The sequence below is a fragment of the Zonotrichia leucophrys genome, chromosome 2, assembly GCF_028769735.1.
Source record: "Zonotrichia leucophrys gambelii isolate GWCS_2022_RI chromosome 2, RI_Zleu_2.0, whole genome shotgun sequence".
NCBI lineage: Eukaryota > Metazoa > Chordata > Aves > Passeriformes > Passerellidae > Zonotrichia > Zonotrichia leucophrys.
The window spans coordinates 47,581,453-47,725,631 of NC_088171.1; the positions used below are offsets into that span (position 1 = coordinate 47,581,453).

General features: G+C 40.4%; 2 protein-coding genes and 1 long non-coding RNA gene across 3 annotated transcripts; all 3 read right to left on the reverse strand.

Annotated features, from left to right (window-relative positions):
* Positions 1-24,012: 24,012 nt before the first annotated feature.
* DPY19L1 (dpy-19 like C-mannosyltransferase 1) lies at positions 24,013-68,878 on the reverse strand. Its single transcript, XM_064704881.1, has 23 exons — positions 68,418-68,878; positions 67,473-67,541; positions 62,425-62,449; positions 61,815-61,902; positions 61,045-61,182; positions 56,081-56,201; positions 54,434-54,527; positions 52,188-52,245; positions 48,484-48,575; positions 46,946-47,045; positions 45,507-45,584; positions 43,860-43,946; positions 42,351-42,410; positions 39,871-39,951; positions 39,181-39,282; positions 38,406-38,477; positions 36,913-36,962; positions 36,277-36,301; positions 34,551-34,670; positions 29,069-29,243; positions 28,209-28,308; positions 26,688-26,813; positions 24,013-25,636 (listed from the first exon to the last, which is right to left on the reverse strand). The coding sequence occupies exons 1-23, from the start codon at positions 68,713-68,715 to the stop codon at positions 25,480-25,482; spliced, it is 2,316 nt and encodes a 771-aa protein (XP_064560951.1). The 5' UTR covers positions 68,716-68,878; the 3' UTR covers positions 24,013-25,479.
* A 2,385-nt stretch (positions 68,879-71,263) lies between these two features.
* Positions 71,264-88,272, reverse strand: LOC135443137 (uncharacterized). The gene is made up of 3 exons (XR_010438832.1): positions 88,206-88,272; positions 74,540-74,637; positions 71,264-72,854 (listed from the first exon to the last, which is right to left on the reverse strand). It is a non-coding gene; the product is annotated as an uncharacterized LOC135443137 (long non-coding RNA).
* A 5,747-nt stretch (positions 88,273-94,019) lies between these two features.
* TBX20 (T-box transcription factor 20) lies at positions 94,020-128,835 on the reverse strand. Its single transcript, XM_064703371.1, has 8 exons — positions 128,675-128,835; positions 126,360-126,594; positions 124,919-125,083; positions 119,493-119,601; positions 113,837-113,995; positions 110,286-110,362; positions 99,131-99,240; positions 94,020-94,853 (listed from the first exon to the last, which is right to left on the reverse strand). Exons 1-8 carry the CDS (start codon positions 128,799-128,801, stop codon positions 94,513-94,515), a joined length of 1,323 nt encoding a protein of 440 aa, XP_064559441.1. The 5' UTR covers positions 128,802-128,835; the 3' UTR covers positions 94,020-94,512.
* Between the last annotated feature and the right edge of the window lie 15,344 nt (positions 128,836-144,179).

The following is a 144,179-nucleotide window of genomic DNA, read 5'->3' on the forward strand; positions in this document are numbered from 1 at the left end:
TGGTCATAGCTCTGTAATGGTGCAGCAAGGAGATCTAATATGAGCAGTATCAAAGGGGACTTCTATTTGGGGGGATAATATCCTCTTAAGCCAAGCTGAGAGAGCTGGAAAAGCCAATGAACTTTCAGGCATGAGCATGCCCTCCCCCTTGCTGCCCTGCCAACTCACATCACAGATTTCAGGAAAGTACAAGGTAGCGCCTGGCCTTTTTGATTTTGCTCAGGCTTCCAGGGTGAGATCAATACTGATGAGAGCAGAGTTATACAAGCAGTGCTCTTTGAAGCTTAATCCTCTGTCCTCTCTGCCCAAGACACTCACTCTCTTCTCACACAACAACCTTGCGCTGGAGCAGCAGCCCACAGCTACACTGGTGGCTTGCAGGCAGCCTGGATCCACCCACCACTGTCTGGGCTCCCACTCTACCTCCTTCACACATGGTTTTACAAAGAGGGGACTAAATGCCTGTAATTGCAGAAGTTATATATGGAGTGACAGCAGAATTCAGCCTCCTGGGCAGGAAAGACTAATGCCAAAGGGAAAATTTCTTGCAACTATAAATTGATAAAGTGCCCTTAACTTGAAGGATTTGGGCCCCTTAAATGCTTTACAAAGAAAATTAAAGATAAATCAGACTCCCCTGATCATGCTAAAAGCTAAAAGGCACTTCAAGTAGCTTCTAGGGAATGAAAGGAGACTTCAAAGTGATCAAGTAGCAAAATATCACCAAGTCCCATTTGGACCTCATGGCTTAATCTTCTCCTTGGGAGGATTATTCCAAGAGAGTTTTTAAAAACCTAGACAGGGGAATTACAGATTTGTATATATGTAATGTAGGTGGAAGAAGCATGCTCCATTTTAATATAGAACCAAAATAGCAATTTAAAGGTGACTCAGCATTATGGTGTTTATGAGATGCTGTGGGTGCCAGATAATTCATAGTAAAAATTCAAATGTCATCAAACACCTGGCATTTCCCAGAATATTCCCCAGAGAATGGGCTGGTAATGTGGCACAAGGTATAGGGTCATCTGGAAATAGTTACTGTCAATCAAGCTTTTCTAGCAAATTATTATTTTTGAGAGAACTTTGAAGTTTTTTGATGCAGAGAGTATTTTCTGAATCAAATGAAGAAGAGAGGCACTTCAGCATCACCATGGCCTTGGCTATGGGGTTAAGCAACCTGCTGAAGCGAGGTCTTCACGTAGCTTCTTAGATCCAAAGTCCCCAGGGCTAGAAATAAAGAGACATTTCCTGACCTCCACTCCCCCATGATGTCCAGCATCCGCTCTGTGGTAATGAACCCCTCAGACTCATCTCATGACTTCCTATTCTAGGAAAAGACCCTCACAGAGGAGCACCCTGGAGCTGTGCGGTGATTTAACCCCAGCTGGCAGCTATACACTACGCAGCTGCTTGCTCACTCCCCTGCCACAAAAACTTGTAGGCTGAGAACAGCTCAATGTTTGAAACAAAGTAAAATATAATAGTAATATTAAATTGAAAAAGAAAGAGAGGAAAAGAGAATGCCCAAGAAAAACCAGTGATGCAAAATAGACTTGACCAGCATGTGCTGACCAATGCCAAACCTCATCCCCACACCCAGTAATCCTGTCTAGGTAAGTCCCCCAGTTTAAATACTGGGCATGACATTCTCTGGTACAGAGTATCTCTTTGGCCAGCTGGGGTCAGCTGTCCTGGCCATGCTCCCTCCGAGCTTCTTGTGCACCTGCTCAGTGGTCAAGCACGAGACACCGAGAAGTCTCAGGGTAAGCACCGCTCATCCACAGCCAAAACATCAGCATGTTATCAACATTATCCTCATACTAAGTCCAAACCACATCACTCTGCCAGCTACTTAGAAGAAATTAACTTTATCTCAGGCAAAACCAGGACAAGCTGCCTCTGCTTTCACACCCCTCTGCAGCTCCTTCCCTCCTTCTTAGCCTATCTTCCCTCCTACACCAAGATTTCCATGTGGCTTGGGGTTTCTTGTTGAGTCTGGAAAAATGTCTTCATTCTTACCAAAAGGGAAATAAAGAGAGAAGTTTCATGCAAATCGGTCTAACCTGATTCAAGAGGGGGCAAATGGCTCTGCCTCAGTTTTCCTAAAGAGCACTTCTTGGCCAGGAAGAATCACTGCAAGGCACCATACTGCATGCCTACTGTAAACGCTCATTTCAAATTCCAAAGCCGTGGGTGAGACACCTAATTAACAATATATGGAGGCAAGCTGTTGGTATGGCTCACACAGGGACTCAGATATCAGAAAGGGCCTGGTGGGAATTCAGCATTACACATTTGGACCTGTTTAATATTTGGAGCCAGGTTCTCTGTTTATGCATCTCAGCAGGTCTTTATCACCTTCCATTGAAGATATGGTGGGTTCATTAGATCAGGCCTACATCCATATATCGAGGAACTCCAGTGTGAGCCATTCTGAACCACAATCAATCATCAGAAAACAGGCATAATTTTAATTTTATAATTATGAGAATAATTGCAAAAGATTAGTAGTCTAGCCAGCTGGAGACTTTGCAAAAGCCTGAAGGCAATTAAGCTGCTATATTTTGAAAGTATCTAATCAATTTAATTTCTTTTCTTAGATAAAGCAGCATGAACTTCAGTTTGCATTGTTGGAGGAGGCCTATTGGGTGATGAATAAATATTTCTGGTAGATTAACCCAGCCGTATCACAAGTCAGGAAGATTCTTTTGGCTGGTTTCAGTAGGAGTTGATCGGGCTCTGTTCAGGAAGAGCACAAGACCTGTTTAATGTGTTTACATTTACTATTTCAGGCAGGACTGAACTGATTTAACTACCACCTCAAAACAAACTGACATTTAAAAAACAGGTTGCAGAGACTTTTCTTCAGGTCGGCCAAGCAAAATGCTAGGAGAAAAATAGTGCACACTGACACAGAATTATCTAACAAAACACCTAAGAAATGGGATGGGAGGAACCACTGAAATGGTGACAGTGGTGAAATAAGTAATGCTTGCTTCCTCTTTCACAGGTCATTCCTATTTCTTGAAAGAATGCCCTGATACCCTGAAATTCAGTGGATTCAGATTACACCACAGACAGGAGAGACAGGAATATCATAGAATACCAGAAGTCTTGAAACAGCATGTATTTGATGACACTATGGGACACAGATCTTTCCAGGATTTTTGCACAAACCTCATACACCTTCTTGACATTTTTATGGGTTTGGCAGTGGTATAACATAATTCCTGGATCATCAAGTATGCTCAGAGTCACATCTATAGGAACTAAAGGCAATCTCAGGGAAAATACAATCCTCCCCCAGTCAAGATCAGAATTCTCATGGATTTTACTCCTTCCCACCACAAACTGGGATTAAGCAGCATAAAATCCCTGCTTTAAAGGTCCCAATAGACAAAAAGGTCTTAAACTCAATGAAATGTGCCACCCTGCCCCCAGACTGTGACAAAAGTCATAGATAGGCTTTCAAAAGTGGGCTTGGAGTATTTCACAGGTGTCACTCTGTTGGAGAAGATGAAACAGGAAAGCCTTATAAATATGGTTGCCTGGCAAAAGATTTTGAGAATATAGAGACTATAAGCAAGATTGAAATGAAAGCAAGCTTTGAGATCCCTTAGTTACTGAACAACTGGAAAACAATAATGTGGCAAGACTGAAGGCAAACCCCTTTTGATGGAACAAGACCCTCTGCTTGCAGGCAGGTCCAAGGGTCCTAGCAGACCCTACCAGCTTGGCAGAAGGGGTCCAAAGAGTAGTTTTTAGGGTTTAAAATGTAACACAGTATGGTAATATAGTGATTCTTATCGGCTGCATGTAAATGCTATAAGATTTGTATATTGTACTAGATTGGTTAGTGAGAATCAGAATATTCAACACAGAAGATTTATTGTGTTGTAACAGGAATTTCACCCTCTTACCCCTTTTACTCTCTGATGCTTTTGCTCTCTTACCCTCTCATCTTCTCTCGGACCTGCTCTGAGCTGTGGCTGGCAGCTCCCAGCAGGGCCCTGCACCCAGGCCCTTTGCAATGAACCCCAAGTTCCACGACCTGGCTTCAGAGATCTCTCGTCTCCATCCGTCCTGACCGTGCTACCCCACAACGCTCCTACACACTCTCTTCATGGAGAGTTTGGGGATTCATTGTTATCTTCTCTTTCATCTTTTTTCTCATCTTCTCACCCTGGGGAAACCCTGGTTTCTGTGGGGTAACTTGTACCATGCACTTGCATCTGCAGCCTGAACACCAGACTGCAGAGAGAAGGAATCAGACTGAATCTGGAAATATTTAGTCATGGTCAAAAGCCATGTCCAATCCCATCATTTGACCAGCCCTCTGGATGGCAAGCTTGTGCACGCATAAGGTTACAGGCAAAAAGTCTGGGGCCATAGTACCCTGGTCATTCTACCCATATTCAGAGCCAGTCTGGATACTCTGCATGCTGCTGCACCCAGCTGCATTCTTAGACACTGTCTCTGCAGATACACAACCCCTCTGTCTAGGAGACAGTCACACCAACTCTGACATCTGTCTTTTTTAGTAAAGTAAAAGCTTTTGGATAAAAGCCTCAGCATGCCTGATTGCTTTGCTGTTTGTTCAAGGAGAAGGTGAGCTCCAGGGTGAAAGTGCCCTAAGTGCTTGTCTCTGCCAATACATTCTTATTCAAGATTAACAGTACAGCAGTCTGATTTTAATATTTCTATGGTGTAATAAAAGCCGCCCACCACTCCATTTCTGCCTCACAAAGCTAATATGACTCAGATAATTAACTCAAAGACAAATGATTATCAAGCTACAGGACATTCACCAGTGGAGTCATTAAACCGTTTAAACACAGAACCGCTGCTCTATTGACTGACAATCTTTATATGATTAGCTGAAGTCATTTCATGAACTTTTCAGCCAGCAGCACAAAATACGACTGCAGTTTCCCAGTTTTCCTCTTCTGAATTGCAGCATTAGCTGCCTCTGAAGTTTGAATCACAAAGATTTTTGAAGTTTCTGCTGTTATCTATTAAAGTAATTTATGGTTCATACTATTTCAGGTGGCATACCTGCAAGCAGAGAGACAGAAGTAGCACTTTTGCTCTAAAGCTGCTTTTAAGTTCTTTAAAGCATTGCTGAAAAGCAGAAGGGGAAAAAAAAGGCTTTTCAAGTACAGTGACTATCAGGAAAGCTTGTTTACTACAATCCACAGCTACAATCAGAACTGCAGCATGACATTTTGGCATACCAAACCCCCTCATTTAGGGCTTTCACCTGCCACCCCATTGCATAAATCCCTTACAGTGCATCAGAAATTCCCCTGCTACCATGTTGCAGTGTGTTGAAATCCAGAGCAATCCCCACATAATCCCTGATGGCAGAGGTCTCCTTTCCATCTAATCCTCCAGCTCCACTTGCTATACAGAAAAGGGACGGGAGGAAATGCAGGGGATTAATGGGGGGCAGGCAGAGCTGGCTGCAGGTGCCCTCTGCCAGGACTGTGCAGGCAAAGAGGGCATTGAGAAATCACCTTCCACCAAAAAGTCCTTTCCCCAGGGCTCTTGCAATTGCTTTGCCACCAAGTGTTATGCAATATGAACCCTGTAGGCAGATCAAAAAAGAAAGTGGAGAAATATCATATTGATCTGATTCAGTATACTTATCAGTGATTTGAAAATGTAAAGGAAATCCCTTCTGCTAAGCTATGCAGATGTCAAACAGATAAACACTGATGGGGGCTGAGTGTTCACAAAAGCAGGGCAAGGACATTCTGTACATTAAAACTATACAAAAGGTGCATGAGTACAATCAAGCACCAAATTATGAATCAAGGGGAAAAGAATGTCCCCTTTATCTAAAGAAAGTGGTGCTGTGGGTGCTAAGCCCAAGAGTAGAAAGCGACTAGAGATAATAATAATGGACAACAAAGCACGAGAATTATCAGGGCATCAAAGGACATCAGGGACAAGAAACAAGGGGTCATTCAATACCCTTCCACTCACAATGGGAAGGACAGACATAAAAATCACACCCTTTTCAAAAACCTTTTACAGATTTTGGATGTTTTTAACTAGTGAAGGGAATCACCATGAGGAGGAAATACTGGATTCCTCATCTTGGTTGTTTTCTTATCAAAGCTGAAGAACTTGCCTTTTATAAGTGCAGTTCTTCTGAAGAAGAAGCAAGCCTTCTTCAGTTTATGGGATTTGTAAAGCAGAGTTATATTCTGCATGGCTTTGCCTCTTCCCTTCAAGCCATAGTTACCCATAATGGGCAACGGAAGAAACAGAGGTAAAATGGTTGTCCAGCTTCCAACATGATTTTTGCATCCTTGGTTTGGGATGGAAACAAAATAATGATTATAAATGTAGAATCAAAATCAGCCAAGTGCCTCGGTATCTTCTAGGATGTGTTGAAGTGGCACAGGGAAACCAGTGGCTGGGTGAAGTCTGAGCAAAGCAAACTCCATACCTCATCCCAGCAGGACACAGAGAAAACTGAGCATCTTAACAGAGGGGATGAACGAGACCATGGCTGGGTAGCAGGAAGAAACTCACAGGATAATGAAGGAGATTTCCTGTTCCTATTGTTGTCAATGGAAATTCTGACACTGAAATCAAAAGGAACACAAAAACATTGTTTAGTTTATCTGGGAGAAAGCCAGAATTTGGACAACATCGTGATACTATTTAAGCACTGTTGAGACAGCTGTCTTATGAGAACAGGAATAAGATACAAAAAGAGAGATAAAGAACAGACTGTGAAACCAGGTACCTGAAAAATTTCTTGACACTACATTGGTATAAAGGAGTAAAATTCCAGTTTTCAGAGATTTGATGGTTCTATTTTGTCACATGACCAAGGAACAAAGAGAACCAGATTCGATGAGAAAGGCTATTACACTTGTAAGCAATCACTATAAATGCATTATCTTAATTAACATATCAGTATTTGGAATTCATCACTCCTCTCTAACACTTAATCAGTTTTAATCTTTGTAAACTTGACTGAAATGAGCAGCACCTGCAGTAGCTCTGGGTGGATTTCAGATTAAAAATATCATGATTGCTATCTTTGGAAGTAAAAAAATGTCACAGAAAAATGGTGAAATACCACTCCCTGCAATATTCATCTGAATGAGTGCCCTTCATATATTGCTTTTGAGTCTGTCTCCTTTCTCTCTTTCAGATAAACCCGGCCAAGATCACAGTACTGGTAAAACAGGGAGTTGGGGGAGATGGTTTCGAACCCCCTTGAGGATGTTAGTTCCTTCTTTTCCTCTTCTAGCAGCTGTTCTGGCTTGATGTAAATCTGTGCATGTAGCAAGTAGGGAAAGAGTGATTTTACATTTTCACAGTGCTGCACAATGATATTACCAATTGCAAATTTAATCTGCAGTGTGGACTGCTTATGGTTCTACAGCTGAGTCACTGTGACTGCTTGGATCTGCTTTTGTAATTTTGAGAAGGATTTATTTAAAAAGAAAAAAAAAAAGAAGTGCAGGGAGGGAGGAAAGGACTAAACTGGCTCATTGGTGCTTGGCAAACACCTGAGTCTTTTTCTCTTGAATGGAGGATTAGTGGGCATTAATCCTTCCTGAAGGCAGTGTATTCAGCTGATCCCCATGGGGAGCATGGTCCACTGTGACTATTGAGATGTACTGCTTCAGAAAAACCTGACAACTGGCCTTGTCTAAGTGCCAGGATGCTTGTGGCCAAGCAGCAATGGGCCAGGCTTCCACTTAAGAGAACCCTGGCACCTGGACCAGCAAGGAAAAATCTATTCCCTCCAGAAAAAATACTGGGGCTCCAGCATGCTGGAGCTATCCTCAGAAGATGGGCTCTCTTTGGAAGGACGTGTATTTATCAGCATCTCATGAAGCATCTCACGTGGGAGTGCAAGCACAGGGCCTACAAGCACCAGACAGGTCTGGTAAGGATTTTCACAAGAGTTAACCTATATTAATATTTCATTCCATTTTCATCTCCAGTTTTTTAAGGTCTGAAATTGGAATCACACCAACTAATGGCAAAGTTGTAGTAGCAGCAAAATACAAAATTAAGCCTGTTTTCATTTTTTGTAATTGGAACAGGGAAGCAATATTGTGAATGTTCAGGTTTTTTTTTTAAATAATCTCTTTGTGTTCAGCTTCATCCAGGTTTTGTTTAAATATATTGCTCCCTCTTCACCTTCAAGCTCAGATGGTGGTATTTTTTGTTCAATAAGACAGATGGGAAAATAATTCATTACCTGTTGTAATTCTGGAGGCTGAGGAAATGCAGTTATGAATGCTTTAGGGAATTTGTTTACATGCACTCACTCATTGTCTGTTTTACCCAGACTGAATGTCCTTTTTTTTTTTTTCCCTAAACAAGACATTTGGAGACATTTTGAAGGTTAATTTAGCATATCTCAAATGTCACCTAAATTCTGACTGATAAAATTGATCTAATTTCTTTTTCACCCTCCACCACCACAAACTCTTAGCAACTTATTAATTTAAAAATTCTTTGGGCCACAGTGTCTGCAAACTGCAGACATCTAGAAGCATGAGCAGAACCCATGGTTCTGATGGAATAAATCCCACTTCCTTGTTTTCCTTTGTTTTCTTCTTCATGATTTCCACAGAAGATGATATCAGGGCAGACAGTTCCACCTACATCTCCATGCACTTACAGACAAGGGTGCTGAGAAAGAAGGGATGGGCATCCTGACACAGCATTTAGGCTGACAGCTTCTAAGACCTTTGGGCAGCAACTCTCGGTGGGGTTTGAAGACAATGGGTTTTCTCACAGCTGTTGAAGCCATTCTAATCTAAGGTGCCATGTCCATCAGGCTGTCTGAAAGCAAGCTTTATTCTTGTTAGGGTTGTTTTTAGCCAGATAATTTCTGAGAACCACTAGCATGCTGGGAGGTGGTGGGGACCTGCTTGTGGAGGACAGTTGGAAGTCAAACTGCAGCAGCCCTGACAGATCAAATCTGCACCAGGGTCATTGAAAGGGTGCACACATCCATGTGCAAAAATTGCCTGCACACTGTCAAGCCTGATGAGACACCTTTAACTGAGAGAAAACTGGAGGCACCAGTCTTCACTCTACACAAATTCCCGCCTCTCTCCCACACAGGGTGGTCCTGCAAAGGTACTGACCCTGCAGACACACCAAATGAACAAAGATATGGGTGCTCCAGGTAAGACCTGTCTCTGGTTAGCCTGCACATTGACATTTTGATATTATTTGAAAGTAGACACAAACACCTAGATTTGTTAGGCTGCAAGTTGAACTTTACCTGAACTCTATGGTTATGTTGTGTAAGTCAAAGATGGATTAAAGTGAAATCTGCAGCTAACAGTCTAAACATTAGTAATGGTTAGAATAGACAAAGCTAGCAGCTTAAATATTGCTTAAAATTAATAGCTAGAGTGGAGAGTCCCCAGGTTATGGTATATGAACTATAACAGACACATTACAACATTGACTGCAGAATCAGCTGAAACTCTCATCAAATCTGACCTAAGGGAGTATGAAGACAACAACATTGCAACATTTGGTAACAAAACAGGGAACCAACAAAGAGTGATAACACCCCAGCCTGTAATTTGTCTGATTGTCCATACTGTCACATGAAGGATGAGGAGTTCAAATTGTAAGGGTGTAATTGCCCAGGGATTTCTCTGTTTGGGGTCCCTCTTTAGAGGCACCTGGCTTGAGCTACCAGAGACTGATTAGTCTGTGTCTAAAAAGTATTTAGTGGAGATGAGAGCCTGGTGACAAAATTTCTCTAACACTGCAAGACAAAGGTAAAGTCAGACCCCAGTGCCACTTCAGACTCCCCCAAAGTGAGCCTCTCACTTTATGCAGGGTGTATCTGTCACCAGACCAGTGCACGAGACAGCCACCAGCTGGTGGATGTACTGGTCTGACCTAACCAGAACTTCCCACCACAACTCCTGAAGAACGAACTCATTGCTGACAAACCCACAATGAGGATGGGGAGGTTTGGTCTAAAGACCTGTGAAACTGCTGATCCCCACAATTCAGCCATTTGTGCTTGCCATAGTACATCTTCAGTAGTCCAACAACAGCAGGTCATCTCCATTGCAAGAAAAGAGTCAGATCTACCAGGGTACACAGTGACCTTGAGATGACTTTGTCAGTCAGCACAGAGTGGCAGCAAAGATGAAATGAAGTTGCCTTCCCAACATGTCAGCATTCATCCAAAGATGTACTCAAGTAAGCTGGCCTGAAACAGACAGTCAAACTCCAAGCTTCAGTTATTTGCACGTTTATCAGAAAACTCAATTCTCACAACTGTTCCTACAACAAAATCCCAAAGAAAATTTTTTTTCTACTGAATGTGACTTTGTTTTATTTGGAAGTATCAGCCACAATGAGCAAGATCTGAAATACCAGAGTGAAACAATAGCAGGATGAAGGGAAGGAAGGCATTCAAAGTTACTAGAAGGAAAACTGCAATTTTCCAATCAGCTCACGAACAAGGGTTCACTGACACTCTGACAACTAGAGCTTCAATCAGCCTGCCAAGTCTATTTAATCTAATTTGCTGATGAGATCAGGCCAAGCCTTCCTATTCGTTTTGTTCCTTGATCTAATGCTAACCACACATATTGCTGTAGCTCGTGCCATCCACCCCTGTACCCTTGGGACTCCCCAAGAACAAGTGTGCATACAATGCCTGGTTACCCTTTGGTGACAGCACAGAAAAATCCTCCTTTCTACAAGTCAGCCCTACTCTAAGCACGCCAAATTAATTACCCAAAAAGCAATTGTGATAAAAAAGCCTCATCATGGTGCAACTTTAGAGAGAAGGAGGCTGATATTGTCTCTGTTACTATAATTACATAAGAGGCATGTAAAGCAGCAACATAATTGCTCAGCCCACACTGTGACTATTCCTTGGAATTGCACAAAATTGATAGTAGGAAAACAACAAATAAAGGGACACAGCAACACATGTTGTTTGCAGGTGAGTTACAGTCAGTTACTATGTAAAAGACTAACAAGACAGGCCAAGAAAGAGAATTTGCCATGAGGAAGTCAGACCCGGGCAGATTTGGATCTGTAACACATTCGCCTCCCAGATGGGAAACTCTGAGTTTGAGGTCGGTGGCTCAAAATTCTCACAACCCTTGTTTAGCCCAGTACAAATGATGGCAATGTGGTTTATCCCCTGCTCAACTGCTCTCCCCATCTGCCAGGCAGGGAGGGAGAAGAGAAAGGATCATGAGCACATTTCCAAGAGGACAACATTGCTCCTTGCTGGCTGCATTTTTCAAAGTGAGCCAGGCACTGCACTTCCATGCATTGGATCAATGCAGCACCAGCAGAATTCTAATGCAGATGGGTACTTCAATATGCAACTTTATCCCACTGATTATCCTTTCTACAAAAGGCCATGCTACCATCTCTCCAACCCATCTTCCTGCATTCCCTGGGACATTTGCCTCAGGGGGATAAGATTTAAGAGTAGGGACAATCCTTTGATATGGTGGTATGAAATGAACTCTGTTGTCTGTAACACCACTGATGCCAAAAACGCATTTAGGTGTGTGTTTGAATGGAGACAGGCTGAGCACCAAAATGCAAGTTCAGTCCATCGGTTCCAGGTGCTGGACACTGAGTTGCCTGCACTGGGGTAGCCCCTCTTTTTCCCTCACCCTTCTGGCCTCCCATCCACAGCACACTCTATGCCCATGGCTAAACATCTCCCAGAAAGTAAGGAAGCCCCTAATCTTGCTAATCTGAGAGCAGAAGCACAAAAGCAAGAGCAGGGACACTTCAGGCAGCTCACTAAGAGTCTCCATGCAGGGCTGAAGGAAAACAGTGCCAACCACACATCGACAGAAAATCCTATCAGCCCCCTCTGCCAGCTACAGCAGCTATTTTTGCTTTGCCATGTAGACTGTGATTTGCACAGAATGCTCAGAATTTCCCTCTCAGCTTTCTTTGGGACAGGGATGGACTTGACCTAAAGGTTTGTTGAGCTTGCACAGCCACCAGCATTAATGAAAAGCATCCAGAAAGGGTCATCATTGTCTGATACACCTTAATCCACAGACAGAGGGTCAGTTCCACCACAGCTCAGATTCCTCTCTTCCAGCTGGAAGTGAGTCCATAGCAACATGAACAGAAGCATGGCTGTAAGAAGCAGATTTCTTTACTGAACTTTAAAGATTAGATAGCTTTCTGAAGAAATTTTTGACCTTCTAAAAATGCCATTTTTATTCATTCAAGCAATTTGCGACATGAAAGTTTAAATATTATTCAGGGGAATCCTTTGTCCTTTTCAAAATGCCGTTGTACTCATCAAGACACACATATTTATTATTTATATGTCTCTTTTTAATTCTATTTTGCTGTAGTACTGAAAGCAAAGTTCATGACCTTTAACTACACTTTGAATTCCTCTTTACTTGCATTGCCTCAAGAATTTACACTACACTGAGCTTGCTGCAAGGCTCGGAGGCTGTTTCCTTACCTTCTTTGAAATATGCTTGTCTGGAGGTAGGAACCAGGGCTGTGCTTCCCAGCCCACTCGCAGTTCAGACAGGAGCCCCACGCTCCTGCAATGTCTCCAGCTGCTCTCTGGGCTGCAGGGGGTGAGGGTCCCTTAGCCATGCCTGGGCTCTCTCTGCTCTCCCTCACACTGGCAGAGCAGTGTTAGGGATGCAAACATCACTGTACAGATGCACACGAGCTGGTTTTCATCTGACCAGGCAGGATACCACTGCAACTCAGAGGCATTTCTGCCTAAACACTCAGGGCCAGAGCTGCTGCAGCCACTTTGCCTTTGTCATTGGAGCTACTGAGATGAAAGCTTTATGCCTCTGCTTTTCTGCCAGCTACAATCTCTAAATCCCTGCCTGCAGAGTCGATACCTCCCAGCCCTTCACCCGTCCCGTCCTTATTTGTACACAGGCAGCAGCACCATGTCAAGAAACATCAGTGCTGCAGGTTTCAGGCTCACTTCTGTTCTCAGCTGTAAGCCGGCACTTGCAAAAAGAGTGTTTAAATCAACCTAAATCCAAAGGAAAACAACTATTTACAGAATGGCAAAATTCCATTATTTTTGCATTTCCATTTAAAGTGAGAATTCTTTTCTGGGTTATGTATTAGCATCTCATCTAGTTATACAGCTTACATAGGGTAAAATATTGACACAAGAAATTTTACACTGAAATGAGCTATGTTTCTGCAGTTACCTGAGCAAAAACATATGGAGAATATGAAAAGGCAAGAAAAGCAATTTTCTAGAGCTCTGACATACTGATTTTATACAGAGAATAGCTCATGAAACATTGAACTGAAAGCAAACCCCAGCCACTTTGGACCATGACTAAGTACCCTTGAACTGAAGTTGATGATGTGCATTCCTTTAGTTCAGTGTTTCCAAATTCCTTGTTGCTGTTGAGCTGCATTCCCAATCAATTAGTAGATGCTACACTGTGCTGCCAGGTAACAAGCTGATGTCAGTTAGCAAATAAACAAACAGTCTTTCAACCAGACAACTGTAATTCAGGTCTTCTAGGAACCAGGTATCCTGGATGTGCAAGGTTCTAGAAACTCCTTCAGGTCTTTGTGTAATAGGAGGGCACTGGATCTGTCCCACTCCATATGGGCTGCTACTGGGTACTGAGTCATGATCAACAACACATCAGTCATTATTTTTTTGGCACTTCAGTGTCTGGGATAACAACTGCTAAAATCTTACAGCTCTGTACTAGGGAGGTTTAGCTTGGATACTATGAAAATTTCTCCACCAAAAGGGTTGTCAAGTGCTGGAAGAGGCGGCCCAAGGGAGTGGTTGAGTCATCATCCCCAGAGATACTTAGAAAAGGCATAGATGTGGTGCTTAAGGACATCTTTAGAGGTGGACCTGGCAGCGCTAGATTACTGGTTGGACTCAATGATATTAAAGTTCTTTTTCAACATAAAAATGATTCCATGATTCCAAAACACTTTTGCCCCAGGATAGGCACAGCTGACCAGTTCCAGGGTGGGCAGTCTGTATCCAGTACCTCTCCTTCTGGGAGACACAGGTGGCACCCACCCACAGCACTACAAGGCCTGCCTGCTTTGCTCAACACAACCAGAAACCATAACCAAAAGCCTTATTCCCAAACTTCCTAGCAGTTATCTCCTGACCTCTCTCTAAATCTCTGGCTATTTGGTGCAGTTCAATCACTGGATTTTCATACCTATATCAGTGTTAGCTGTTGACAACATATGAGATGCCATAATGTTGTTCTCCCTGTTTTTAGCCATTTCTGCAGCCTGAGGCTTTCCTTTACATATCATAGAATTGTTTTCTTTTCTTTATACCTGAGGAAGAGTAGGGGGAATGCTAAATAAAAATAACAAAACCTTTACCTTAGACAGGGTATCTCAGATACAGCTCCACTCTGCAATCAAAGCTCATGCCCTCCACCTGTGCATGCCATGCCCTCCACCTGTGCATGCACAGAGGCTGCTGACAGCTCATGTGATGACTGCTATGTGCCTTATTTATCATGCACCTCTCTGTCCTCTCTTAATCAAAACAATCTCAATATAAGCTTGAACAATTGTCATGAAACATCCAAATTTTTCTAAATTATAGGAAAAAACTCCATACTATTAGTATGGAGTTCCCTTGCAACAGGAGAGCTCTCAAACAGAGCTGGAGAGGTATTTAGCTGTGGTCAGTTCTCTACCCAGGACACATTCACAACCTCATAATGTGTAATTTCACAGATACTCAACTTTGACATCAAAACCAGTCCCTGCTTTTCACAATTTCAGGTTTTAGGGTGTGACTTTGTAACATACAGCAAGTGTCAGAGAGGGCTTGCTAAAAGTTTTCCAGCATGCATGTTTCCTTCACCTTCATCTCTCAGCTGCTGGCTACACATCTACACACAGTTTGAAAAAGCACTTTAAATTAGCTTTAATTTCAGCAACACCAAGTATCACCCTGACCTGTTTCCTATATCCTGTTCCTCATAAAGCTGCAGGAATGCCTCAGCTAACCAAAGGAGAGGGAGGAGGCGGAGAGCCAGTAGACCATGCTTTCTGGCAGCAACAGCAGTTTGTGGAGTGCTGACATTGGCTTTGTGCTCAGAAAGCAAGCAGCCTTTTGAGCTGTCAAAGCTTTCCAAAACACTGTCTGGTAAAATGTACTCTGAGGACAAAGCACTGTGAGGTACCATGGATGAAAACTCTGGTCAGCATTGTGCCTAACAGAAATCCACTATTCACATGCCCTTGGACCACACAGCTCATGTGTGCATGCCTAGACCCTGGAAAACCCAGAAATGTGCCAAAGTTAATGCCAAAGCACAAGCCAAAATTAAGGTTGGGTGTGACAGTTAATTTAATCGTTCTTTCTACATGTGGACATACATTATAGAACAGAATTGCTACCACAAAGTATATTTGATTTATACTGCACATGAAATAGGCTACCCTGATTAATTCTATTTCTTTAGTTTACCTAATCCCAAATGTTCAGTGCATGGCCACACACCTTCTTTACTCCATGCTTTTCAGATGTGCTGCCTTAGATTTCTATCTCACAGCCATTATCACACCACAAGTTTGCATTAGACACATCAAGGAAAATATGTCCCCAACACCCTTGTGAGGAAGCCCATCCTTCCATATCTGTGGACGCAGGAGTCTTGCATCACCTGGTCTAATTGATACTTTCCAGTCAAAATTCCTAGTGGCTTCATGGACAACTGAAAGTGCTCAGCCCTTAGCAGCAGATTCCACTTGCATTTGTGAAGAGGCCCAAACCAGGAAGCCTTGCTCACCTTTAAATTTGGTTGACTTAGTTAGACTACCAGCAGATAATAAAGGGGATAAACATGACTCAACCACACCTTAGGAAGTAACCCACTGTATTAGAGAAGCACACATCACTGTCTCCTCCAGAGCTGAGGGAGTCTGCAGGTCAAATGCAGACACAAACACTCACTCCACGTCCTTGCTGTCCCCAAGCCAGTCCCCTTGAACCTGTGCACCTCACAAGACCCACAGAAATGCCTCAGCTCCACAGCTTGCCTTCCAAGCCTGTGCTGATATTTATGCCTGCAAGCCTACAGGATCTTGGCTTGGACCTACCTGCAGCCCCCTCTGGCTTTTTGTTGTGCCCTTGGAAACAGGACTGTAGTCCCTCTAGGCCACACAGGGATTTGCTGGAGTATCCACAACTCTTCAAACAACATTCAGACAGCCTCCTTTTCTTGGTTCTCCCTGCAGCAGGTGCTGGTCCCACCTGTGCTGACTCAGGAATGGCTGGGAGTGCCCGTAAGCGCGGCAGCTGGAGCCACTGCTTCCAAGCCCTGGAGCTGTGGGGCTGCCACGAAAGGGGCAGGGATGTGCATACACTCCTTGAGCACAATCTGCAGATATGAGGCAGGAGAGGGGCTTTTCTGTCTGGGGTATGAGGATGGAAATAATATCTTACAATTAGGCTGATGCAACTAACATGCCTTGTAGATAGCTTGTAGGCATATCGATCCTTCCAGTAAAAGGTGTCTCTCTTGCTCTTATGCACAGAGCTGCGGGGAAAAGCTCTGAAATATAAGCACTTTCCAAGGGAAAAAAACCCCTAATTAATAGCCCTATGAACAGTAAAGCCTCTCTCCTTAGCTCTCCCTCCTTTACCATAATAACTTCCTTTTCCCATATCCTCACTACACCTGCACAGAGACAACAGTGTTTTGGGGCAGAGGTACTCCGGCAGCTGGGTTCTGCTGCTTTTGCAGGGCAGAAGGAAACTCTGACCTCTCTTGCCTTCCTCCTGTACACCAGTTTCACCACAACCTGCACCAAATATCCTGTTAGAGCTCTACCTCCTCATTAAATTTAATTGAACTTAGGTAAGAATTCAGAAGTTTTTCAGTAGGGCCTGACAGAGCAGGGCTGTTCTGAACGACCAGCATCCCTGGCTTCTATGAGTCTTGTTTGACCCAGCCACTGAAAGAAGATGGTTGACTGTCCATGTATTTCTCCATGAGACTTTTTCTTCTTGGGAAGTTTGAAGGTTCCCGTAGCTGTGTGATAAATGAGACTACAAATTAACTCAAATAAATTTATTTTCCCAGATGAGTTTCATCTGGACCAATTCCTGATCTGGTTTATAACCCTGACTACATGAAATTTCATGCTGGCATGCGAGCTGGCTGGGGGACAATGAATTCATCAGTGGCACTCGTGTTTATGCTGTCATGTATGTGGAAATACAGCTTTAGCCAGACTAAATCTTTCCACCATTTTAATATCACTTACCTTAGAAAGGTTTAGAAAAAGATTGTATTTAACATTCTCATAACTGTATTTTGCATTAGTCATTCTCTTGAAGTCAAACCAGCTTTTCATTTCTTCAAATGTTCATCCTTCATTTTATTTTTAATTCAATGAAAAAGAATAATGTATTGATTTTTTTCTCTAATTGAATGTGATTGCTGTGTCTCCCCTCAGCCTTTCAATCTTTCTCAGGCACAGAACAGTTCTGGGAGGTGGTATTACAGCTTGTACAAATTGTGTGTTTAGATTTCAGTAATCCTGAGGAAGTAGAAAATCTCTACCTCAGGGAAAGTTTAGTTTATCCTTCTCTAAATCCTTCCAAAATCAAACACACATGCTAGTAAATGGATAGGGACGTTTCATCCAGTGATGAGACTGAACCCAACCACTCAAGAAGCAAAGCCTGAGTAAATGGGTCCCTGGATACAGGAATCTCAGACTAAAAACAAGGCAACCTCCCTAAAGTTCCTGGAGCAGCACTTGAAAGGCATCTCAGCTGGCAGAGACACCTGCTACAGAGGAAACCCACCTGAACTCTGGCGTGCCAGCTGTGCGGGTCAGCACACCCCGTGGTGACAGCCCATGGAACAGAATGTGACATCCCCAGCTCTGGGTGCTGGGAAGGACCTTGCTGGTCACTGCCAGCACCCATCTAGTTCTCACAGCTGTGATTTAGGCGCTCACAAAGGAGTCAGTGGAACTCATTTATGGGGTCTGTGTCCAAGGGTGCAAGTAATATCCAGAGAGATCCCCTGCAATGGACCTCTGCCACTGACTGTGCAGAAACAACAGATGCAGAGAACTCAATAAGCTGAGACAGCAAGAGGTTTTGGTTCCTTTGCTTTTTACCTTGAAATTCTGCTCACATACCCTCTGCTATCAGCTCAGATGGCAACAGAGAAGGGAGTCCACAGTCATGCAGTCACCTCAGGTGAAAAAGTACAAAGGGCTATCAGGAGAGCAGAAACTGATTAAATGTGTCTGTACTGCTTGCCCTCAATTCTATTTCAAAATTGTGTGCTTCCTTCATCCTTGGTTCTTAACAAATCTAACTTGACCCACCAAAACAGATCAGTGTGATCTGAAACAGTCAGAGAATATCTTTTGACATTTTGGCCACTCTATCAGAGGAAATTGCCCTGATTTATAAAATGAACAGTAAAATTTTTATGTGTATTTACTGTAATTTCCTGCCACAAATTTGCAGAAGAAAGTTCCATAAGGAACTGTAAGCATTTACAGAGTGGTAGCAACATCAAAAGGTTCATCACTGTTGTTGCTTGTGGAATTTAAACAGGGGAGCATAGAAACAGATAACACTCCATCGTAGTCGCCTGCTCTGCACAGACAGCATTTAAATCCCTTTAGTCACAGAGTGGAATACAACTTTTAACAGAAAGGCATTAGGTGAAGCACAGTGGTAGTAAGGGTAAAAAAGTGGTAAAAAGGTGGGGAAAGAAGGGGAAAGCACAGTGAGACAATAGGGAACAGAGGTCCTGTGCCTTACCTCACTGACAGCAAAAGTAACTGCAACCATGTGCTGCCTAAGAGTGTCTAGATGATTTGAAACAATTCAGAAAACACAGCTGTACAAAGATAAACCAAGCAGTTAAGCTGGTAAACAATAGTGCTATGAAGTAACATCACCAACCACAGGCCATTCAAATTTTGTGGTTTTAAATACACTGGACATATCCTCTTCTGTTTCAAAAACTGACAGCAGGAGTGGGCATTGTACAGGTCACATATTCATTAGCACAGCTCTTCACAAAAGCTTTCCAACTGAACTGCTTAGCACAGCAGAGCAACATCCTCCTGTTGCTTCAGTAGCTTGTCTTAATGTGCTTTAACATCAGCCTTGGAAAGAGAACAAAAAAAGGAGCCTTGGAGTGGAAAGACTCTACAACTCCTCACATTTTGCTGCTTCATGTGGCAGCAAAAAACAACAAAGAAACTCTAGTGCTACATCCAAAGCAAAAGGGCAGCTTGAAGCAGTGATCATTGAGGATCCTGCAATCTTCTTAAAATAAAAACTTATTTCTTTCTTGAAAAGCTTTCAAGATTTACTGTTATTACTACTATTACTACTCTTTTTTACAACTATTACATGTATAGCCCAGATCAAGCTACTTGTAGCATATCAGTTTCTCTCCCTTCCTCCTAGGGTGAAAGTTTCAGCTTAAGTAGCCAGTTCTGACTGACTTGATCAATATTTTTTTTTCTGGAAGCTGGGCCAGGACTGTACACCCTAGAATGAAGGCACACAAAATAATTCATGAATTTGGAAAAGCCATTCCTTCACCTCTTTTGTACTAAGCCTTGTGCATTATGTTCCCAGTGATTAAGAATCCCAACAATCCCTCAATTTGTCCAGAGTCCCTCCTCTGTACATTGACTCTGCCACATTCATCAGTCAGATCAAGTTATATTCCTTTCAAAGGACTACACCATGACACAGTACATAACATTTGTCCAAAGTGCTCTTAAGATGAAATCAAAGTCCTTGAGAAACTCGGTTTCCACTATGACCTAAAAAAAGATGTCATGCAGATTTCCAGCAGCCTGAAGAAATCCCTCAGTAAAGCCTACGTCTGGATGTGCTGCTTAGGGCAGTAGCAACATAGTCCTCCCTAAGAACAAACCCAGCTCCTACAAACTCACCAGTTCATGACCACACAGAAGACCACATGCTTTGATCATTGGCATCAGCCAGGCATTTTGATGAGATTTACTAAAACCAGGTCATTTTTGGAAGACACAAACATCTTCTCAGTTTCAGCTATACAATTTTTCTTAAGTCTGCTCTGCTCAGTTTTATCCCATTTCCCAGCACTGAAGAGGAGCAGAATAAAGCAAAATGGAACACAGGAAAAAGAAAAAAAACCCAAACCACCCAGAAAGAGACATTCCAAATAAAGTCTGACTTTATTGAAACCATGTTTCCTTCAGACAGTCCGGCTGCCTCTTGACATTGCAAATATTTACGCCTTTCAATTTATTTCAGTTGGAATTTTATTGCTTCACTACTTCCTTATGTGCAAGGGCAACTTTACAAAACAAGCCATCAGTGCTGACAGGTTTCCTTCGAAATTCAAATATTAATTCAGTTGCACATCGAGGGTTCAAAGAAAGACAGTAAGACAATACATGTCACAAGCTCCTAATTCAAAAGCTTTTTTACAGTATCTTTTTATTTCAGGCAAAACCTCACGGATGAAACAAACCTGTAGCTCTTCAAGTAAATAGGCAAGATGTCATTACCTTAAAACTAGTTACAGATCTTGTAAGCACCACTTCCTAAGTAAAGTTCCTTGGTTTTAAGCATTGAAGGTAGTAAATTCTAAAGTTAAAGTTTTGAATAAAGAAGTTGTGGAATACAATTTCTTTTGATCATCTTGCTACCCCCTATTCTTTCTCAAAGTAATTATTCCTTTCATTTTTCAAGGTCAGCCTGGATGAGGCTTTGAGTAATCTGGACTAGTGGGAGGTATTCCTGCTCATGGCAGGGGGTTGGAACTGGATGATCTTTAAGGACCATTCCAACACAAACCATTTTATGATCAAATTATGCAGTAACACAAAAATAGCCAAAGTGTATCAAATCAAAGATTCTTTATGCAGCAGCCAGTAGCATGATAGCTGCAGCTAAATCCAGCAAGAATCTAGAATAAAGAAAATTAGGGTTAAGGAAAACATCTACACCTAGTGCCTTTATACAATTCGTGTTTTTAGTCAAATGGCCTTTGAAATACTCCAGGAATGTAAATGCATTGACTAAGCTAGATTCTAACTTCAGTTTTTTGAAAAAAATTTTAATAAGCAGTGGAAGGTAAATTTCTCCAAGTATAGATGCATTACATGATACATTACATTTCTCCAAGTATGGATGCATTACATTCCAAATAAAAGCAAGACAGCAATTCATACACCATCATAAAGCTAATTTAGGAAAAAAAATAGGCGGCATCCTACTCTTGGCTATTTTCAGGCATTGCTACGTTGCTTAAGCGAAGAAAAAAGCAGATTTTTCAGAAATAGGTAAACTATAAAAGCCAATACTTCAGAAGAGGTTAGGATTTATTTTGCAGAGCTCAGACAGAGATACCTACACCAAAACACTAACTGCCTGCAAATAATGTTTGCTAACACCACCTCAAGACACTCCAGGGACTTGTAGTCAGAGAAGCTGAGCAACCGGTTGCTCAGTAACATGAAGATGCTCAGGTGCTCAAACACAGGGACTGTTAATCATGGAAGTAAGAATTTGGTGCACTGGCTGTGAAAAATAAGCTTGGTCAAGCCTAAAGAAAGAACAAGAGTGATTTGTCTCCTTTCAGGTAAACATTTAAAGGAGAGAGGTTTGTTTTCCTGTTGCAGGCTCAGTTTCACCTTTAAATGCAATCCAGTCAGTGTTTTCATATTCTTCAGGCTAAAAACTGGACCTCATCCTTCCTACCAAGCAGGTGAAACAAATGCTGCTTGCACTCAAGACTCACTTTAAACATTAATAACCTTGACAGGGTGGAAGACTGGCCACAGGGATCCTCCCTGAGTCCTCAGCCAGATATGAAATCAATATTATTCATTCACTCTGTGTTTTCTATCCATATCTCTTGATCTATTGGCAATAAGTGTTCTATATATGCTGTAGCAGGAAGTAATAAAGTTGTTGAACTATTACATGATGAACCCACTCAAACAACTGATGCTTTCAGACATTATATGAATTACATCAATAATGGAGAATTACAGCATGAGATCAGGAACAAGCCAGTTTGCTGAGAAGGAGATTCTGCCTACCACTGTAAATCCTCCTATTACTCTGTTGCAACCCAAAAGGTCAGCTTAAAGCTCCACTACAAACAGTTCATCACAACACTTGACTTTGATTTTGTACTGAAATAAAAGTGCTTATATTGTACAGCTACAGCTGAGAACTTACTGCAGCACAGACAGGTTTCACTACCCAAGCAAATTCTGCACAGCTGACCAGCTCTCATATTTAGAATTCTGCATGCCATGCAGAAAAACAATGCTGATTTCTGACAACCCTATGTTTATGCTCTTCCTTACATATCTGCTTTTGCTAAAGGAGTTTTCTTCACTTGGAGCAAGTCCTGCATTTTGGAACTCCATGTCTTAATCATAAAAATTCAAGAGTTTGATTCAAGTCACTGTTTCAACTAAACTGCAAAAAAAGTCAAAAGAGCATTTTTTAAAATGGTATATGAACAGAATGAAGTGCAGGGCAGTACTGAATAGGACTTAGCACTTTCATTTCACAAAGGTGCTTCATCTGGATTTCATACTGAATATTAAGCTTGCACAATTATCAGAAGTCTGGTACCAAATTCTGCCCATTGTACTGAAGAAATTTTACACAAAGCAAGCAGTATTTCGGATTCCAACAGACATCTCAGGCAGATTGTCATAGTTTAACCTAAGCAAGCCGCCAAGCCTCACACAGGCACTTGCTCACTCCTTCACCAGCAGGATCAGGGAGAGAATCAGGAGAGCAAAAGCCAGAAAAGTCGTGGGCTGCGAGAAAGACACTTTAAGAGAGAAAGCAAAAAATGCTCACACAAGCAAAAACCGCTCACACAAGCAAAAACCAAGGAATTGATTTAGTGCTTCCCATGGGCAGGCAAGTGCTCATCCATCTCTGGGACAGCAGGGCGCCACCACCCACAGCAGTGACTTGGGAATACAAACACCATCACTCCAAACATCCCTCCCTTCTTCCTCCCTCTCCCCACTTTGTTACACACTGAACATGATGCCATGGTCTGCAATGTCCCTTTGGTCACTTTGGGTCACCTCTCCTGGCTGTCTCCTCCCCACCTCCCACACAGCCCCAACCTCCCGGCCAGCGTGGCAGTACGCCTTGGCTCCGCCAAAGCACAGCCTGCAGCCAAAAGCAGCACAATGATCCAATATTACTAAAATGTAATGGAAACTGTCTTCAAGTATGGAAGTATTCCAGCTTTGTGCCTAAATTACTTGAAGGCCTGCATGTATTTAAAGCCAAACTTACTTGTGTTACACATTTATCGATTTGGATCTTGCAAAGAGAGAAGCAACTTCAATGAGAGCTAAAAAGCCTCCAACTTGTGTTTTCTGGCTGAGGTTGCAGCGATAAGCATAATGTTAACATGGTGCTCCTATGTGTTAAATGTTGTGTTGTTTAAATAAAAATTCTTTCCTTTGAAACTGAGAGCAAATTACTGAGATGACAAGAAATTCCTAACATAGGACACCTGATTCAAGAATTCACAGGTTTCTTCCTCACAATCATATGTAGCATTTTTTACTCCATATTTTTTCATTACTAAATTTTATCACATGTATATCAAACAGATGAAAATAATTATTTGGGTTTCAGAGCAACTTAAAGAGAGGAACAGCATAATATCCCTGGAGATGAAAATCTGCATGCCTGGCCATGTACCGAGTAAAAGTCACCTCCTTAACAAATGACGAACGTTTTTATTAAAGCATATATTTGAACTTTAACTTTCAAATGTTTCTTCATTCCACTAGTCTTTTCACGTACTCCTGCACTGATATTTTGAATAAAAAGGAAGCCAGAAAGAGGTGTGTGATTTTGGTTTAATCATCTGCAGCCCTTCTGTGCACTTTTTTAGTTGAAAGTTTGGCTCCAATCCTATCTGCTGTGGTAACTGTGTTAAACTTCAGTTTAACAGACATAAGAGAAGTGTAACACCTACCAGAAACATGAGCACAATTTCCATCTTTCTCTTTTTTATTTAACCACATAAGTACATGTCAACAGTTGGCATAAACTTCATAAAAATACAGTACCTTTTTGTGCCGAAACACTAGTCACAATGTTTATATAAAGACTTTTTCCTGCTTCCTTGAATTCAATTAACATTTTAAAAAGTGACTTCCCAAAAGCCCTTTTTTTGTGAGTTTCCTTATAGAAATTTTTCCAAAATCTATTCTGTAAAAGTTAAAAAGCTAATGCATTTTCAGCCATTCTCCCTCACCCTCTCAATAAAACAGATTATAAAAAAATAAGATGTTTTAGAATACTGATCAGTTGTTATACTACTACTTTATCACAGGTTCCCATTTAATTGACACTGTTACAGGCGTGATGGATGGTGTCCCTATAACATCCAGGATCACCAGATGCTATTAGGGCTGGAAAGACCAGTCACACCAATTGACTGATGTGAACAAAAAAAACCAGTTGAAACAAATCCAAACCATGAACAACACACGGCGAAACATCTTAGACCTTAGCACTCTTATGATGCAGCAGAATCACAATTACTGTGATAGCTCCCAATGGCAATAAACATACAAAAATTCTACCAAGTCAGATAAATAACTAAAGGGTGTCCTTGCACTGGGTATCTTGGAAAGTGAGCTCTCTATTATCTAATTACAATACTGGTGTGACATCAAGATGACAGAAAAACAGCAGAACCAGTCTAATAATGCTGGAGCAACTATACCCACACAACTGACTACACCCATAGCACAACTGGGATAAATTTCGTTTTTCTTTAATGCTGACGAAAAAGTCCAGGCAGGATCTAATATATGGGGAAAGGAAAAAGGGCATTAAATTTTGAAAGTAATTTCTTATCAAGTTAGGCGCTGAAGGTCTAGTTAAGGCAGTGAAGGATTTATTTTAGTATCTTTCTAAGGCTATGACAGATTTTTCCTGAATAAAGCAGTTTCCCTTAAAAATTTCATGTATATTATGCCAGCTTATTCTGAATGCATAAGAATGCTAAAAACCCTTGGACACTGAGAAGCTAAACTATTGCTTACTGCAAATATTACCCTTATTAGTCTTCTTTTTTAATGTCAATAGGATTCCAATAACATGCACCAAAAAAATGAAGTTTCAAGTCCACCTACGAACTTTTCCATAGCTACTTTTAGCTCTTTTTGGATCAGTGTTAAATAAAATGTGCAAACATATAATCATTTGCATAGCAAATCTCAAGGGACTGACCCTGAAATAGAAATCCAAACTGTTAGGTTTAAGATATTTCTATAATCAGAATTCACTTAAAATGGTAAAAAATAAAATACACATTTTTCCATTTTAAGTCTAGTAAAAAAGGTATTTCTGATTTAGAATTCTTACAGTTACTAGTTTAAAGATTTGAAAGACCGATGCTTCATTGCATTGAAATGTTATTCCTTTGGAATCTTCAAGACTCTGTAATTGCTATTTTCAAATACTGTGATGAAATATGGCCTGGAATCCTTGCTCATAAGGGTACATAAAGGAATTTTTCCTCTATTAGCAGGATCTTCAACATCCCAAATTTCAGGCATACTGCAGCCAGGCCTAAAAAACAGGAATATAAAAGAGAAATGAAGAAATGCCATAAAAAACTCATGAAGCTTCATTCATAGTGCCCCATGAATACTTGATTGTGCCATCTGTATTTTTTAAAGTTTGTCTCTGCACTAGAAAAATTATCAGATTACAAAATCAATAAATATAGCAGTAATTTAAAAGTAGTATTGAGAATGGCTTTTGTGGTTATGTAATTAATAAAGAATTAATTTGGAAGAGGAAGAACATAAAACAACGCAAATTATGCAACACATTATACATTACCAGGGACCCTTAAATCTTCCTATAAAATGGAGGGTGATATACATATTGCTAACATTTCTAAAGAAAATTCAGGAAATAAAACACCTTAAAAAAGTAGTAATTCCTTGTTTTTTATAAAAAATCATAGCCAACATCAATTCCCTGTAAAACGGCCTTTCAAAGTTATAATAACTGTGAATATTCTAATTTTATCAAAGATAACAGAAAAGAAATTGAACACATACATTTAATTTTATTCTAAATGAAAAGAAAATGAAATAAAAAATCCAAACTAATTCTGCTCTGGAGGCCAGAAAGAGAAGGGGGGCCAAAAACCAAGGGGGGGGGTGAGGGGGGCAGTAAAAGCATAGCTCTTTCTGGAGAACATCTTAAATGTAACAAAATTTTTATTGACTATTAGTGGTCATAACATTTTGGGTGCTCCAACTATCTTTTACTTTGCACCTTTTATTCATACCAGGCTTTCATTATACACACACATCTGTTCTTGCCATTAGAGAATAACTGCTTCTTTCCTTTGTAATGACTTCTTTCCTTCAGGGTTTTACAGTGAAGCTTAAAAACCCATACCTCAGAGCTTCCCAGGTTCACACACAGAACACAGGGCTGCTAATGAGGGTAAAGTCAATTACATCAGTTACTATCTACAGATGCTGGACAAAAATGTATTTTGGACACTTTTAATAAATAAACCATAAATCAAAACTTGATATGAATTTCAGACTACATATTTCAGAAGTGTATCATTCTTATGAGAAAGAGGGAGATTACTTACCTTTTTCTGCTTACACACAATGACTCTTCAAGGATGTAGTAATTCACTCCTAGTTTTAGTAAATCTCTTTTTACTTGACTTGCAGGTTTTCGACTGTACATGGAATACACTACTTTAGTTCTGGCCCTTCAAAAAGAAAAACCTAAGGGTTAGCTGCACTAGAGCATGAAAATGTAAGCTTTAACCTTAGACTGGAGAGGAAGGCTTTTTTATTTCACAAGGTAACTATGCCAAAGCAAAGTTTACATAAATAGTACCATTTGCTGAAGTATGATCATGTCTTCAGAAATATAAGGATTCCAAGAACAAGTTATACAGTTTTTCTGTAGCAGGAGACAACTGTGTAACAAGATCCATGGTTACTGTGAACTGCAAGTGTAAAGATGTCAAAGCAACGCATTTACCATGGAATACTGAGGACTAGAAATGAGCTTGCTTGGACTGGGGTGATCAGGAGGAAACAATCCTGTGCCAAGTCTCTCCACAGTGACCCCATCACTGTGGGTCACTATGGTCACACTGCCCTGGCTGGGACATTTTGAAATGCAGAGCACAAGACCTGGAGTCCACCTACAGTCATCAAGCAAAATCAGCCTTCGGACATCATGATCCTGTTTTGGAAGTAGATGACCTTTAGGTCCCTCCAAACCAGGCCAGTTCATATATCCAGCAATATCCTCCTCTGAATGTGCAAAGCATGATGTCTTAAAGCCCATCCATCTTCTGACACTTAATTCAGGTATTGCCTGTACCTTATTTTTCCCATGATTTTGTAACTAGGACAGAATATTTCAGTTGAAAGGGGCCTGCAGTGATCATCCAAGTCCCACTGTCTGACCAAAAGTTAAAGCCAGTTAATGCCAGGCAGAGAACTAAGGACATAAGGCATGTAAAAAAAATCCCTGCCCTTTCTCTTTTATTCCCCTCTATCTTGCTGCCTTTTTGTTGTGTTGGATTTCTTTCAAGCAGTTTCACCAAATTAACAAAAAAATTATGCTACACTACTAAATTTAGTAAAAGAAATTCATGACCTTTTCAGATAAATCAATTTCAATTTAGGCAAATATCCTGATTTTGAAAATAACAAGAGTACAAATCTTAGTAACTCCATCCCAAAATTTCAGCTTCAATAATTAACCAATTATCACAAAAAATGACAGCCCATCACAGAAAGCTAATAGAAATAAATACACCGGCTATCATGGAAAAAAAATTATATCTGTCTACAATGTCAGGAGTAACCATAATGAAGAGAGGATATAATTGAACTGATGAAATCAAATTCCTTAACTTAATTCTGAATTTGAAGTTTGAAGCCATATCTGTCCCTAGAGTGTATCCTTTCTGATGAACACAAATCCTCAAGAAATAATGTGTTTTCATTCTGACTGAAATAACAAATCCAGTTCTGTGAGATTTCAACAAATTTTAAAATATAAAACAATGCCATTCCTATTGTGTATTACAGACATTATGAGAATCAATAGCAGACACAAATAAAACCTCAACTGCAAAATTTACCTCAATCCTGCATCTTCATAGTGAGGATGATTTACAATAGGACGAAGTGTAGACAATTTGACACTTGCCATTGTAGGCATTGCTCCTGCAAAAACTGCATCTGAAATACACAATCAAGGGCATTTTTGAAATGAGGAATCAAACAATTAGAGAAGCAATTCAAATATCTGAGCAGTAATCCCATAGGAAAACCATGAAAAGGGTAGGGTACTCATTTTTAAAAGGCTGTATGTGACATCAACAGGAAATGCACAAAATCAGTGTTTTAATTTAGGTTTTTTGTAACCTTGAATTCAATATGAGCAATTAGATAACCAAGCATCTAAGAATGGAGATTTAATTAACTCATTTTTCTTGAATGGGTAGAATAACATACTTATTATAACAACCCTTTCATCAGTGTTAAACGGGCAGTAAAATCTCAGTTCACTATGGCTTTAACATATATTCCCTCTAGAAAGGCAAGTACCTTGTTTCCAGCCAGTTTTCCGACAGATTTTAGGAAAAGGAGGGGTGCAACCACAACACACATAGACATTTTTAATTCTCCTCTAGCAAAATGCTGATCATGTACCAACATAAAAGACCAGCATCATTTAAGTAAAAACCTATTTTAATTGGACTTGGCAAAGATGCTTTTGTTGAAAATACTCCACCAGTGGTTAGAACCTCCAGACCAGTAGCCAGGAGTCTAACAAAGTCAGCTTCTGGCGCTTTTTTTCACTGGACATAGCTTTTATGTGGACAAGTAGACATGCCAGAGCTGCAGATAGTACCAACACCTCTGCAGTCATTTGTGACAGGTTCCATGGTTCCACCTCACAATAAATGGGGATATCCTACATTATTAAATAGTTCACCTTGTCTGGTATTGACTTGTATCCACTCTAGAAGTTCTTCCTGTGGCAAATTGCTAAATTCTCCCATGATGTTCCACTGAGTTCGAAGGTTTGCAGATCCCTCTATTGTCATCAATGCTAGAATAGCAAAGACCAATGTTTTGGGCTGGACTTTATAGAAGAGCCATCCAAACAACTGAAATGCAAGAATCAATTAATTCCTAGACAACAATTCTGTAATGTTGTATGCAGAACAATTAATTTCTATTTCTCTATGAAGAATCTAACATATATTGCACTATAAAACATCTCTGCTATTTCTTCTCCACTAAACTTCAGATTATAATTCATAGTATTATAATATAGTTCAGAACATAATATTATATACAATATATACTGTATTTCAGAATGCAATTCCTAAGAATTACTCATGTTCAACAAATATTGCACATTACATTTGCAATTCTAAATAAATAAAAAAAAGAATTTTAAAAATTCACATTAATGTAAACTTTTAAAGTTGAATGTCAAATCTCAGATATCAAAATCTGCAAGGAAAGATGATTCAATAAAGCTAACAGGACTTTAACAGTATGTTATCTCCTGTTTCTATCTAGAGTTTTTATCTTAGTATACTGATTAGAGATTGTACTACAAACTTTTGAAACATATTAGAAAGACAGACTTGGAAGACAGTAAGCTTAATGCTGCTTTAACCCCACTCTTTCCTTTCTTCAACTGGGGCTTGCATTGTTTCCTAAAAGCAATTTGCTGGAGGCTCTAAGCAAATATTCATAAATACATGAAAAGGGGTAGTTAAAAAAGTAGTACTAAATTTGCTGTGTGGAAGCTTCATTTGAGCAGTAACACTTTATCACATCCATACCTGAACCATTAAATAAGAAAATATAAACTACATTTTTTTCCCAATTAGAAGGCTCCACACATCAAAAATATCAAACTCACACTAAATAAATACATTTAATTCACAGTACTGTTATTTGGGTTTTTTCAATTAAAGCATGAAACAATGAAAGAAAGTATTTTAGTAGAAGCTCCCACAAGGCTGACTACACCAATTAAGTAGTGTGTTATATCTTTCTGAACTATCTACAAACCACCTCAGATTATTAAAATTCTCCAGCCATCTCTCCAAAGATACAGTATACTCTACTCTCATCCCTAAAGACTCACTAAACACTCAGAGAAGAAGAGCAATACTATCCAGGGAAAGTTAATTTCCCAAAGAGGCCTGACCACTGTGTGGATCTGGAAGGATGAAGTGAAATGAATTCATTTGTAGGCTGCTCTACACGAGCAAACCTCCTTTTCACCAACAGCTGCAAAAATGTCACTTCACTGACATGTTAGAACTTTGACAGTTCCCCAACTTTTAAAATCAAAGAAAATTACATTACTGTCACGCTTTTATAAAGCCTCATTGATGTTCAAAGTCTCTGAATTTAGCACTATTTTGTTTACACAAGGAGCCTAAAATGATTGAATATACATGCAATGCAAAAAAAGCATTTCTTTCATTGGATGCTGTTCCTTATGTTTTTTGGGGTTTTTTTAATCAATTCAAGGTTTTGGGTTGCTTTTTAGTTTTTTGGTTATTTTCCCCAAATGAATACTTTAAGTATTTCTCCAGCTATTTTATTTAGTTTTCAAAATTTCCACTCAGGATAGCATCATTTTCCCTAACAGAAAGAAGAAATGTGTGGATGCAAATGGTCAAAAGTCTGAACAGTAACAGCAGAAGATCTGGGCCATACTTGACGAACAAACAGTGAGTTCCATGACAAAACTGAATCATCCCTAATTTAATTACTCCTCCTTGTTCAACCTAAGAGAAGTAAAGGTTCTAATAGCAGGTTTCTCATACTTAAAATGCAGCTGTACAGAAGAAGGGAGTTACTCCCTTTGTAAAGATGCAGCTACTTTATATTTTTATTTCATTAAAAATCCTTTCTTGAAAATGTGTTATGAAGTGAATTACTTTCCAATGAAAATCAACATTAGGTCACTTCTTTTCATCAGAAAGCATTCCAGACAATGAAAATACTCTTTATTTGAAAAAGAACATTATCATTTTTATTGCCCATCAGCTGCCACAGGCTGCTGGTAATGGAAAAATGGAAAGTGCAGGGATTCACACAATGGGCTGAAACAACGCAACATACAAAATTTCTTTTTCATGTGCAAACAGTAATTTTTAGCCTCAAAAGAAACTAGATATACTAACATACCACTGCAGATAAGCTTTCATGGCCTGCTAGATGAAAGGACAGTGTTGACCTCAACTGCAGTAAGATAAATGCCTGTCTTAAATTTGCTTAAATTTTTCTTGCATCTGTAAAACCAAACTGTCACTTATGAACTTATGTTCATTCAAACATCTAAAACTTTACCCAGTGATATACTGTACTGAGTGTTAATCAATCATTTTGTCACAAATCTCATCTTCCTCCATCCAAGAAATTCTGGATCAGTATTGCACATACAATTAGATTTTTCAGCCTCAAAAAACCACTTCTCCTCAGCTGACAGTAGGATAGAAAAAGCTCATCAAAAAACACTTCATATTTTCCTGGCCCTACAAAAACAAGCAAACCAACCAAAAAAAGAACAAAAAAAAGTTTTCTTATTGTTTGCTTAAGTCTTAGAAGTGATCTGCTCAATGGTGGCTCAACAGCCTTATGGGCCAGTGTTTGTCTACCATGCTGAAGCCAGTCCTGGATTGCTTGGAAGATTGTCAGCCTCCCTCTACAAAAGCAAGCACACATCTGTCAGACCAGGAAAAAAAATCCATCTTGTCTTCTACAGGTATCAATCAGCACCAACCTGGGGAACAGCTGAACAGGCAAAAGAACCTTCACTAATAACAGGACAAGGAAATCAATTTTATTTCCCCTTATGCTGTTCACCTAAAGTTGGATTCACTTGAACACTTCTCTTCAGGCCCAAGCCAGGGCCAGGATATTCCCAGGCTGTATTATGTAGCACTGCTGGTCATTTATCCCTTTCTGCACAAAATAAATGTCTTACCTGCAGCAATCTAAAGCCCTTCCCTAGCACTCATGACCTGTTTCTTTCAAGCCTCCATGATGCTGCAATGAAGGAAGGAAAAGTCACTGGACCAGAGTTACCTGATCCAACAGGGACAGCTCCCAGAGCAGGTTATCATCTGCAACTGCAGCTTCTTGAGAAGCTTACTCTCACTCCACAATAGGAAACAGCAGAACAATCAAAGGGCCAAAATGCAGTTGGAAGCAGCAGATAAAAAAATATTGACAAAATACTGTCTACTGTCCTCCCTTCCAATAGTTACACATTTACGACACGTGGCATCCTCTAAGATCCAACATGCAACAATTATGAAAAGCACCAGCATTCACTAACTGGCCTGATGACCTCAGCTGCAGTACTAAAACCACACAACAATCCAGGAAAAATTACTGAAATGCTATCACTCTGGTGCTTTTAAAAAAAAAGTCACCATGCAGCTAAAAAAATCAGCACAGATTTTACTGTGGCTCAAAATATATAAATACTTTTAGTCCTGAACTTCACTACAAAACTCTACTACTACTACCACACCACCACCACAACCAACAGGGCAGAAAAGCCCATCAAGAAATATACAGTTAAAAAATAACTAAGAACAAATCAACTTTGGACAGCATTAATCTAACTCATAACTGTTATCTAGAAATTGGATGTTAAAAGAACATTTTTTCATTTTGTTCCTCTGACTTCTGAAAAGCAGCTTCATTTCAAATTACTCAGAAATACCTTATGAAAGTTCACTTAGAAAAATAACCAGTGCAACTGCTATTGCTTGAACAACCAGATCACCTAGGAGGATGCCTGCATTTCAAGAACAACTAAGAGCTGCAAAACTGGACATCTATGAATCTTCCAGAATAGCAAGCATGTAGAGGAAATTTCTAAGTCCCAATTACAAGGTGGCTAAAGAAAGAGGTTTTGATAATTTCTTAGCATTTTATATTTTAACTGTAGAGATTAATCTGATTTTGGCAAACGTGTGGCACTTTAACCTATGCCAAGTGCATCAGGCATCAAGAAAGGGATAAGCACATTTAAGCAGACTGATACAGTGTAATCTGTCCAGTGTTATAAAGAACTACCCTTCTCTAAAGATCATTTAGGAAGCAGTTCAGTTTTCTGGGAAACAATTATTTGTTCAGCTGGTCAAACATGAGACAGCTTTCTCCTCTTTGCATAAATCTGTCTCATTCACTCATCTTCCAGTTGTTTGACACAGCTATCAGCTGCTCCACAGACAGGAACTGCCTTCACCATAGCACCCTAATTCCCTTTTAGACACTTTCTCCAACAGCACAGTGCATGCACGGTGACAGGAACCTCTGAAGGCTGGTTTGAGCATGGTCACCCAGAGCCAAGTGTCCCTGATCCATGTCCAGCTTCCAAATACCTCCAAGGATGGACCTCACTCTTTGGACACTCCACCACATCCCCGGGCAATCTGTGCCGACGCTTTTCACCCTCCCAGTGAAAAGGTGCCCCATGTCCAGAGGGAACTGCCTGCATTCCAGGGTCTGCCCATCACCTCTGGTCCTGTCACTGGGCTCCTCGTGAAAGACTCTGCTATTTCCCCCATCTCTGCACCACCAGCAAACTTGCTGAGGGTACCCTGTGCCCCACCCTTCAGTCCATTAACAAAGACATTGAGCAGCCCTGGACCCAGCACTGGCCTTCAACCAGGCTTGGCACCACTGATTTCTGGGCCCAGCTGTTCAGACATTTTTCAGACTACCTTTCCTGCCTGCTTCCCAGATAAAGGACTGCTTACCCTACTTTTGTTGCATGTTCAAAGCTTCTAAAATAGCTATTTAAATAAGAGATTTAATCACGTTCACTTCTCAGAAACACAGATAATGGAACATGGAAAGCCTGTTCTAAGACCTTTTATATCTGGAGGAAATCTAGTTAACATTTGATGTTACAGATTATTCAAAGTAGTAAGATTAAGTCTGAGTTAGGCATATGAGTTTTGATTTTTATGACTGAAATGTTTTCAACAAGCAAGATTTCAAACGAGACTTCTAGAAAGAATTAATAGGCAGGAAATATGCAAGGCAGTAAGCTCTGAAGAGCTGTGAAAACACAGTGTAAACAAAGACAAACACTGGATAAAATTAATAGTCAATAAAAACTTGCAGTGGCAGAGAGGTGTGCAAACACAGTAAAATCTAAGAGATGTCTCCCTGTGCTCAAGCTTGATACACAGCATGCTAACTCGTATAATAATGCAGTTGGACAAGTTGCATAAAGCAAGACTTTTGTTTTATTTGGGAAGAGGGGAGAATGGAATCATTTTTGATAGGCAATATAATCTGGTTTATTTTTATCTGGTACCCTCAGATTCAGCAATTACACACAGAGGAATCTGCTTTAGGACAAATATCTGTGTAATACTCTAAGTACTGAGATAGCTACAGGATAAAAAAGACCTTACCTGTTTTGAACACACCAAGGAAGCCATAATGCACAGATGTGGTGTTAAAAACAGCTTTAGTCTCATGATTAAAATCGCTAGGACACTGTATGCCAACAGCTGCAATGCATGGAATACCAGCTGAAAAGAAAAAAAGAAACCACAAGACACAGAAGCAAATTTACATACTTTTCTGCCTTAAGCAGACAACTTCATTTTCAGTATAGCTTAAGTGACAAGCTTGTCTAAAAGAATCCAAGTCAAAGTAAAGATATTCATATTTCAGATGGTGATAATGACTTTCTGTAATCTTTTATCTAAAGTGCATGTAGTCTGCTGATGAATAGAATAACAGGAAAGAGAAACATTATCAATAAAAGAAAAAGGAGCTAGAGAAACAGCTAGCTATTAAAACAATCCTTAGCCATTAACAGGCTTCACTTAGACAACAAAAGAATGTGCAAAAATTCTTGTATAACCTCTTTATAGAAGTTAAGAGACCCTGCTTTTTAGTGCCCAAAATACACAAGTATAGAGTAAGAGAAGAAAACAAGATCATCCTTGATAATGACACAATCAGAGGCAGCTTGCTTTAGTATTCTAAAAAGCATCAGATACATCACTCATTACTCCTAACATTAATCTATGTCACTTGTCAAAGTTCTGTGCTAAATAGAGGCATTTTTGCAATCAGTGCTTTTATCTGATTGATTATCATAGAATCATTTAGGTTTGAAACAGCCTCTAAGGTCATGTCCACTCATTAATCTAACACTGCCAAGTTCACTGCTAAACCATGACCTCAGTGCCACATCTACATGTCTTTAAATGCCTTCAGGGATGGTGATTCAACTCCTTCCCTGGGCAGCCTATTCCACTGCTTGAAAATTCTTTTGGGTATTTTTTCTAATATCTAATCTAAACCTCCTCTAAGGCAACTTGAGATTAAACCACAGACATCTACCAACTCTCTGGGCCACCTGATCCCAGTGTTTCACCACTCTCATTGTAGTAAGATTTCTTCCCTATAGCTTGCCTAAATCTATTTGATTCCAGTTCTAAGACACTATCCCTCGTCCTAATGGAACAGGCCCTGCTAAAAAGTTGTCTTTGTCTTTCTTATAGGCCCCCTTTAAGCAATGAAAGGCCCCACCAAAGTCTCCCTGCGGCCTTCTCTTCTCCAGGCTGAACATCCCCAACTCCCTCATCCTGTCTTCATAGGAGAGGTGTTCTATCCCTCTGTTTTTGTGGACCTCTTCTGGACCTGCTCTAACAGGTCCACGTTCTTCCTGTGCCGAGGGCTCCAGAGGGGGACATGCTATGTTGCTTTGCAGAGTTTTACTAAAAAGAACCATTACACTACAACATTCATTATGGCATATCTCAAAACAGAATTTGAACATTACATGTCATGTGAAAAACCCAGTAAAGGAACCATCTTCTTCTCAGTCTCCATGCAGAAAACAGAAGGTCCAGCCTAGCTTCAGTGTCTTTTGGAACAGCTACAGTAAAACCCAAGATTCTTCTCTTGCACAATCACCCCCATTAGCCAGTATATTCCTTTGTTCAACATTTCAGAGTTATTCTGGTGACATACCAGACCCAACTTAAGATGAGGGAAATAATGATGCAAATACTTAGATGCAAATAAACCACATGTATTAGCATCAGCCCATTGCAACCTGCATTTCAATGCTGAGTATTTGCATTAACACAGGAACAAAATTGTGCAGAAAAAGAATCTTACCTCACCATGGTTAAAACGTTCTTCTCTGAAAAAAACAACAACCCAAAACCCATCATTATTTATGTACAGAAGAAATGGCTTTATAATAAGATAATCTCTAATGGCATTAGACAATGCAGCTAATCCGATAGCATGAATCAAGTGTCAGAATTTTTTTCCACCCCTCTATCCTCCAAGTTTTGAAATAAATTGCAAATCATAACCATCTTCCTCAATCCCTGTATCTATTTGGAAATCTTGAGTACTGGTTTTAGCAGGTTTTGTTTAATCCATGAGATGAAACTCTGTTACCTTTATAACCACAAAGAAATTAATGAGGGAAAAAAGAATTTGTATTTACTATTTATAGTAAAAAAGCCAAAAAAAAGCACATAAATACTGCTTTAGGAAAAGAGCAGAAAAGTAAATCATTAAATATAAAATCTATGCATAAATGGGTTTAAGATGTCTAAAACATGTTAGATAACTTTCATTTTAGTTATAATATAAAAATACCACTTGCAATACATCCATTCAGTTACTGAACTGCACATAACTAACCTTTCAAAAAGAACTTACATAATGTAGAATTCTGAACTTTGTAGCACATAGCAAATCAAAATTGAGTTTTACATTAAAAAAGAAGACAATACTTACTTTTCATATCGGCCTGTGTGAGATAAGGAGTACAGAATATATTTAATTGCCTGAAAAAAACAAGAGACAACAAAAAGTATGAACATACTTTCAAAAGCATTTTGAAGCATTTCCAACATTTGCTAAATTAAACTACACCTGGGTAATCTCTTTTTGAGATAATGCTAAGACAAAAGACATGCAGTGTTTTAGCCAGAACTTCTTTTAGAGGTTGTTTAATTAGCCAGGCAGTTAGCAGTTATCCCATCTGTTCCTGAGCAAACTGTAAGTTGTTTTTACACAAATTATACATAATCAAATTTACAAAAACAGTTATAAACTCTAGTTTAGTATTCATCAGCTAAATAACAGAAATTTCTTCTAACTGACTCAGGACTGGACCTTTGCAAAAATCTTTGTAATGAGAATACAGAATTTTAAATACATGTTCTTGAAAACCTGTGTTTTTCTGACTGTATTGGGTTACATGTCAAGGTTTCAGTATCAGGAGCAGTGCAGGGGTGGCTTCTGTGGGAAGAGACCAGGGGCAGCTCCTATGTCAGAGAGAGCCAGTTCTAGACAGCTTCAAACCAGATCTACCACTGGGCAAAGCTGAACTCATCAGCAGCACTGGTGGGGCCCCTGTTGATAACATGTTTACAAAAAGGTAACTCTGCAGCATGTTTAAGAGAGAGCAGCAAGAAAACTGGGAATGAAAGGAGACTCAAGTCACCAAGGTCAGAGAAGGAGAGGGAGGAGACGCTCCATGAGAACCATGAGACTGCATCTGTTGGAGAACACCACAGTGATATAAGTTGTTTTTCTTTTCCCCTGGAGGGCAATGAAGGGTTATGGTGGAGCAGACAGAAATTCACCTGAGACCTGTGCAGGAGCCCATGCCAGAGCAGGTGCGCATGCATTGAAGGATGCTGCAACCCACAGAGAGCCCACAAAGGAAACAGCTCCTGGCAGGAACTGCAGCTTGTGGACAAGAGCCCACAAAGCTGTTGCAGATTTCCTGGCAGGAGCTGCAACCTGTGGGGGACTCATGCTGGAGCAGTCTGTTTCTGAAGAACTGTACCTCATCGAAAGGACCTGACCTATGCTGACCCCATTCTTAAAACAACTGCAGCCTATGGAACGGACCTATTGAGCCTGGGGATGAGGAGAAGATGGTTTTAGCTTTGTGTTTTCTTCTTGCATTTTATTTTTAATTCACAAAATATTTAATTTGATCTTCCTCAATTCATGACAGCGAATCAGAGAGTGAGACCCCTGTAATTATCTTGACCCATGATATTTTTCTACTCTTCTTTCCCCATCATAGTGAGGGTAAGGAGTGGCAGCATGGCTTGGCAGGCACCTAGCAGTCAGCAAAGGTTAACCCAACATATCAATTTCTTCCCATATAAATGTCTTCCCATATCAAATAAATAAATAAATAGCAATCCCTTCCAAAAAAACCCTGAAATGTAAGTTTAAGGTAAAGGTGACTCACTAAATCAATCACTTACCCTTTTGATGATTACCCCAAAAACCACCAGAACAACTGGTAATAGCAGAGTCTTTGTGTATCTTACTGGAGTCTAAAATGGAAATCAAGTTCTTTAATTGCTTCCCTTCATCTGTAATTATTTCAATCACCATTTAAAAGAAATTAATATAATGAGACCTTTCTGGAGTAAAATGTAAATGTAAACTCCACTCAGCAAACATACTAAAGACATAATACTAGGGTCATCAGTAAATTATTTCCAGTTCTTTGGCAAGCCATTCAAAGATGAGAAATAGTTTGTATCTCATCTGAATTTGAGTACTATAGGTTGACTAATCTATAAACATTCTAAATGCATATCTAGGCAATGATAAACTAAAAGAAGTCTATTAATGCCACATGACGAACCTTCAATGCTGTTCTCTTGTCTAAACTTAACACGTAAGGCCCTTGCAGCTCTCAGTATGCTTTCCATACACTCACAACCAAGTACTGAGAGCCCCATAAAATCTTGCTTGCAGAACTGTAACCTTTCATTTATTCCTGAGGAAGCACTTCTGTCATTGAAGCTAGCATATTTCTTAGATCTAAAATCAAAACACTGCTTTGGTTTAAGTTCACTTAAATGCAATAAACCCAATTAAATTTAGCTTTAGTTCATTAATTTATCTTTTCAAGTATGTATTTGAACTTATGATGGCAGTAGGACATGTGGTTCTGAAATGTTTTAAGCTACAAATAAAAATAATGCAAGAAGTTCCCTCTCCTAAAATCACATATTTTGACCAAATTACCTCTTTTTCCATGAAGTCAAACTCAGCAGCGCAGGTATACATTAATGTATCAAAATCCTTGTAGCCAATAAATTTAGATTTCAATATATTTCCTATATGAGCCTGGTAGGATACAGAGGAAACAAATACTAAACTGTAGTAAGCAAAAACTGTCCTGTTGTCCATAACAAAGTTGCATAAATATGATAAATTACACTGTATTGAGAAATATTTTTAAGTAGAACAGAATTTTATATCACTTACAGTATTGTTACAAGAGCACCAAAAATCTGCTTCCAGTGTATTAAACAATATCTTTGAGTCTAACACAGATAGTATGGTGTTAAATAAAAAGCAGAAAACAGCAAAAAAATTAGTTCCAGAGAAGAGTGCATTGACAAATAAAGTAAATAAAGGTGTAGGTAGAAGATACACAAGACAAAGCCCTATAAATCCACATTTAAAAACAAACACATAGAACATTCACTAAGACAAAAGTAAAGATATTTATGGTTTTGCAAATTTTGATAATAAGATCTCAAAGTGATAATACATAATGAAAGAAAAAGCAAATATACAATCTCTCTCCCACTTCTCTAAAACAAATTCTGGAAATTCAGGAAAGTATATTAGTAAGACGTCAAAATCAAATCTTAGGAATGACAAAATTTTTGTAAGATACCAACCAGATATTCTGATAATAGAACTTACATCATCAGCTATTCCAAACACAAGAGAAGTCAGGTATTTCAAGGTGACTGTCCCAAATAACCAGGCACATCCTTCAATGACCTTGAAAAACATATTTATAATGAAATGGATGTCTTTAACTTTTACAATTTTTTTCTTTTTTAAAAGGCTTCTTAAATTTAGCTACTACTTATAAACTCTACTATGTTATAGCTGAAATAATTTTGTGCCACTGCCCAACACTACAGCTGTACCACTGCATACAACAGTGCAGCAGAGGGGGTAGAAAAGTTATCTTGAAACAGGGGCAGCCTTGCTGTCTGTTCCATCTGTTTTGCACATATCAGTGTGTAGGGATTGTTTTTGGACAAGAGCTGCTCCATATTATCAGGTTGCGCTAGCCTGGTAATTCAAATCTTTGGAGGAATTTGATGACTTATAGCACCGTCTCAAGATGATCTGAGGTTAGAAGTTGATGGGAATAAAAACAAAGTATGTCCAGTTACTACTTTTAATTATATGTCAAGTTTATTCCTGTACCAAGAAGGGTAAATTCTTGGCAGTGTAGCCTAATCTCGCTAATTCTTTATAAAAATAAAATTCTTTATAAAAATGGATCAACTGAATAGGACAACCTGTCCCTGCATCTTGTATTTGGGACTCACAGCAGATGCCTTCAGAGAGAATGCAACAAAAAACTGATCTTTGCCCTAATGTAACCAGGGTTTTATGTGACGATGGGCTGCATTCAATCATCTCATTTCATGGCTGCTAAGAAACCTAAATACCTAGGAAGTATCCTAATCCTTTACTGAATGCCTCTGGGTATTTTTCTTCCACAGCACCTTTAAAAAGTTATATTTTACTTTTCTTCACTGGCTTTGTCGTATTTACCTTTATTTTACAATATGTAGAATTCTAACATATTTTAAAATCTCAGCTATTTGGTAAATCTACATTAATAATTGTCTTCATACTCAATGTCAATAGATTTTGGGGGAAGGCATTATAGTTTTTAATTTTTTTTTAATGTAAGACACATTGACTGAGACTACATGCAATATGTACAATGTTACATACGAATTTACAAAATAAAAAAAAGAAATTCTGCTTTCTCTACAGGTCCTTCTCTGTGATGTCCATCAAGTATTCTCCTTTTTGGTGTCTGTTTAGTAATGAATTGGTGTGTTCAGAGAACTCTGTGTAAGAATACTGATATTTCTTTGCTGAATGGTAGCACCTTATTTAGGATCAATTATTTTATATACATTTTTAGGGTGGTGGTGGTCTTTCGAAAACTTGCCATTTAATCCCACCACCCTTTGTTTCTGACCTTCTAACGTTCATACCTTATCTCATGGAGTTTAGTTTCTTTTACAGTTCCAGTTAGATAGCTTCTCCACAAAGTTCCTGAAATTTATGTACATTGCATTCACCCACACACCCTTATCTACATCCTTCAGAGGAGTCAAACACTTTGGCAAGGCACGACTTCCTTTGACAAAGGCTGCACTGGATGTCTCTCTGCACGTACATACAGCTTAACACCTTCCTCACTATACAAGTTTTTATTCTTTCACAAAACCCAGATTTTTTAGCTTGTGGTTCCACAAGTGCATTGGATCTGCATTTCAGAAAACTGACATGAAATTTGCCTGCACTCTGATTTTCCCTGGTACTACAGCCAGGTATGTAGCCATGCACTGCAGTTTCCTATAAATATTTTAATTCCTTCCTATTTTAATTCCTTTATAATAACTGTATGAATTTCATCCAGATTTGCTAACAGCTTACCCTTCACTTAATAAGAATGCCTGTCTTAAGTCAGGCATAGTTTTGGTAGGCTCCCATTTGAGGTGCTTTTACATGCTAACATCATGTCTTAAGCAGCAAGTCAATTCTCATGTTTTCTACAGTGTTACATTTTATTCATAATAGTTTTGGGAGTGTTCTCCCTGTTTGGATATGACTTCTACTACCCTCCAACCTCACCCACACACTCTAAAACACACACAAGTGTTTTACTCTGACGTGCTTCCCCCATGCAATTTTAAGATGTTTGCTGTTGTCATAAAAATATCCTTAAAATTATATCAATATCCACATTTTAGTGACTGTCAAATGCAGTACCTTAATCTCCATTTCTGCAAGCACTGTTAGCCTTTTACTTGCCTTTTCTAAATTGACTTTAAAAGGATTTCCATACAGATCTTCGGTTTTGTAAACATGTAAAGTTGTCAATGTGAAATTAAATGTGTTGCCATTTAAAGGTTATTTCAGCTTTCTGATATAAATGTGTGTTTATGCTCTCTTTATTTCTTCAGGAATTTAACACCAATTGCTGGGAATGTTGACAATTTATTAAAGACAGTAGCACAGCTATAGTCCTTGATTTTCAATTATTAGAAATGAAACGAGAAGTTGTTTCTGTATCTGACAAAAGCAAACAAAAAAAAGTCATCGTTTTTCCCTGAAATTTCAAAATATTCGAAATCCCTTACCCATACATAGACTTCTCTTTTGCGCCTCTTCAAGATTTTTGGACTCCATTCAAGAATTCCCTAATAAAAAAAAAATTAATGCATATTTTCAGGTAACATAATAACAGCAAGCTATTCCAGTACCCTGAATGAGAGGTTTTTCCTTTTGGTAAGCCTATCACACCATATATTTAGTTATTAAAAAATCTTCCATAATTAATACAACCTGAGATATGAATATATATAGTATGATTTCACCCTCCACTGGTAAAACTTGCCAACAAAAAAACTCTTACTGCAGTTTGAGTACAATTATGGAAGACTACTTTTCTCCTTAACGAGTAAGCAGATACTGTATTATTCAGTTCTAAGCATCTTTAAATCAAAACCAATGGGAAACTGAGCTCTGTCTGCTTCTGTGAATGACAAGAGACTGAAGCAAGAAATAAATTGCTGGCAGCATTAATACAAACAATTTTCAAGTAAGGCAACAGAGTATGGAAGGTGGTAGGAGTCACACCTTTCTGTTTCACAACGTGTTCATTTTATAACACAAGGAAAACCCATTTTAGGCTAATTTGATGAACAATGTAATTAAGAGCTTCCAGAAACCCAGTCCATATGTGAGACTGAGGCCAATGTAAGTATCCAAATAACATACAAACGACAAATACTTTTATCAAAGCAGAAAATGGGCAAGGAACTCAACAAGTTGAGAACTCAAACTGTACTAATATGTAATTACAACAGCTGCTACAAGAAACTAGAATAGATTCATAACAAGCAAACTATACTACAGCAAATATGCAGCCAAGGCAGTCTACTCTAGCATAAGTGAGAAATTGCCACACTCTTGCTGATTGACAAAATTTAAACAGACAAAAAGAATCAGAAATTAAGATGATTTGCAGCAAGCTAAATAGGATCTGCTCACAACACTTTCTCTCCTATTTCTTATGTACATAAATCCTTTATGAGGAACTACACAAAAGTGAAAGAGCTTGTGGGGTTTTTTGCTATTTAAAGAAAAATTAAGATAATGAATAGTGAGATGATGAATCTTCAGTGAGTAATTTTGCTAACACAGTGGTATGATGCAGCAGTTTCAAACAATCTTAAACCACTGTTATTTATGGCTTAGTCATTTGTTCTACACTAGAGGATTTACTATCATTAAGACACATTTAAATGAAGCTCCTTCTTGCTCATGGTTCTTATTTTACAGTTACTCTGGTCAAAATTACATACATAGTAATTTTTATATTTTAATAAAAAGAAGAGAACTATAAAAGTAGAAGAGCTGAGTCTTAACTGAATTTCGCTTACAAAGAGGTTTTGGTGGAAATCCATGATTTCTTGAATTAGTATTTACCCCTTCACCAGATATCTTTATGGTCTGATCCTGTTTCCCATGTGAAGGGTTCCTCATCTGTCTGGTAGTGCAGCAGTTGCACATTTTACATCAATACATGTATAACAGTACAGCACTGCAGTCTCAGCACAGAATATGATCCTTCTTAAGCAACTTACCGAGATAACTACTAAAGATGCAGCATAATATGATGTCAGTAACATTGAATTACCAAACATCAGAATAAAACACACCAGAAGAGATACCTGAAAGAAGAAAGTAAAAATTATTCAATTCAAAATAGAAAAGGTAAGGATTACCTAACGTGTTAACAGCTTTAAATTTAAAAACACCTACTTTACAGCAAAGTGCAATCCTGATACACTTGTAGATTTGTTCTGAAAACACTGATTGTAAGGACCTAATGGCAGCAGATAGCCTAGTGTAGATAATTGTTTTAATTTATTCATCAAAAGTATGCAAGAACAAATCCTGGATAAATTTATGTAATACAACACAAAAATTTCTGAAGCTATTTCTAACATATTCCTTTTTTTCTAAATTACTGTATTATTTCTCTTCATCCTGTTTGCTACATTTTAGAATTCTGGGCAAACGTAAAAATTAATAGAATGTTTGATGTCTTCTGTCTTCCTAACTGACAAACATTTATTTAAAGTACTATCATCATCAAAGTCAAGGAAGCAGAACTCTGTCTTGTCATATGCACCTAATTCAAGGCTGAAATACAACTTTCATCCACCATCCTGATCTACTGTGCTCTCTTTTTTAACAGAAAGCAATCTGAATTACATTTTCCAACTTGGAGGGCAAAAATCAATAAGCAAGCTCTGTCTTCTTTTATACACAGGAATAAGGAAAAATAACACAGTAATTTGCAGACTTTTCTACTCCCCTCTTCACATAGTTAAGACTTTCATTTTCCACAGAAGGAGGAGGGTAGGAGGGAGGCAAAAATTGAAAACACCACAAAACAGACTGGCAGTTTACCCAGACTCAATAAGCTGTCTCTGTAACATAACATGACTGTTTATCTATCTGAAAATAGGCTATTTATGGCACTTCAGCACCTAAATTATGATATAACTATTGACATAAGCCAGAAAGCTTAAGTATGTCATCCTGCTTCTGTCAAAAAGCTACCAAAGAAATCTGCTTATTTTGCTCCTGATTTACATGACAAATAAATCGCATAGAACTTAACATTGCCTTTAGTTTATCCTTTATAGTATTTCAAAAAATGTTTTAAAACATATGAAATATAATTTAGCTTCTTTTCTGGGGAAATACTCTCTTTTCACCCACTGAGTTAGCATAGTACAATTTCAGCAAAAAATATTTTTAAGCACCATCACATTTCTTAAAAAAACTTGTCTACATCTTCCTTTGTATTTAAAACTGTAGTCTCACTTCAAAAAGCAAAACTTGATCATTATCTCGAATTTAAAAATTAAAATCAGGTATTATGCAGAAACTTACACATCTTTTACTTATCATTTCCCTTTTTTCTTGACTTTCTCGCACAGTTTTGAAAAAAAAAAAAAAGGTTTTCAACTTAAAAATGTATTTTCTTGTCCTCCTTCTTAAGTGTCTCCCCAAATAGTTAAACCACAAGATCTTTGGATAGTCAAGACTACAGTAGTTTTCAAAACCCAATTTTAGTTCGAGTCCAGACTCCTCCCTCCCCTATCACTGCATGTTTTCAACCTTTGTGCAACTAAGGAAAACACTTCAGACAAATGGTCACTTTTCATGCTTTGACCTGTTTGAGGAGGGGACTTAAGGTTTATTTTAAAAAACATTACCATATGAGCAGACAGTATCTTCTGTAATTTGCTGGAGTCAATATAACCCATAATACACACGGCAAATAATGAAGCTATCTAAAATCAAAAGTGAAAGAGAAGTTAAAACAATTTGCACTAGTGTACTCCTTCATGCAAAAGAAAAGATTATTCAAACAATCATTAACTTTTATTGCTACTTTTTGCTAAGTACTTAGGCATTTCATAATTATTTCTTTCAAAAATCCTGTTGTGGTGCTCTAAATAAGAAGTATCAAATACAGTTGAATATTTAAGAAATAAGTATTCAACTTTATAAAAATACAAGTCACCAAAATACAGCACTAACACATTACCTTTCATCTTTAAATTTAAAACAAAATTTAAAAAAACCTTCAAACACAAAAAAAAACCCAGACCAAACGTACGAAAACCCAAACCAAACAAAAATGGAAAAAAAACCCCTAACAAACAAAAAACCCAAATGAACCAAAACAAAAAACCCAAAATATATCAGTCAAAACCACAAAAGAATTACTCATTAAGTTTTTAGCAAAGTATGGAAAAATCCACAATTTGCTGCTGAGGAAAATAAGGCCTGTTGTCTTATGGATCAGACAGCATCTTAAATGTCATATGGGAAATTAATGAAATAATGAAGTGAACCTGAATTTCCATATTTCAGGCTCAGCTTCTTGAACAGGTAACAGTGATGAGTTTTTCTCAATATTTTACAGAATTTATTAATTTCCTCCTATGCAGTTAGAAACCTTGCATACCACAGCTTATACGGATTGTTTAAAGCTATCTACTCAAACCAGGCAAACTCTGCTTCAAGTAAAGCAGACAAGTGAAAAGGTCTGGAGACACAGATTTTGGATTTCACTCAACAGGCTACATCTCAACCAACTCAAACACGAAGAAAGTTGCTGTATGACAGTATCCTGTGGTTCCAATCAGCATTCCCTACATTTCAGTGCTAACTACAGTTACCTCAACTATCCAAAATCTCAAGACTACAGCACTACACACGAACTCATCAAAATTATATAGGAAATCATGCAAAATCATGCCAGCTATTACATGCCATGCAAACACTAGTACATTTAAAACTTTTAACAGCCTGATCAATGCCTTTTTTTAAAATTTTTGTGCTTCAAAAGACAAATTTCTTTTTCTTGTTCTAAGGTACTGATCTCAAGCTAGAGGCTGTTTATGTGGGAAAAGTAAATATTTTTAGATCTGGAGACAGAATGATAAGAGGTGTAAACAGTCAACTTTTAAACTCAAGACTAGCAAGATTGATGTGGTAAAGGGTGAGAATCTTTCCTGACAGCGAGAATGAAATCTGGCTAAAAGGAAAGTGCTGGTATAGTTGTGAATTCAATGGCTGTCTATACAAAGCAGTCAATTTGTCCAGGTTAGACAAAGAGGCTATTTAGAGGTAAATATGGGCTCACCTGAGTTAGAAGAACAAACTGAGCAAACTGCCAGGGAAGCATGAAAAAGATATTAGAAACACACAGTGCAATCAAGCTTCCTGTATTAATACTCGGAATCCTTGGGAAAAAGAGACAGAATAGGCATCAGTAAGTACAATTACACAGGTGTTTGCATGTAATTGAAAAGTACAATAGAAAATGCAATAAAAACACAGCTACCTTGGAAGATAGCTAGCAATATTGATCAACTACAGATAACACTGCCCAAGTAAATTTAATATATTTTTTTTCTTGAGTTTCTATGACAACAGCTCTGATTCCTTAACTGTTTGATGACTCAATGGTTACCAAGCAAGCCTTCTCCTGGCAGTATGCAGTAGAGCAGGCCAAAGCATGTCATTTGCAAGTGCTTCACCTTCTTGTGATGACTCTACAGTCAGGTCACAACCATTTCCATTTCAGCTGAAACCACAACTGTTTCAGAATGGTCTGCATTTGAAAGTGATTTAACTCCTCTCTCTTACATTTCTTCCATATTTACCTTCTGCTAGCAATCCTGAGTGGTGTTTCAGGAAAGGAGACAATGGCAAGTATATGAAACTCATCTGTAACTGAAACCCCAGTCTATTCTCCATGTTTGGAAATAAATGCTATTTAAAATATTTAATCCTGTGTTGGTTCAAGTTCAATTCTGAAACATGTCATGCTTCAAATTCCACTAAATTCTTGAGAGCACATACCTTTTCCTTATATAAAAAACCACAAATTAGTGACAAGCATGAGATACTTTTGCTTTAGACATCAATAAGTACAAATCTGTATGACCTAATAAAGGAAAGGTGGTGGTTATAAGTACCAAGTTCACCTAAATCATAAATACATAGTAAATCTGATGCAATGGAGTTGGTGAAGAAGCCCTTAAGTAGAAATGGTCATGCTTATTTCCTAAAACAGAGGCAAGACAGTAATAATCATGTTGCAAGCCAGAAATAATCACGGAAAAGCAGGGCTAATGAACGCAAGAGCATCCCTGCATTAATGTAATTAGACTGCTCTAAATCATTGAACTAGTTAATGAGACTAGTTAATTAGTCACAGAAAACTGCAAGAACATACTAGCTTATGGGTGCCTATAGCATCCTTTGTTGCAAAGCATAGGCTTACTCTACGTGCAGCCAACATACCACTCTCCAAGAGGGACAAAACCAATTGATGAAGTATCAGCTTGTTTCTCATGGGAAGGAAGGGACATCAACCAAAAATTCTGATTTTTACTTTAGACACGTATTTGCCAACACAGTAATTCTGATTTTTATGTTAATCATGTCTTCAAGTTGCAAAGTTTTTCCTTTTAATAAGTGAGTAATATGACTGCAGTTCTACTGGTGCAGCGTCTGTAATGTAACAGCCACAGGAAAGTTTCTCTGTTAATGATACCATTGTTACAGCACATGGAGGCATTCAAATGAATATTTAAATAAAGGCACTTCAATACATGTCCTGTGACATTCAGTTTTTTAAAGCATTGTAAAGACCCAGTATAAACTGAGAGGTACCTGAGAATATAGGTCAAAATCAACATCTGCAGCACAAGGAATGGGTACGAGAAACTTTCACGGAGAGGTGGAGTCCACATGACACGAGTGCACTGAAAATAAGAACTGGGTTAGATGGTGACATTCACTGATATATTTCCATAAAACCACGCATTTGTATTTCAAAATGAATGACTACAGCTACTCCAATAAAGCAAAAACCAAGCTACAAGAGGTTTTAGTCAGAATGTTAAAAAGACAAGCCAGGAAGTAGAAAAGAGGAAGGAAAAGGAAGTGGCTTCCACCCTTGGGGCCTAATATACACTGTTTAATTAAAATAGAGCACTGCTCTTCCAAAATGAAATGTGGCAGCTAGAGAATATCCAAGAAAAAAGCAAGACAGCAGCTACTTGTCCCTGGTTTTGCTGAAATAATCAACTCTTCTAGGTAAATAATTCTCAAATTCATGCAGTGACTTGCCACACTTAGAGAGAGACAGTATGCTGGAAGATGATCTGAAGGATAAAGCAATACATTCCTCATTATGCTGGAGTTCTTTAGGTTATAAACATTTCAAATTTCTATGAGTAACAGCACATTAAGTATAAAATCTGAAGCTGCCTTATAAAACAGGCCAGTACACTAAAATAATGAAATTAAATTCATACAGACCCTATACTACTTATACATAATTTATGTGTTCCATTCTTTAACCCTAATAAAGCAAAGCATAATACACTGAAGTCAACTGAATAGTTGTTTCATTAATTTCTTAATTAATGGGGTTAATGACAAATAAATAATGGGCCTCATGGCAAATGGCTCAGCTACAACTGTTGTCTCCAATGTTTATATTCAGCTCTTTATAAAGGGCTTACACTGACCTTAGAAAAAACAACAAATACAACTTTACAGGAATACTTTGACATACAAAAAACAGGTTCAAATTAGCTATCAAGAGATTTGCATTAAAAATTAGAAATAAATTATTTACAGCTACAAGAGAAAAATGTAATTAATCTTAACATAGACTATAATAAATCTATGAAAATACTGTAGGATACTGCTGCCAGAATGTACCTTCTCCTTTGCTTCCTAGAATCTTTAAACCATTTTTTAAAATATTGTTTTACCAAGCAAGTCACTAAAATCAACATTATATAATTCCTTGCTTATTGTCTTGCCATTTCCCAAGTATGTTAAATTAACAGTGTAAAATAAAAGCAAAGAACAGAAACACATCACATTAATCACAGTCCCTGACATCTAGAAGCACTCTTTGTAAAAGCTGCAGCAATTATCATTAAAATAAACCTTTCATAAATATATGCATTAATATGCTGTCCTCAGCTGACTGCACAGATGTGATGAGTTAATTTTTTTAATAAGCAATAAATATAATCATGATTATTCTAAAGCAGTGTAGTCATTTTGCATATTTTTCAACACTGCAGCAACATTTGGTTTACCAAATCTTATGATACTGGAGAAGATAAGACAGGAAAAAAATGACAAACATATACAACCATAAAAAGGAAGCATTACCTTAGAAGTAGATTGACTAACATGGGCTACTTTTCTATATTTGGAATGCAATGCTAAACTCAATCATCTGTGGATGATTTATCAAGGCTGTAAACTCACTCTGCTGCAGGTAGAAATATATCAGATTTGTCTAAGTTTGAAATCATTAAAACACAGCAGCACAAGCACTGCACAAACAAAAACATACAGCCTTAGGGTCACTAGCTGAAAGCCAGAGAGCATTTTTACATACAACTTCTACATCTCAGCATTACAGCTGAGATACCAAGGGTTGCAGATCAGGCTTACTTGTGTGTAGCTCAGTCCTATCCTTCCCAAATAGGAAGGGAAATTTCTGGCAGCTAGTCTAGCTCCACTGTACGCACTGTGGACCCACTCAAGATGATTTGCATACAATCACAAGCCTGTCAAAGAGCTGGGCCTTTCTTCCACACACAGGCACACCCACAGCATGGCATTCAACAGAGCACCCCATGAGGAGAGAGCCCCTGTGCACCTCTGACTACAGGTACTACCACAAATATATACACAACAATATCAAATAAGTCTGCGTTGTTCCATTCAGCTACAGTCCAAACATAAAAGTGCCAGCTGAGATCCAACACTGCACATCTGCAAGTATTTCCTGTTGTTCTCCAGAAATCCATACAGCTGAGCTTGAATCAAGCCCCACCTAAACCCAGACTACATCTGTGTAGAGCTATGTAGATCTGCTTCCACACATTTCTCCAAAATACATTATCTGTGCTTTTTCCCCAATTCAAGTCATTCACAGAGAGGGAGAAGCTCTCCTACACTCACCTATGGAAAGAACTGCACTGTACCACAGCGAAATAAATGTTGTTTTGCTACCACTACCTTGAAGTTTTCAACATGTTTCTTTCTGAAGTTACACTTACCAATTTCACAGACTTGGAAAACAGTGCCTATATTCTATTAGTATTCACAAGCAAAGGATGAAACATCATTTCACTTCAGATGCCATTTAGAATACAAATCCACATAAAATGCCACATTTACACTCACAGAGCACAAAACATAAGTTTAGGAACTCTAATGTTCACCTGTTCGCAACCAGGCATTTCAACATCCATAGGTGACAATGTTTTAATATGCTTAAAATTTTAAATGCCTAAATTCTTTAAATATCTCCCATGCATACATGGGGGTATTTAAAGAAAAGACATTTCAAATGAAACTTGAAAATTAAATAGCCATTTTATCACACAGATTTTTGTTTTATAAAAAAACTGTCAAAGCTTACTGTGAATGGAAGCATCTCTGATTCTCTTTTGTACAATACATGTTCTTACAACTTAGTGCTCCCTACCAAGTTCAGCTCAGTAAAGTAAGAAAACAAAACATAAATTCTACCCTAAACTAATTTATAAGGTAGTTGGTTCCATTTAGAAGTTATTTACAAATTTCCTTTCATAAAATGAGCACTAAGGAAAAAAAAAAAAACAGCCCAAAGGAATAAGAAGGAAAGCTATGATTTTTTTTTCCAAAATATGAAAGAATGACATGAACAGCATAACAACATTAACTGGGAAAACCAGGAGGTGTTGTAAGCGACAGTTCGTTTTTCTTTCCTGCAATGCAGCTTACTTAAGTTTAGCACTGGAATCCTTTACATACATACACTATTTCTAAATTCTGTGTATTCTGGGTATAGTATATAAATAATACCGAGGTTTCTTTGCACTGTTCTTTGTTTTGAAGAATCCTGGGTATAGTATATAAATAATACTGAGGTTTCTTTGCACTTTCTTTGTATTTCCAGTAAAATATACAGCAATTTAAAGAAGCTCCTGAAGCTCACTGATGTGGTAAATGTAGCCCAGTTATGAGTGGTATGGGCATAAAAATAGAGTACCCTGATGTTTTGAAACTTGAAGTCATTGTGCTACTGAGTTTTAATCTCAGGATCAATTTACAATATATTTCCTTTCTGATTTTTTATTTTAAGCACTTAAAGGACATTGGACTGTGCTATGTATTTTTGAGCCTTAGTCTATTTTGCTTTCAATTGTCTTATTAATTTATTTTAATTGAATTTAAGTTATTTAAATTCAATCTCAAATAAGTAAGCAACATCACTACATTTAATGAAATGAAAATTAGCTTAAACTTCAGTAATAACTAAAAACAAAAAGGAGTGGTGGGAGAGGGAAACCTACCTCTCCGTGATTGAAAAAGAAGCACAACACAGTAACAAGGCCTCCTAGGCGACTCCCACTGTGAAAAGAAGAAAAACAGGTACAACAGACTCTTATCTTGGTCAATGTTGCTTAAAAAAATGGGAAGCTGCACTTGTGTACAGCTAATTTTACTGGGGAGGAAGGGAGGAAAGCTTTCAAACATCAAGGGAAGGCAATCAATAACGTACATACAATATTAAAATACTAGTTAGTCAGACAGGGTTTGTTTCAGACCAAACCAGTCCTTCATACATCAACTCTTTTTCACAGAACACCAATTTTAATGTTAATAACTTGGAAAACAGTTATTCCACTGCTCACAAATTTTGGTGCAGATCATTACATCTGGTGCTTTTAAAAACCAGACAATACAAATGCAGTACTTCTTCCCTAATATGCTGAGCAGTAAATTTCAGAATCTGCATGCTCAATCACCCAACAGGAAATTTTGGTGTGGATCTAAAGATTAATTTAGGGTAATCAAATCAAGCACATTTAAAAACATACTTTAAAATTATTTCATTATATGGGTCAATGCAAGATACAATTTAATTTTTATGTGAAATACTGCAATGTGAACATGAGGAAGCTTTTTAAGCCCTTGACTTAAATGTACTTTTTACATTTCCACACCAATCAAATTCACCTATTGAATAAATACCAAAAGTAAACCCAAAGACATTAATTAGATTTTTCCCATTTCAAAAGAGCAATAGAGAAAGTTCCTATTGTTTGAACAGATTTATAATTGCTCAAGTTATGTGATATAAAGCAAAGAACATTTTTGTGCACACAAGTTCACTACTACTCTGAATGACAGATGATACCATTTTTGCTACTAAACCAAAGCAGCAGCCAGCTGTTAAGATTCTTGGAAAAAAAAAAAACCAAACCAAACAACAACAACAAAAAATCAACCACACACACAAAAAAAAAAAAAACCCAACTAAAAAAATCCTCTCAGATCCTTCACCCATGACTAATATACAAGTTAAACAGAATCAGTACGTTCTGGGTACAAAATCTGAGGATTAAAGATACCAAGAGCTAAACCAATCTCCAGGAATTGTGCATTCTTGCACATAAAACTCAACTTTACATCCCATAAATTTGAAAAGCTTCAACACTAAAATGCAAAATTTTAGTTTTTAAAATTTTTAATGTTAAGAACATGCTTAACATTAAAAATGTTAGCCCTAGAAACAAAATAAAAATTTGCCAAAAAACACCCCAAACCAGAAACAAAATCAAGGTCTATGCTTTCTAAAGAAAGTAGTGAGAAATAAAGAGCTCACTGATTTTTCAATGACATTCATATATAAAATGTGAATTTCTGTATAACCCCCTTAAGAGAAATATTACAAGTTAACAAGACAAATATCCAATGTTTACCTACTTCCTCAAAACATGCACTAGGCAACTTCCTCTTTTTACTGACAGTGTCTGCCCTGAGCTATTCCTTATTTTATCAGCACATGCTTGAGAAAGGAGTAAAACCCATGACAACGATGCCAGAAATGAATTGGGGGGTGGGAGAATCAATCACATCTCTTAGGAAAATATAGCTGCCTTTCACTTTTTGGCAAAACCAACACATGAAAACAGATGTAAACAGAAAACATATTTCCACTTCTGCTTTTCTGCTGAATGTGGAATCCATTTTTGTATGAAAGTGTATTACAGCTCCTGAAATGTAAGGACAGATACCGAAAACACAAATTTATAGAAAAAAGGAAGTGCACACAATTTGTCCAAAAGAATGCATTAGGTCAAAAAATATTTTGCCTTCTCAGTTATGTTAAAATGGAAATACATGCAAATACAACTTGAAGCAAAGCATTAGGAAAACGCCAGTCTTGGTTAAAAGTACACCATCATTCAACTTGTTGTAAAAATGAGTCACAATGATAATTTTAAGAGCAGAAATATGTCAAAAGCTTTTTAAAACACATATAAACTTCTAGTTTTATCCACAATCCCGTGGTACCAATGAGACACAGCCTCAATAAAATTTTTGACAATTTTTTTTCCAGCAGCATCATTGTTTTAAGAAAAAAGCTTCTCTATTTCAGTAATTTTTATTGACAATGTGTTTGTAAAAAAAAGCACTACTGCTGTACAAATCATCAATATCCCACAAAAATATTTTTACATTCACTTTTTCAAATTTTGTCTAAAAACTGACAGCTAATACCAACTAAATAGCCCAGTCTCAACTGCCTTACCTGAGGTATGTACCATATATGAAGAACAGTGACATCATGAATCCATTCAACAGAAAAATCACAGCAACATAAAAGGAAGCAGGGTCTCCCAACCCTAACAAAAAACAGTTAATATATGTTGTCAAATGTAGAAGGAAGGCCATATTGGTTATAAAGCATCATACAATCAGTATACTATCTTAATATGTCTATATTATGTATCAATTATCAGTATAGTATCTCAGTGTATCTACAGAAAGACAATTTAAAAAAAAGTAGATGTCATTAAGACTATTGTGAAGATTCAATCAGGAGATCACAGCTCTGGAAAAAACCAGGAAGAGTAGGGGTAGATACAACATTGGGGCAGTCAGTGACAGAATAAGCCAAGAAGGATGCACTAACTGCAGAGAAAAACCTGTGAGGTTTAGAAGGTAGAAATACAGCTAAGAATATTCTCTAGACTACATTTTTGTATCATAGAGCGTTTTAGAACAGGTCTGTTAATCCTAGACTCACATTTCCCATCTCTTGCAGGAGTAAATCCATCTTTCAACATCTCACACACAACACTCCTTGCTTTGTTTCATTATAAGCCAAGATATTTTCCAGTAATGCAAATCTTTCAATTTATTCATTAACAGACACTTCTGTGCTCACTCTTCTGCCGTTATTCTCTTTCCCACTATTTCTTTAAACCCTCCTGGCTCTAATCATTTCAGCAATACAGCATTAAAAAGCCTTATTCATTAAAGTGAATGGCAGCAAAACTTCAGTTTCATCTGCAGAACTGATTATTCCCCACTGCTGAAAACACAGCAAGACAGTTTTCTAAAGTAAGATGATGATATGCTCACAAAACACAGTAGTCTCAATAGCTGGTGCTTCTGTTGGTTTTGTTTTCATGAAAAACAGGAATGAAAGGTTGTACACCGTTTATTGCTTCTTACAAAATTAGAGAAAGTGACCCATTCAAGCTCTGAAGTTCTTACAGCCTTTGTGCAAAGGAAAAATACTACGCTGTCATCACACAAAGGAATTCTAAATGATAAAATGGAACAACTTCACAAACTACCATCTATTATTCAGCTTGAACTGACTGTAGAACACCTCAAAAGCACTTCTCAGTAAGGTACTTTTATTGTTTAATACCTACTTGACAAGCCAATATTTCAAATGTGGGGAAAAAAAAAAGTGGCAGTGTCCTTTGGAGCACAGTGTCAAATCAACGTTTAAGGCTGAAATTCTTATGCTGAATTCTTAGGCTGAATAGCAGTGCATGTAAGAAGAGGATTCTTCTCAGCAGCATCACTAGGTAAGGGTTCTCTAAAAATTCTCCAAAATTGAAGGAGGAAATTTTGAAATGCAGGAAGTTGGAATGTATTTGAGATCCTTCAGAAGTTACAAAAATTAATACATCTACAGTAGGCTTCCAATTACATTTAGGACATCTTATTCTTTGTAGCAATCCAACATTATGAGGGCTCAGACCATAACTGTGAAGTTTTGAACTCCAGGACAGGAATTCAATCTAGGCCAGAGAAGTTATCTAATAAGCAAAACCCACAGTTTTCACCCTTGGTAACACAGGAATATTTATTATTTCTGAAGCACGTAAAGCCACAAGTGCATGCTTCCAAGGAGAAACCATGATAAACCAGAATTTACCTTCACAGCTTTCAACAGGACTAAGGCCTTTTCCTCTGTTCACAGTCCAACAAGTCTTTGTTGGCACACCAAGGAAATCCATAACAGTGGTATATGTGCGGTACCAGCTGGCAAGGACCACCTAGGGGGAAAACAGGATTAGAAGTTTCTCAGGACAGCTGGCTCTCATCCAGGGTCATTTTCAAACTCAGGATTTATCTCAGCACTTTTGACCACAATTTCCTAGAGGCATCTAACAGACTTCATTAACAGACTAAAATTATGCCTATTGATACTCAGATGCTTTATAACAGAAATAATCTCATGCATCAAGCTGCAATATTCAGAAAAAAACCCCTATGTATTGCATTGTCTGGAAGGCTCCTCATTTGAGTATTTTTGTTTATCAGATATTAAAATCACCAATGTTGTTGACAGAGGACAGTGGATGAAACTGAACCCATTCAAGGCAATTTTTTTCCACCTCACAAGAATATTAGTAGAACAAATCTTTAGGATTTTTAGTCTGTTAAATTTTGATAGCTTAATTTTAAGCATGCATTCAAAGGGCTTCCAGATGCAATGTAAGAGAGCATTTCCATTTTCCATGCAATTGCTGTAATGTTCTTATAACAACAACTCAACTAAATCTCAACACCTAACATAGAAAACATCAGTACTTTACACACAGCAAAAATGAGAACCCATCTCACAGCAAAGTCATTAGTTAATAACATTACCAAGCTATTCTGTCAGGATATAACTGACTTTATAGAGTTCATAAATGAGTAATGTGGCCATTCCAGTTGAGCTGCTTTGAAAGTTATAACCCAGGGGTTCCCAGACTGACAATATGTTTCACCACTGCAGTATTAGCTGCCTCTGCCCTGTGTCACAGAGAACATATATAAGAAAGATGATTCTCTCTTCTCATTCCCCATACAATTAATAAAACTCTTTATGTCACTTCTGTCTTCAAGAAGGGCAAGAAGGAAAAACAGACAACGCGTGTGAGAATGTGATGGAGTAAATCCTCCTGGAAACCACTTCCAAATGCACACAGGACAAAAAAGTGATTTGAAGCAATCAGCACAGATTTAAAAAGGTGCAATCCCACCTGTCCAGCTTTATAACCTTCTGAGATGACTGTCTTGATAGATAAGGAGAAAACTGCGGATATTTTTTTAATCTGGTGCCAATCTGTTCTGCATCTTAAGACTAGATGATGGCACAAGGGAACATCCTCAGCAAATCTGCAGGATAAACACTGGAAGGAGTGACTGATCCTTGTGCTGTCATTTAGAGGGACATCAAAAGGCAGGGGAAACGGGCCAACAGGAATCTTCCCAACAGGGAAATGCAAAGTCCTGCACTGGGAATGAACACCACTGTGACCACCTAGAAAGCAGTTTTGCAGAAAAGGGCCTGTGAGTTCTGGTGCACAATTTATACTTGAGCCAGCAACAAGCTCTTGATGCAGAAAAGACAAATATATCATCAGCTGCATGTCACCAGGACAAGAAATGCAACTTCCCCTCTGCTCTATCTGCGGTGCTGGGCTCAGCTGTAGGCTGCCCAAGACAAGGAGGACATAGAATAAAGATGACTGAGACAGGCTCTTTTTGGTTGACAAGACATGAGACAACAAGCACAAATTCAAATACAAGAAATTCCACTTATACATAGGAATTTTTTATTTCATGAGTGGTCAAACACTGGAACAATCTGCAGAGAGGTGGAGTATATTCAAATTGAGACTGGAGATGACCCTGAGCAACATGCTCTACTTCACCCTGGTTTGAGCAGTGCTGAGACTAGAGGACCTTCAGACAACCCTCCCAACCTCAACTGTTCTGGGATTCTAAAATTCATTCATTTTTAATATAAAGGCTCCAATCTTCATGGCCCACTTCATCTGTGACTTCACACCCTCACAATGTAAATCCTGTATATTTAAAATATAACTACATCTTCCTAGACCAAGACTCTGTGCCTCAACATTGTGCCTTACAAAGTACAGCATCCTGAATTCCTGGAAGCTTTCTGAACATCTGTGCCCTGGTGCTTCTGGCAATGCACATGTGCATACATGAGCCAGACACTGCCCCATATCCAGACAGACATCAATAGGCCTGGAGAACCAAATCAGTGTCCTTCTTCTTATCACCTGAATGTCCCTTTGTTAGGGACATCTCTATGGCATATTTGCATCACCAGCCCTGAAGCTGACATTAGCCAAGCATATAAACCATTCTCACCAACCCGACGTTGCACCAAAAAAAAATCCAATTACTAATTTATCAACTTAACCATTTAACCTGTTTATGCCACAAGTGCCTGCGTCTGCTGCAGATTTTACATGTGAATACTCCCTAAAAAGGTATCAGGCTAAGTACTTCAAGCAAAAAAACCCCTATTTTTTGCCAAAAGCTGCTTTACATGAAACAGTTAACATGGGCATAGAAATGGAAACAATCAGTAAGCAGCACAAAATTGCTAGGTCAGTTGGAGCACAGTGATGTTTCTGGAATTTCTACTGTTCTGTATCAGATGAGGCAGCAAATGCTGAACCTGGGAAACAAAAGCCGAACTCTCAGACCCAGGAGTGCTCTGTGGACAAGGCCACTCCTTTGCTGCAAAAGAACATGCAGAAAAGTTAAGCCCTTTCACTAGTTGCCTTTGAGTGTGCACTTTAAAGCCAACTACATGGATCTTTGTAACACACTCCTCATTTCAACTCACATCCTCATTATCACCACCACACACAGAAATATCAACTGTTCCATAACAATGAACATACAGAGAGCAAACTTACCACATTATCTCTCCACCACAGAAACTAACACATTATCTCTCTACCATTTTTCATCAGAAATGAAAACACTGCAATTACTAGAACAACCTGACTATGGAGCAAATACTCGGAAAATCAACTTTATTTGAATTTTAACGTTGTACAGCTACAAGGACAACCTTGTAGCTTTTGATAGCTTTTTTTACTGCTTATATGTATAATTTACATAAATGATGCATTGATTAATGCACACTCATTTCACTTTTTTTCCTTTTTTTTTAAGTTTTTATGGCTAGTACTGGCTGTACATGTAAGTGAATTGTTTTACTTTTCTTAATTAATTTAATGTCCTATTTAGCAATGGGATTTCCAGATTGGTTTTGATGAATTTAATTTTAATATGCATTAAACAAATAAACATTTTATTAGAATTCAGCCTTAGTGCTACTAATGGGCTTAAAGAGCTGGAAAGATCCCTAAATATCAAACAGGAAATGAAACACTTACAGGAAGCATAACTGGATACTGAGCATCAGAAGGAAAAATTTTACTGCCAACAAATAAATCCAAAAGCATCTTCTCACCACCCAGCCCCGTTATAATCATGAGAAAATTCTATAAATTCAGACAACGTATTTCAAATGCCAAGTTGCACCTATTGACAGTTTTATAAATACAGTTATGTGGAAACAGGAGTACTCAAGAAACACACTTAAAAAAAACCCCAAAGCACTATTTACAGGAAGTCTAGACATTAAGCAGTAAATGACTGAAAGGAGTAGAGGAGACAATTTGTCTGCTTTGCATGCCCACACAGGCACAGAAAATATGAATGAATTCATACCTTATCACCAATATTTCTACAAGCCAGTATAATCCTAGAAATCTGAATGAACAGATAAACCTACACATTTTGCACTGTAATCAACCCAGCGTTCTTATTCATAGAATGTAAACCACTATATTTGATTCCACCATCTTTCAGGATGATACTGATGAGTCTCTAAAAACAAGTTGATTTGACCAGTAATCCTTGATTTTTGAAAGTCAGACTATAGCTGAAGTCAATAAATCTTTTACAGCTAAAGGAAGTAACTCTTTAGTATTCAAATGATGTTCACAATAGGGCATTTCTAGAACTGAACTGCAATCTATCTGGAATTAGAAAAAAATTCCAAACAAACCCTAAATAAATGAGAGGGCAACAAAAACGTGCTCATCTACACAGCATTTAGTTCCTCCAGAGCAAGGACTCAAGAAGGAAATGAAACCACTACGTGCAACTTGTACAAATACACACACACACCAAGAACTCTTACACATACAGTTCCTGACAGCAGCTCTGCTCCAACAGAGCAGAAGAATGAGTATAAAAGCTAGTACCCAACAATCACAGCCATTATTAGTTGGCTCTCATAAAAATAAACTGCTGCTGACACATGAAATTACAGAAATGTACATTAACCAAAGGAATCTTCCCTTTGCAAAATGTTTGAGACACACTGGCAAAACCCTAAGAGACAGAAACCTCAACATTTCTGTACACATGTTCTTTTGAACACATTCTGAACACATGTTCTTTTTACTGACAAAAAAGCAGAGTAGGAATGTGATCTAACCAGGTAATAAGTCTAACATTAAGTATGCACAAATCAACAGCAGTCAGTCCTCCACGGAGCAATTTCCTCTGCAACATCTAAGTAAACTATTACCACCCAAGGATTTCACAGCCACTGTGAACTGTGATGTGCTTGGTTCTGTCAGTTTCATGTGTCCTACAAAAAATGGAAAACAAAATAATCTCTTGCAACCTGCATCACTTCAGTCATTACTGTCACATACTACTGATACTGCATACATCTGATTTCCTGAAGTATATAATGTCAGCAACTTAATTTCTTTCAGGGAAAAGAACAAAAAAAGGCAGGAAGTGCAACTTTTGGGCACAAAATACTGAGATCTAGAAAGCTTTCATAGTTAATTGAAAATACTTGAAGTTTGGAAATTGATTATAATGTATGAAGTAACTTTCTCATTTGAAATCTGGAACTGAAATACAATATTTAAGCAATACTTCATTAGTCACTGTATCTTTACAAATACATTTTCCAAAGTAACTTTTACAAATTTATAGTCAAAGCTAAAACAACCAAAGACCTGCAGAAGGGATTATATTTAAAACATAACTCACCTCTGGGTAAAGATTGAACCTTTGTAAGGTGTTAATCACTAAAGGATATTCAGTTAGTTTGTCATTCATAATGGCACCTACTCCACTCCAAAATGATGGTGCCTCAATAATGGTCTTGAAGTAGGAATAATAAAGACCCTACAGGAGAACAGATTAATTATTTACAATTAAAGATGCCACTTCTCTTTCAGGAACCACTTCATACAAGCTTCATTTTTAAACAAATTTTGTAACATAACAAGCAGGACAGACTTATTGAAGAGGACTATCCTGTTTTTCAAATCTCTTCTGTTACTGCCACCAAAACAAGTGATGTGGGTTTCCTTCCACTTTGTTTCATAGCATACCTGGCAACCTCTCATTTGGGCTGGTAACTATGCATTAAATAGTGCTTTACAATTCTTAAAATAAAAGCAGATAAAAGGTGTGTGTGTGTATCTATATGCCAACATATATTAATTGAAAAAATATGTAGACAAAAAAGGTGGCATAAGAAGACTATAACTGAAAGGAAGATATAAGGTACTTGCAGTTTTGTATTTTGGGTCCTCCAGAGCCATACTTTTAGATTATATTTTAAGTGAACTGTGAAGTGATAAATTCATAGGGATCAGCTGCAAGTCACACAAATACTTTGCACATAAAAGAGTAATGCACAATAGTTGTAAGAGATCAATATGCATACTTATGCAGAATCTATTAAGACATTTTGGAAAGCCCATGATCAGATTACAGACAAAAGTTTTCCAAACACTGGAACATAATCTCACCATTTCCGTGCGAAAAGCCATTTCTCTTTCTAGTGTTGACAGGTGAGAAAAATGACGGTCATTTTCAAAAAGAGTTGTTATGTGACACCTGCCAAAAAATAATAACAATTAAAATGGAATAAAGAGGTTTAGAATATGTTCTAAGTCATAGATAGCAAAGAACATTCAATGAATACCCAAAGTTTACTTACAAACTGCTATTGTAATTTATTCATATATTATACCAATATCCTCATCTATTCAGATAATTTCAAATTGAAGAAGAATAAACAAAGAGCATTTATTAAATTCTATTATGGCATTAGCAACAATACTATAATGCTATATATTATATATAAACTGTAATGTATTTTAATTAAAGTGCACACACTAAAGGATTAAGCAGCAATTTTTCACCTGAAAAGCAGGCTTCACTCTTCTCTGAACAGGCTTAAGAAACCTTTCACATCATCTTCACAAGAACAGAATTATTCAGTTCAAAGATAATTTAGTCTTGAGATAAAAGTTATAAATATGAATTATCCCAACGTCTTCTCTAAAAATAACTAAAAATTATATTTTTATTATTTTAAAATACCATATTACTCTGAAGTAATAAATTTAACCTTACCAATGTAGGACTCCTGCGAAAACAGCTGTAAAGGAAACATAAGGTACAAAGTTACTCAAATATTTAAATAACTGAACATGAAAATGTGCTCACTGCAGTAATTGCAGTACTACTTCAGATATGCACAGAAGGTACTCTAGACCCCAGCAAACAGAAGAATGGGAACATCTGAATTACACCTCCACAGCCAGGTCTTAGAAAATTTTCTGTGGTATTCAGCACTGGGTAATGTTTCCACCTACATCTTGCATCACTTAAGCTGACCCACCAGCATCTAATGCACACATTTCAGTTATCGACAACAAAACTGAATTAAACACATTTTTTAATAAGCATAAATATTTTTAGAATTTTTATGACACCTACTGTGACTGCTCACTCAATTCCTGCTCAGATTTTCAGTAACTCATGCTAAGGCCTGGAGCATACGAGCAGCAGTGCTAGGTGAAAGCAAGGGCACCAAAGGCAGAACCTGGTGGGCTGAAAGGGCTTAAGGTCACTCTGCAGCCATTATCACCTGCAGCCTGCTGTCCCTGCACCTCCTGGTGTATTGATTGTCTGGCAGCTTCTTCAGAATCTGCTATGTCATGGAAATGCTACAGACCAAACTTTGAAGCTTTAAGGTGAAAACAAGCTTAGCAAAAAAGTTTCTGAAGCAGATCCAGCCGCAGCTGGACTCCTGAGGCTTTTGTGCTTCCCATGTGATGCAGCATCATGATGAAAAAGGAAGGATGAACACTCTCACCACCATCTAGGTAATTATTTTGCTGAGAGGTGCACAAGTTAGAAGCTTCAAGTTCAGCTATGAACTAGAGAACTTGTAAGTTAAAAACCTCATGCTTTAAATGATGATTCAGTGAATTCCTATGTCCTATGTACAAAGTGGACTGGCCCTTGTTCGTCATGTTTGTTGGTTTTCTTCCCTAATGGACTCATAAAATAAATTTTAATTTACAGAGCACACTGTGCTGTAAATATGAGGAATCCAAATGGACCATGACAACCAACACAAATCTAATTGAAACTGTAATTGCTAAAAAATGATAGACTCTGCGCACAATTAGGCTCCATTTGAAGACTATCTGCACTGCTACCATGTAGATACAGAACAAAGGGGGTTGTCTGAGGGACAAAGGGAAGAGACAAATGCTGATAAAGCAGTGAGTTAACAGCCTAGGTCTCTGACCTCTTGAGCATGACAAGACCCAGAGAGAGAAGGAACCACTCCATTTAGCTTGGGCAATGCTGGCAACAAATGCAACCTACCACAGAAGCAAAGCCTGCCTGAGTGAGGGGTAATGGGAAGGCATTTAGAGGGACCACAGTGCTCCTCCTGGACTGAAGGTGTCTCAGGTGCCCTCTAGGCTTTCTGCCAGAGAAAGATCTGGCTGACTAGTTGTCTTTAACCCACAAAAATCTGTATTGTTAATGAAGAGCCCTCTAACTCACATAGGCTGTATGGAGCAGAGAGAAAATGGAGAGGACAATCACCCTCCCTGCCCGGACCCAGCTGTGGCCAGAGAGGTGCTGAGCACTGTGTCCCTCTCCAGGGTGCTGACCAGCACACACCTTCCCTCCTTCGGGCACCCAGACACTGCTGCTGCCTCTCGGAAGACATGGAAGGAATCAAGGTGCTTGGACACTGGTAAAGCACACAGCAATACCTGCATGCTGATGCAGAATATAGTCTGAGAATTAGGGAATGTACATTTGTTCGGGCTGCATGTTATAAGACTCGAGTTGTCTGTTTTTGAAAAGCAGCAGGGATAAGAGAAAGAAAAACCCTTTGCAAATCCACTAAATTTATGTGGCATGGGAGTGGACCTAATGTACACTTCATGCCCTAGTACATAAACCCAACATATATTCCATATATATGTATATTTCACATAGTCCTCCAACACAGAGGCTGGAAGTGCTGCCTGCTGCTACTGCCAGTACTTGTTATCCTGGTCACAACAAGGTTCCTAACTGTAGTGTGTTGCATTATGACCTAATTTTAAAATTTAAGTTTTGTAAGTGAAGAGATCTAAGATGAAGCTGGGCAAGACAAAAATTACCACCACAAAACAAAAAAAGAAAAGCATACAAACAATTACCTAAAAATTTTTCTAAACAAGTTGCTGGTACAATTTAACAACATTGACCTCATGTTAAACACTTCTCACAGCAGGTGAGGTGGTACTATACTACACTGAAACTTCCCTCAGAGTTTTACAGCTCCACTTCTATCACTTGAAGTAGGCTTTTAAAGACAAGACTGGACCCAGACAATTGGGTTCCAGTTAGAAAATGAAGACCTCAATCTTTCACTTAGAACTCCCCCTTTTTTACATATTTTCTTAAAAAAAATCACCAAAATTGCTTGGTGTAAGCAGAACTAAATGTTTTAGGAAAGGTTCAGGAGCTGCAGGGGTATTTTTATACTAAGGACATTTACATTAGCTCTCATGGAAAGCTGCAAATTTCTTTAAGAAGAGCAGGCATTGATATGACACGGATTTCCAGGTAAGCACATTAGCTCTATCAGCAATGCAGCAAACCATATTCCATACCAAAAAAAACATCTTCTGCAGCAATTGTATGGAAAGAAACAGAGCAGCTCATGCCTTTCTTAGTTACTGCTTATTGACTAATAGTTACACATGTGCACAAGGCATTATTTTATTTCTCAGCAACATTCACAAGATTCCCAGTAAGATTAGATACTGAAATACATTTGCACATACACCAGCTATAAAAAACAAACAAAAAAAAATTAAGAGAGATCACATGTTAAGAATATACAGTAAAGTCCAGTGCATCTTAGCTACCAGTATTGTTCATGAACTCAAATTCACAGGATTCCAAATAAGGCAAATATGCAGTATTTTATTGATGCAAATAAATTAACTATTATTATGGAAATTACATTTCACACCCAGACATACCACTTATTTCATAGAAGAAACAATGTCTTTAAATCTGATTCTTCCCTTCAGTAAATGCTTTATTGAAAGTCAATGCAGTAAATGTAAATACACTCACAGTTATTTTGGAGAATTTCATATACATTTTCACAGTATCATTCTATTATAAGTACAAAGTGAAGACCTCTCATAATCACACAGCAATTAATGTTAATTACTCATATTTCAAGAGACAATGGGCTTAATTCATAGACTTCCACTCTAAGCCCAAATCAGCATTTTTCAACAGACTGCATTAAGCCAGTTTTTGATGGAAAACATGCAGCTCAGTTCTGTCAAATTACCACCCTTTGATCTCATTAATGTCCTTACTGGAGAGGGAATGAAGGAGGGGACAGGAAGGGAACACTACAGTCCTAATGCTACAGACACTTACACAGCTACCATGTGCTTGAACTTGCAGATGCCATTTTTTCACCCAGCCTAAGAAGCCCTAAAACCAAAGCATATGATAAGATTTTTGCAGACTAGGGTTATTATGTAAAATCTGATAGATTTCCTATTTTTGTCTGCGTGTTATTCTAAGAAAAGCAATATGAATGGCATATAAAAAGGATTCTAATTCTGGAAATTAAATACTGAAGAATACAGCCATTCTTTGGCTTTATTTACCAAGAGAACAACAAATGCTGAGACACTATAATCCAACAGGATGTGAAGGGTACAATACACTGATTCATATTTTGCAAATATCCACAAAATGACCAAGTAGGAATACAGCAGAACTGGAAGCAATGAGGAACCTGCAAGCATTGACTACTTCTGCAGCTTAGTCAAGTTGTTGCATTCTGAGATTCTGTGCAATATAATAAGGATGTCTCCAGGAATAAGGCCTCAAGTCAATGGTCATTATGAAAAAAAACCCAAACAATATAATAGGGGGAAGTGTTGTATAAGAACATCCTTGAAAGTCTGACAACTTTACTGCTGCACATAAATTGGGACATAATTTGTAAGAGAAAAAAATTCACACTCTATAATTAAACTAGCTCCAGCTGTGGGAGCCTCTGTTTTTAAAATACAGGCCTTAAATCTTAAGCAAAGCGACAACAAAATTCAAATTCCACTAAACTTAATCAAAACTCACTATTTCATATTTAGTATATGTACATTCTTTGCTACTGCAAATACTGTATGCTAGTACATACTTTGCTATTACTCCAATTGAAAAAAAAAATTTCCTGAAATATTTAATGTGTTATCTGGGTGTCATGGACAAAATCAAATTTAAAAATTATAAAGCTCTCTCCCTAATCTGCTCTCAAATTTCAATCAGAGGAAAGCATCTTTCAATTCTGACCATCATTAAAGCATTTCTATGTCATTTAAGTAACTGTGAGTCTACGAACTGCTGAATAAACAGATGCAAGTAAAGCAATTCAGGAACACTTTATTCATTAATTAGTTTGTAAGCTAAGGGCTGTTTCCCTGCTACAGCTTTGCAATGCAATTCATCAAACTGAAGAAACTCCCTCCGGCAGCCAGGACTACTGGTGATGTGATTAACAGTACCAGCATCTTTGGAATACCCTGAAAGTCTTTATTAAAATACCTTCTAGTGTATATCTAATGGTGCAGCTGACAAATAAGCTATTACCTAACATTTGTTAACTTTAGGAATGCATCTCTTTGCAAATATTTTAGGTGTTTTTTTCAAGACTTTGGTCATGAATCATGCCATTATCTACTCAAAAATATCACCAAAGATAATAACATCCAAATTTACTCCCCTCTACAACTGTATGTTCTTCCACTGAACAAGCTATTGTTCTTACATTACTTAATAAGAGCTGCTGCCTTTTTTTCCCCCTATAAATTAATGACTAGATAGAAGAAATATGTAAATACCTGGAATTTTTTTTCCCTAAAAATCCTTTTTTCCTCCATCAACTGCTACAGTAACAGCTTTCCAAAAGTTACCAGGTAGGAAGTTATTTCCTGTCCCTTTTCAACATCAGCTATGTTTTCTTCCTTTTCAAATCTGTATTTCCTAATACATTTTGACACAATTTACAATTACAGAGAAAGAAAGGTAAAGAGATCAGTATTTTCCCCCCTCGATGTTTTCCTTCTACTTACCCAGAAAGAAAGTGAGCCAGATGTTGCTATCAGCTTTTGTGATGAAGGCCTTTCTGTCGACAATAAATACTGCCAAAAGAATACAAGCACCTTAAGCATCACTTAAGCACAGAGTCTATAAAAGGAAATCTGAGCTCTGCAACATTAGTTTTATGTAAAAATCTTGACCTCAAAAATGCTGAAATTTCATACAGCAAGTTCATAACTACACATAAAAGGTTTAAACATCACAGATAGACTACTAAGGTGACTATATAAATCATCAGGTTTTTAATTTCTGAAATAACTTTTACAGAATAACTTGTCAAAAGGGAATTTCTACACAGCTATGTTACTGGCAAATTCGCTCAAGCAGAAAGTCAGACTTCTAAAGAATACTGAACCCTCCGTGCTTTTCAGCAGAAATAAGCTGGTCATGCCAGCACCGCAAGCTGCGATAGTCAGCACCACCAGACAGACTCTTTTAACAAGAGTTACTTACACAAACAGCACGCTTCCCCACTTCTCCCCCAAAGGATGCTGAAGTGGTAAAAAGCCCTTTCCCCTTCCCTCGCCCCCGTTTCTCTCCGATCGCTGTGTGGGGTTCGTCAGCTTTTCTCTCTCTTTACCGTCCCCGCGCAGTGACGGGGGAGCAGGGGCCCGGGCAGAGCGGGAGCGCGACCTCGGCGCCGCTGCCCGGGCAGTGCCAGGCACCGCCCGCCGCCTCCTTCCTCCCTCCCGCCCGCCGGACCCCGACCGCTGCTTCCCGGGAGAGACGTCCCGGCGCTCCCTGCCCCGGCAAAAGCCGCCCCGTGCCACGGGGCAAGGGAACCGCCACTTGCCGGAAAGAGGGACGGGAAGCGGCGCTCAGCCCCGCCGCACTTCCCGCGGGCGGAAGGGCCGGCTCCCATCGCCGCGGGGGCAGAGGGAGCGGAGAGGGGGCAGGGTTCGGGGCAGCAGCCTCACCTCGGAGCCGCTCTCCGCAGAGGCGCAGGAGACTCAGGGGCCCGCGGCCCAGCACGTCCCGCTCCCCGTCCGCCGCGGGCCCCTCCCGGTAGGGTCCCCGGGGGTCGCCCCTGGCTGCCCGCCGGCCGCCGCCTCCCTTCCGCATGGCGCGGGCCCCGCCGGAGCCCTGCTTGCCGGGCGAGTGCGGCCGGCGACCGCGGCTGGGGCTGGCGCCCGGCGACTGCTGCTGCTGCTGTTGCTGCTGCCCGGGCTTGAGCGGTGGCGACTCTTTGTTCCTGCCTCGGCTCGGGACGACCATCTCCGCATAGTCCCCGCCGGGGCCGGGGCGCCGCGCCGGAGGGGAGGGGAGCCGAGCCGAGGGGGGCGGTGCTCAGCGAGGAGCTTCCCCCACCCCCTGGCAGGGCCCGGAGGCCACGGGGCGGAGCCGCAGCCGGCGGGCTCGTAGTAACGGGGCGAGGGGGCGGCCGGTCCTCGCTCCGCCGCCGCCGCCGCCGCCCGCTCCGCCCGGCTGGACACGTGGGGGCGGGGGCGGCGCTGCCGGCGGGGCGGGGAGCGGCTCCCGCGGGCCCCGCTCCGCCCCGCCGCTCACGGACGCGCCGCCCCAGAGCCCGGCGAGCAGGGGGAGGTGGAGGAGGAGGAGGGGAAAGAGGAGGCGAGAGCGGGGCTCTTCCCGCTCACTCCTTCCCTCTCCTTCCCGAGGGCCGGCCGCGGTTCTGCCGTCGGTCCCCGTGCGGGCGGGCCTGCCCCCCGCGCTGCTGCGGCCTCGTCCTCCGACACCTCTCGGCGTTTCTGTCACTTGCCTTTCCCGTTCCGTTCAGCTTTGTGATACCGTCTGCTTAAACTGAGTCCGCTCCAGAAGTGCGCGGCACCCCCTCCCCCCGCCCAAATGCCCAAAATTTTAAGTCCCAGAAGGGAACTTGTGTGGGTCGTTGCTACGTCCTATAGGGCTTCCGCAGCACAGAAAACACCCCTCTTCCTCCTTGCAGAGTTTTATTGTGGGTTTGCCTTTGCAAAGCGGCCTTTCCCCTCACGAGCACCCTGCAGATCCAGCCAAACCCTTGCTTGGGGTTCAGGGATTAAAAGGCCCCGTTGCACATAAACTCTGTTTCACGGCCCCTTGGGACATAAGGTGTTTCATGACTTTTCCAGAGCACTTATCTTCAGGAGCTCCCAGTCGCAATCCCTGAAGCTCCTACTCTAATTACTCCTCGAAGAGCTGTGAATATACAGCACAACTGTGGAACAAGACCCAGCTACAGCAAAGCTGCTGTTTCTCCTCCTTGTGCTCTCCTGCTCAGCACAGAACAGCGCTCAAGCAGTGGCTCATCCAATAGGGATAGATTAATGATTTCTGTGAGGAATTCCTCACAATTTAAATACCACTTTTTGGTAGTGTTGATTAGATATAGCAGAGTAGACCTCTTCATTAAGTGCAGCCTCTCCAAACAGATCAATTTCACTCTTTCCTCCCTGACCTCTTCTTATTTTTATCTTTCTTGACTGTACCTATTCCTTGCCTCCCAGGTGCTCCTCATTGCTGTCTTCAGGCTTTCTTTATCCCTCTGCACTCTTCATTTTATGTTCTTGCTCAGAGAAGTTTTCTATGTTTGAGTTTTCCATTCAACTCTCTTTACTTTCTCCAGCCTTTGCACTTTTTTCTTTCAACAAATATAGGTTCCTCCTAAAATGTTTACAACCTATGTCCATCTCCTTTTCCTACTTATTTTTATGATCCTATCCTGTGAAACACAAGGTTTGAGTCTAATGTGGCAAGTACCATACTAGGTATTTTAAAAAATTATTTAACAGATAGATAACTGTCACATTGCAAGCCCAGGAAAGTAATTTTGGTTCAGATTCAGCTACTGAGGCAATGGAAGTGTAAGAACAGGATGGCTTTTGCTGTTTTTGTGGTAGTAGTAAGGCCGTTGACACCCCAATAAGGTTGTGAAGATAAACCTGGTACTAAACAAAGCAGCCTGTGGGACTGACAGAAATCCTGTGTGTCCAAGTCCTCCATATTTTGATCCTTGCTGGGCGAGAATCACCCTTCTACCACTTGCTGTTTTGGGGAGATAACTGCAAAGGACATGTATTACGCTGATCTCAAAAAAGCAAGCAAGGAAGAAATACAATTTTTCATATAAGACAGCTGGTCTCCTGAGTACCCAGGCTCTTCTTCCAACATGAATTATGTGTGGCAGTTTCATATTGCAAGAAACATTTATCTGTGCTTATTACATACTAAATATAAATGAAGGCATAAAAGGAACACCTTTCAAGTGTTTGAGGATTACATACTATTTTCCCCACCTGCTTTTCAGGAGAAAAAGTCCCATAATCTGCTCTTCTTTGTATTTGATTTTAATTGAGTAGCCTTGTTATAAATTCAGTAACCAGAGGAGTCTGTTGTTGCTGTCTGAGTGATTGAAGGGTACAGGCTCCAAGATAGAGTTTTGTACATAACCAGCATAGAAAAAGAGCAATATGATACGTTCTGCTGATTTTTAACTCCTGTAACCTATATTTCAATTTTTGCCAAAATCAATAGAGTCATGGAACACTTAGAAACTTGAAGGGTTGATATTATTAGGGTTCATAAAATTGCTGTGGGATGGCTCAGCCATTGAGATTAACTGGGCCTGCTCCAGCCTGCGGCAGATCAATTACCTTCAGGCTGTCTTCTCTTAATAAAACTCTTCAGGCAATTTATTTCAACAGGTGCCACCCACAGAACCTGGCTACAAAGGCACATACAATTACACTAAACAATTCTAAAGGTTTTAAAAGTTACTGTAAGTGTGAAAAAACAGAACATCACATTCCTAAATGTAAAGGTGCCCATATTCAGCAAGCATGAATTGCTATAGAAAACCTCCAACACTACTTCAGAAAAGCTGCAGTAGAGCAGTACACCTCTAAAAATAAAATGACATTTGTTTCAATCTATAAGATACGAGTAGTAAGAAACAAAGCTTGGGTTTATATCATCACAGGAATTGCGTATTTTTTTGAGAAGCACTATGTTTAATATCCAGCATCACGTTTCAGACAGTGGAGCTCATTACTAATCCTGCAAACTACAGCGAAAGGAGTGATTCCAATAAATCTTTCTGTTTATAACAAAAAATGAAGGGAAGGAAAGAAATATGTCTCTGAAAATAAATTAAATTTTTCTCAACTCTCAAGGGTGCTGACAGACCTATACATGTACATAGGAGAGACATCATCTTAATCAGATTGTCCTGACTTCTTTTGTCAAGGGAAAGCAAAATCTGTAAGAGTTTGTTCCACAGTTTTGTGGTGTCCCAGGACAAGGCACATTGTGGAACATGAGATTTCTGTTTCTGGTAGGTGTTCTCGATCTCTTTGCTCACACATTTTCTGTGATCACTGGATATTTCCAAATCACTGTGACAGATATCAGCAATGTCAGCTGGATAGCGGTTGTGACACACTGTCAGCAGAAATAATTCACAGTCCTCAGGAATAAGCCCCTGCTAGTGAAGCACATTGGCCTGGGCAGCTCCTGTACGTTCTCTAACAGCATTTGTTCCTTGGGATGCTGGACGGGCACACCTCATTACCCAACAGTCCAGAGCTGGCGTTCCTCCCCCCACTCACCCTTATCTTCTGTATTGTTTCATTACACCAGTTCTCTCTTTTTCTCTTGCCTCTAGTGAGACTTTTGCTTTCTAGTTTCTTACCAATACCAACCCTTTCTCTCTCCAGCCACCTTCAAGGAGATCTGAATAAGGGTGCCTGTAGAGACTCCCTTTTCAGTCTGTAATGATGTTTCTTGTACTGCTCTGCTTTGTTCCAGTGGAGCTGCCTCAGAGTGAATTCTGTAGATTTTGTGACAAGGCTGCCGTGCCACCTACCACAGGGCTTTGCTTCTGAGAGGTTTCTGTTGATCCCCCACACTTTCACACGTTCAGCAGCAGACTTAATAATAGCAGGGCTGCATTGTAGCAAGTTAGGGAACTTCAGGCTCCCTTTCCTTGGTTCATTTAATCCAAGGTTAGCATGCAATGAAGGCATGTTCTAGAAAGTACGTCTCTTCAGAAAACCACCGTATGACTGCTGCATGGTTAGATGTACTCAACCTAGCATTAAATTAGCCATTTTGAGTGCTGACAGCAAGAGAGCCGCAGCAATGTGGAGCTCAGAGCCTCAGGTAACTAACCAGGATGTTAGAGTGTTTTGAGCTTCACGCCATATGGCCATATCTGACTTAACTCATTATTTATACTACTTGAGCTTCAGTCACAGAGCAGAAAAATTCTTACTTACAGGAGGATCTTGAGGAAAACATTAATATTTGGGACCTCTTCTTGTGAAGACCAGGCTGAATATAAGTGCAGAAGACAAAGGAGTCTTGTAAGGTAGAAGTGAAGATGTGGGATTGCCATTGGAATTTGTACATGGAGGAATTTGCTAGGGAAAAACAAAAACAGCAGAATGCAGTGGGAAATGATTATAGTGTGTACCTTGTCCTATTTAACAGCTTTGTGGGACCAGTTCACTTTCTGCAGGATACAAATATGCCCCCTTGAGCTAACCCCTTTAAACATACATTACCTGTATTCTGAGGAGGAAAAAGTATGCTCCTAGTAGGTTAGTAATCCAATCTCTGCTTGCACATGTTTGCTCATATGTATCTTCTCTCACTTTTCATGTTGCAGTTGCACTAACTTTAACATATATATATAAAACACCATGTAGAAGTGGATTATCTGTGTCTGTATGGCTAACCACTCATACAACCAAAACCTTGCTTCTACTAGAAACAAGTAAGAACAATTTACCTAGCTTGCCTACCCTGGCAAAGCAACAAAAGAAACAAAAAATCACGTATTTTGAATTAGAGATCCTAAAGCCCTTCTATCTTTGACATGGAAATTACTTCCTTTGTTTTTATAATCTTGATTATAAGCCTCAAACTTCCTGCTGCCAGAAAAACACTGAAGAACATTAGTGACTCAGAAAACCTAATTAGTCTCCACCAGAGTTTTCCTTATTTCTTTGCTTTCAGTTTCCAGTACCATGTATTCATGCTACCTTAAGTGCTTCCCTGCAGCTCTGAAGGAAAAAAAAAAAGTTAAATAAAACCAGGGCCACTAAATACTATGACCTCAGGAAATAAATTCTGAGAACCTTTTAGGTAATTCTAACATATTTCCAGTTACCCTTCTTTCCTTGCTGCACAGATGAAAGCAGCAGAGGCGTTCATTTGCCCTATTGAGCAGCTGACTGGGAAGATTTGGCAATGCCCCTTCCTAAGTCATGGAGTGTGATCATCTCCTCCCAACTGAGGCCTGGAATGTTTCTGTAATTCTTCACAGTTCTGAAGACTTTTAACTCCTCTGCATGACATAATCTCCTTACAGATTTCAAAATGAAGATCTCTTGCTGTACATGCCACATTCTCATTGCGTGGCATTTGGCCACTGTGAGTAGTCATGCTAATTTGGCATAGATGCCATGATTCACAGCCACAGCAACTGCATCTCATTATGCTTCTATTTGGAGGAGCAAATTACAGAGTAAGTTATTCGAGGACCACAGAACTCAATATTTACAAGCAGAAGTGATGGATCCGGCTTCCCCTAACCTGATTTACTAGCCACGGTGGTTTTACTTAATTTTTTATGGAGTCGGTGTTTATCTGCTGTTTCTCTAAGTAGCAGCTGCCAAAAGATGCATCAGAGAACACGGAGGAAACAGCTTGCAGCGACAAGCAGAAGCTAAGTGGTAACAGCAGAACAGGACCATATGAACATGGGCTGAGCTACTCCCGTATCTCATGGCAGATGCTCGCTGTGTGAGATTGAGAGTATAGACACCACTTAGGGTGGAAGTGCAGGAAGGTCAGCAGTGGACTTAGCAACAGGAGGAAAGCAATGATCTGGAAGTGCTCACAGAATAGCTTTTCAGTGAACAATTGGCAGAGCAGCCAGATGTGAGAGACGGTGGGGCTCTTGAAATATGTTGCCATATTGAAGTCAGTATATCTGCATCGCTGGAGATTTACTGGCAAATCTGTTTTGGCAAGAGAAGCTTGTGGACCAGTGTGAAATACAAACAGCTGTATCAGGAACAGCAGCAGGGTCTAAGCTCACCTGTTCAGATGTTAGCAAGTTTATTTCTGTTTCACTCTTTGCTTGACCTGATTTTCATTTCGGTCAGGATTCCAGAATGCGCTTTGCTGCCCTGGTTACTGGAGGTTGAGAAGAGGCACATTAAGACAGTGATAGAAAGTACCTCTGGCAAACTGAGCAACATGGCAGACAAGACTGAAGGCAAGATAATCCTACACATCTAACACTCCTTAAATGACAAACGAAGTCATGGCTTGGGAATGCTGTTTGCTTCCTGTATATGACTGAGAAAGGGTGAACTCTTTATGAGAAACTGAGGTGACTAACACAGTCACTTTGAGCACTGCAGGGCATCCTTTCTTGGTAAATGTGGTCTCTTTGCTAGATATCTTATAAAGAGGAGGGGGAAAAAAGGATACTGAGGCTACAAACCCTTTAATCTATACCCATACAAGACTAAAAATGTGATGCAAATTTTACACCGAAAAATTTGGAAAATGGTACTTGGAGTCCCTGTTGGTGACTAAAAATAGTAGTTGCATCTTCTCATCTCCTTCCTCACCTTTTCAACTTTTTGACAATCTGTCTCAGAGCATGATCCTAAATACTTCATTATACATTCTTAAACTTCGTTAAGAGTAGCGTGGCACCCAATTCAGGCTTTAAAGTCTGTGTTCACAAAACATTAAGATGCACCACAGTGTCAAGCATCTTGATGGAATTCATCCCCTTTTTTTCAATTTGTTCCTGTGGAAATTTGTAGTGATCATGCCCTTACAGTATGTCGAAGTCCAGCCCCTCCTTGTTTTTGACATTATTTCTCTAGTCTCTAGATTTACTAAGAAACAAACAGAGCTTTTTTTTTCTGTTGGAATAGGGCATTTGTCTGTGCCTGATCAGCTGTGTTCACAAAAAGGCTCAATTCCAGCCCAGTCTGAAGCTTATTTTTGAGGTCACAGTGCCCTCTACTGTCCAATGCATCCTCTCTGCTGCAGCATCGTCACAATTACAAAGAGCAGCAGGTGAAATAACACATTCATTTATGTTTCAATATACTCTTTCATCTGGGCTAGTAGACCAAGTCTGGGGCTGTTTCATTGATTGAAAAGAAAACAGATTGGCCGGGCCATTGTCATTTCTTGCTGACTAATGCTGCTTTGTCAGAGTTGTTGGTAATTTAAATTAAACAACTTATCTATGCAGATCTTGAATCACACCTGACTTGTAAATGTTGAGAAAGTCTACATAAGGAAGCACTTGGAGATGCATGCAAAGTAAGAAGAATCAGGCCTGTGTTTCAGGTACAAATTGTAAATACCTCTGCCACAGATTTGTATTGCTCCCGGTGATCATTCCAGCTCTGCAGATACAAATTACCTGTTTCACACAGAGGTGCTCTTTACAAGCTCCTCTTCAATTTGTGTTTGCCTTCACTCTCTCCATGAGTGCTGTGTGGCAACGTAGGTGGTTTCACTTCCCTGTGAGTGCTGCCTGGAGCACCACAGACTGTCCTGTGAGAATGCCTGGGACCATTGCTCACAAGTAACCACAGACCCTTGGTGGCACTCCCTCTCTCCCCATAAGCCCCATTTACATTTACACAAGGCATGGACTGCTCTGCCCATTCCATCCCTACCATTAGAACTTTAGATGTTACCAAAAACAATTCAAAAGAAGTATCTATAGGCAAGAAAAATCTCTAGCCTCATCCATTTCTCAAGAAGCATGCAGCTGTCAGCACTGAAGAGATTATGTGAGTGGAGGGGAAAAACTCCTAAAATACACTGTTTGTTTCATATTCTCAATTTCTTTTTAGTTTGACAGAATAACTCATTATGCTTAGACAGCAGCAGCTGACTTACTGTTTCACAGGGCAGGTGCAACCACTCCAGTTCCTCACTGTGCTACAACTTGTTTCCCGGTAAGGGATGTCATAGCATGACTCCCTGTGGCATGACATGTGGGAGTTCAGAGGATTTTTCTTCCTGAGAGATTCCATTCATGATATATATCAAGGTATATGTTGATGATGGACTGAAGCCTGAATATAGGATGGCATTCATTTTCTCCTGCTAGCCCCACAGCAAAATGAGGAGAATTCACTAAACAATGCACTTTCAAATGTGCGCATACAAGTGTTTGTGTTTGCATGCATGTGTATATAAAAAGCATCTATAGAATACTAAAAATCCTGCACTGCTGGGCATGGAAGGCATATTTCACAAGACAGACCTGTCTTTAGCCATTTCTCTCATGCAGCTGTCATGTCACAAAGTCACAGAAAATTTGAGTGAGTAGAGCTGTGGTTTCAGAATGAGTCCCAGGGTTGCACTGCAAGGAAACTATGGCCCTCTAGTAATCCTGGATTTTGCTGAAGAGATACTTCACATACTTTTAAAATTGCCACTTAATGGAAGGAGAAAAGGATGTCAAGAGCAGAATGCAGAATAACTGTCAGAAAAAGATGATAAAGTTTTACAAGATATTTTCTCTTTAGAGAAGACTTTCTGATATGTTGAGGTGGTACTTGGAAAAATTCTATCTGCCTTTCAACCAGAAAAAGCTTCAATGCCCACTAACAACTCACAAACTGCCTGAGCCAGGTTTAAAGTAATTTCGTGTTAGCACACCATATGTGGAACTCCATTTTACAGGCAGCATGGAACCTCCACATTTCAGCTGTCATTATAAGCCTTATTGCCAGCATTGTAAGAAAAAATGCAGAAGAAAGAATACAAAATGGGTTATGACGGTCTTACTTTGCAGTCATCTATTAACTTTAGTTAGTACTGAGGAGATCTCAGCTAAAGGAATGTCTGATAGTGAACACTGCACTTCAGTAGTGCAGACCCACTGAAAGACAGAGACTTTTCCTAATCTCCTTTATCCCTTGCTGTCATCCTTATTTTACATCAGCCATGGTAGTTGCAAAGCAGATTTCCCCCTCCACCAAGCATATATACACAGCAGAAAACACCCTTGAATTCTACACAAAAAAAAAAAAAGATGTAAAAAGTAGCCTGGAGAAGAGTAATCAGAGGGAATGTAATATCAGTTTTCAAATAGGCAAAAGGTTGCTACAAGAAGTGACAGAAGCACTGGATAAGGAATGAAGGGCTAAAATTTCAGTCTGGGTCAGGTTAGATATTGGGGCCAATTTCTAAAGAAAGAATAGTTAAGTAGCAGAATCTTTAAAGGACCTGTGGAGTTGCCATTGTTGGGGTCTTTTAAAAACAAAAAAGATAAACATCTTCCAGAGGTGGTTTAATTATAAACTGATCTTGGCTTGAGTCAAGGAGATGATCTCTGAAGATCATCTCCTGCCCTACCTGTTATTATTATTATTATATACTGGCTAATCCCTCAGTGAATATTTATTAAAAACATACATCCCAAGTATCCCCTGACGCAGCTTTGAGCTGGAGACCACCCAGCTCCTAATATACTGAAGAAAATGCAATGAAGAAAAATACTTTCACTGTGAGATGCTGTGCTGTTTATCACAAGGCTCAGTGTAACTTGGAGAATATCAGTCTTCAACAGTAAACTACATGGGCAACACCTTCAAACTTTGCCACTATCTGAAAAACAAGAAAAAAAACCAAACAAGAAAAGAGAAAGAATTCTGAAAGGAGAAGAGCAGGGACAAACCTGTAATATTTGCTTGGGCCTTTCTTTTGAGGTGGGAGAGCAGAAGAAAAGAAGGAAGAAGTAACACTGAGTTTGCAGTGGAAAACTAGCTCAGGTCTTAAAGAGGCACACAGGTTTCACTACAAGGTCTGCCACAGATGTACTTTGTAAGTACAGTGGATGGTCTAAAATGAGGTGATAACAAGGAAGGAAGAGAGCTGTGACAATAATTGATTAGTAGCATTGAGAATAGGGGATGTGTGAGCAGAATGAGAATGAAGATGAGTAGGTAATAAATGAGGAAGAAAATGAAAAGTCAGAGGATGAAGAAGGAAAGTCATATTAGAAAATAACCTTAAATGTGCGAGTGCAACAGAGGCCTAACTCCAACAAAGATTCTTTCAGTGCTTTTCAGTGTTTCATATGCTTTTAAAGGAGTTCTACAGGTAGAAAAAAAAAATCTAAGTGCTGAAGTGAGCCTTAGCACTTTGGCTCTGGAACCTGCATCCCCTGAACTGCTGCTTATAGTAGGTCAGACACCCTGAAACATCATACTCCCAAGGACAGGTAAAAACCAGTAAATGGTTTTTGGGTAAATTTCTCATGTATGGGTAAATTTCTCATGTATGGGTAAATTTCTCATGTAATTCAAGAGATTGAGAAGGCATCCTTGCATGTACCTTCTCTACCCTAGGAGACAATAAATGTTGCTTTCTTGGCATCCTATCCAGTCTCTTGCCCTCATTCAAGAGTGGGTCTGTCTCTTCTGTGATGGATTTTTGCTGCTGTCTTCTTTTGAACTGACTTGAGGTTTCTTCCTACTCAGGATTTCCACAAGTAAGTCCCAAAGGTCTTGTGAAGAGCCTGTTTCTGGTCCTTGCTCCTCATTGTCACTACTACCTGAATTAGAATCACAGAATGATAGAAAATGCTGTGTTGGAAGGGCCCCATCAGGATCATCGAGTCCAACTTCTGGCCCTGCACAGGACACCCTGAGAATCACGAATCACCCTATGTGCCTGAGAGCACTGTCCAAACACTTCTTGAAATCAGACAAAGCTTGGTGCTGTGACCACTTCCCTGAGGAGCCTGTTCCAGTACCCTCTGGGGGAACAGCCTTTTCCTGATATCCAATGTAAATCTCACCCGACTCAACTTCATGACGTTTCCTCAAGTCCTGTCTGTGATTATGAGAGTGAGGAGATGCATGTCTGTCACTCCTCTTTCCCTCACAAGGAAGTTGCAGACTGCAGTGAGGTCCCCCCTCAGTCTTCTCCAGGCTGAACAGACCAATGACCTCAGGCACTTCCCACATGGCTTCCCCTCAAGGCCCTTCACCATCCTCTTTTCTGTCCTTTGGATGCTCTCTAACAGCTTTATGTTTTATATTACAGCGCCCAAAACTGCACCCAGAACTCGAGTGAGTCCCTTGCCTGGCTGGAGATGCTGTCCCTGATGCCCCCAGGCCAGGGTTGGCCCTCCTGGCTGCCAGGGCACTGCTGACTCATGTTCAGCTTGCTGTCAGCCAGGACTCACAGGTCCCATTCCACAGCACTGCTCTCCAGCCTCCCATTCCCTGTGGCCACAACTGGAGTTGCCCTGTCTTGGGCACAGAATTTGACACTTGCCCTTGCTAAAGTTCAGAGAAGAACAGCTGCACCCGTTGTGCACAAAGAAAAGGAAAGGAAAGCCAAAGAAGGCAAAGAGTTCACAGCCACCTTGCAAAAAGAAAGATCACCACTGCACCTTCAAGTTTTTCTTACACTTGTCCCGTTGTAAAGTCCTTAATAAACACTGTCAGGTTACTGTCCTATCCCTGTTCTTCTCTTTGGAGTTGCCCTATCTGTGTCTTAAAGCCCCTGTAATGTTAGCGCTAATGGAATTGAATTTTTTTTTTTTTTTCCGGGGTTTAACTCTCCAGTTTCTAAAAAAGCTCTCCAAATACAGCTTGGAAGAAGAAGGAGTTCAAACTCAAAACCAGTCATATGTCTTTACTCCTCAGAGATGCCAGGGCTATGGCAGACATGTGCTTTGGACTTCAGCATTTCCATTAATAGAGAATTATTCCCATTTCACTAGGGAGTTCAGCTGAGACAACCTGATCCTTTTGCAGAGACTGTATTCATCCTTTCCAGTGTGTGATTGCATTTCTTTCATTGTGCCCACTTGAATTCAAAATCCAAAATCATGAAGATTAAGGAGGAAAATAAGTCCTTATGGTCCTGATTTTTACTCTGTTTCCTACATAAAAAGATGCTTGGATATATGAATTTTTCTAATTATATGAAATGATTTTTTTAGTATATAGCCAGTTTCAACTTAATTCAATGCTACACTTTAAAATGGTGGGGTGTGGCTTTGTAATTTGGCGACTTCTGTATTAATGACAGATCAGATAAACATGATCAATGGAGGCAAAAGGGACAAAATTCCGGGACCGTCAGCATGGTTTTCTGAGACTGAAGTGAAGGGCTGCAAATGTATGAAAATGATTGCCACAAAAGAAAATATATGCTTCTTTATGCAAACATGGAATCTGCATAGTTTTGCCCTGAGTAAGGTGCTAGGTGTGGCACGATTACCCGGTTCAGCAGCAGCAAGTCCTGAGCAGCTATTCAGTTACACAACTCTGGTGCGGAAAGAAAGCTCTAAGTGGGTGCAGACATCTGCTTTAATCCTTGCAAGGCTTCCTGAGCTTTGTAAACTGCCTTTTGTGTAAATGAAAATCAGGCTGTGTATTTTCTGCCTGGTATGGTGTTGAGTGCATGTTCCAGAAGTATTTAAAGATTACTTCTTTGTTAAGATACAGAGTGAAATAATTGTTTTGTCTACTTGGAAGAAATTAGAAGTAGTACATGTGGATACAAGCTAATTCTTTCCTCTTGTTCAGGTTCAATTATTGCAGACAACAGTAATATTTACTCAAAATAGGAGAGTAAAAAAATTTATAACTTACCATTCATAATCCAAAAAGACATTTATGTCTTGCCTGGATGCCAGCCAACCAGTAAGTAGAAAACAAACAAACAAAACTTCTGAGATAAAAACAAACCTAATCAACTTAAGAAACACAAATAGATAGGTGCTGCAGGCCAGCACGCTTTCACTCACCATGTTGATTTTGCACTTGGTGGAAAATCTGGGAAAACATACCCGAGGCAGACTGTGTTACTTATTGTGTATGGGGGGAAAAAAACCAAGGGGATATCGCTTCCTGAAGAACGTCCGAGGCTTTCCAGTGCGATTGTGCCGCAGGGGCAGAAGAGGTTCCTGGGCAGAAAACTGAGTTCTACAGAGGGATGGAGGTCAGGGGAGGGGTGGGCAGCGGGAATTTAGGCAATACCAGAGGTGGCACGCGGGGCGCACGGAGAACACCGCGTACACAAATCCCTGTTTTTCCTACCTCTCTGTTTTCCCCTCTGTCTGTTTGCGCTCCCGCCCGCCTTCCCCGGAGGTGCCGCCGGCAGAGGGCACAGGGCGCCCGCGGGACGCGGCTGCGCTCCCTCCCTGCATCGCAGGTGTGCCGCCCACAGACCATTAGCTTCCCATTAGGAACCAGCAAGCAGAAAAGTTGCTGTGTCTACCTACCTTCAGAGCAGAAGTATTTAAAGATTACTTCTTTGTTAAGATACAGAGGAAAATAATTGTTAACCCTAAGTGTTAGGGCACGGGTGAGAAACTCACTGAAACTCAATGATGCTTGTCAAGAAATAGTAAAGCTAACTGCCCTCCTTTTAATTTTTTAAAAAATTATTATTATTAATATTATTATTTCATCTAATAATAAAAGCTCTGATGGAGTGGCAGTGAATAATACAATAGATTAAACAGTCCCGTGTCTTAGGACCCCACATGGCCAAGAAGTTCGGTGATAAGCGCGTTTGTCAAAAGAAAGGTCTGGTTCCTGGAAGCGGAAATGAGTTTCTAATTCAGACCAAATGATTTTCAGCTGGAAATAAAAAGAGGAAACTATATCAGAAGTTGAAAATAAAAAGTTATTTGATAGGTGATAAAGTGTTTTAGTATTTCAGTTGAAACTGATGTAAATCAGTAAGTTTACAAGGAGTCGTGAATAGCTTGAGGACACAGTCAAATATTTTCAGTGAATACAACATTGTACATTTACTCAAAATGTGTGGGTCTTCTTGTTCTTCATTTAAATCAGCCCTTCATACTCCTCCAAATTTGATTTTTGCATTTTCATCTGATTCTGAATTAATTTTCCCCTATTTTTTCAATTTATCAGCCAACCAAAAATCATCCACAAGCCCTTCTTTTTTTAGAGTCCTAAAGGGTGCGTAAAGAGTGACAGTGAAAAGTCACTTTGCCATTACTGTTTATTTTGGTTATGTAACTGGAATAAATTATATCAGAAATAAATGTTTTTTCTGACATAGCAACAACAACAAAATATATTCTGTTTCCAGTCCCAAATATTAAAAAAAAGTGTCCAAACAAGAATTATGAGGTGGTTTATTTATTGGTATCCTGAATTTTCAAACATTTATTCCACCTTCGTTTCCTCCCACCTTTTTTCTTTTTAATGGAAGGTGGGTTTCTCATGAAATTTTGTTTCTCATGCCCATGCTTTTAGTAGCAACACAAGGTGAAACAACACAAAATTCACAGTAAAATTACCAAAGAAAAACCAGAGGATGCCTTGAAGTTGAAAAGGTTGGTTTCCCTAATGCTGAATTGAAATGTTTTAGTCTTAAAATTAGATTATGGGGAATAGCCATCCCATATTAAAATTTAAAAGTACTCTTATACCTGATAGCTCTATGTGTGGATATCCAATACATGTGGGTGGAGCAAGAAGAACAACTGGTTTATGGTGTCTTGTATATACAAATAAGGAAATCCAGTTGAAACAGATGAAACCACACTCGTGTTAAATAAACAAGCTCCCTGCTGTGGTGCTTTCCACCACAGAGCTGCACGGTACCTAAAGAATCAGGTTTATGCCTGAATTTTCTCATGTTCAGGAATCATAGTTCTCTTTATTAGCAAAAGTGCAGACCATCACGTAACATTTTTTCAAAGGCTTGCCTTTTTTTTTAACTTGTGATTTCCTCACTAGCTTGAAACATTTCATTCAAAAGCAACTTTTCAAAGTGACTTCACATGGAGAAATCTATTTTAAGGCATTGGTTAATTCAACATCAGTGAAGTGTGGAGAGAAACAAAAATGAAGTCATTGTTCATTGTGAAATTATATATGTCATATTCAATGGTGGGGGAAATTTTGCAGACCACTCTTTCCTTTCTCAATTTTATTCCAACCGATTGGTGCACTTATTAATTCTTATGGCTTTCATTAGTTAAATGAAGATGATACACAGTTCTCTGTTTCCTTTTCTGGGATCTTTTTTGTCTTCTCTAAATAATTTCTCCATCTGGATGTATGTTCAGCACTTGCCATGAATCCCAGATAAAGCAGAAATCCATTATTGCCGTCCCATTTGTTGTCTTTGTGTGTTTGGATAACTGGTTTAAGCCACAGTTGAGCAACTTATTTTATGTGGACATACTCCAGAACCAAAGCAGTAAACAGGGAATTACCAGTGTAGTCTAACACAAAAATTAGAATAAGCATTCATATTTGCTGTGTTTAGGCATGCTCACACTGGTGCTTTTTAAATTTTTTTGCAGTTAGAATCTGGTACAGCTGAAATTTGGATGTGTGGTCTGGTTTTCCTTCAGGTTCCATGTTATGGAAAACTTCTTTCTGAGCTAGAGTTGGCTTTAAACATACTGCAGTTTTGTTTATGGTCACATTGCACGTGTGACTTTTAGTATTCTTTTTTGTGGTTTGCAATTTCTCATGTGATTTTAGGTTTTAAAATGTCTGCCCTATTCTCATGTTATCATGCTCTGCATAGTCAGTGCAAAGTTTTGTGCTTGGCACATAGGGCAATTCATCTCAAAATTACATGTTATTTGCTTAATTTGGTATTTCTATTTACACTAACTCTAAATACCCACTTGGATCTTATGATCAGCTTCCAATTTATTTCTGCTGTTGCATCCGGACCATTGCTATTTATGTCTTTCTGGATTTTCCAGTGCGTCCCTTCTGGTGAAAATGTCCATTTCATTGCAGCTGCACTGTGGATTCACATTTCCAGAACAATACAAGTGTTAAAAATATTCTAAGCCATACGTTTTTGTGTGTGTGAAAGAGAGACTTGTACATTTCAGATCTTGGGTTCTGGACTCTTAGATCATTCGGGGAATCCACGGCCTTGAGCAGCTCCCGGCACAAGCTGACGCTTCCTCAGCATCAAATACTCTGTGTGTTTATGTATTTGTGGGCAAGGTGGGGACAAACCAGTCCCAAACCTGATGCCTGCTTTGCTGCCTATACCAAAGCCCCGAGGAGGAAAACATTTTGCTTTTGCTCTTGGGGAAATTTTGCATGCAGAATGGCAGCAGGGTGGGAGTTCCTGGCAATGGTAAAAGCGTGTTGATCTGATGCCTCTGTGTCATTTTACCTCCTGATTTCTTTTATGTCAAGACAGCTCAAGCCCATCCCTCAAATTTTTGACAGCAAAATCCAATTTTGGGTATATTGTAATGACAGCAACTCTGCCTTTGAGATAAATATATAGGCTATTCTTCTATAAGCAAAGCAAAGTAGAACTAAGCTCTGAAGAAGAGGACCCACAAAAAAAACCCCAACAACAAAAAACAAACAAAAAACCCCCAAAAAACAAACAAACAAACAAAAACCTAAAAAAACCTCAACCACATCCATAACTCCACAAAGAAAAAAGTAAATTAACCTCTTCAGCTCACATGAGGTCTCTTACTATTGAATTAGCAAATGGAAAGGAAGTATTCATGTGTTCTCTAACAGTTTGGCCAAGGTTGAAAGAACAGAAGAACAAAGGCATGATATTATGGCATAGAGCAAAAGAGGCTTTAAAATAATTCAGGAACAAATGTTAAAATGTTTAGGTTGGTCTCTGACAAAAAACCATAAACCTTTTAAAATAACAAACACTATAGCAAAGACTTTCTGTACAGGACTCGGAAACACGAGTCTTGCTAAAATGAGTGTGAGCTGTGCATCCACCTTTGTAATGGCTTTGAAATCTCAGCCTATAATATTCCTAGTTAGTCTTTGCCCTCATCAGCTATATAGGAAAGAAAACATTTTCTGTGACTGAAAACACAAGTAGTTGTCTGTCCAGAACTACTGGAAACCATGCCAAGTTGTCTTAAGTGCTAGATAGGCTCTACAACACATACTAATTCATTTAAGAACAACTCAGAGGTATTTAAAGCCTTGTAAAGGAAATGATGGAGGCACAAGTGTTTGACTTTTATATGTTCAGCCAAAAATGTACAAAATTCCTAGTGCATTGTAAAATGAAGCAGAAAGGAAGGCTTTAACCATCTGAAACAATCTAATAATCCTCTGGAAATGCACTGTTTGAGGTGACTATGTTAACTGAAAATGGAGAGATTAAATAAAGTCACGCTGATAAATCCCCTGAGTGCGACTAACTTATTCGTAATATCATTGGAGATGAGTTGTGTGACTGGTGTCTCAAGTCAGAAAGCTATGGCATTCAGAGGGAAGGTAATTGAAGCCTGCCACTCCAAAGCCCTCGGTACATGTTCAGGTATTATCAATGCAAATCTTACAGCCAACAATTTGCATCAAGATACAAAGTAATTCCTCCTTTGGCTGCCTTGGGATCAATCCATGAGAGAGCACAGGAAGAAATAATAATTGATGTGTGATAATGTATCAACCATGTCTTTAAGAGAAACAGAAACTGCTCTCCCACACTCGACTTTTACACCAGAGTGAAGACCAGTGAAGATCACAAAGTTCTTGTTTCAGAAAATCAGGGGGGATTTTCAACAAAAAAACCTCAGATTGAAAGCAGTTCAATTTCAGTAACCCCTGTGAAGCACAGACTGCCAGTTTAAGCATCACAATTTACTCCACCTCTGTGAGAACTCAAAGAGAGGGTTGTTTCTGATGACACCAAATACCTAAATGATTTAGGATCTATACTTAAAATTATGTATGCATTGTCCCTAGAAGCTGACTGGAAGACAGTGCACACTAGAAGTAACGACAGCATGAACTTCACCAATTCCATATAACTCCTTTCACATCATTTAAGATGCCTTAAGACACAGACACAGATAAAAAGCACAGAAATCATTCTAGTTTGAGGTGCCAAAGTCTAGAATTATTTTTGTGCTTTTTACCCATGTCTTAAGGTGTCTTAAGTGATGTGAAAGGAATTAAATGGAATTGCTGACTTCTGAAATGGGTTTTTTGTATATACTTTGTTCCTTCTCTGGCTGTCTCAGAACAGCTAACCAAAGTTAAACATCTAAATAGACAAGAGCCACAGCTGTTCAAGGAACTGTTATCAACTCCACCTTGTGGGGGATTATTTGTTCCAAATGTCATCAATTACAGATTCATCTGCAAGCATTTCCCCCCTTTTTAATTCGTCTTACTCTTTGAGCTATTCTGCAGTTGTTGGTAATTTAAACAGGCAAAGAGCCCCCTGCATATCTGAGGGCAGCCATTCAGTTCACAACCATTTCTGTAACTATTCTTCCTCAAACACAGAACACAAACCTTTGAAAGAGGTGCTCATGGAGTTTGTGAAAACATGATTCAAACCCAGGAGATTCTCTAGGACACAACACCTTAAAACCACTTAGAATTACTGCATATATTCCTGGTAGGCTTCACAATGGAAATAAAAACAATTCAGTCAAGCAAGAGGCAAAAATTGTTGCTTGAGAATGGTTGCTTGATTTTAATTTATCAAATTAGTTATTCAATGCAGATCCTGCATTGAATAGACCTATTAGAATAGACCTATTTCCCATGCTAAAAAGCCTTAAAAATACTGGATATTGATGTGTCTGATTGTTAAATTATATTTTATATTAACAAAGTTAAAAATGCTGCAGTGGTGATGTATCTAATACTCTCTGCATTGGGAGAAATCATTAACCTACTCTTCAAAAAAACCTCTCTGTCCAACTTTTCTGATAGGCATCCCCGTAGATTTTTCTTGGTTCCTCTGGTTATTACTCTGGGGAACAAGGACCAGATTCTATACTGCCTGCAAAGGTCCCTAGAGCCTCACTGACCAACCAGGACATCAGTGGCTAACTTTAATAAAGATCTCGAACATTAGACCACTGTCAGTTTAATTTTTAGAGTTATTATTAGTGATTATTGTTAGCTTTTATATATTGAACTGTTGGCATATAATCTAAATATTTTATGTGTATTTGAAATGATCATGATTCAAAATATTGTTTATTGCTCTGTAGTTCAAGTATACCATTAAATCATGGATTCATTGTGCTCCTGAACAGGAAGTTTAGAAAATAGCATTCTCCAAATAATTTGTTTTCTGTACTGCTTATCTCCAAGATAGATAATTTGGATATAAATCTGTTTTCTAAATGTGATACACAAGGCAGCCTACAGTTATCATGACTACTCATCAGTCTCTTCAAAGTAACCCTATGGGAGACAGTTTAGAACCTTCATTTTTGTTTAATCCCCAGTTTCTCTTTGGAAAATAGCAAATAAAGACTCCAATTATAGAGGTGTTTGTTGCACAGACAGCTTGTTCCCAAAAGTCTTGATTCTGCAAAGCATGAGGAGTTTTGCTGTTGCAGAGCTTGAGCACTGATTTAAATTTACACAAGCAAGGCTGCTGATTTCAATGGGACCATTGGCATAACCATGTCTTGAACCGGTGTGCAGCCAATAATTCAGATGCAGGAGAGTGCCAGTGCACGTGCCTGGTGTTACTTGTAGTCAAGAAAGCCCCCTTAGCCTGAGGTTAAGCAAAAGACTTTCACAGCATTGAATATCCATGAGAGAATGCAGGTGTTTTGCTACCAAGATGCCATAAAAATATAATGCAGAGACAAAAGGCATCATACAGAGTTACCAACTCAGCAATCCATCCTAATTTTCATACATTCCAAATGTTAATGAGATACATTAATGCCTGGTTTCAATTTAGCATAGTTCAAGGTAGATTGGAATTACCTGAGGCTGTTACCTCCTTGCTTACATTCCCAAACCAAGATGATGCTGCTGCTGCTGCTGCTGTTCCTTGGAACCTCACAGCTCTTCCATCCCACTGAGCCTCTTTGCAAACCAGGGATCTTGTGACCTAGTTGCAAAACACCCAGCACCTGATCTCAATTGGGGAACAAGATAAACTGTGGGTGCATAACAAAAACTTTTGGAGCAACACAAGGATTTTGTCAGAAGCTGCTTTAAGGGATAGCTCTTGTAGGAAGCTTGGAAGAACCCCAAGAGATCATTTGATTGTCCTAAGGCAAGATTAGTTTTAATCACATCCTTCTTGAGTAGTGCATGTTCAACCTGTTCTAAAAGACCTTGAATGATAGGTATTGCTCCTTATACTCTCTAGGTAATCCTGTACTCTGTGTCACTATCTTTCCTATTTGAATATCTTAGATGGAGTCTCAGGTAACTCTGTCTTGCTTTAATATATGCTATTATAATTTAAATAAAATCCTTTTAAATAAAAGGCCTGCAGCATTTATGGAGAGGAATTTGCTCCTCACTTCTTTACGTTCTTTACTTGTCCTGACTTAACAGAGCTAATTCCACTCTCTTCTTATACTGCCTTTCCTAGGTCTATATTTACTATCTTGGGGACCCTGAGAACCCCATATTTCAGCCATTTATTTGAGTTCTGCTGGCAGACCCAGGAGTTTTTATGAATATGATTGCAAAGCATTTTGAAAAAGAAATCATTTGTGCAACTCCATTCACGCTACAATTGTATTTAACTACAGTACAACTATCACTCCATATGAATCCAACACTTAGACTACCTTTTGTAGATGAGCAGCCCTAACAAATTGTGTGTAATCTCAGAAACATCTGTGACTGGTTCTACTACCCTCAGCAACTCGGTTGGAGGAAAAGAACAGAAGCAGAAAGATTTGGCTAAATAAGAATGATATATCAAAACACCCAATATTTTAATGAAAGAAACTGAATATCCACACATTTGCACTTCTGTACAGTTTTTGTGATATATATATAATTTTAAGCTGTTTACAAATAACATTTAATGCTTCAAATATTACATAATGTTGATATTATATTTCTAGCAGAAATAAATATATTGCACTTAAAAAGAAACTTTTCATTAGATGTTGCTTCATAGTTTATGTTCACAACTTTTTTTCCATAAAAAGATTTCCCTCTACCCCCACCCCATACACACAAACACACACTTCGGTACATGGTGAATGTGCTCACGCAATGCAATATAAACAACAAAGTCAACACAGCAAACAGAAGAACTGTGGTACATTCTGTTAAAGAGGCTACATCCAGTTTTACCTTCCTTATTTTTAAACCAAATCTTTCCTCATGTTTCTGAAGGTACAATTAAAAAGAAAAAGAGTGTTTAAATGTTGCTAAAGGTAAAATACAGCAAACTGTATTTTTCGTCCTTAAACTATCATAAAAAGTTACTTCAGAGTTTATTTAATTTGCTGCTTAGTTTTCTCTTAGAAAGATAAAATAAAGAAAAAGAAGTTGTCTGATCTGATAATCTAGAGATTATATGCAAAGACATTTGATTACAGAGTAATACATAAATCCTCTGGCCAGTAAGTAGTAGGTGGTTAGTAAAGAAACCACATCTCCTGCAGCAGAAATGCTCTGTAAAGAATTGTGTGAATAAAATCTCACTAAAAAAAAAATTAATTTTGCAGTGAGTGTCATCCCCCTGCAGATGATGAGTATATGCACTGTGGCCACAACTTCCTCAAGACAAAAAGCCATATGTGTTACACTGATCTCACTGTTGCTTTTACCCTTATCTAGGAATAAATTACCACAATTTATATTGACTTACACTTTTGGAAATTATCCCAGGTTTTTGCAAAAATTTTCATTGATATTTCTGTTTCTGTATAGTACACACATATGAAGAGGGTGTACTACATAATCAACTTGCCAGCCCAAATACTTTTCAGTTAAAAAAGGTTCCTTTTCACATGCCAATTAGTGTTTGCTGGATGTTGGAAATGGCAACACCTTACGTGTGTACATGTTGATGCAGTGTCCCGGCCCCTATGGGTAAAACTGTCTGTGAGAAATTGTGCAATTGCATTCTGAAGGTTGTGGTACCAAGCACATCAGCTACCATACAACTTACCATCCCTGGACTCATGAAGAAGCATTTCCATTGGGAACTCTACCTTTAGCTACTTGGTCTATGCTTGTTATTCAATTTACACCCAGAAGAGTACAACTGAAACCCAGTGGCATTGATTTGCTGTCTTTGACAATGCCTCAGACAGTGCCGTACAAAGCAATGCTGCAAACCAAAGAGGTAAGTTTAAAATGTGAGGGTTTATGTTTGGATTCTCAGGGCTCCAAAAGTAGAAGAAAAAAATATTCAGATAAATACATCCAAATCAGTTTTGTTAATATTTGAGATGCTTTTGTTGGATTAAAGACTGGAGGGTGTTGACAATCTATGGATAAAATGGTAATACAGGAAAAACACAAAAATACTTGGAACACTTCCAAGTAAAATCTTATCATTCTCTTTGAAAAGCATATTCAGGCATGTTCTCTCCACTCTTCTTAAAAAAAGGAAAACAGCTCTTCCCTCTGCCCTGAAAAAAAACCCAAACAAAATCAGACAACATAAACCAGCTCAATTTTACTGAGCCAAGACAAAAGCTCATAAAGGTGAAGAGCACTTCTCATGGGATATAAAACGTGAATTGCATTTGGAAAATAATTTTAGATTATATTTGGCATTCCTAGCCCATCTACTAACAACAGATGTTCTGTCCTGAAAGTGATGCAATTTTGACAGCCATATAGCAAGTCCTTAAATAAATTACTGGGCTATTGTCAAAGTGGTGGAGGTTTTTTTTTTTTTTAGCAAAAGTGATTTCACTCTTTAACCAATCAATTAAAAATTCACATTCATTTTCTTCCAGTTGTGAGGTCAGTGCTAAAGTTGGTTTGTACTTGAGTTTTAATCTTTCCTGTACTGTTTCTATATTGTTGCTGTCATTTAAGTCACTGTTCCTACTGCCAGACCTTATTTTTAGACGACAATGTGGAATGAAATCCTGTCCCCATTACAGTCAATAAATTTCCATTTGACTTCGTGTGGGTGGAAATTTTATTCCTGGAATCACTCCCATGCTTCCCCAGGCCTACAGGAAGGTGAGGTGGCAAGACCTCTTCACTGGATGTCCTGTGGCCTCTGTGAACTTAATCCCTTTAGCCTCAGATCTCTGCAACAGGTTTTGTAGGTAGGACTGTGAGGGCAAAGAAGAGGAAGTGAGGAATGGACATTCCTCACTATGGACATACCTATGGACACATCTCATTCCTAGGGAAATTGGTCACAAGCTACCTTCATTCCCTTGCTTGGGACATGCCTATGATTTTGCATTAGTGGACAACCCAATGGGTTTCTGCTGCAAAGGAATTAAACCATCAGAAAGAAGCACAAGGAGAGATGAGCCCACTGAGAGAGACTTGGTTTGACTGGAAAAATCAAGCTGTGGATTTTGACAGATAATTCTGCATCATCTGTAATAGAAAATTCATCAGAGAGAATTTGGAAGAGGGGTTGACTTTATCCTGTTTTTATATCAAGACAACCTACTGCCATGTTATTTCAGATATGAATCACACTTCATTTGTAGTAGAAAGCCCTTTTCTTTCATTTAATATTTTTTTTTTAAATGAAGTTTTCAAAATCCAGTTTCATTCTCCAGAAAGAGCCTGAAAAATTTTCTCTGAGACAATATAAGGGGCATTTCTGCATCCAAATATTGGTGTTCTCAGAGCAGGGACTGGGACAGGGCTGAAAAGATTGTGCAGTTTGTTTCTGTGAATTTGGTTCATGAAGGAAGGTGATGTATGAGCAGCCTTTATGTAACATGTTGACCATGCCTAAATCAGCCCACCTGTTTCAAACTTGTTTCTGGAGTCAAATAAAAGTTGCCTACTCATTTGACCCTTTCCAATGGAAGTATCAGCAGTAAAACTCCTGGCTTGAGTTCTGAACCTAACCGTATCCCCTGAACTCTAGATAAGTTAATGAAGCTGCAGAAGGAACCAGAGAAAAGAAACAGAATTTCCCCACAGGCTTTAGTGCACATCATCCTAGGGTGTTTGTACAACTCTACCAGAAAACTTTCTTCCAAACCTCTTCTGTAATTATTGTTTCTGTAGGGTCATGTTTACTTGAAGAATTATATTCTTGTAGGGTCAGAACCACCTAATTTCCTGAAAAATAGGGGGTTTATCTCAAAACCAGTTATAACTAGGCACAATCTTGCAACATGCACTTTTCCTGTAAATCTGGTAACCTACAGCAAAATCTAATATTTGGGTACACCAAGACAAATTCAGTGTCTGATTCTGAGCCATTTAAATACTGCAGAGCTTGGCCTGTTACATTAATTTATGGAACTCCTTGTAGCAGGTCTGAATTGTAAATAAATTTTCATTTTTATTTACATACAGAGCACAGGAGTTGCAAATTGGCCCAGGTCAGTTTTCATCAGCAGGTCCAACAGCGATTAATGGGGAATTAGGGTGATATTGCAGATAACTTGGTTGGAAAGGTGATTGAAATGGCCTGCTTGAGAAGATTTTGCATTCTAGAAATGCAATCTAGCTACTAGAAAATACATAATGGTGGGTCTTTTTCTCTGGAATGCATATGCCTTGCCTTGCACTTTGCGGAGATGGGAGTAGGTGACTCAGTGTACTGCACTCTGCTTTTTACCATGTAACACCAATACAGAATGGTGAAAAGCAGAGGACAATAAATCTCTTTTGCGTTCCAGCTCTACAGAGATCTGTAATAAATGAAATTATATATGCTAGTTCTCTTTTGTCAGTAGATGCATTATCATCTACAGCTTGGATGCAACTCACACAGAAACTCTATGTCAACTTATTATTTACAGTTGGAATCCCAGCTCTTGCCACATAGAAAACCAACATCACACTGGTACTGTTTCCAGTAGTGCAAAGGATTCCTGCTAGCTCTCAGCAGACAAGATCATTATTTTCTTATGCCTCTATAGCTCCTCCATGGCATCAGACACAACATACTAGAAAAAGGGGACAGTACTTTGAACGAGAGCCCCAAATACTAACTGAAAAAAAGTCAGGCATAAATTTAAAAAAACTTTCATGTGAAGTTTTGTACTGATATTTTCCCAAGGTAACTCCACCATTCTAGTGGGACATGAAAAAACTGGTAGTTCAACCCTCATTTTCCTGTTCAAGGTGATGCCTTGTATAATAACAGCCACGACCAAACCCAACAAAATCAGAACACGTGGAAAGATACTCCAATGCCACTCATACCAGTCCATTAATTATAGTTTGATCCACAGAGTCTATAGACTGATCTAGCCTGAAATTGGGTTAACTTGGTACACATGTGCAGCTGGGAACAGGTCTTCAGTGGCACACACAGCAGTAAACAAGCACTGCTTTAAAATAGGAAATCTTGGGTTTCTAAGTTTAAGTAACAGATTTTTCCAAATCAAAATTTTTCTTCATTGTATCTTAACTGACAGTTAAATTGTTCCTCCTCAGATATTGGACAAACTTCCTTTTAGACTGAAGGACAGAATACATTATTACTACTACAGTCTTGTAACACAGTTCTTTTTTTGGAACAGATAAGTGTTTTGTGAAAGAAACAAAGAAAGAAAGAAAGACTTGTTAACGTTCTCTTTGTGATTATATTAGCAACTAAGAAATACTGGTTTTGGTGAATATATGCCAGTCTTAAAAAGGACAGTGGTCTTCTCCACTTTATCCCGTTTTCAGCAAATGTATGCTGAGATAGCCTAAAACATGCTCAAAGTTATAGCAATACATTTTTCTGTTTAGATGCTCGTCAGTCACAAGAAGAGATGAAGATGAGTAAGAGTATTGCCTTTTTTAGAATTCACCTAGCATATGAAAAAAGACCTATAGACAATTAATTTGTACACTGCTGCTTAAAGATAATCTCTTTCCACTAGGTATAATGCACCTTTGTAACAAGCTGCATGCGACCAAAGATCCTGGGGACTTTGGGATCCATTTTGGCTGTGTTACACATAGATCTGTGAGCAGCTCCAAGCTGCGTGCTCTCTTCTTGTGATCCCTCAAGAGAGGAATCTGTATCCATGATGCATTTTCTTGGCTGGTTTGTCATGAGTTCAGCACTCCTGCCACAGGCCTTTCAGGACGGTCCCTTGTATTTTGTCATAGCAAACTTGCACATGTAAAATCTCGTGTTCCTCTTGCCGCACGTCACTCATACAAACGGCGTCATCACTGCGGAGGAGTGACGCAGTCCTTGGATAGCTGCATAAGGACCCTGCTGAAAATAATGGTGGTACCTTGGCATGTGGAAGGATGGGAAAGTGGGGCCGCTACCTTGCATGGAGCTGGCTATAGCAGAGGGTGTAAGAGGCATTCCCAGGCGGCTGTACGGAGGCAGAGATCCTTGGATCGGGTGAGGAATGGGTGTAGCTATGGAGGCAGTGCTGGTACCCAGGGCACTCAAAGACTGAGGATGCTGAAATCCTGGGAAACTGGTTGAAGAGGAAACCCAGGAACTGAGGGACAGGTTATCAGATGTTGTAAAGGCTGACCCTGCAAGCAAAGAGAAAGAATACCTAACATTGGCACACAAAGCTGGTAAAGTAGGGAAAAGGGAGAAAATTAGTCCTTCACAGCAAGCCTGGTTTCAATGACCAGTTGTCATTGGAACTACTTCCTACGTACTTCAGTCTTTAAAATATTATTTGCTGGTTGCTGTCTTAGACAAATTTCCATTTTCAGAAGCTGGTTGCAGTGGTTTCAACAGTAAAATCAGCTTTGCGCATTGGACATTTTAGATATTAAACACTGAAGCACCTTGTAATGCTGCCTCTAAACACTGAAATATCTCCTCTCACAGGGAAGTTCACTGTATTATATCCGAAGACATACTTGTAGATTTTTACATCAGATCCTTAGTAGAACTGTTGTTTTGGGTTTTTTCCCAAAATTTCAGTGTGGGCAAAATGCAGAAAAATGCAATTTGCTCTGCAAGTTTTCCCTTTTTTTTAATCCCAGTAAAATCTGTCAACATTACATCTTTCCAGTCAACATGATTCTTTCCATAATATAGAGAAAAAAATCCAAAAAACATAAATGTCAAAGTATTTGTTGTTTTTCCATCTCTAATAAACAACACCAGTGCTAATTCATAGTAAGAGAACTTGCTCTGAAGGTAATTATCTACTTTCAATCAAATGAAAGTGTTCTGTTTGTCATTTTGTTTTAGGTATGTTTAATTTGAAAAGTTTCAAAACCTATTTCCACAAATCTTCCAACTCTTTAAAATACTTTCTGTTTCCTGAAGATTGAAGAATCATTAAAAAAAAGAAAAATTATTTCTTAAAATTAGAACTAATTACTTGTGTTGACAGTAAAATTTTGGGGAAACAATAATCCGTTTGGATAATTATACATGGTCATTTTCAAATAATCTGATGACTGTGTTGTCCTTCCTCTCTGTAGTTCCTATGTGCATCTGGTCATCATCATATGTCTGATTTCTAGAAATGGGAACTACAACAAAATGCTACAAATAAACTCATTGTATTCCTCTTTAAACTATAATTTACCTCTTGTCTCTTATGTATTTTCTTACTTGACCAGCTTTCTTACTTTAGAAAATAAATTTCTTGGAAAGACTATTTGATGAAATATAATTTCAATTCAGTATTGCAAAATATTCAGAGACAACAAATTTTGTAACAGGTGCTAGTTTCATAAATCTAATTCAAGAAGGGAGGTTCATCCAAACTGTAGAATGAAAATATATGAAGATGTCTATCCATCAAGGAAAACTTACTGGAATTAAATAAAGTAACCAATCATAGCCACATACTCAAAACAAACTATAAGCAACAAAAACCACTCCAGAAATACAAAGTGTATATTGTTGGGGCTTTTAAAAAAACTCATAAATCTCTTGTGGGATATATTCTCAAGCCATGAATTATTTTTCCTCTGCTTAATGAAACAAGTGAAACAGCCCAGTAACAGGAAAAATAAATTGTGCCAATTTAGCAGTGGTGATAAACTTGAACCAAATCCTGGTCCTACCGCTGAACCAAATCCCAGCTGCCAGGAAAGTAGGATTCAGAGCCAAACTTTAAGTATGACACATTACTCACGGACCACAGCAAAACCCTTGTCAAATCAGAAGATATCTGAGCACTGCTGCACTACAGGGAAAGCAGGGTGCAAATATGGATTTGCCCAGAAGGTTTTCATTTGGCTCTCTTTTCAGGTGGCTACTATGAATCCTGTGGATGTCTGTGGATGTAGGCACAGAGAAATTATGCATTAAAGAGTTTCCATTGAATTTATATATTTCCTATTTGTTAGTTCCTTTGGAATTAGACATCTTGTACTGTAGGTTAGCTGCTTCCATCTTTAGATGGCTGAAATTTGCTGAGCAGAGAATGCTCTGGGAGGGTGCCTAGGTAATTACCAAGGCTATCACTGATATTTATTTCTTGGTTTTATGCAGAGTAAGTTATATGATTCTTTCTTATGAATGACTGTAAAATGATTGTAGGGCTGGAGCATTTCTCCTATAAGGAAAGGCTTATAGAATTGGGCTTGTGGAGTCTTGAGAAGAGCAGACTTTTGGGACACCTAACTGCAGCCTGTCAGTGAATGGCCTATGAGACAGCTGTGAACAAATTTTTGCCATGATCTGTCACAAGAAAGGGCTTTAAACTAAATGTGAATAGATTTAGACTAGATATAGGAATGCAATTTTTTACTGTGAGGGTGGTGAAACACAGGCTGCCCAGAGAGGGGCTGGATGTCCCATCCCAGGAAATACGCAAGGTAAAGCTGGGTGGGGCTCTAAGCATCCTGATCTAGTTGAAGATGTTCCTACTCACTGAAGGGAGTTTGCACTACATGACCTTTATCAGTCCCTTCCAACAGTAACTATCCAATGATTTACACGAGGAACTTCCTCAAGTATCCTTTCCTGCTCCAGCTGATTTGGTCTCTAATTGCAGCTTTGTACTCCACATACCACTTTTTCCACCACCAAGTGAATTAGTACTTCTGAGGCAATCCAGGTCTCAAAGAGTTTATAACACACACCACCCAGCAATGAATATATATTTGGCTCTCAACTCTCATTTTTGTGGGGAAACATCCATCAGTTTTGCATGCAAGGTAATTTTAAAGTTCATTGGCAGAAATGAAAATATCTATGGAATTTCAGTAAGAACATTGTTTCTCTCCTTGTATCTTGGAGGAGTTTTCCTATTTAAGGACACTAGACCTAAAGAGAGAGCAAAGGCAGTACCAGTTACTCATGTGTAAGAGAAGTATGATTTACCTTCTGTGCATGTCTCTGGTTGCCCAGAACACTCACGTCCCATGTAGCATATGGCTCCCAGATTAGAAAAAAGTTCTTTGCCATGATTCACAATTTTCCTCACTTACTCATTTGCCATATTGCAAGCAAATGCAGAACTGTACCCTTTTATTACACAGAAAATTAATTGTCATAAAATAGTCTATCCCCCATGACACCTTTCTAAGGACTCTCTTCTGAAGAGGTTTAACAGCCAGCTCTCATACTGAGGTTCACCTGGTTCATTTTGTCACTCCCAAGGGAGGACATCATAGTAGGGAGAAATTTAATTCTTGAAGAGAAGGTGCTTTGCTCTGAGCACTTTCAGCAATGGAAAATTTAATACTGTCTTCAACAATAGCTGGCCTGGGATCTAAGCTGACAAGAAGCAAGGTAATTCCCCAGAACTGTGTGAAAGGATGGCATCATAGCAGGTGAACTTGCTTGAGAAATTCCATATTCTAAGGACCCGCACTTGGAATGGATGTGTAAAAACAAGCCCACCTAATCACATTTTGCTGAAGAGCAACTCATGGTTAAAAATAAGTGTGTTTTCCCTGCACAAGTCCAAAGAGCTCATGACCAGAAAGAATGCTGTTATCTTAGCAGCACTGTATGAAGTTAGAGGACAAGACAAGGGCACTGCCAGTCGGAAGACAGATAGAACTGCTTTACCTCAAGTGGCTGTGGCATATCAGGCAGGTCACAAAGTCAACGTGCAAACTATAATGCAAGACAAGTTTTTGCCAGTCAGCAAATCCTACAGGAAGGGTTTGAGATCTATTTCCAGTGGTTAATTGTGACAGATGCAATTTCTCCAGTAAGTATCCCCACAAAGATCAAGTTTGTCTTGTTACTACTTTTGCTACTGCTAATGCAGACAAATTGTTTGATAAAGCATTTGGGGCTAATTGCTTCAGCAGGAACAGCGCCTTTAAGAGACTAACAGATAACAATTAAACATCAATTTTTTCAGGGAGCTACCAAATTTTCTTCCTGAGGAAGCAAAGCAGGTTAACCACAAGTGGGTTGAAGATGGTTAGAACTAAGTCCTCTGTTCACAGAAGGCTGGAGGGGCAGCAAGTGGCACATCTACATGGTGCTTTACAAGTGGTGTGGAGCCCAGCTAGTAAGTCCTGCCAAGAGATGGAGAGTGTTAACTTGTTCTCAGCAATGAAGTTGTTCTCAGTAATGAAGTTTTCTGGTTTGCAGATATCTTGAAGAGGAAGCAGAACTAATTTTCTCCTGATGGCAAAGATTATATGGTCATCTCTAGAATTGCCTCCTGAATTGAACCACCCACACCAGTGCTGTGGGCATATCAGATGTCCCAAAGAGCCAAAAGGTAGCAAGTATTCTTCTTCATTATATGACTTCATGGCAGAGAGACACACCAGAGAAATGCTTTAGAGTACCACGGTACTGCCTGTGGTCCTGCTTTTCTCCAGCATAACTGTAAACCACAGTTTACATCATGAGCATGTTTTCCTACCTCTGCTTTGTGTTGCCTGGCTGTCATCTCCAAGATCATCCTCTCCTCCATAGGTCCGAATGGGGGATCGAGCATAGGAATGCTTTTGGATAAGGCTCTCCACACTTTCCCTGTAAAAGGAAACAATCTAATGTATCAATACCATCCTAAACAGCATCCTGTTTTGTTCAGGTAAATACAGTGCTTTTTCCTGTCCAGATCACAGCTTTCTCACACAGGCTCTCAAAAGTTACTTAACAAAAGGCTTACCTCATAGCATGACAATGGAAATGCCAGATTTGGCCTGCATTTTTTAATATTGTGGATCACCACTTACCAGCTTCTTCAGCAGAGTGAACTTCCTACTGTGCTTCCTGGATGTGGTCTCAGACAGTGAATATCAGACCAGCACTCTTCATAAATTTGAAAATGCAAACTCTGCAGTTATTTGTGCTGAGTGATGAGTCTGGGTTCAAAGAGACACCTGTGGTCCAGCTCCTTTCAAACAAGCTTTTGCGTTGCATGTGATCACCTCATTTGCTGCTTTCCCCTTTTTCTGAAAGCAGGGGCAAAGATAGGTGTGTCCAGAGAGAACTCAGCTCTGACTATGCTCTCTCAGCATCACAGTGGAGGGCAGTTTGTAGCAGGAAGTCTGCAGATACTACTGATCTCGTGCCACATCTATTCTGGGAGGTTAGACGTGTCTGCCAGGCCCCTGCCTCGCTGGTAGCACAAATCACTGAAGTCACCCAAACCATTTTTAAATAGAAGGAAGGCATATCTGCACGATAAGCCTTAGTAGTTTGTAAGGAAGATCCAACCTTACACATTCCAAGCGCATTTCCATGTAAGTAGGTGGCATTATACCAAAGATGAAAATTACCTAGGCACATTTCCAAAATGGCTTTGACCTTCTGTTCCTGTTTAAGAAATCTAAGTAGCAATAGTTGTTTAAATCTGCTACTTGATGAATGTTTTGTCTGAATTTACCATTTGTCCATTCATACTTGCTAATGCCCTTTGCTTAGAGAGTGCTTCTGTTCCAGAAATTCCAAGGAAAAATATTTTTCAAGTAACATGATAAATCACAGTGGCACATGTTTTCCTTTCCTACAGAAAGTCCATTATGGTCATTTTGTCCTTGGTCTATCGCTGGCATCATTACTTATGCTAGTCTCCTCAGAAAAAAATAAATAAAAAGAGGATCTTATCAAAGTGATTTACTTGTGTCAGGATTGGAAGTGGACTGAAAGCAATGGCAGTTCCTACATAGAGGATGATATAATTGGATTATTGCCTTTTAAGTGATTGAAAACAGTAGGCATATCAGGGCTATCTTGAAGAAGATTTTCCAAAGAAAAAGACAGATGGCATTGTTTACATTATGTACTGAATGCCTCTTGAAACATTAGACTTTCTTCTGAAGCAGAATGTGAAATGCACAGAATTTTACTTGACCAAAAGGGCTATTTCATACGAGTACAGCAGAACAGAATAACAAATTAGACCGGTGTTGTCTGAGTGATTTAGATACTGGTACGTAAACATATCATAATCTAGGAATTACTAGTCTATCAAGGTCTGAAAAATAAATTTAATACAGGTGATTGTCTGTATTGTCTCTATTGACTTTATTTCTAGTAAGGGTCTGCTTATAACAGCAGATATTACAGCATGTAATGATATCCTGATGCAACAGAAACAATGCAGGCTGTAGTTTTAGCACAGTGGGCCAATTTCACCTCTAAAACATTGGATCCAATGGCAGCTTGGGGATAAACTCACCCCAATAAATTTACATTTGAATTACCTACAGGGATTTAAAGCTAAATCAAATGCCCACAATTATTGCAGACTAAATTCTTTCCAGATGGGTTTGTATGCTAGACAGAGAACTCTATTATTCTATATGGTTGTCTTCTTTTAAAGGAAAAAGAGAGATGACTTCTTAGTGAACCCTGAATCTGCGAAGTTTGAAACCAGGGAACTGTGTGGTAGGTTTATTTATTTATTTTATGATGTAGCATTGCAGATAGTATGCAAAAGGTTTTGGAAGATTAATCTCATTCATCGGCACAAGAGGCAAAGGTTTTTATGGCAGAGGGAATGTGGAAACTTGGATCAGGGAAAGCAACTAATCTCACAGAAACAGTTCCTCTTGTGCAGCAGAGATTCAATATTCAAAACTGTATGAGCTTATCTTGACTAACCATGTGTGTTTATGCTATAAGCACAAAACACCTACTGAATTTTCATTTTAGAGGTCGAGGCTGTGACTCTCATCGCGAGTGCAAAGCACTGAGATTCACACCAGAATTTAAGCACCTGCCCCCACAGTCCCCAGGAGGCTCCTCTTCTTTCTACATACAACACATACTGCATATAAACCTCCAAACAGACTTACAAAATGCAAAAGGCTGAGTGCACCTAAGTGTGCAAAAGGAAACAGGAGAAAAAAAAGAAGCGGTGTATTTTCTCCACTCAAAAGGCATATCTCTGAGTTATACTCCAAGCACTGTTTCTTCTGCTTAGGAAAACAAGAGCAGAAGTCTTTCCTTCCCCTTATGTTTCAAAGGAAAAGGGTGTGGTGCCCTCTGCACCACGCTGCAATATTCCATCCTCAGAGAACACCACTTGGAGTCTGGATGGAGAAGGCAGCAGTTGCAATTCATTTAACCTAAAAAAATATTTGGATTTTCCCACATAGGTTGGAAAGAGGAGACTAACCTACTCCACCCTTTAAAGACAGAGGTGCCTCAGGACTTGATTCCAGCACAGATACGTAGGAGGAAGCGAAACTTTAACAACAAGACTTAGGTGCCTGTGAAATCTAGTTCAAAATGCAGGAGCAAAGCTGGCAATCTGGAACACAGATTCCTTCTTATATCCTTGTTTCCACTGGGTACAAAAGGGACTTAAATCTCAAAATCTTTCTGAAAATTCTCCTTATGGAAGTATGAACCCTTTAGGTTATCCCAAATATGGTGCTCTGGAGAGTGGATTAATAAAATACATTTTTTTCAAATCACAAAATATTACACTAACACTACGAAAAGGGAAATACATTATTACCTCTGGCTTTTTAGTTTTGTATGCAACATCAGATATTTCAATGTGGTTCCAAGGATTTATGGAAATAATTTTATAAATTACTGAATCATAAATTAAAATTTGCTACTTTATGATTCTATGCTTAATTTCAAAAAGTAGCAAGTGAAGAATACAGTGGAGGGTTTTTTAAAGCTGTCTTTGCTAATTTTTCAGCATTGTTCCACAGTAAACATGTTGTCTGAAGAACCAAGTGACTTCCAGTAACTCAATACTCAACTTCTGTCCTGTTTCTTTGCTTGAGATCAGAGACTTGTTATCTAATAGTGGGACCTAACAATTTTTACTTTTAATGTGTCTAAGAAGTCCACAGTTTCTTCTATTAGCAAGAAATTACCATTAAACCTTGTTTTGAGAGAGATCACAACCTGCCAATTGAATAAAGGAAAGATGTCTTCTTTCTGTCAAATGTTTTTGTGTGGTCTACCAACAAATTTAGTCTTCCATGCTGTTCTTCAACTCAGATATCTTGGAAATATCCAGAGGAGGGAAAAGCATGCACATGCACACAATATATTACTATGATTAAGTTGTGCAATGTGTACAACTGGAAGGTAGTAGGAGATGACAGGCTGCAGAAGAGCAAGTTAGGGACTGGAGCTGCATATAAACCTCCGAACAGACTTACAGACTGTTTGGAGACAGACAAACAGACTTTCCTTGAGGAAAAGGATCCATGTGCCAAATGGAAAGCAGAAAACTAAGCTCATATTGGCAAGCATGCCCACAGAGATGATGCAAGGAAAGATAAATGTGAAGAGGGATAATAGGAAAAGGAGCTCAGGCTGATCCCAATAATCTGCGTTCCAACAGAAGCACACTTTGAGCCCAGCCCCATCAATAAACCTTATTATGAATGAAGCACTTGTCTCCTTTGTCCATGAAATAAACCAGCAAAATTTGAACCTGAAATCAAAGCATATGGAAGTCTGAAAGAATTCCTCAATTGGAAAGGGTTTAGGGTGCACAGGGAACATCTTGCTAATCTGCAGGTTCTAACCTCTTGATTAAACTTTTCACTCTTGCCTCTGCTGGCAACTGATTCTGAAACGAAACTTCTGGTTAGGGAAGCTTTATGTCACAGAGTTCCCAGCTGAGTCTTTGGCCTTGTTCAGCTAACAGTGCCCTGTATGTACAGAGTAGCCTCAAAGGAACCAAAAGATGGGAAAATCTGGATGCTACTCACAAATTATTCACTAACACTTTACAGACCAAACCCAAGATTTGGCATGGATTTGAGCTAGGAAAGGGCAGAGAATGGAGTTGGCTTGGTAAGGAGCTGAGGCTCTGTGTGAGGGTGCTCACTTTCTTTTGCTGTCAACCCAGATTATAGAAATCCTCTCAGGAGATGATAAAGTCCCAGACTACCCTGAGCAGGATCTTTAATCAAGATGAAAGAACAGGGCTTCGTTGGAGGTGGGAGCAGGCATCTCTGATGTAATTTTTTCTGCTCCTTTTGCTATTACTCTACTTCAGCTGTGCATGCACAGCAGCCTGGTGATCACCACAACCCTGATTCTGAATTTGGCAGAAAGGAGATGGAGGTGGGAAGCCTACCTTCTCCCTTTGGGACAAAAATGTTTAAGACAATATATTTAGTGTTGGTGAAGGTGTCAAGAAAGCTGATTCAGAAGTAGCTTGCTGGAACTAGGGCATCTATCTCAGATCTATACCATGGCTACAAAGAGGGTGAAGTTTAATGTAAGGGACAGCCATCCCTTCCAGTGGGAGCCAGGATCAAGCTTCTTTGAAGACAACATGCTAAAGTCAAACTGTGGTGAGAAAGAGCAAGTGGCTGAGTCAGGCACTCTGAATTTATGTCTTCTGCACACCCTGCTGTTTCAGGAATGGCTACAAGAGGTAAAAAATCCAGAGCAGAGCTGAGAAGCCTCTTATTATTAACTTCTTTTTTTTACCCCTTGCTATCCAAGGGCTAGGTATGCAGAAAGGTAAGGATATTCCCAGAATCTGCTCCCTGTTCCTGGTGTCATGGGGTGTGCTTTTTTCTACTTTTTTTTCTTGTTCTTTGAAAGTAAAGGCAATGTAAATTTAAAAAAAAAAATAAAAAGAAGGAAAATAATAAAATAGTAAAACTGACAATCATGTTTTGCTTGACCATTCCAACAAAAAGAAAAATACAGAACAGAACAGGATATAAAGTGTATGAATTATCAGTTTGCAGCCTGAATGACTTCTTTAGTTCTGCATTTCAAAGGTTTCCTTTTTTCTGTAGCTGCCAGTTAGTATGTTTGGAAGAAAGCCCAGATAACAGAAGATGTCAGAAGTGAGGTGAGGTGAAGACAGATGGAATAAATGGGCTGAGAAGGCACAAAAATAAACTTGTCGGAAGTCACACTGTAATAGGACTTTTTTAAGGGAAAAGATGACTAATTTGTCCAAGACACAAGTGCTAAAAACAAGTCTCTAAAAAAAAAAAAAGAAACCAACAAAATAACCCAACCAATGAATAAAACTCCCCCCAAAACACCAACAAAAACCACTTACCTCCCAAAAAACCAAAACAACATAGCAGGAAGAGCAAATAGATTTCTGTAACAGCAGCTACAAGTGAACAATTTATGCTGTCAGAACCACTGTTCAGATATCACTCAAGCCTTTATGTCCCTCTGGCTTTTATTTGCAACTTTGCATATACATGAACATACAGACATATTAATTTTCTACATATACTTGCTCCTGCTGGTAGATGGAGGCTGACCACAGGAACATAGTTCAGGTTGTGGATGGTTCATGGTATGGACCAAATCCTTGAGCAGAACAAAGTAGTTCTGTTCCAGTGCTTAGTTCAGAACTGAGACAACCCGGGACAAAACAAAGCCTGGAGGCTACAGTAGCTCATGTGACCTGGCTCAAAAATTCATCCAGAGCTGCAAAACACTCACATAGAGTCAAAACTGCTGGGCAAGTGTTGGATGGATGCATAACTGCAAGAACTCATAAAAGAAAGAAGGGAAATGAGTCTTAAATTAGGAAAAATCTAGGGTTTGATGTCTGTAGGAGAACAAGTGTACCTCCACAATGATGTTTACTGTCACCCTCTCAGTAAAAATCCAGCACTTGTAGATGAGCTGTAATATGCATGGATGTAACAAAGCCTAACTGAAGCCATGGCATGGGAAAAGTAATGACATTTATGAAGAAGGGGCATGAAGTTATCAATACACTCATACCACTTCTCTCAATAGCAAATAAAAATGAGAAAACTATCTTACATAGCCAGCCCCGTGGAGCTCCACTTCACCCAGTGGAGCAACCATTTCTTTCTGACTGTAACCAGAAAATGATGAGAGGTGAGTACAGAGAAGTCCTATGAAATTGTAGGGGGAAGTGCCTGGAAAAATTTCTCTGGGGTGGAAACCATAGATCTGATTTGACATCATCCCCACCTGTCATGCCCACACTACATCTGCATGAGGTGAGGGGAAACAACTAGAATAATATTTTGACACCATTTTGCACAAGTAAGAAGATAGATAACAGAAAACCAAAGTGGAAAATGAGCCAGAGTATGACTGGTTAAAAACTTGGAACTAAAGAGGATTTAAGTGGCACAGAGGGGCTTCCTGCTGGGTGACAAGGAACAGAGTCAGGTGAACCAGATTTGAAGGGAATAATTCAGGTGTTTAAACATAGGCAGGTAGTGTTTTCAAGATTTGCTAAAGCATTCAAGCCACCTGCAGTGTTCTGGAAGGGATGATGCAGAAAATAGAGACAATCCACCCCCGCATCTGAGCAGCAGCTGAAGGCTGGAGTAACCTCAGCAACATCTGGAATACTGGCACTAGATACCAGGTGTTTATGCCAGAGTCCTTGGAATTTCTCCCTAAATTCAGGACTTCTTTTCTTGTCTGAACCTAAACATCAGAGATGATATCTCCTGGCTGGTTGCTGACATTCACAGACTGACAACTGGCTGAGAATAAGGGATCAGCTGGCAGTTTGACTTACTGGAGAACTGTGACAAAGTCCTACTGAACCATGGGTGTGGGGGTAGGCCACAGAGCCTGTATGTGTTTCTGGCTGTTGGTAGGAGGCTTTCAAGAGTCTGGGAAGATCTTCTAGACCAGAAGTAGGCAACAGGAATGGGGAAGAGGGCAGCTCAGTGGGGTGAGCAGGGAAGAGCGGGGAGAGAGGACGGCTGCACTCAGCCCAGCACTGAGCATGTGGCTTTGACTGATGCTGCAGCAGGGAAGTGCCCCTGCCCAGGCATTAGCATGAACTTTGCTTACTGCCTTGGAAGCCAGTGTGATGCATTTCCACATCTCAGAGATGAAGCTCCTCAGGGGAAAATCTGGAGTTTTATTACCATGCAAATCCAATTGGGATGCTGCACTCTAACTTCCCAACCCCCCATCCTTCCCTTCTCTGCCTAAAATTACTTGGGTGTGCAACTATACTTTTCCATATTTCCTCTTGAAGTATCCCAAAAGCATTATTGGACTTGTGCACATGCGTATACTCATTTAACTCTCTCCTTAAATATTAAAAATCCACACCCTGAACTTGCCTATCACATACTTGGCTCCTGCTCTTGAAATTATCACCTTTTTCACTGGATTTTTTAAATGGTATGATAATTTTATTTATCTATTTATTTTTAACAGGCTAATTCTTCACAACAACTCAAAAGATAATTCAGACTCAAATGAAAAAAAAAATTAATCTGTTGGGTTCTGCCTCTGCATCCTTTATGCCTGTGACAGTTTTTTCTTTAGCAGAAATGCCTCATTACTCGATTTGCCATCCCATAGTCCCACATCCCACAGTATGCTAAGCTCCACATTCTGGTAATTGCTGCTAAATGTTCAATTTTTTTCCTTCACAAGCACAGTGGGAGCCGTTTTATAGTAGAGGAGATGTAAATACCACGTAAAAAGATCAAAAGGTGAGTCAGAAACTTATCTAAATCCCAGTAGCCCCAGATAAAGTCTGCCACATTGCTATAAATAGATCACAAGTAATATAGGGAAAGGGTTGATTGTCATGGGAACCTTGCATCCTACAAAAAGTTCAGTATATACCAAACTCACCAAAGATTTCTTTTGATAGTTAAAAGACTTGCATATAGCTTTGAGTATAAAGAAACCATTCTATGATAGGAACAAAAGAAAACACAGGGCATTTCAAAAACATTGCTCTTGCCTATCTCCTCTACTGCTGTGCAAATTTCACTACTTTTATATACATTATTTCAGCTCCAACACATACAATGCCAACCGATTTAATCCTAGAGGCATTTGCAGCTTGAATTTCTTACATAAGGATCGTAAATCTAGAATGGGAAGCCTGAAATCGTTAAAGTCACATATTTATAAAATCATATTCAATTAGGTTAAAAAAGTGCAATTTCTGTCATCATGTCATAAAAAGATGTGTTTTTCTCTCAGATCTACTATAAAGAAAAGCTCCCTATATTGTTACAGATAGAGGCTGTTTTCAATCAGTTACAAGAAGCAATCCAATTACTGGATGGTTTAGTGCAGTAACTGACTCCAGACTAATTTAATTTCTTTAGGTCTCTAAAGATCAATTGATCTGATTTGTTTCCCTCCCCAAAGGCTGTTTAGGAAAAAGCAGGCTTAAATACTTGAAAATGAAATACAAAGCACTGTGTGCTTTCACACTACTTAGGTCATTTGGAAAAGCTGGAACTCAGGATAAATGAGTGCTGTCTTGGCCCCAACATCATGGGATGCTTTACGGGAGGCCATTAGGATCCCCACACCACACTGCAGATTACACACACACACGTGCTGAGTGCATGCCTGCTGAGGGAGCAGTGAAGGGAAAGTATTTTCACAGCTTCTAGAGAACTAGTCAATTTTCAAGAGCTGTGCAAGTGTGTTTTGGCCTTCACAGTCTTTTCTCTGGAAAATAAGTATTTTTCTCCAGCAGTGATCTTATCATTTCCAATTAGACTGAGGAAGAGTCATGCTGTGCTATTCAAGATTCACCTATTTGCAATTAATGTTGCAATGGACATCAAATAAGAAATTCTTCCTGTTGCCATTCTTCCTATTGTCATTTATTTTGCTATTTCCTTTGCTTTGGTTTAAATTTCTGTAAGTGATTTTTCTGGTGGTAAGAAAATCTATAGAACCAGTGGGCACTTAGAGAATGATGTCTTCATGTGCCTGAGTATTTTAATGGCAAAACCAAATAAACCCCTTGATATTTCTGCACCATTTGTTTGACTTAGGCGATTCTCAAACACTCTCTTACCAGCTCACTTGCCTGTTACACTTTTATTGTCTCATGACTTGATGTGTTTTGCAGCAGGTTCTAAATTTTTAAATAATATTGTAACAGTAATCAGGGCTAAGTTTTCTAATTTAAGTCAAAATCAGACCTGACTGAAACCTGGGCTCTCAAATCCAGAGTTGTAATGTAAGTTTAATACTTTTCACATTTTGTTTCTTGTATTTATTGTAGGCTTCACATTTGTCTGCCTTATCTTTCGTGGCAACATTTGTGCCTGGGCTCGACTGCCTGTCTCAGGCTCTATTCTTACACTTATCAATAAACAAAAGGGCACTGCAGCTTATGCTCAGCATTTCTGACTCCATGCCATGTGCTGTTATAATAAGATGTCCTCTGGAAAAATTCCCTTCATATCCAGCACCACGATAGTCAGTTCATCTGCACAGAGGTAACTAAGTTTTTCTCCGAGCTTATCTGTTCAGACTCTTTCCACCCTTGCAAAGCTGTGTCTTTAGATGTCTCCTGTTGTAAAACAAGGAAACCTCTTCTGACAGGTCCTTCCTTTACTATTTATTGCATACTAACCTGAGTTTTGGATCTTGTTTACCTGAGTATTCTCTCAATACAGCAGGCCATGCTATTTTATTAAATTTGCCTCCTTTTTTTGTTTGTTTTCATTTTCAATGAAGGCTTTTACTTAAGAAACAATTTTCAACAAATTTGCAAATGTGCAGTGCAGCCTACAAGCCTTTTTTTTCCCACAAATTACTGTTCTTTTACCCATTTACTCGACAGATCACTTATGATCCAGTCACTAGTAAGGTGTAAAGCATACCCCTATTTTCCATCCATGGGCCTGCTTAAATAGAGGTGCTTTTGAACTGCTGTAAAGACTTTCTCTAGCTCTGTGGCTATGACTTCACTGAGCAGTTTGTCCCCTGCATACACCTGTGAAAAATGATTCACAGATACATCTGGATATCTCCATATAGGAGCCTGGAGGGTTTTGGCCTCTCCAAACTTTCTTTCATGATTGTGTGCTCATAGGAAAAATTGGATGTGCTATATCCATCTCCATCGAGTTCTCTTCCAGCTTAAAGGACACAAGCAGCTTAATTTGCTTCATTTGCCAAGTTATTTGACACGACACCATAAAAATGTGATGTGCTGGAAAGCTACCAAGAGATTGAAGTTTATTTCCTAACTCAGCTGTGGGTTAATGCTTCTGTCCCTATGGCAGCAGTTGCTTGTAATGAGCTGTACACACACAGAACAGTTTCCAGATAAAGTTTTCCCCTGATGCAGTTTGTAATACAACTTTGGTGAAACAAAAATGGCATCTTTGTTGTCAGAGTGGGAGTTATGGGAGTCATCCTGATGGTAGTAATTGCCAATTTGGTGTCTGGGACTGCTGAAGTGAATTTTGGGAGCTCCCCTCTCTCTTTTCCACTATGTTGAGCAGTGGGGAGCTGTAAAGATATTTTTCACAGGACCACTGCCCTTGTTTCCCATTGACCCAATTCACAGCTCTCAATAGGATTAAATGGCATGATAAGAAAAAAGCTTTTCATTCTGAAGTTGTAAAACTGACCCTCTTCCCCCTTCAAGAAGCCCCCTGAGGAAGACGAATATATTGGCCCCAACTGGAACAGATGTCAAAACTCAAAACAGCTCTTTCTTCATAAAGTTTATAAGTATTTTTAAAGGATGTGGAGGAGTCTTACTGTATGCAGCAAGATAACATTAAAATGCACAGGTTCTCAAGAGTTGAAAGGATGCTTTTCCTACAAACTCTCTCTTCTCTTTATCTTATCTGCATGGAAAGTAAACAGAAAGTCCCCATTACCTCTCGATATCAGTGAGTCTGGAAGAGTCACGGAATCCTTTAGCAAAAGGGTTGCTGTCAATTTTCAACTTGGTTATCTGGGAACACAAAAAAGAGCAACGTTACACGAATACAGTGTCAGGGTACTGGAGTGTACAAAGTGTTGGCCAATCCATCCCCTGTGGCTTCCCTGCCCATTTCATCCGCGTGCCCCGTGCGTGCGCGCTGCTCCCGAGACATTGCAGAGCTGAGGAGGAGGCAAACCAGGCTGCACTCACTGCACGTGTGGCAGTGGGAAGACCAAAGGGCACAGCAGGCTCAGCCTTCCTGCTGCCTGGAGCAGGAGGAACCCACCCACAGACAGCATTACAGCTTCCAAATATTTCACCAGCATCAATCAGGTTGTCTTTTCCACAGGCAGCACAAATCACCCTGCTAAGAGCTGAGCCTGCTTGGTGGAGCTGCTCACCAACCAACACAAGCCCCAGTGACCTGATGCCACGGTTTCACTTCACCACCACCTTTTTTTTTTACTGGTGGTATTAAAAAAATACTTATTTTCCAGGGAAATCTTCTCTATTTCTACCAGCCACCACATAGGGGCAGTTTAACTGGTTTTGTATGAAAAGAAGCTGAGGAAGGGAAGGAAAAATGTGGGGAGAGCTCAGATTAAAAGTGACAGAGCTTGAATTGAAGAAGTAACCTCACTGAAACTATCACTATTTTATCTTGAAAAACCACAGATCATGAATAAAAACTTTCCTTCCATCTTCAAAGGTAGCTATAAACCTGCCCACTCATTCAGTCAGCCTCTCCATTTTGAGTGAGCAACCCAATTGACCAGGAATCCCTCCTGCCCCAAAACATCTGAGCTCCCCTTCGTGGTGAAACTTTTCAGGCATATGGTGGTGGCTTTCAATACGTTTTTTTGAGGACCAGGAAAAAAATGCACCATTGTTCTTGTGAAATTTTCAATCTATCCAACCAATTTAGATTTAGTGACTAAAACATCAGACATCATTGTAATATTTGGATTTTCCAGCCATACTTCTTCCAAGAGCTAAAAGTAAAATTGTAAGTGGGAGTTAGAGCTTGATGAGAGAAAACACAGGACCCATCCTGCAGGGCAGTGAATGCCACCAGCTCTAGCTTAAGAAAATCAAACAGCTCTCAAAATTTCACATTAAGGGGCTTTGTCAGCCTGACTTCCTTCAAAAAAAAAGATCCAAAAAAAACTGTATCAAAGAGGCTACAACCTCCTTTTTAATAACTGGGCCTCAAGACTCAGAAAGAAAGAAATGGGATCTTTTCCAATCTTTTCCATTCCTCAAACAATGAAACACTCTCATCAAACAAATATATTTCAAAATGCGGTGGCTTCTCCCCCAAAATAAAAACAAAATAATAAGGAGGACAAATATAAATTTATATAAAATGCTAAACAATAAAGAGGACAACTGGAAACAACTTTTAATTCTGAGAAAGAGGTCTTCTGAGGAAAACACAGAGAGGAAGGGACATGCTGACAAAGGAAAATTCTAAATTTTTAATTAAGGGTCTGTCAGTGGTCAAACACCATGGACCTGAGTGCTAGTGGAGGGTTTGAGGTTGTCTCATCACTTATATACAGCTGGTGGAAACAATTGGAGCCTTGTCACAAGGACCTTGAAACAGCTCAGAAAATTAGTTATAGGCTCATTCTACTTCCAAGACACCCATAAGCCCTCAGCTCACGGAGATGTTGCAGAGTGGCAAGTTGGTGCCTCACATCCAGTGAAGATTTTTATGGCAGCATTTTGAAAACCACCTTGAAAAAAGACAAGCTATAACTAGTTCCATTGACTGAGATCACCGACACACCAAGCCAACTGCACTGCAGAACAATAAGGATGTCTATTCATCTCTTGAGCATATTTTCACCAATCAAACTTCCATCTTCCTGATATTAAAGTTTTGGTATGACATCACAGAAGAAACTTTTTGTATCCACCAAAGCCAGATGAGACTCACAATCATTTATGGCCATATTTTTCCTGAGAGACTGTCTCACAAACAATCAGAGAACATCTGCTAGAAAGCATTTTAAAATGAAATCTGACCTACAATTCAACTCTGTGGCAGTGGTTTGACTGTTTAAATAAATGCATGCCCTTTAAATCTTAAATTATGAGATAGTTTGTTGAAAGTGTAATGTATTTAGCTTTTATCTAATAACCTCCAGAAATGTAATCAATCCCTCCTTAAAACAGTTCTGAAAGAAATGGCAAAAATGAAAAAAGGCTCCATTTTCATTAGTCATAAATAAAATGACAACATCAACCTCTAGGGGTTCCGGAGATGTTCCATTGAGAAATTTTCCAGGACTCAATGTATGTGCTTTTAGTTAAGAAACATCTCTAGTGTAAATATCGTCGGTAGACAAAAATCCATCCTACAGAAATAAATTCTGGGTTTAGCTGGTTTTGTGCCTGTTACTATTTTGCTTGTTTCTAAAGAAAGTTACATGGAAAAATCTAACTGCCTGTCCAAACATTATTTTCTTGAGATTGCCAGGTGCTGAGTATGTTTTCTACAGCATTCAGATACAAATCTAAGTCTAAATCAATACATTATTAAAGCCTTAAAGCAGGATGTGGGGTCTGTCATGAGGACTGACTTAATATTACTAATATTATCTTCAGAACTTCCTTGGCACCCTATGCATTGGTTTCATTTTATTCATAGCATTTCAAAATTGCTTTTGCTTCATATTAGGAAATGCCTTCTTCTTTAAATAATCCACCAGGTACGTTAAATCTCTGATGCTGCCTGCCCACATATTGGGCAGTGCCTATATTTTTCTTAACTTGAGGGAACTAAGCAGAAAAATAGGTGGGGTTTTTTCAAAGTACCATAGTCAGTAAGTCCTTAAAGCATGCTCTGAATCACACTGAAGGCAACAACGTACTTCCACTGACTTTAATATTTAAGTCAAATCCACCATCAAACAGAGCCTCTGTTCTCTGATTGTTTATAGACTTCCTAAAATTACTCATTAGCAATCCATTGTTATGATCTCCTCCATTTTGTATATATTATTCACTGGCATGCAAATTGAAATTCAAACATCTGGATGTAATCTGGGCAGCCTCTGAAAAGCATATCTCTGAGTGATTTTCCCTACGTTTGAGCTTTACAGCTTAATTAGTCAACTTTTTAAGCCCATGAAATCATCATGTGCAAACCAGAATCTCTCTCAGCTCATAGCTTGTGACATGAAAGACATCACTGTAAAGAACTAATGAGCTATAATTAGAAAATGACTAAATGTTAATATGCAAGCAGCTTTTTATAGTCAGAGGGGAAGACAAAAGAAAGCTTCCTACTTGCCATTTTTACTCTCATGAATAATTCTTACTGCTCTTTGAAGTCTGTACTACTGCTGTATCTTCAGGAATTAGTCGTGAATATGAATAAGATTGGCATGGAAAGGTAGGTTATAGCAGAAATTTTCCTAGTTTAGATTGGGCAGAAGGGAGTTTTTAGCAGGGTGAGATCTAGTTACATCTGTGGAAATTAGTGACTCTACTCACCAATTGATTCTGGTAGGCAGTAACAGCAGTAAAAACTGTCTCTGGAAAGATGAATGTTCTGAACTCTTCTGATTTCAGATTTAGCAAAGAAGCTGTGTGATCCTTCTTCTTAATGATGTGCACCCTTGGCTGGTACTTGTGCATGGAGTTCAGAATGATCTGCAAGGAAGAATGACAGAGCACTGTCCTGAGAGGAAGGTTGACAGGGCCCTTAAAGGCTATAAAACCACGGGGGGAAGAGGGGAGAGAAAGATCTAATTAACACTACAGGGGAAGCACCTGAAATCTACCCAGCCAAGGGCTGATTTTCAGAGCAAATTCTCCAGCTCCTTTGGGCAATTCCAGGAAATGAAGGTGGAAAAGCAGGCATCCCAGAAGCTAGTATCCTCTCACTCCTACGCCACTGGCAAACATGCATTTCTTGAGGCATAAATACCTGTTCCTACAGGTGAGGTGTTTTACATACAGAATTAGTCACTGCCAGAGTGTGCCCTGGTTGGCAGGTGTGACTATGTATCTCCTGAAAGATAATGGCCAAGAACCGCCACTTGCAAAAATGCACATGTGCAGAATGAAAACAGCCACAAATCTCTCAGAAAAAAAATTATGGAAAAAATTAGACCTATCCAAAAGCCTACCAGCAGCAGCACAAACCATCTGACCAAAAGTAAAACTCCACGTAGCCTTTCACTGTGGCAAACCTTTAAAACAAACTCCTTTGGGAGCGCTCGTCACCGCAGACTACCAAAAATGAGAGCGAGGAGGGAAACCAGTATGGAACCCCCAAATGACTGGGTTTTGCTATTCTATCCTCATTAATAATTGTTTACGAGCTCCCAAAACAATTCTAAACCCAAGGTACCAACCAACCAATTTCAATGTTCACTGGAGTCAAACCAAGAGTCCCCCTTGCTTTAGTTACCACTGGCTGGAGGCCTGTTTGGCGGTCTCTAACCACAGTATTACAATATAAGAATTAAATACAGAGCTCAGCTCACACCAGCCCTTCTTTTGGATATAATCACAGTCACAAGACAAAATTGGCAATGGTGTGGGTGGTTCTATTTTGCAGGGGCCATAACGACATTACAGTCAGCTCCCTACATCTGGAATAGCTAATGTGCATTCCTCAGGAAGCGTTAACTTCAGCTGAAACATAGCAGGAGCAGTGCAGTATTTCATGCTAAGTCAATGAGAAAGGTTGCACATTGCATTGGAGAGCTTAGAGACAGTTCTATCATGGCTACAATGTCCATCAGTGTTTTTCTTTACTGCTCCTTTGGGGCCAAATATTGCCGAGACTCACATTGGGACTTGGGGGGAGGCACAGAGCAACAAGAAAGACATTGCAATGACAGTGAACCATCATCCTAAAAGTGTTGCATGTTTGCTTTAACCAGCTCAGGTCCTTTTTCAAAGCACTTCACCATTTTGTATAGGAACAGATGCAGTGGCCACAGACCTTGCCTTTAATATCCTTAGCACTTTTCCCTCTCTTTGTAAAATTTTGTCTTGCCATCCTAGATAGTTGGAGTGCTCTAAGCAGATGGAAAAGACATTTTAAAGCAGGGTGTGTGGATGGTGATGAGATTACTGAGGGCTTGGCCCACAGACCTTGGTGCTTTTCATTGCCTTTCATGGCCATGATATCCACACCAAGGCATTACATCTGAGCAGCAGTCAGGCGGAAGGAGGAAAAACTTGAGAGCAGCTCCCACACATGCCCTTTCCTTTCACTCCTCTCTGAATTCAAATTGTGATGAATGAACTACATTTCTCAAACAAGACCATGTAATCCCTTATGAAAGTTTTCCATAACATAGAGTGCACATGGATAACTTCCCTTGCCATGGTACTCTACATTTCTCGTTTCCACCAAAGGCAAGTCTGGTCATTTATGTACAAAACAAGTACTGAATGCAGCCAGGAGGTCACAAAACACCCATGACCAAGGAAAATGTCACCATTTCCTTCATGCGAGGGTCTGTATGTGTGGTTCCCCACCTCCAACCCCCCACAAGCTGCTGGTGACACACAAAGACACTCCTTAATATCTGTGTTAGGACCATATAAAAACAGCCCAAAGGAGTGAGATCCAAAGGGTGTTCCTCACAGAACAGGCTCCAAGAGTGGCCTCAAAGTCCAAGCAGTCCCCTCCTGCATGGTGTAGCTATCAGAAAATGCCTTATGCCAGCTCAGTGACAATCCTGCTGCCATGTCCCAAGAGGTACCTCAGGTGCCCATTTATTCATGGCTGCCCTCCTGCACACACTTGCTGGCAGCCACAGTCCCTCAGCCACCCCATCCACCTTTGTGCTGACAGCCTGAGTCAGGGGAGATGACCAGGATACCTCCTTACAGGATCCTGACTGCTGTAAGGTCAGGCAGGTTTGTAGGCATCTGGCTCCCACTGGCTACAGACCAGCCACCAGAGGCAATCTGGATGCCAGCTGCAAAATTCCAAGGTGGTTTTTGAATTCAGGAGCTGTGCTGTGAGTGCGGCTTCAAATAATAGCACTACCATGTAAAGTTTTCTTTCTGAAAGCACCAAGGTTCCTAACTTGTGCCTTGTTGACTAAAAAAAACTTGGGCATAAATCCTTGTGGCTATTCCATGACCCCTTTTCAGTTTTCACTGTTATTTATTAAACATTTTCACATCTTTGAGTTTGCTTTTGCATAGATTCACATGTTTGAGTAAATGTCAAAAATAATGCCAAGTACATTATTACAATAATGTATACACTCATAGCTCACCTCACCATAAACCAGAAATGATAGCCCTCCAATGAAGGGCAATGAAAAGTCCTAAAGAAAGCACTCTGTGAAAAGTATCACTAAAAAAATGGGGGGGGGGGAAATGTCACACTCATATATATTTCACTGTCAGAAAAATGGCAATTTCTTGCTTGGCTGTAAAAATCTAGAGATAGGAGCCATTTCCTTCCTCTGGTAAGGATAATCTGAAAGTGTTTCCATGCAGTGAGCGGTAGGCCATGCACACAGAGATAAGACTTCTGCCTGAGGCTTGAGGAGAATATGTGCATAACTCTGGGGTTACACATGCTGCTGAAGGTAGACAATCAGAAATGCTTGCCAACCCTAAAGTCTCAGAATAAGAGAAAACAAACATATGCTAGAACAAACAAATGCCTCTCTTCTCTACTTCTTCCTTTTCAGGAAGGGAACCACCCTACAAATAAACCACAATTACCTTAACACCCAAAACTGTCTTCTGGACAGTGAAGAAAGCAAACAACTAGAACAAACTGGAATCAGGCTGGATCCATTTTCCCTACCTGTAACTAGTATTTAAAAGCGTCTTTTGGGTATTCCAAACTTCCTCAGGAGCCAACATGCCTTATCAAACATAAGTAAAAAGTAAAGACTGGGTCTTTCAAACAGAAGTGAGAGATTTCAGGAGGTTTCAATTCTCCTCTCCTCTTCATACATAAGAGTTTAGAAATGCCTTGAGCCGTAGTAGAGGGAGCCCTCCTTAAAGGCTCAAGAGAACTGATTTCTTCCTTAATTCTACTGATCATCCAATGATGGCATACGCATAGCTTCAGTAAGGCAGCACATAAAACCTGACATCCCAATTTGGAATATAAAGCCCCACAAAATATTAAAAAGACAGTGCCTGTGAAAGGGTAACACCTGACACTCAAATCAACACAGGATCAAGCCTTCAGGGCTTATCCTTAGCTGAGCACACAAAACTTTCCATTGTTGTTGGCTGTCCAGAGCCTTTGTGTAAAGAATGGGATCAAGCTCAGCTTCTCCGGAAATGAATGGGAAGGCTGCGTCTCAAACACTAGGGATCATTTTCTCCTGCTGCCTGTATTTGAGATGATTACATCTTCTTGCTCTGCCACATGTCTCTGTTCCCGACAGCTCCTCAGACCCACTTCTTCTTTCTACTCCTCTGGGCTTCTGGGAAGTGCAGCTCTCCTAACTAGCTTGCAATATACTGCTGCGAGCCCTTTATTAGAGGCACACATGGCCCCTGTTATGATGAAAAATGCTTCTTTTTAAGTGCTCACGTATACTGCTCTATCATCACTCGGTGATAGACCTCACAAATCTTCAGCTTTGCCCTTCTACAGATTATGAAATAAAAGAGAGGAAAAAAGCAAAACCATTCTCCACTAGTCCTGAAGGGAACAACGGTGGGGACTGGTTCAAGAACAATATACCCACAGATGGATCTCTACAAAAGAACAACACAGAGGCATCTATCTGGGCCGTCTTTTGTTTATTTGTTGGGGGTTTCAGCTGTTCTTGATGCTGTTATTTCCAGGATGTATTTTAAACGGTCATGGCTGTGATTCAATTCTCAGTTCTTGAAATGAGTGAAAATCCTCTTTTGGATGAGAAACATTTGCACAGAACGCAGCTGAGACAAATGACCACTGTCTCTTACAGTCCAGGCAATAAATACCACACTAGGGAAGGGATTTCTGATACATTGTATTCAGCAATTATTCAGCTGAATGAATTAGTTATCCCTGAACATGTTTTAGAATTCAACATAATTTCTCTCTTCCCAACACCTCATTTACTAACACTGCATTTATGCTCGTTCTTCTAAACTGAACTGCTCTGTTCTCAGTCAACAATTCTTCCAAATCAGTCCCCTTCCTCCTTCTGCCATCCTTGAGAGAATCACCAAGCCCAGAGGCAACAATTTTAGCTCTTTCTTTGCAATTTGGGAGCACTGTCTAGTTGTTCCTGCACTTTACAGGCACTTTCATGGAGAGAACAGGACAGACAATACCTATTCCTACCACCTACCACTAGGCACTCAGATAACTACAGAAGTTGTCCCCACTGATGGAGCATAGCAAGAACCTGTGGCAAGCAGCTCTGAACCCTATTCACCATCTTCCAGCCTTCCAGGGCTTAGGAAAACAAACTGGCACCAATCAGAGCTGGGACCTGTCTCTTTCAGAGGCCCAAGCCCACCCTATGGCACCTTGACTTGCAGGTAGCCCACAGTTATTTCAAGGGCAATTGAGGCACGCTTATGTTTTATAATTCTATAGACCCAGCTTTGGTGTCAGGTCAGTATTTTCTTCTGACTCTGAGCCCATACTGTGGTGAGTCTGGAAGTAAAAGAGCTCTTATTGACAGACCCAACCCTGAGAGGTGGCCTGAAGTGACCTGCAGGGAGCTTCCAAGCACACATATAAAAGCACATGGGTTGGCTGGCCATGGCACGTGGCAGAGCATACTGCCAAGTCACAGCAAAATGAAAGCAGAAGCACAACAAAAGGCTCTTCTGCCTCCCTTCTATCCCTTGCTCTGATGCTCAACTCCACCCTGAACTTGTCCCTGATGGATGTTTTTTTTCTGATGGAAACAGGAGCATGATTTGAACCATTGAACGAGGCTCCACCTTATGAAATTACAGAAAATCCTGACTTTGAAAGTTGCCTGTTCCTCAACAACAAAGTAACCCAAAAGGACCCTTAAACATGTTAAAACAAACACAACATCTTCTACCCCTGTGGTATGAAGAGCTGGCTAAAAGAGGTGCAACGTGGGGGCCATGGCAGCCTTTCCCCATGGCAGGGTCTCTCCCATTTAGCCCTGTGGCACAAGCAAGCAGTTCCTTGGTGATTCCTTTTCCCTTTCCCACCCATAGAGCTACTCACATGGCCATGCTGATCCAGCTCGTTGTTGGTGAGTTTGACTTTTTCAAAGGACACCATCTGCTTCAGCAGTTGCTCTCCTGTGAACGGGGAGTCGGGGTGCACATACAACCTAAAAAACACAGAGAAAATGCCTGATCAAAATAAAATCTCACCTCTGGGCTTGTGTGTGGGCACTACCTCTGTATGAAGTCAAAATGCACATGTCATTTTGCTTTTGGGATATGCAGTGGTTCCCCAGGCATAGACATCCTGAGAACTTAGGGTAATACAGATCTGCTGCTGAAATGTGACACCATCTCCCCCAAATTAATGAATTCCTGAAATAAAGATATTCATGAAGAACAGTAAAGCAGATGACTTATTTAATTCACTGAAACATAATTGAGAATCCTGTGTCTGAGCTCTAGACTGCTCCTTAACCATAACTATTTTTTTTATCCCGCTATCTAAAATGGAGACATTAACATTCCCTGTTGTGTCTTTTCCCAAATGAAAAATTGATCATGTCTTTCCCCACAGCTGTACTAACAAGCACTTAAAATAACAATGACTACAACTCCAAGAGAAAAAACATGGTGTCATTACAGAGATAATGGGGGAATGCAGATAAAAATGCATTTTTCTTTATATGTAACATTAAGCCGTGATAATGATTTTAACCTGCACTCGATCACACATTTGCTGTGGTGACGTCTGTTTATAGGAGGTTGAAGGCTGCAGTCCAGCACAGTGGTCTGACATGAAAAATTAGTTGCAGCTCTGCTATTAACAATCCTACACTTGGGAAATTAAGCAGAAGAAAAGGAAGCAAGAAGACATGCAGATACAATGATATATACATTATGACTACGCTAATTACAAGTGCCATGCTGTTTAAGAGCAATGATTTTATAGGAATAATGTATTGCTGAAAATTATTAACTCAGCCATTCTTTTGTGATGGCATATTAAGAGCTGGAGTAGACCTTCAGCTAGAGCAAACCAGCCCTGGTTTGCTATTGCCTGCATTGGTTATCACTCACTCAGGGCCTGACTCTCATTTTGGGTGATGTCTTTGGCCTCACAAATGACTTTCTTCCATTTGGTGGGTGGGGCAGGACTGAGCTGCCAGGTTAGGAAGATAAACATTTGTTCTTGTTGTTGAGCTACGATTTTAGAATGGAAAAACCACTAAACGGTGGGGCGTAACTCTCCAATAGAGCGCGCTGATCCCTAATCAAGGAATGCCCATACCAAAGACGCTGGGGAGAGCAGCCCTGTTGCTCCAAGAGGAAGGAGATTTGATCCCGTATTCTGTTTTTGCCAGCAGAATCCCCAAGACACAGTGAAACTAAAGTTTTACCAGCACAGCTCGCCTCAGATGTGCAGGATGTTTTCCTTACATTGATCCAAAGCACAGCTTGGCTGCTCTAGCTATGTCCATGGGAGGGATGCTGAGCCTGGATTCCTGTCACAATAAAATATTCGTAGCATGCAGGCGTCCTCACTGCTATCAACTCTGCTGATTGCACTGCAAAGCTCATAAAAAATGATGATGTATCTGAAATCCCAAGATCTGGAATCATGTTATGTCAAAAGAATCTTAGCCCTCATGAAAACTAACCTTGCCTTCCTCTAAAAAACTGTGAAAAATTCAATGTTTAGAGCCCTGAATTAGGGAAGGCAAAACAAAAAGAATGTCGAAAATGCCCTGCAAATTTTCAGCCAGAGTTGTGATGGTTTTGGGTTTTGTTTTTGGTTTTTTTGGGTGTTTGTGTTTTTGGTGTTTTTTTCTTGTTTTGTTTTTCTGTTTTTTTCTTTTTTTTTAGTTTTTTTTTTATTGAGCCTGTCTCCTAATTTTGAGTGTCTGGATACTAGCTAATAGTGTTTACTGCCATCACAGAGTGTCAGGCTCAGCAAGGTTTGGCTAATTGGGACCAAGAAGCCAAAGTATTTCAAATATGTGCAGGGAATGAGTAAAGACCTCCCTGTGCTGAAAAGCTGAGCACAATTGTTTTACACCATCATGGCTAATGCTTGGCACTGCTTTAAAACTACCAAGGGCCTGTAAACAGAGTGTTAACAGGAGAGTCACTGAAGGATGGGCACCAGAATATCAATTACTGATATACAATACAATAATAGACCTTCCTTTTCTTTGCCCATTTGCTACACCCCAACAATCCCACTGGAATACAGGGTTCCACCTGGTGAGCTACACCTATTTCCCACACTTCTCCTACAGCCAGAGCTTGCACACCTCAGGGAAGAGGGCTGAACCCCTGACACAGCAATTTAGCAATTTCAGAAGCAGAAGTTGTTGGCCAGACCACGAGTGTTCACGAGCAAACAGGTCAGTGAGATAAATGTGCACATTCCAGGGCGGCACACGAGGCTCTCCCAGAAGTTTGTCTGGGATCTGCTGCCTAAGGCCAGCCAGATGTGAGGGGCTCCTCGCTTCGATTCACAAAGGATTTAGGAGCCATATTTGGGTGTGAATTTGCTCTGCAGTATATAATGATTCATGATATACACAAGCTTTGGGTACTGCTTCTTTCTTGTGTATTTTGGAATGCAACACTGCACTCCCTCTATTTACTTTAACAGATGGTCTGGTCCCTGTGCATGCTACTTTTATTTACCGTAACATCTCAAATAATTCTCAAAATATAATACCTTTTAAAGGTTTCCTGCCTAGAGTTTTCTGTAACGTGTAAACACTAAGTTTATTAAACAAATTATTGTAGACAAATACAGTTAAAAAAAATATATAGTGATAAACTTTTGAGTGAAAGAAATGAGGCAAAAAAGGAAGATGATCAAATAAAGGTACATGTGGAAAATTATTGAACTGATGTTTCACACAGTCTTAACAATGTGGAAGACAAACACAAAATATCACATAGGAACTCTATCCCCAGATACCACTTTAGAAGATTTACAAAAGACTTTCTGAAAAGTATTTTTGTTTAAGTGCTCATTGCAACATAAACTTGTTCATTGCAACATAAACTTGTCTTCAACATTGACAGCAGGAAGACAAGGATAAAACTGGTTTTAATAGAAAGTTCCCTGAAGGGCTAATCTTTCAAACAGAATCACAGAATACTTATTAATTTGAAAAAAACCAAAAACCCAAAAAAAACCCTACAAAACTGTCACAGTGTTGAAAGTTATTTGTATAATGGAAAGAGTAAAACCATCAAACTGGTTCAATCCTGCAAAGTCTTACACCCAGGAACAATGCAACTCCTGAATTATTCCCCTGATGTCACTGTGCCTGGGCAGATGCAGGCAGTGATGTATGTGGGGAGTAAGTACCTTGCTACCAGCTCCCAGACACTAAAACACACACACACACCTCTCACTGACACTCCTCAAGCAGGGAGAGCTAAAACCCTGCGTTTGGAGCACAAGAAATCATAACTTCGTTAAGGGTTTTGTTACTGAAGCAGGACCAAACTCGTTTCAAGATGGGAGGAGAACTACTTTTAATCTTTTCAAGCAAGACTGAGGCCTCCCACCTGAAAAGATGCATCAACACTCTAGAAGAAGCACTGGTAATGCAAACACTGGCACGCTGAACCTCTTGACATCCTTTTTCTCACCAAAGAGAAGTATAAGGAGGACAAAGTGCATAAATGCATATGTAAGTGCTGTCTACACAAAGAAAAAAGCAGCCTCTGCCTGTGCTCTGATCAATAGTCTGTTTAACTAAGCATCCTGAAAATGAAGCAGGAAAGGTGTACATTCACACATGGGGGCAAAGCATCCTGAAAATGGAACAGCACAGATTTCCATATAGGGGCACTGATCTGCTGAGGACTCCCAAAAGTTACAGCAGTACAATAAAAATAACTGTTAAACTTCAAGAATGTTTTATCCAATACTCAGTAGGGCAATCGCTAATTATTCCAGTCTCTTTTCTTACGTTCCAATATTTCCTTGTTGAACAAGTCTGTGCCAGAGAGAGTGTGAATTAGAAATCTATTTAAAGGTATCCCAAAAGGGGCGTGAACAGAAAAATAAGAAGGGGGGAAACACTGCCTTAAAATTATTTCTGTTCTTCTGTTATTTCTTCTTTTGATGCTGACTCCTTTGGAGCAGGATCTGTGTTTTTTCTTTGGGTTTTGATCAGTGCCTATTACAATACGTCAAATGAAGCCCTCAGACGTTAACCACACTGCAAGAAGGAGTTTTTGGCCATGAAAACAAAGCAGACATAACTCCTAGGTTGCTGTCTTTAATCACAGCTTCTCTGCTTGCGCTTTTTGTTTGTTTACTCCCCTGAACAGCCTTCCAGAGATCACCAGTCACCAAGATTTCAGTTCAACTATTTATATAAGGAAATCGCGCAGAATTTGGTGCCTATACTCACACACCAAAAAAAAAAAAAAATTGGTTTCCATTTCTTGTGTTTCACTTATAATTTCTGCCTCTGTAATAAGCAAGTTCTTAACCCCAGGCTAAGCCACCTGGAGCAGATCTGTGCTCCTGCGGGGAGCCCTCCGCAAAAAGTTTCTTTGAAGCCGGAGAGGCTCCATCCGCGTTATTTCCATATCTCCGGCTCTGACTCAGCAAAGCCTTTCGACATGTGCTGCAGGCTCACTGGCCTTGGGGACTGAAGTAGGTACAGAAGTGCTGGGCTGAATACGATGAAGTGTGGGTCTCCCCTGACCTGCCCTCTCACTGTACAGCCCAGCGCTGCAGCCTCGGTTGCCCAGTGCTTAAAGGAAGCAGTCATTAATTGCATTAATGGAATTATTTTAGAAATTAAATTTCTAAAGCATTTGTTTCTGTAGTGAAAAGGGAATTTATTTTAGAGGGTTTATTTTACAGAGGGTTTTTTTCCTGATGTTTCAGAATATGTAATGATCTTTCAACAAAAAGAAAAGTAACTGAGGAACTGATCTGTACTTTGCCTGCTGCCTAAGAGATGATTAAGATCAAGAATAAAATCGTTGGTTAGCAAATGCTGGGTATGTTACAGAAATAATATCATTTCAAGCATAAACAGCAATGAGCTGCAATTTATTCCTCTTTTGGCTTGGCTGGTGGTGCCTGGATTGCTTTAAATTATGAGGTCAAATATTGGGGGGGAAAATCCAAGGGACACTTTTTTTTCTTTTTTAAGATTTCTTATCTGAATCATGACAAACTTAAATAAAAAAAAAAAAAATAAAACCCCGGTATGTGTAAAAGAGCTCTTAACCAAATTCTGCATATCTTGGAATACTCAGTATAAATCAAATCTCAAGCAGAGATTTGAAGCCAGATTTTGCAACACAAAAATTGTATTCAGAGTTTTGTAACCAGCTTTGTTGAACACGGACTCAAAATCTCAGAGCACTGTTTGCAAACAGAATGGAAAGATTAATACAACATATTTTGTGAAGGGGAAAATAATAGTAAAGAAAAACAAAAGAGCAGCAATAAAATATACAAACCTTGCAGGGAGAGGAGGGTCAGCTTTTCCAGCCACTAACCAGGAAGACCTGTGGTAGGCATATCTATATCTTTTATTGTCCACAGGAACTATATCCATTAACACAATATACTTGGCCTCAGGATCCACTCCTGAGAAGGAAACCCTGATCGTAGGAAACATTCTCCTAAAAAAAAGGCAAATCAGAAAATAAATATTTGGGCAGAGAACAGAAATAACAAAGCATCTGAAAAGCTGCTAAAAGTAAGAATTATATTTAAATCCCCTGCAAAATCTTAAAGCATGTATTGACTTTGCTTCCACATGACGGGAGTTAGATCTTGCGTCTCTCTAATAATGAGACAAAAAGCATCTTGAAATCGAAATTATATTTGGGGAGCAAAAAGAAAAACATTGTTAAAAGTGAATAAGGAAAGGAGAAATATACTATTTGCCTGATAGTTTAAAGCACACAACGATTTCAGAAAATAGTTGTAGCTAAGGTACATAGATACTTAGGAACTTGGATTTTCTTTAATTATTTCTATTTTGCGGGATCCATATTACTGTAAGGGAAATTTTCCAAAATTATTTCCATTGTTATTCTCACATATTTTACGTGAGTGTTTTCTTAAGCCTGCTCGCAATATTTTTGAACGGAATTTTCAAAACTAAAACATTTCTTTTATGTACTGTTTTGACAAAACACAATTTTAAAATGTAAGGTTATCCTGTAGACCAGAAATAAAGTTAAATAATTTTTGACAGCTTAAAATATTGAACTTTATATTGCATGTTTTACACCTATTTTTTAAAAATAAAAACACATACCGATAGATCTTATCAGTTAGGGGAAAAAAAAAATCTTCAGGCAACTACGTTCATAAAAAGTAATTTTGGGGATTAAAAACCCCGAAAAACATTTGGCTCCTCCAGAGTGCGTTTGACTGACCCAAACCCCACAAGCTTTACTGAAGAACTGGCATAGTTTGAGGTAAGAAGAAAGCCTGAAATTCTTTTGCGCATTTTTGCAACAGAGAGAAAAGAACAAACCAAACCAAGCTCTGACAGGATCCTTTCCCCACGACCCCGCGTTTCCCTCGGTCTATACCAACCCAGCGCCTCAAAATCACCGCAGGATTTTAGTCACAAACCTGATTATTTCGGAAACAACTCTTCTTCCCCGCCGCCAGGACGCCCCGCATGGATTTCAGCCGGCCCCGCCGCAGCGCAGCGCACCTCGCTCCGGCCCGGCCGCTTCTCCCTCTGCCCCAGCGGGGCCCGCCGAGGGGCTGCGGCAAATACGGGGCTTCACCCTCCTCCTCCTCCCCTTAACCTCGCCGTGCTGCTCTCCCGATACAAAAAAACCTGCGGGGTTTCGGTAACTTTGCCCTTTTTCTCCCTGTCCAAAGCCGCTTTTCGAAGGATGCGCGGAGGGAAACCCCGGGGCTGCCCAGCCTTACCTCCCGGATTTGGTGATGATCATCTCGGTACCCAGCTCATGAAATTTGTCCCAGAGCTCCTTGGTCTCCAGGCTGCAGGAGATTTTGGCCATCTCCTCGCTGGGGATGATGGGGGTGGTGGGGATGAGGGGCTCGGTGCACAGGGAAGAAGGGCTGCTGCTAAAATCCCCGTGAGGATCCAGGCTGGATAAATCACTCAAAGGCTGGGCGCAGGAGGATTTCTCAACGAATTGTTCTGCAGGGTGTGAAGAAAAAGAGAGAGACAGACAGAAAAAGAGAAAGAGAGAGAGAGGGGATTCAGCCAGGACAATAGGATCACCGAGACAAGATACTTAAATATATATATTATATATATATATGAAAGGTATCGTTCATCATGTATATATGTATGATACATGTATCGTTTAACTGCCCTCGCACACCCGGCCGATTATTTAGGCGTCTGCTCATCATTTGTGGGCGGCGGTGTTGATTTTGGGAGAGGAGCTCCGGGAAGAGCCCGCAGAGGCGCACCGGGAGGGACTCCCGGGGGACGGCGGGAGCAGCCCGGCCCCGGCCCCGCCGCCGCCCGGCCGCGATCCGCTCCGCGGGGCACGGCGGGGCAGAGCCAGCCCTGCGCGCTGCCCCCCGCCAACCGAGCGCTTCCACGGAAAGGTCACTAATTCTCATTAAAACGGGATCGTTGGGCGCCGAGGGGCTGCCGAGGGCCAGGGTCACGCTGGGGGAGCACGGGACGCTGCTCCTGGATTTTGCCGCTGGTAGAGAGCGCAAAGCAGAAGGAGCTCGACCGCGGCCGCGCAGGCTCCGCGCTTCCTTAGCGGGGAAACGAACCCCAAATACTAATGAAACAGCGGGCACAGGGTCACCCTCCCGGAAAGCTGGCTCTGCCTTTATCCCAGCCAGTTAGCTGACCCTGAGCCCGCTCCTTTGGAGAAACAGGCCCCGGAGGAGCTGCGTGCGGCCGCGCAAGCTACGCGGGTGCAGAAGCTGCTGCCGACGCGGGCCGCCCGCCGCGCCTGGCTCCGCCGCCCACCCCCGCATGCCCCGGGAGGCTTCGGGCGCTTCAGCAGCTCCCTTGGGAGTTTCCGCCGGAGGCGAGGCCGGGAGGGAGCAGGGCTGCGAGGGCTCAGCCCGGCCCCGCGGTGCGGCACCGGGATGCGGCGGCGGATCCGCCGCCCGGCGCCAAAGAACGGGAGGAGCACGAACGCGTCCTGCCCCTCCAGGGAAAGGTTTTGCCTAAAGCTCCAGTCAATAAAAAACCGAGTCACAGGCAGTCCTTTCCCTTCGATTTTTAGTTAAATGGCATGAGGGAAGGGGTTAAAATTTTTTGAAAAGTTAAACTAAATAAGTGTTTTCAGGAAAAATACAAAACAAAACCAAAAAATCAAACCAACCCCACTAACACAAAGTTTAACACAAACCCATGTAAATACGCCGACCGGGAATGCTACAACGTTCCCGGCCTACATTAGCGCCCAGACTTAAAACTGAAGTTCTCAATGAATCCCTAAGCTATGTGAAATCTTTTGAGACAGTTGATTAGGTGCAGCAGACGCTGAGGGGCTGCCTTTTCTAAATTCTTTTAAGATTGAGTGTAATCCTGCTCATTGGCGCCCTGAAAGCTTAACACATATTTTGTAGTTTTCTGCGAACTCCTGGATACACGCAAAGATGACAAACCGCAGAAACTTGGAGCGGGGGGAGGAGGAGAAGATGTTCGTGTTTTTTAAAAGCATTCAGGATTCTGAATCGAGGCAACCGAATAGAGCGAAAGTGCTTACCCGAAAATCACAAATGCTTACAAAAAACTCCTCCCGGTCTGTGTAGAGCTAAACAGCCTGTATGAGCCTACATCGAGGAGCTGTGGAGTGAAGGGATTTTCAGTTCTACGCACAAGTTTTACTACCCCTTGTAAGCCTCGGCACGACAACGGAGCGTCTCTAAGTTCACTTCAGAACCAGGGTGGTTTTGCAATATCCATTTAAGAGATTCATTTCATGTCAGCGAAGAGAAATTGAACTACCTTAGGGCGTGGGATTATTGTGCAAATGGCGAAGCTGGATAAATAAAAGGCATAACTGAAACTAGAGGAATTTAGGAAACTCTTCATGCTATAAACAGCCTCAAAACGATCGTGGGTGATGACGGCACTCAACCTTCAAGCTTAGGTGGTGCTGCTTTACCCTCTGCAGGGGAAGCCTTCGCGCAGGGGGGACGCGCCGCTGCCCGACCCGGCTGCCGGAGCGCTGAGAAGGGTGAAGCAGAGCGGACAGGACAGACGGACGGACCCCGCGGACACCCCCGTCCCCACTCACCCAGAGGCTTGATGGTGCTCTCGGGGGACTCCTTGTCCTTGGAGCTGCCGCTCGACATGAGCGCGGCGATGGAGAAGGCGTTGGCCCGGGAGGAGAGCTGCGGCTTGGGGGGCGGCGTGTACTCCATGGCCACTGCGCGGGGACACGGCCGGGATGGCGGAGCCGGGATACCGGGAGCGCTCTGCTCCCGGCGCCGAGCGCTCCCCCGCCTTAACGCGGGGCCGCGGAGATCCTATCGGCCGGCGGCCAATCGGCGCCGGGACACGTCAAGGGCCCCGGCCCGGCCCGGCCCGGCCGCGGGGGAGGGGGCGGAGGCGGGCAGCAGGAGCAGCAGGAGGAGGCACGGACGGACGGAGGGAGGGCTCTGCCCGCCCGCAGGGTGGGGAGGGGGCGGCCGGCCCTCGGGACAGCTCCCCGCAGCCGCTCCCCTTTGGGCACCCCAGCGCCGCTCCCCGCCGGGGCCCCGGCTGCGGTCCGGGGAGCGCCATCCGCTGCTCCGAGCCCCGGGGGCGGGAAGGAGGGGCAGGCCGCGCGGCCAGGGATGCTCCCGAGAAGGTCCCTAGGCTATTCGCTTTGCCGAGGCAAGACACGGCGGAGAGGCGCTTGAAAGGATGAAATGTAATTGTGAATTTTTCTGGTGCGTGTGTGTGAGTGTCAGTTTTCTCTTTTGCATTCAAATATTAAAAGACAGCAGCTTTCAAAGCAGACGTTTTTGTCGTTGTGTGCTTTCTGTTGGGACAGAATGTCCCTTAAGATCGTACCCTTGGTTTTGCTGCACCGGATCCCAAATATTGTCATCCCGGTGAGATGTACTCCCCCCACCGACTCCAGGTGAGACCCTTGCAGCACCCCCTTCCCAGTCCAACCAGTGCGTGGGCCGCTGATCGCACAGTTTTCTTCAAATCCTTTTCATCGGCTGCGCCGAAATAGGTGGTATTGATCAGGCACATAAGACAGACAAAGTCGGGACGGGCTGATAGTACCAACGATAGCTTATTCTAAGGCAGTGATTTAAGTAAGTTTCTCACCAGTGCTCCTTTACACATACCATGTAAACATACTCTCATGAATAAATTAAATAAAGAAAAGCGGTGCTTTTAAATAAAATTCCTTTAAATAAAAATATTACTGAAGATATTTACTCTCTAGAACGACTCACAAGAGGACGTGTAACTTTATCAATGAAGTTCCACCTTATAAATCTAGAACAGAATCCAAGCACTCTTATTATGCAGGCTCGTGCCAAGAGCCATACATACCCGGTGTCGATCCCATTCCTACTACACTTAATTAATTGTTACGGAGAAAGAATTATTTGGGTCACCCTGCCCGGCCAGTGGAGTGGGGAGGACGAAACAGTGCTTTATCGCTTTGAGATCAGCGAGAACCAACTGCAGTTTGCCCTTTTGTTACCTGGATTTGCTAATAGATAGAATACCTATCGCAAACGGGACGTGCCTATTTAGAAGAGCCTAAAGCGTCTGGCAGAGGATTTCGGCGTGGCCCACAGCGGTCTGGGGGCCCGGTCTCGGCTCAGGCATTAGCGAGAGAAGGGCGAAAGGGGAGAGCCCAGCCAGCCCCGCGGCCGGCGAGCCGGGAGGGTCAGCTCACCAAGCATCGCCTCTTGCTTGACACAAGGAAACAGAGACGAGAGGTTCTGCCGACACCAATCTTAAAAAAAATACCCCAAAAAACCAACAACAAACAAAAAGTCCCCTCAACACTTTACCACTGTATGCCGAGGGACATCCCGCCAAATACGGGTCCGGTTTCCCTGCACGCTCCTGGGACCCCTCCGGGCGTGCGAGGGGCGGCGGGACGGGGGTGCCGAGCTCCCGGCCCTGCGCTCCCTTGGCCCTACCCGAAAAGCAGGGTCCGGCCTGCCTGAAAAGACAGACAAAGGAGGGTACAAACAGCCGGGAAGTTATCCTCTTCACCTTTCCTCTGCTGGTAACAGGGATGCTTAAGTCTCCTTTGGTTTTCTACCTACTGTGCGCGCCGCGCAAGTAAGGATAATAAAACCTGTCAAAGTAACAGCTCAGATCCTACCAAAAAAATTTTTTAAAGCCCTCAAAAATAAAAAAAACCTCAACAAATCAAAACCGAAAAAAACCCCCAAACAACCAAAATTCCCCAAACAACCTTTCTTTTTCCTTTGCTTATTTCTGTCCCTCAGCAGTGAGGTCGTAACATACCTGCCCCTAGCAGGGGCTGCCCCCGGTCCATCGGGGCTGAGGGGAGAGGGGCGGTGGGTGCCTCTGGATATTTCTGTGCGTCCGTCTGAGAAACACCGCCTCGGCAGCTGAGGCAGCTCGGACCGACTTCTGCTCTCCCTGGCCGCGGGATTTCCAGTCCCGGGGGAGGAGGACGCGGCCGTGGCGGGGGAAGCGCTGCGCGGTGAGCGGGGCACGGCGCACCCGGGCGCAGAGGGCGAGGGGCAACCGAGGCCGCGGCGCGGCCGTGGAGCTGGGACGGGGCTTGCCCCGTTTTCCCCGGGGAGAGGAACTGGCTTTGGGGGCTTGCAGATCTCTGCTTGTACCTTGGAGGTAAAAAAAACGGGGTGGAAAGAAACCAGGAGCTTCGTTTTATTTTATTTTAAACGGGTCCGTCCACATGGGATGACTTTTCTTTTACTTGGTTATGCCATGCAATTTTTCGCTCTATCCGGGGAGAGTCTGTATTTTTTAAGTTTTTTTTCCCTCGCTCCGCCTCCGATAAGGAAATGAGCCTTGTCTAGACTCCCAGAGGACCCCCTCCTTCCCCGTGGGCAGGGAATGGGTCTCAACTCCGGCCGTCTAATCCTCGCTACGCCTCCCTCCCCCGCCGGGGCCGAACTGGGGAGACACAGGGATCAGGCAGCCCGAGCGCGGCTTCCCCGGGCTGCTTTGCCGTCCCTGCCCACGGCCCTCTCCGGCGACGGGCCGGCTTCCAGAGACCAGGGGGTGGCAGGGGAATACACTACCACCCCAAAGCTCTTGATGCCTCTCTGCTTTCCCAACCAAGTGGATGTGTTTAGAAACGTCCGCGCGCTCTTCCCAAGGGATGCGAACCGGAGCTGCCAGTCCCCGCCGCGCCCAGGCACAGAGCGGCTGTCACCGCTGCACCGACCCCTCCCGAGAGCAGAGTTACCAGCTCTGCTGCTCCCCAGCAGGGCTGTTGCCTCGCTTGAACCCGTTTCAATTAAATCCTTCGTTATTGTTTACCCGTATATGAAGGACATGCAAGCTACACTGCAGATTTGTTTTTAATCTAGCAAATCCATATGTTTGTCGCTGGTGTCAGCCTGCTGTGGCAGAGACATTCATTAGGCTTCATAATTCTTTCAAAATACTTTTTTCCCCCCCATTTTACTTTGCTCAAAAAGTTCCTTACTCTCTTGTGAGCCAGCAAGAAGCAGAGTGCGGTAATCGCTGCACGCCTCATCTCGCTCGTTCGGTTCCCAGCTTAAATCAGGATTAGGTCTCAGTTTCGCCGTCAGGTTTCAAACAGGGAGCTTGCAGCCCGCTTCCAAAACCCCTCTCTGATCCCTGACAAACCAGGGAGAAAGCTCGATCCCGTGAAAACCGTGAGCGCCGCTTCTTCCCGGCCCTTTCCTCACCTACACAAATCACGACGGGAACGATACACGAGGGACAGAAAACCCGCAGAAACCCGCCGAGCAGCCTAGGTCCAGAGGGATGCTTTCAGGTGCGCCTTCGCCTGTGTGACAAGAGCTCCGGCGGGCGGGCGGGGTGTGCGGAGAGGGGCACACACCGGGCAGGGAACCGCGCTCAGGATTAAAGCAACTCTTTCGCGTAGTGATGAGGGGCCGTTGCCCTTTTACTCTTTTTTTGTTCCCTTAAAAGCGCCCACGCCGCACACTTCACGCGGCAGAGACAAACCTGTGCGGGGCTGCGCCCTGAAAACGGGCCCGGCACCGAGCCCAGCCGACACCCGCTCTTCTCACGGCTGTCCCTTGGGATAACCTGGCATTTGCCTCCATCCCTCCTCCTCCGTTAATTCCCTGTCTCCCCTCCGGATCCGTAGCCTGTGCGGCGGGCAAGGACCGCGTTTCCCTTTAAATGGGAGCCTACGGGTGCGGGGTGCCGCTGCCTAGACCCTCCGTGCCGCCGTCCCACCCCAAGGGCTGCTCGCCCGCTGCTGCCCGGGCGTGTGTCTGACCCTGCAGCCCGCAGCCCCTCTCCAAGGTAACCTACAGCGCTGCTTTGGCGTTGAGTTTACTCCTGCCTCGGGAGGGAAGAGTTAAAATCTTTTGCTCTTTCTTATTTTTCACCCCTGTAGATAAAAACAGTTTCTCCAGCAAAAAGAAAGGTGTTTATTCGCTCGGGCAAGGTCTCCGGCTCGCCCGTTCGTGCCTTGCGAGAGCATCGCTACTTTACAAAACGATGGCTACAGCGCTACGCGGCTCTGGCTCTGCTCCCCTGCAACCTCACGAGATTATCAGCCTGCTTTCAAGAGATTTTTTGTCCTCCGCTGCACGTAATTGTACTGCTCTGTCCGCTGGATTCCCCCTCTCTTTGAGCTCCCCGATTTCGGAGCAGCCCCCGTTCCCGGCGCTCCTGCTGCGGCGGGGACATCGCTCCCCTGCCGCCGCTCCATGCTCTCCCCTCCGCGGAAAGAGCCGCGCCAGCAAGGCAGAAGCCCGGGTACCTGAGATCCAATTTCACAACAAAAACATCTCAATGTCACCTACAGCGAGAAGGTGGCTTATTGGAGCAAAATGCGAGGCATTTTAAACCTATTAGTGATCTCCCAGATGCAAATCCGATGGTGGAAAGAGAAAGGCTCTATTAAGACCCGAGGGCTGACAATTAGATTATAGTCCAATTGCCAGCGGATAATGTGCTAAAAGCTTTCCCATTCAGTGTAACTCCTCGCTGAAAATTATTCACACTTTGCGAGCTGCGGCGCTCCTGAACGGGAGACGTCTTTGTCCGCGGAGAGCGCGAACAGCCGGGCGCAACTCAACACAGACACACGGACGCACGGACAGATGCACACGCAGGAGGTCTCGCAGCCAGGAGGATCATTAAACACATCCTTCCCGACCCGGAGCCGAGTGGCAAATCTGTGTGTGGTACAAGCTGACGAGCGCTCGCACAGTCGCGGCAGAGGTGCCAGGATAAGCGCATCCAGAGGCACCTATTCCAATGTGCCATGCTGTGTGTGTAAAGCATAGCTTGGAAGATCATCTAGTGCTTACATATCGCCGCATCAGCTGGACATATTAAAATTTTAATGTCCCTTCATGTGCAGAAAATACACTATTTTCCGTATAAACCTAAAGTTTATATTTAATGACAGCGATGACATTTTTACTAAAAAAAAATCCGAGTTTGGGTACTCAACAGATTTTTTTCTCGGTTTAAAACTGTTACTGAAAGCTGAGGAAATTTTCACTAAGGGCTTGAACTCTGCAGCTATAATTTGAAGTACCACCAAGCAATACATGACTTCGTATGTGATAATTTAATTCCAATATTGCAAAATCTTTGTCATGGGGTGAGTGGGTTCGCAGCCGCCGGTGCCGTGCCTGTCCCGGGGGCGTGGGGACTGTGAGCCTCCCTCCCCGCTGCGGGACAGGCTCTTGCAGCCCCGGGAAGACGATGCTCCACGGCGGCCGGCCAGCAGCACATCCTGCCCCAAAAGAGTCTGTCCTGGACCAGAGGACGGTGGAGAGCAAGGCTGAGCTCTCCAGGGCGGGATGGGCTAGGCAGAGGCAGCAGGGCCTTCCTGACTCGATTCATCCATTCATCAACCTCTCCCTCCTTTCATGTCACACCTACCAAAAATCATGAGCCTCTGTGGTTTTTTAAAGGTGTACACATATAAATAATTAACACACAAGTTTGTCTTGCTCGTCTTTCCCAACATCACTTAATAGAAAACTAAAGCAAAATGAGTCATCCCCCCAGACAGCCAGAACTGCCAGGACCTATGCAATGAACACCGGGCTTGAAGGGACCAAGCACCAGCTTTGGATTTTGGGGCTTAAATCAATAGTCAGAAGTGTGATGAAAAGCCACATCTTTAATGCTCTATTTTTATACAACCATTTTATGCTCAATTTCAGATCAAAGTCCTTAGGAGCCCATCCACCTGTTTTGCAGAGTTAGAGGAAATATTAACTGGCAGAATTAAGCAGAAAGGCTGGCATGTTAGAGAGGAAAGATAAGTTTAGAAAAGCTCCTTCACAGGTCTTAAGAAAGACAACAGAGAACACAGAATTGTCTGTCCAACTTTTTCATTGGAGAGAACTACATTTCAATGGCTTGGAACAGAATCTGTTTGTCTGGTTTCTTTACACAAAAACTATTATTAATTTCTTTACTCACAAAGCACTTCAGAACGCTTCAAAATTTTATAAATCATAAAATATGAGTTGTTTCTTTAGCAGATGGGAATGTTATTCAAGATGAACAAAATGTGCTTGTGTGTACACTTTTCTATACACATACATACATCTGCAGTACCATACACTTAAACTTGCCCAGTGGTGCTTTTCTTAGTTGCCTTCCATGAAACAATACAAGAAACCCAAGGTCTGCCACAGCACAAGATTTACTGTAAGCTGAAACCACTGCTTTGGACTAAAACTTTAGTGGAAAACAAGACTTCTTTATTTCAGTGCTCATTTTAAAGACAAAAAATTCATGCCAGTGATATGGAAGCAGTTTGCTGGAGCATTGGAAAAATCTTTTCTAGTTCCTGACTTTTGAAGTCTCACTGGACTTGAGATATCCTGGCAGGCATATGTATGACTGTCTATTTGTCTATCCTTGAGATAGGATGGAGCTTCTTCTTGACTTTCACCTTGATGGTGGAAGTCAAGATGCAGTTCCTGGCAGGCTGCAAGGATGTGATGGCTCACTCTCCTTTGATCAGGTACAGTGATCCACCCAAAATTTTGAGCTTGCAGTCTTCAGGAAAGCTGTCACTCACATTGTTTGTTGGTTAAAGTAAATCTCTGGCCAGTGTGTGACCTGATTGTGCAGTTGAACAGCTTGGAAAATGTTCCTCAAGCTCCTGAAACAATATTTAGTTCTTCTCTTTTTCTTGTATCTGTGAAAGATATTTTAAGTGAACCTCTCTTTTTTTTCCTTTCATTTTCTTTCAGGCTTTTTTGTCTTTTTTCTCATTTCATATTTATTTTTTATTAAAAAGTAATGGATCAGAACTTTTGAGCTTTATTAAGCAAGCGAGATTTAAATAGCTAATTTATTTGCTGTATGCTGAAAATTGCCTGTTTAAGGAATACTAATAAACAATAAATTGGCAATTTAGAAGTATTTAGAACAATTTCAGCTAAGTAAAAAAAGTCTCAAGGAGCATTTTTTGGTTAAAAAAATCATCAGACTTTACACAACCCTAAAAATGATCACGTTCACATTTATGAGAAAGGGCAAATTTTTCTCTTGACTTTTGCAGCCCTTGGATTGGTAGGAGAGTTTCAGAGTTGCCTGTAATGGCAATATGAAAATAGGAATAGTGGGAAGTGCTGGGAAGAATAGAAACCTCAACAACTAAGAAAAAAACTTTCTGGTAAATGTTAAAACTTTTTTTTTTTTTTTTTTTTTTTTTTTTTTTTTTAATAGAAGAGTCTGGTTTGGGGTCCTCAGTCCGAGATATCTTGGGTGTTACTTACTTCATCTAGATTTATAGTTCCTTGCAATTTTTTTGTTGTGTCCAAAGTTCTGTCCCAAAATATCCAAAGCTAAGGACCTAAAATTAGAGACTGCCTTTGAAACTGCTGATCTCTGCATATTTTCCCTCTGTGAACACAGAGTAGTAGAATACGCCCTAAGACAACGAGTAAAGAAAACGGGTTTTGCTTTGAAGGCCAGAGGTAGAAAGCATTAAAAGAAGGCTATCAGCCACTTCCCAAAAACTTCAGTAGTGGTGCTTTTTCCATTTTTGCTCAGTGATGTATCTGTAATTTTTGTCCACCTCTCCTGGTAGGTGTAAAGAAAAAAAGGTGGTTATAAAAGAATAAAGAAAAAGAAAAAGAAAATTAAGAGATGGAAAACAAGGAGGAGTAAGGTGAACATAGAAAAAGGAGGTTTCATTTCTGGCCTGGTGAGCTTGCAAAGTGAGAAGAAGCGCTGTGGTTTACAACTCTCCCAGCTCATGCAGAGCTTGTAACAGAGCGTGTGATACGGTCTGGGAGCAGCACTGCTGTCACTGAAGGGCTGCTCCAGCAGCCTTCTGCTGCCTGAAGTCCCACAGCCATGATCACAGAAACCCAGCGGGTGAAGAGAGGATCCTGCTGCTGGACCCACCAGGCACCGCAAACACCAGATATTTCTGGCTTATGTCCACATGGTAAGGATGGAGGGAGAAGCATTCCCACACTGTGGCATGGTGAAAGGCATTGCTTTTGCTTATTTTAACAGTATGGGGAACAGAACTGGGGGTGTTCTGGCATAAAAAGGATTTTTTTTTTTAAAGCTTGCAGTTTCGAAAGCATTCGGGATTAGGGCTTGAATAACATATTTCAGTACCCATAACATACCACTGATTTATCTGGCAACAGCTAAGCTCACAGAGCAAAACTAAGCTTATTTGAAATAATGTGGTCGTAAATAACACTGGGGGAAAACAGCTCACAAGTTTGTGTAACTCCCAGCATACACTTTGCTGGAAGGCTGACACCGAGGGGGTTTTCATTTCAGCAGCATGAAGACAACCCTACGAGGTAAGCACTTCCTGGCCTGCCTGCACGGGTTTGCAGGAGAAGCCAGCTTGCTTCCATTAGTCATATCAAAGTGAGGAAACCAATCAACCTGGAATTTGCACCATGAAAAGTGGCTACAGGCCAAGTAGGTTGCCATCAGCTTTCAGGTGATCAGAGGTGAAATTATGGCCCCTTTAAAGTTAACAGTTCATTTAGCATGGATCAGAGGATCAGAGAAGAGCTTGAACCAATATTTCAGCTCAGCCTTACCAGGAATTTTTGGCTGGTTTTAGAGCTTAACTTATTGTTGACCATAGTACAGTATTCATGGTTGATCTTAGTACCTTCACCAATAATAAGTGCAGTAATGAAAATACAAATCAATTAGGCTTCTGGGGGACATAGAAATTAATACTGCTTTATGACAGACATGAGATTATAACAGTTTATATTAAATATAAGTGAGTGTGTAGTTTTTGCTAATGAAGAACCTTTATGGTCTTGTAGTGCTCAAATCTGGCAGTGTAAAATATAGCTAGACAAGAGTCAGTCATGTGTTAACCTCAAGCATTCTTGTAGGGTACCAGGTTGGGCTGGGTTTTTCAAGATATGGGAAAGGTTAACAAAATTTGACAGAATTGTTTCTGCTGTTACTATGAAACACAAATGAAACTTAACTAATCAGATAATACTTTGCTGCTTGTACTGAAGAAATACAATCATAGATATAGTTCATAAATGGGTATAAGTCATGTACATTGGATATCTCAGGGATAAAAACAAGGGGAATTTTAAAAGTGTGAGAACAGCTCTTTTCCAACAAAAATGAGACAACATTTATTATCTATCATGCATCTTCTTTTTTTTTCTGTAGCAGAAAAATCAGGTTTCCTGGGCTTTTAGTTAGGTGATCTTTGGTTAGATCAGGACTGAACTACATTTGCATTCCAGTCCTCTTGTGTCCCAGCATTAGGGACATAAATGGGAAGCTTTACAAAAAAAAAAAAAAAAAATAGAATTGTTTAGGTTGGAAAAGACCTCCAAAATCATCAAGTCCAGCCTTTGACTGGTCACCACCTTGTCACCTAAACCATAGCACTATGTCCCATTTCCAGTCATTTCTTAAACACTTTCAGGGGTGGTGACTCCACTACCTTGCAGTGCATTCCAATGCTTGACAACCCCTTCCATGAAAAAAATTCCTCCCAATGCCCAAACTGAACTTCTGGTGCATCCTGATGCTATGTCCTCTTGTCCTGTCACCGGCTGCCTGGGGAAGAGGGACCTTGCTACAACCTCCTGTCAGGCAGTTGGAGAGAGTGGTAAAGTCACCCCTGAGCCTCCACTTGTCTCATGTGATTTACTCTCTGTAGAATCTGCACCAGCTCTGTTGGCCTTCTCTGGATATGCTCCAGCATTCCAATGTTTTCCTTGTAGTAGTGAAGCACCCAGAACTGGACACAATACTCAAGTTGTGGCCTCACCAGTGGTGAGTACAGAGGGAAAATCGCTTCTCTGGTCCTGATGGTCACACCATTTTTTATACAAGCCAGGATAACTGGGCACTTTGCTGGCTGTTGACCAGCACCCTCTGTTCCTTTTCTGCTGGGCAGCTTTCCAGCTGGTCCTCCCCAGGTTTGTAGTGCTGCATGGGTTTTTGTTGAGAACCAAGCACAGGACCCAGCACTGCATTATCGATCCTCAGTCCACTGATCCAGTCTGTTTAGATCCCTCTGCAGAACCTTCCTACCCTCCAGCAGATCAACTCTCCAGCCCAACTTTGAATTTACTGAGGGTGCACTCAAACCCTTGTCCAGATCATCAACAGAGATATTAAACACAACTGACCCCAATATTGGGCTTTAGGGAAGCCCACCAGTGACTGCTGGGCAGGAGAGATTCCTCTTGTGCAAGGTGACCATCAGTGGAAAAAGCTCACTCCTCCTCCATTCACCCCTGCCCTGATTTTCTGCCTGCTAGGATACTGCAAGGACATTGGACCAGGATTTGGCCTTTCTCTCTGTCCATAGTTACCCAGTGTACCCAAGTCCTGCCACAACATAGTTGATGATTAGTAGCCAAGGTAGCCCTGTATTACACTAGAGGTTGATTAGCCTCCTTGTGTTGCCCCATAACCACTGCTGAGGACTAGGGGCAACTTATTTTGCCTCCATGGTCGTCTCTTAAATTTAAGGTTAAATATTTTGTCTTTTTCTCTTTAAGAGATATTTTTGTGATGAAAATCAGCTGAAGTCATATGCTTTAATTCCATCTGTACATGGATTTCAAAGGAAAAAAAAAATCAAATAAAAACCCCCATTTCATTAACTGAAACATTTTTCCAATAATGGAAATTATTATTTTAAATAGGTTAAAATAGTATATTTCCAGTTAAGGAATGTATTTTACATTGTCACTTTTTGGAAAATTAAGGATTTGATCAAGAGCTCAAGTCTTGCAGAAGCTGAAATGAATGGGTTCTCTCTAAAAGTCTGTGGCAGCACCCCTTTTCAAACACCTAAATTCACACCCCTCTTTCAGTTATTGAAACTCTTGAGCAAGTATGGAATATAGAACCCTGCATCTTTCAACTTCAAAGACAGCAACCAAAGAACAGTACAAAAATTTTAATGTTTTTTTTCTTTCTAACACCAGGAATGCTTTGGGTGCCAGTGCCAAGACAAACCTTGTCTCTCAAGTTGGAAACACTTGGATGTAAGTGATCATGTGGAAAGTGATATTCACCATTATAATGTGTGCAAAATACTAAAATTATTAACTGTGATTAGCATGGATCCCCTAACAAGGCCTAGAATAAATGAGAATTGAAGAGAAAATTCCCCTTATACTACTAGAATAAATTATGTGGATTTACTAAGCAGATCATAAAACCGAGGCTGGCATCATAAAAGAAAGATAATGATGTACAGTAAGGCTATAGGAGGGATAAGAGGGGAAAAGTTGGGACATAATTTAGTGAGTGCTTTATAACAGGTGTTTTACGTCAGAAAGGGAAACCCAAGGTTAATTCTGGCAAAATAAACAGACGTATAGACATATCGGATATTTGGTACTGGAAAAAAACCTAAGACCAAAGATTTAAGAGTGAGAGAGAAAAAATGTAGTGCTAAGTTCCAGGGATGGAAATGCTAAGAAGAAAGAGTGGCTTAAGCACAGCTAAACTTTTACAGCTGTAATGACAGCTTTGTACCTCAGGTGATGCCTCCACCCTTCCTTGGCAATGCCACAAGTGACCTTGATCAGTACCATGTGGTAACTAGAACACAAGGTCAGAATTAACTAGTCTTAGACTCTAGCCCAGAGCTGCAACTCTCTGCATTCCTGCTTTGCTTTGCCCAAACCCAAGTGGAGTTATACCAACCTGCTGCAGAAAAAGCATCAGAGTCTGCTGATTAAAAGTACCACCTAGAGAGATGGTGTCAGCATTACCTATAAAACAGGGCACTTGGGAAGGCACCTTGATTTGTAGACTCTCTCTGAGCTTCCACAAAGAAAATAGAGTCTATTTTTAAACCTGACCTTCCTACCCACCAATAGTTAATGACACAATCATATTCAATTGGGTCAGTTTTCAGAGAGGTTTTAAAATATTTTTGTTAGCAAAACAACCAATATTTAAATCCTTTACTTCCTCAGTTCAGTTTCAAAGGGTTGTGTGCCTTTTGCACTGATGTGTTCCTAGGGACTGGGAAGAGCACTTCTATGTTTAACATGCACTCATGTTTCCAGTGAAAGAAAGACTGCATGAAATCTGTCACTTAATATCTGAAACCTGCATGGTTTCCTTTTCTTCAGTTTGACAGGGGAGATTATGCCCACAAATAAACATTCCCAATAGTATATTTGGGCTCTTACCACTTGGCATCTGTCAAACAACTTGCCATCAGCTTTCTAAAATTGACAGTTTCAGTAGATTTCTGCTAAATGTTGAAAAATAGTTTTGCTGACCTCTTCTTTGTTGAGGATTCAGACACCAGCTGAGGCAGCTGTCCAGTCTGCAGCATGATATAAGAGAAGAGGAATTAACCCATCAGCAATTGAATTTGGAAATGTCTTTAGAGATACTACTGACTGCTGCAGAAAAAGGAGTATTACTTAGTTCTGCTGTCACTAAAATGGATGACATCTGCTAATCTACAGTGACTGATCCTTTTCTAATGTGTGACCTGAGCACTGGAGAACTGAATGGGTGCAGAGCAGTCACAAGCACAACACAATGGTCACCATTACTTTGCTGGTCTTCTCCACTAAAAATTGTGATATACAGTTTTGAATAACATTTTAACCTTGTTATTTATTATCTATTTCTGAACCTTGCTCTTTTGCCTTAAAATTTGTGTCTGTTGTGCTTTACATGGTGTTGATGGTGGAAGGAGGAAGATGTGCTTTTCCCACCAGTGGTGGTGTAGATGGTAGCAATGATGGGACTGGAGATGCAGCTACTTAGCACAGAGTGGGATCTCAAATGTACCCATGTCCCTTATCCTGGTTTTGTTCTGTTAACACAAATGTGCATTCTTCAGGATGCACCATGTTGAAATTCAGAGAACCAGCTGTCATGGAAACGAGAGGGCTTTCATGAAAAATCAAGAACCCAAAAGAACCAACTTTTGATTGCATCTGAAACATGTAAGGGAGACATGCATGAGCTCAGAGGTAGAGAAGGAAGGTTGTGCATTAGAGAAAGAGAGGAAGTGAAAACCATCTTTTCTTTTTCCTGTCTTTTTTTCAACAAAAGAATTTTCAGTTTATTCACGCACTGCCTAAGTCATCTGAATGCTATCTCATGTCATCACTGGCAGCCTACAGTCCTTGACATCTGTAACTCACTTTTATTCTCATTTTACTTTAGATTTTTTTTTTTTTTTATTTTAAAGAAAAGCAGTTTCTGCTGCGAAATGCCAGCTCTTTTTCAGAGCACATAAATGTTGACATAAAGCTGAAATGTCGTCACATTCAGCCCCAGACCCAGAGGAGTTAATAAACAGAGATCATTCTGCAGTGTTCCTCCTGTGGTGTGTCACTGTTATACTTTCTTAAGCTACTGTTTAGATGGATCTTTGCTAACACACAGTTGCTGGTGAACTTGGCCCAGCTATCCACAGGAAACATGCCATGCACCATCTAGCAAAGACAGGGTAATTTCATCAGTTAACCATATTCCTGAACTTAGTTCTTGATATCTTAAAATAACCTCCCCTCAAAGCCATAAATCAGGGGGGAAAGCTGGTAACAAACTTTTGCAGCCAAACTACGAGTGAATGATATTAATAGTCTGTTTATAACCTGTTTACATCACCTTTGTTGTCTCATACAACTTACATCAGAAGCTGCAGTTCCTTGCTAGGCTCTTCACCTTGGTCCTTCGATGTGATTCTTTATTAACAGGTAGTGGGGATGTGAAACCTACTTATCACCATCTGTCTCTAGTAAAGAAAAAGCATGCCTGACCAAAGCACTGGTACTTTGAATCTCCTGGGGGGGAAGGAAGGGACATGAGAGGCATAACAGAGCTGATGAGACTTTGAGGACACTGGTGCAGGCTTTTCCTGTGAAAGGAAAGACTTCATAGCTGGCTCTGCATATGGAACCCAGATTTTACAAAAGCTGGGTTCCCTTCTTAAGACAAAAGACAGAAAACAGATTTACTATCTGTTCAGCAGATTTGATATTCATGTGCCCCACTGATACCAAATAACTTAAGACATGTCTAGGTGAGGTCCTTTTTGACAGCTTACAGTGAAGCTCCTAACAAGCTCATTTAGTCATCCACATGCTAGGGACTGGAAAAGGTATAAACCATTAGATAGGAGATCGTAGCACACACAAAACAACTAAAGTTAATTTTGCCTTCTCTGGTGTCATTTGAATTTACCTTTTTTTTTTTTTTCTTGGTTGGCTTGGGTTTTTGTTGGTTGGTTTGCTTTTATTAACAGGAGCTTATAACAAATGAAACCTGTGTAATCAAAGCAAGGAAGAACATATCAGAGCTTGCAAAACTCCATGTGTTGGGAAACCAGACCAGTTGCTGAGGCTCAAGGAGCAAGATTGCTGGTACATCTACCCCATGCTCTGTTTGCAGGGAACCAGGAAATTCCTCTGGGATGCAGTGGAGCAGCAGTATGTGCAAATTTAGGTACAGCTTCTCTATTGCATATATTGGAGGGGACATAAAGAAGTGTTTTGATTAGTAGTAGTAGAAAGCAGTAGAACCTATGAAGGCTGGTCACCCATGAATTTATGTATGTCTTGTGATAAAGTTTGCTAAGTCAATAATTTTCTAATATGAGAATCAAGTCGTGCTGTAATTCTTCCATGAATGGAAGTATGAAGAGAATTCTGGCCTCATATATCAGTCTGTCTATAGTCACAAAATAAGTAGATATTGAAATTTGTTGACATCCTGTCCTTGTTTCCAAATTGAATTGAAATTACCCAAGTAGTTCAGAAGTTTTGTTGGAGAAGGGGTGGGATGGGAAGAATTGTTTCAGTCTTGTTTCCTTAAGGAGAACGGTTTTGAGAAATAGGAAACAAACATGCCTCCCTCATGGTAATATCAAACAACGACCCATATCTTGTTTTTTGTTCCATAAACAAAGAGAGTGCTTTGGGGATAAAAGCTCTGTGAGAGACGTAAAGACATCTTGCAAACTGTCCATGTGTTCAATCTTGAAGGCGAAGGTCCTGCAGGTGAATCATTAGATTAGACCTCCCTCAGTTAAAAGGAGTGACAGTAAATTGCGCAGCATCTACATCAGGTGAGTATAGGAAGAAGCAAAGAAGTGAAAGACCCATCGGACATGCCAAGGG

Bases quoted from the DNA above. Each gene is read 5' to 3' on its own strand.
- DPY19L1 (XM_064704881.1), bottom strand. From the start codon at position 68,715: ATGGTCGTCCCGAGCCGAGGCAGGAACAAAGAGTCGCCACCGCTCAAG. The intron at 52,246-54,433 runs GTAAGGCAGTTG...TTCTTTTCACAG, and splicing joins ATATATGGTACATACCTCAG to TGGGAGTCGCCTAGGAGGCC. The intron at 25,637-26,687 runs GTAAGTAATCTC...CCTGTTTTTTAG, and splicing joins TTGTGTGTAAGCAGAAAAAG to GCCTGGCTGCAGTATGCCTG.
- TBX20 (XM_064703371.1), bottom strand. From the start codon at position 128,801: ATGGAGTACACGCCGCCCCCCAAGCCGCAGCTCTCCTCCCGGGCCAAC. The intron at 113,996-119,492 runs GTGAGTAGCTCT...TCTTCCTTGCAG, and splicing joins AGCTGGATCAGCATGGCCAT to ATCATTCTGAACTCCATGCA. The intron at 99,241-110,285 runs GTAATGGGGACT...TTCCTTTTACAG, and splicing joins AGACTCACTGATATCGAGAG to GGAAAGTGTGGAGAGCCTTA.